The 112,751-nt window shown below is 36.0% G+C and overlaps 5 protein-coding genes across 15 annotated transcripts; 3 read left to right on the top strand and 2 right to left on the bottom strand.

Annotated features, from left to right (window-relative positions):
- Positions 1-35,989: 35,989 nt before the first annotated feature.
- Positions 35,990-38,053, bottom strand: LOC132271060 (chlorophyll a-b binding protein 6A, chloroplastic). The gene is made up of 4 exons (XM_059772320.1): positions 37,790-38,053; positions 37,550-37,652; positions 36,464-36,752; positions 35,990-36,310 (listed from the first exon to the last, which is right to left on the bottom strand). The coding sequence occupies exons 1-4, from the start codon at positions 37,978-37,980 to the stop codon at positions 36,159-36,161; spliced, it is 735 nt and encodes a 244-aa protein (XP_059628303.1). The 5' UTR covers positions 37,981-38,053; the 3' UTR covers positions 35,990-36,158.
- Positions 38,054-46,094: 8,041 nt separating this feature from the next.
- On the top strand, positions 46,095-61,397 carry LOC132271059 (uncharacterized). 2 transcript variants are annotated; one of them, XM_059772318.1, is made up of 16 exons: positions 46,096-46,642; positions 47,915-48,090; positions 49,508-49,673; positions 49,887-49,939; positions 50,710-50,853; positions 51,007-51,111; positions 51,191-51,316; positions 51,756-51,956; positions 52,392-52,498; positions 52,619-52,781; positions 53,039-53,104; positions 54,069-54,162; positions 55,810-55,922; positions 56,715-56,785; positions 58,444-58,597; positions 60,205-61,397. In XM_059772318.1, exons 1-16 carry the CDS (start codon positions 46,318-46,320, stop codon positions 60,646-60,648), a joined length of 2,508 nt encoding a protein of 835 aa, XP_059628301.1. In that variant the 5' UTR covers positions 46,096-46,317; the 3' UTR covers positions 60,649-61,397. The 2 variants fall into 2 exon arrangements, with proteins under 2 accessions (XP_059628302.1, XP_059628301.1); XM_059772319.1 differs by lacking the exon at positions 51,756-51,956 and having other exon boundaries at positions 46,095-46,642.
- Positions 61,398-63,615: 2,218 nt separating this feature from the next.
- On the top strand, positions 63,616-72,561 carry LOC132271058 (rhomboid-like protein 19). The gene is made up of 8 exons (XM_059772317.1): positions 63,616-63,779; positions 64,144-64,268; positions 69,369-69,429; positions 69,563-69,729; positions 70,101-70,206; positions 70,373-70,575; positions 70,688-70,822; positions 72,187-72,561. Exons 1-8 carry the CDS (start codon positions 63,756-63,758, stop codon positions 72,287-72,289), a joined length of 924 nt encoding a protein of 307 aa, XP_059628300.1. The 5' UTR covers positions 63,616-63,755; the 3' UTR covers positions 72,290-72,561.
- A 2,439-nt stretch (positions 72,562-75,000) lies between these two features.
- On the top strand, positions 75,001-103,910 carry LOC132271054 (probable E3 ubiquitin-protein ligase ZFP1). 9 transcript variants are annotated; one of them, XM_059772308.1, is made up of 9 exons: positions 75,001-75,122; positions 80,579-80,642; positions 81,656-81,719; positions 98,987-99,146; positions 100,179-101,000; positions 101,076-101,482; positions 102,479-102,580; positions 102,659-102,796; positions 103,632-103,910. In XM_059772308.1, exons 4-9 carry the CDS (start codon positions 99,050-99,052, stop codon positions 103,779-103,781), a joined length of 1,716 nt encoding a protein of 571 aa, XP_059628291.1. In that variant the 5' UTR covers positions 75,001-75,122; positions 80,579-80,642; positions 81,656-81,719; positions 98,987-99,049; the 3' UTR covers positions 103,782-103,910. The 9 variants fall into 9 exon arrangements, with proteins under 9 accessions (XP_059628291.1, XP_059628288.1, XP_059628292.1 ...); XM_059772305.1 differs by having other exon boundaries at positions 81,291-81,719; XM_059772303.1 differs by lacking the exon at positions 75,001-75,122 and adding an exon at positions 81,291-81,568.
- Positions 103,911-105,854: 1,944 nt separating this feature from the next.
- On the bottom strand, positions 105,855-111,907 carry LOC132271057 (serine carboxypeptidase-like 27). 2 transcript variants are annotated; one of them, XM_059772315.1, is made up of 9 exons: positions 111,314-111,890; positions 111,092-111,187; positions 110,829-110,921; positions 110,636-110,721; positions 110,271-110,528; positions 108,769-108,896; positions 108,586-108,681; positions 106,697-106,802; positions 105,855-106,242 (listed from the first exon to the last, which is right to left on the bottom strand). In XM_059772315.1, the coding sequence occupies exons 1-9, from the start codon at positions 111,675-111,677 to the stop codon at positions 106,102-106,104; spliced, it is 1,368 nt and encodes a 455-aa protein (XP_059628298.1). In that variant the 5' UTR covers positions 111,678-111,890; the 3' UTR covers positions 105,855-106,101. The 2 variants fall into 2 exon arrangements, with proteins under 2 accessions (XP_059628298.1, XP_059628299.1); XM_059772316.1 differs by lacking the exon at positions 106,697-106,802 and having other exon boundaries at positions 111,314-111,907.
- Between the last annotated feature and the right edge of the window lie 844 nt (positions 111,908-112,751).

Raw genomic sequence — 112,751 nt, 5'->3', positions numbered from 1 at the left:
ATCTAGTGTGAGCGTGTTCATTTGCGCACTCATTTATGACCATTGGATGCGGCATAAAGGAAGTGATGGATTCAGTGTGGTGAGCTCACGGTAGCTGAAAGAGCTTAGCCAATACCAGCACACAAGGAGGCTTGAATCCAGCGCGTGCAAGTGCATAGTAAGCACGTGGGCGCGCATGGGAAACTATGTTGGCCTAATTCGACACTAGAAATTAAAACGGTCATAACTTAGTCATTTTAAATCGAAATTGGGTCATTCTTGAGCTCAAATTCAAGGATTTTTCGTCTTCTTTCCAATGGTACCAATTTCATTATCAGATTCCCATCCTACTAGGAGATATTTATGTTTTAGTGAGAAAGTGTCGGAAAACTATTTAAACCAATATGGAGTATTTAAAGGAAACTATTTCTGACATATTTAGTTGCACTAATTTGTGTAAATATAATAAATTAATAATTTGTTAGGGAAGGAAGTGTATATATATATATATATATATATATATATATATATATATATATGTATGTATGTATGTATATTGATTTTAAATAATCAAGGATTATTAAAGAAGGTGTTAAACACATATATACATTAAATAACATATGTGTAGGTATATATATATATAAATCATTTAAGATGATTAATATTATCATTCTTATTTGGCATATCTTAATAGGCTGGTTGTTAAATTAATGATATGCGTATAATATGCATGTGATGGCTATGTATGATTTAGCGTATTGTTAATTTTAAAGTTAATTCATGGTTAAAGTGTGGGCATGGATGAATTGTCAAATGATTAAATATATTACCTAAATATTTGTATGAATAGAATACATATATGGAAAGCATGGATGAATTGCTAATTAAATGTATGAATAAATATACCTGTGGAGGCATGGTTGAATTGCCAATGTATAAATATACATACACGGAGGCATGGTTGAATTGCCAATGTATAAATAAATATACTTATGGAGGCATGGTTGAATTGCCAATATATAAATAAAAATATTTACAATGGCATGGTTGATTTGTCAAAGTATAATTACGTTGTTATGTGTTAGATGATTAAAATATCATCTATGGTTGTTGTATGTATGGATTGGATTAGGGTTAGATATTCTTAAATGAGAATAGTTTAGTACTTACTGGTTAGTGTATTATTTTCCATTAATAAAATAATATTGGGGAAGACGTGGATGATTTGTCAAAACTTGGATTTTGGATATGTGATTTAAACAATTTAAATCATTATCGGGTTGGGATTAAATAGAGTATTTCTTTTATTATAATTTGTTGTTTAAATGATTAGACAACTGACTAGGATGGGATTAAGGTCAAAGGAGTTTTTATAAAATGAAATGGTAGATTGGTCTAGGTATGAATATTATTTTAATAATTATTTAATAGGTATGGAAATTTAATAAACCTATTAATGGATGTGATTAGTGTAGTATATATAATTATATATAGACATGTATATCGTGCTTTATTAAAGTTAAAACTTTATTAGGTTTGGTTTTGATCAGAGATGATCTGCTTATTGGTTTTCAGAGGCCTGGTAGAGTGAACTTGCTCGTAGGGTTTAACCCACGATTTATTTTTCAGGTTATTAGAGGTTCCAGTCTCGAGGTTAAGGATCCGCAGTTGGGAGACTGTCATTCGTCTATTCATCTTGTGTACTTTTAAATAGTATTGGATTATTGGATAATATTTTAAGGGGTCCTTGAGTTATGGGATTTCCGAATTGTAATTGTTGGAGAATCATTAAGTAATATTTATTTATTAGTTTTCTTCAGCGGTTTATTTATTCTTTATTATTCATCTTTGTATTATGTGCTTGTTAAATACTTAAATTGTTTTGATATCCCTTGATTTTGTGCGCGGACTTGATCAATCCGTGTTCCAAAATTAGGGGGTATCACAGTTTATCGGTCCATTCATGATTACGGATCGAGTTGGAGCTGTAGCTTATCGGTTGGCACTTCTGGATAATTTGGATCGGGTGCATAATGTGTTCCATATTTCCATGTTGCGGAAGTTTCTGCGAGATGAGGATCGATATCAGTATATCGATGTTGGGGAGATTAAGTTGCAGCCGGATGCAACCTATTTAGAGCCACCGTGTCGTATTGTCGACCGTCGAAATCAAATTCTTCGTAATAAGGTTATCCCTTTAGTGCGTGTCCAGTGGAGTCACCACAAAGAGGCTGAGTCTACTTGGGAAAAGGGATGATGTCATTCGCTCGCAGTTTCCTAAAATATTGGAAAAAGGTAAGAGCAAATTCTGAGTACGGAATTCCTTTTGTTAGGGGGGAAAAATGTAATACTCCTAATTTTAAAATGATAGTCTCGGTATTTTTATTAGTATTTTTGCATTTTATTTTATTCTTTGCTTATTTACCTAATTGTTTTAATTGTTATTTTTTAAATGAGTATTTGTTTAATTATTTTCTTTCATTATTGTATGCTTTTGTGGACAATGAATTAATTGTATTATTTATTTTATTTAAATGAATTAATTGGTTTGTTTAATTGAATTAGTTTTAATTGTTTAATTAGGGTTTCTGTTTTCTCACGTTTTTATTATAGCTGACCTAGATATATAATTAATCATTTTCCCGTCTCACATTTTTAAATTAGAATTAGGGTTTCTGTTTTTCTTAAACCTATAAAAAGAATAGTAAGTCTGTTGAGGGTTTTTATTTAGAACCCTATTCACGAACTGGAGGCAGAGTGAAACAGAGAGAGACTTGAGGGAAACAGAGAGAGGAAAACTAGGGTTTATCTAAGGCTAAGGCTGAACCAAGGAAGGATTAGAGGGGTGTGGTTCGTGTGTTGAATCAAGGAGGAAACAGATGATTAGAACAGTGAAGGATTGCCGAAAAATTTAGGAAGACGACGCTGAGGTTTTGAACCGAAACCTCAAAGGCAAGTTCTATTCCTAACTCTCTCCCTTTGACTCGTGTTCTTTACATGCCTAATACAATTCCAGGGAGTAGATAAACATTAAAATTAATCTGGGTTGCATGTTTGATTTGCTTTAAACTATACGTGTTCATGAATTGTAAATTGCTTGTTTTAATTTCTTCTTACATAATTCATGATTTAATTGATGTCGATAGAATAAAGAATTTAATTGTTTTTGGAACACACTGGAACCTAGTTCAGACGCCTAGGAACCTTAGGAATGGAGGACAGATGCTCGGAAAGTCGCCAGACTTGAAGGAGATGATGGAACAGGAGGAGAGCCGGCTCCCTTTTGAAGGGAGCAGGCTCCCCTAAGCAAAGAGCAGGCTCCTTCAAAGAGGGAGCCGCCTCCAAGCTTCATGGAGCCGCCTCTCTCCTTGCCTCCCTCCTTGAGGGAGCCTGCTCCTCCAATTTTTTATTTATTTATTTTTTTTTTCTAGCTTTCCAGTGAGGAGTTTGGCTACGGTGCTCAGATTTTGATGTTTTCAGATGCAATTAGGAGCTACACAGGGATTTTTCAGTAAGATCTAAAGCCTTATTAAAAATCCAGAGGATGTGATAATACATAATAAATCACAGGAAATTGTAAGTGGAACAGTATAAAATTTTTAAGTAAATGTGCTAACTGATTTTGGATACGGATAATTCAGGTGGTTAAATCTTGAAATTAGCATTGATTTATGTATGATATATTTTAAATCAAGCCTCTGTGAAAAAAATAAGCATGTGGATTTATATACTTTTCCTATTATGTTTATCAGGAAATAATTGATGGATTTCATACTCTATCTGTGTTGTCAATTATATGGATGTTGTCAGGATGGTATCAAATAAGCATGTTACCTTATATCTTTGTTATGCTTATAATGAATAAATTGATGTTTACATTTAATGTCTGTATTATCAATTGTTGGACGGATGGATTTTATGCACCGGTAAGGGACGGTGGCATACCAAGGACGGTTTAGTTTCAAAATACTAAAACCTACCTATTCTGGAATAAGGGAACGGATTATAAAGATAAAATCCTACTTATATGTAAGTCTGTGCAGCTGAACAAGCTGAACGGCTAACTGGATTTCTTATGGACGAATAGGATAGGACTTTAAATATATATTTATGGTACCACGATATGAGCTTGAGTCTCAGAGTCGACTGTTAGGGAGCGTATATGCAGTAGGATGTGTAACTGGCTATGTTGGTTGAGGTATACCCTGTTAAGCTTAGGTACTTATGCCCACTCAGGTGCATTTTGCATGTTGCCTTCTATTTAGGTTAAGACCCTCATCATAGTTGTGATACCCCCGGATTTCCGGATGCGGGTTGGCCAGGCCCACGCCCGACTACCCGAGGATATCAAACAAATTAGCAATGAACGAACACAGAATACAATTAAGGAAATAGGAATAAATAAAAATTTGCTGAAAAGAAACAAGAATGATAAACCAAATACTGAAACCTCAGAATAAAATTAAATTAATAAAGAATTATTTTGATACATCCAAATTCTCCATTTCTAATACAACTCGGGAATCTATCTAGTGGACCCCTAATAAAAATCATCACTGAGAAATGAACCACCGAAAAAGAATCCAATGCTAAACCATACAGGAACCGCCTATGTCGTCGGAAGAATGAGAAGTCATCTCTGCTCAGCACGAACAAGATCTCAAACCTGGAACCGTCCGTTACCTAAAAAATAATAGTGGGTCAGGCCCACGAACAAGTTCTATCCTAACTACAATCCAAACAGAGACCCGATACGCAGATACATCCTAGATGTCTCAACCATATCTATATAGTCCGTAAATAGATATATACATATAACCACACTACAGGACTCTCACTAGACTATGCTGAGGGTCTCAACCTAAATAGAAGGCAACATGCAAAAACGCACCTGAGTGGGCATAACTACCTAAGCCTAACAGGGTATACCTCAACCAACATAGCTAGCTATGCATCCCACTGCATATACGCTCCCTAACTGTCGACTATGAGACTCAAGCTCAGATCGCGGTACCATAATTATATATATAAAGTCCGGTCCTATCCAACCATAAGAAATCCAGCTAGTCGTTCAGCTTGTTTAGCCGCACAGAGTAACATAAATTAAGTGTATATACAACCCATCCAAATATAATGTTGAGCCGGTCAACTATTCGTCGCCAAAACACAACATATAATTAGGATTTAAATATTTTAATTAAATCCCTATCCTTCCTATTAACAGAAAATATAAACAACCATCCAATATGTCGTTCAACTTTTTTAGTTGACAGGACATGAAACCATGTAGGATTTAACTGTTTTAGTTAATCCATTCCGTATGCATGAATGGGTTGGAATTAGCGTTTTGATCTAATCCGTCCCTCCGTATGTCACCGTCCCATACCGGTACATACCATGCATATGATCCGTAAATGATGCATTAACTCAATCAGTACACCAAATAGAATCCACATAAATCCATGTAGCTGATAAAACAAAATTGGAATAGTTTATCAACTAAATATCCATGACAATATCCATGAAATTGACGAGACAAGACTTAATCGTTTGTCAACTTAAAATCCAAAATCCATTCATATAATTGACAGAAAATATGCAATTAATTCTTCAATTAAGTCCAGGTTAACTCCAATGAAAATTACAAAACCTATGTTTTAGTTTAGCAATTTAAGTCCAAAACCATCATCCAGTTGAAAACCATCATCCAATTAATTGCAGAATAGTGTATCTAATAATTCAACAATTTAAAGCAAACCTTTTACTCATGTAATTTCAGGAAAATTAATGTTTCAGCAATATAAAAATCCAAAGTATGCACAGGTCTAATCTGTTAACTAAAAGACTCTACTGTGCATCTGAAACAAAAATTAGAAACATGTTATAATTCATTAAATTGCCATACTAGAGCAAGCAAGTAATTTCCTATCCTTAATCTACGTAATTGCAGAACGGATTTATTAATTCAGCAATTATATTCCTGAGTGTGCACAGATCAAATTTATTAAGTAAATGACCCTAACGTGCATTTAAAACAAGATTAACATCATGTTATAATTACTTAAGTCGCCCATTTAAAAATTGAACAACTACTTCCTTTCCAACCGTTAACAGTATGTAAATTGTCTAAATTTCACACTGATCATTCCCTTCCTATAATAGGCTAACTTATGCAATTAGAGAGCTTAAGATCTCTTGAAATTACTTTTAAAATTGTTAGTTCACTCCCTAAAACAATTTAGAACTCCAAACATAGCCCAAACAGTTCCCGGATAGCTCCAGATTGCAACCAAACGTAACCTAACCAAAGAGCCTTCTCTTGAAAATCATAAAGCAGGCTCTTTACACCATGGAGCCTGCTCTATAAAAAATTAGAGCCTACTCCATTAAAACTTAGAGCCTGCTCTTAAAGGCTTAGAGCCTCCTCTGTCCAGTTTTGCTCCGTTTCGTCTTTTAGCTTCGTCTCCGGCTATTCCCAACCTTCGGTTCATCTTTAATACTGAGTTTAAGAATCCTATTTACACCCAAAATCATCCCCATGACTGGTTTTATAATCCGTCAATCACTGAATTAAACTACGCAATTTAACTTTCCTCCAACCGTTAACAGTACTGAAAAGTTGTCTATTTTCCTACTCTTTAACACTTTAGCGTAAATGTATAAAATATGCAATAGGAGGTTTAAATACACTTGAAGTTTAAATTAAGAACCCAAATGCCCTCACAACACAATTCGAAAGAATTAAAATCATCCAAACGGTGCCCAGAAAATCAGAAAACACTAAAATACGTCAAAATAGGAGAGAGCCTGCTCTAAAATGCAAAAGCAGGCTCTTGCAAGCATGGAGCCGGCTCCGTGCCTTCTTGGAGCCGGCTCTTGAATGATGGGAGCCGGCTCTTCAATCCCCAGAGCCGGCTCTTCATCCCTCTGAGCCTCTGTTCTCCTCCAGCTACGTTTTTACGACCATCTGCTTCAGCACCGGCCACTTCCACTCCCTTTGTTGGTTTTTAAAATTGTTCCAAGGAGTCCTAATTATATCTAAAACCATCCCAAATCCTTACTTAAGTCAATTTGCATCAAATTAAAACTTAAAACTTTTACCGATCCAACATATTTAGAAAGAGCAAGCACTGTAACCAAACCAAACTTGCATGAACTGTAACAAAATTAATTCACGCCTACATACAGATAATTGATTAAACAAATACTAAGTATCTAAGATTCAATTTATTAGTCCATTAAAGCCCTAGAGACTATCTACAGATGCACAGAACACAGGCAACGGGAGAGAGAAAGGAAAGAACTTGCCTTTGCGGTTTTGGAATCAAAACCTTGTCGCCGTCTTCTTAGGTTTTTTTTCCGGCGATCATGACTGCCATCAAGCCTCCTACTGCTCAACCTTCCCTTCTCCTATGACCAATCCTTTATCCACAGTTGAAACCCTCACCAAAGATGGTTTGTTATTGTCTCACAATTTACGCTCTGTTCCTCTCTATCTCTCTGGTACGTGAAAAGGGTTTACATATTTTTTTTTTAAAACCCTAAGTCAACATAATGATATATTTATAGGTTTAGAAAAACTAAAACCCTAATTCTAATTTTAATCCAAGAAAGAAAAACAACCATAAAAGTTATAATGTAAGTCGGCTAAAAACGTGAGAATATATGTAACCCTAAAATTATAACCTATATTAAATTATGATTAATACCTCAAGTTTAATTATTAATAAATACCAATAATTAAAACTAACTCTATATACATATATACCCATATATATACATGTATATACTTCCATGGGTAAAACGGTACCCATTTACACTATCCAAATAGTCCGTTAATCATATCCAAGCCCAAGTTCGATTAAAAATAAAATAAAATAAAAACAATAAAATAAAAACAATACATTTAATTTAACATTCAAATGTCACTTCATCACGCACACTTATAATTAAATAGTAAACTCATTTAAACAACAAAACAGGAAGCCACGTAACAAAAGTCATGAAAACACCTAAGAATAATAAAATAAAAAATAAAATTCTAATTATGTCCTTTTTAAATTTAGGGGTATTACAATAGTCCAATGAGAGTCCCATAGTATGAATATATATATGTACGGACTACATAGTTATTGTTGAGTTGTTTAGGATGTATATGTGTATCGAGTCTCTATTTGGATTATAGTATGATAGAACTTGTTCGTGAGTTTGACCCACTTCTATTTTTCAGGTATTCGACAGTTCCAGTCTTAGGCTTGATCGTGCTGAGCAGAGACTATCACTTACTCTTTCGACAACGTAAGACTTCTCTCCGTGGTCTAACTTTGGATGTTCTTTCAGTTATTTACATTTCAGTTTGGATTTTTATTAGGGGTCCACTAGAGATGGATTCCCGAGTTGTTTAGTTTTATTGGAGGTTTTGGAAAGTTTGGGATTATTGGATTTTAAGTTTTTTTTTTTTTTTTAAAAAGAATTATATTTTAGAATTCTTTCAGCTTATTATTTTATTCTTATTTCTCCTTTGTATTCCGTGTTCATTTACATATTAATTGTTTGATATTCCCTCGGGTTTGGGCTTGGGCCTGATCAACTTATGTAACGGATTCAAGGGTATCACAGGGCATTTCATAACGGCGAGGCTGAATGGCAAGTTGGTCCTCTGCACCAGGTTATCTATAGCTGCAGGACCTTTCCCTTTGATAGACTGCATTATATCTTCCATTTTTGCTTTGAGATCCTTGATCTGTAGGTCGAAATAGGTAACTTTATCTGTCTTTTCCTTAACACAGAAGGTTGTGCCTGTTTGAGGCTGGGGATTCCGCAGAGGCGGGGAAGGAGATTCTCTGTGTCGGTTTCTGGCTTGGCTTTGTTCTGCCTCGAACTTGTGAGGATGATCGTTTTCTCGGTCCTCCTCGTGTTAACCCCCATCATTCAGATTGGGAAGATATGGGTCGGACAATTCTTGTTGAGGTGGTGGTCCCGCTGGGATAAGATGTTGCAGGATTTCTGTATTTTGTTGGATCAACTGGTCCATACCCTGATTCAGAGTTTGGACCTGTAATTTTAACGCTGCAAGCCGTTCCTGGTCATTCGGGACGTCTGGGTGTTCACCCGACCCTTCTCTTTGACTGGATCCTTACAATGATGTTTCTGTTCCAGTTTTCATACTGGACCGCAAGTGCATATACCCAACCGAGTAATTGATTTAAGGGAATCGTCGTTCCCACAGACGGCGCCAACTATTGGGGGAGAAATCCACACGGTCTGATATGTAATACCTCTAGTTTTCAAAAAGATATAATTGAAATTGAAATTTTTATTTTTTGTGCATTTAGTTGTTTACGTGGCTATGTGGTTAGATGCTTTCATGATATATGTGTAATTGAATTAATTGTTTAATTTTGTGTGTGCTTAAGTGTTTTGTTTACATTAAATATGGAATGAAATTATTTGTTATTTGATTTTGATGTGTATTTTATTTTATTTTATTTTTAGTTTAAAATGATGGATTTGGATAATAGTAATGGACCAACAGTAGGTCTCATGGACTACTTGAATAGAGATTGCAGATGGGTAAGAATTATTCCCATATATGGTTGGTTGTATATATATATATACTCGCGTATATATATTGGAGAATATAGATTGTTATTATTGTTTGTTAATTATTTTAATATATATATATATATATATATATATATTAATGAGAAATTATATATATATATAATTGGTTAATACGTATAGGGCAGTATATATTTATGTAATTGTATTTTTATTTTATTTTTTTTTCTTTTAGAATTAACCGACTTAGTATTGGGTTGGGATTAGGGTTGGTTTAAACCTATATATATTTGTAGTGTTGTCTGCCTTAGGGTTCATAAAACCCTATTCACGCCACCTTATAGACGAGAGTGGTAACGGAGAATTAAAAGAAAGAACAGAGAGGAAAGAAGAGAAACCCTGAGACCGGAGAGAGGGTTTGGGCAAATTAATTAGGCCGGACTAAGGAGGAAGGTCGAGGGCTGTTCGAGAGATAAAACCAGATCAGTAGGAGGCTTGGACGGTTGCCAAGGAACGCCGGAAAGAAACTAGGAAGAAAAAGTTAAAGGTTTCAATTTGAAACCTAGAGGCAAGTTTTATTCTTACTCTCTCTCTCTTTAACCTGTGTTCTGTACATGTCTAGGTAGTCTCCAGGAACTAAACGGATATTAAATGGATTAAGTATGCATGTTAAATCAAATTTTAAACTGTAATTTACGTGATGAATGATTTAGTTTGATTTTCTAAATAACTTGTTTTAAATTCCTATTAATGATGCATACTGGAGTTTATATGTTTACTGGGTAACTTTGGGACATAGACGGATTTCTAAGAACTTAAATAAGACATTACAGAGTGTTTATAGCATTAACGGAGGCGAGGACGATAACAGAAAGTAGGGGCAGAGTCGGCTCTCAAAGGAATAGAGCCGGCTGCATAGGATTTTTGGACCATGACTCTTTGTGAGAGAGGGAGCCGGCTCCATGGAATTTGGGAGCAGCTCCCTAGGTCACAAAGCCGGCTCCCAAGGTTAGGGAGCCAACTCCCTTGTGTGGGAGCTTGCTCTCACACTTTGAGAGCAAGCTCTCGTGCATAGTAACTTTCTGGATTATTATTTTTTTTTTTTAAAAGCACCAGTTTGTTTTTAGATTTCTGAACTGATTTGGGATATCAATGGGGATTTTAAATATTAATTTTCATGGTATATTAAAACCCTAGAATGCATAATCTTTAATTATATGCTAATGGTTTGAGCAGTATGTACATTCCATTAAATTGCTAAAATAAAGTGAAGCAATTTAAATCCCTTATATTCTTTAACAGCATGCAAAGTTGTTTAATAAAACTATCCATATATCTCCATAAAATATATATATACAACTATCCATGGGTAGATATCCATAGTCATTAAATTAACCTCCTATCATTCCATGTGACCCAAATGATTGGTCCATTACTACTATCCATTTCCAACTCCTTTTAAAATAAAATAAAATAAACAAATAATTTAACTAAAAATAAACACATAGCATTTAGTCAATTAAATACACATCACTTAGCAAACAATAAAAATCATACAAATAAATTTAAATTAAAATATACCATTTACGCACATAATTAAATTAAACAAACAATTCAATTAAAATCACATAAACAAATAGCCACGTCATCAAATATTCAATTAATCAATTAAAATGCAATAAAATAATTAAATAAATCTTAAAACTATCATTTTAAAATAAGGGACACCACATCAATACAATATAAAATTTCTCCCATTTATATTTAACACTCAGGTAGCTCTCTCTCTCTCTCTCTAACAACATTGTTAATTTCAAGTCCATTTCATGTATAAATAGAGGGCAAAGTTTCCCTTCAATGTATCTTTCAATTTCCTTTCTTCCTCTTGTAATATTTCTCTGTACTAGTTTGGATAGTTTGGCAGTTCAATAAAGAAAGTTTTATGTAAGTCTGTTAAAGTTTCTTATTCTTGTCATATATTATTGTTCATTATTGTCCTATTATTGTCTTATTATCATATATTATACGATCCTATTATTGTGGTATCAGAGCCAGATGATGGCTTAATTATCTATTGTTAATGCTTATTAGGTACTGGTAGCATGATTATTATCATACTTATGTAATGAATAATACGACTACTTTTCTGTCTAACTTATGTTTAAACCAGATTCAATTATGGGTCGTCCAAAAGTCGCGTTGGAATGTTTAGCTCGCTTTTTGCATTAAATTGCTGCACAGGGTATTGTTTCCAGTAAATCGTTGACAGACGAGTAATAGAATCTCTCTTAAGCAGAATGACGATAGAATAGTAACTTACTATTCATTATATAATATTATAATATTTATACTATGCAGACCTTAAAGCATTAACAATATTTAACAAACATGTTAAAACCATCTTCCTCCTTTTCAGGAGTACAGGAAAACCAGGATTCAGAACTGGTAAAGAATACTGAATTAGTGGAATGGACCAATGTTGAAAATAAATTGAACAGATGGACTATTCCTCCAGTAAGTGCTAAGAGTATTTACAAAATCGGAATGCTTAATCTCACTGATCTATGGACTGTCAAGACCATGGAACAGACTATGCAATTAAGCACTCAAGACACAATAATTAGATTGTTGTCTTCCCGTGACCTTCAGAGGCACATGCACAAATATAAGTACATCCATATAGGTTTAATTCAAATTGTTTTTAAACCTTTAACCTTGCTAGGTATGGATGCTTGTATTCAAGCAACCTTTCGAGATGCTCGATGTCTGAAATTTCACCCTTCTTTGATGGGTGCACTGGAAACCAGTCTATGTCATGGACCGGTTTATTTTAATGTCTATCCTAGTCTGAATTTATCTTTAACAGATAAAAATATCCATGAGGCCGTTAGTCTTCGTGTTCAGACCTATGGGTATGACTATTTACCTGGATCGGAAGTGATAAGTGTTATTTATCGCATCCATTACAAAGTACTTGATACTTTGTGTCCAAATGTCATACGCAAAGACTCTAAAGGAGTAACCGCGTTATGGGATACCAATATGTTCACATCAAATGTTGCCACAAAAAGGATGATTCCTTGGAGTGAAATAACATTTCCTGAACATTGGACAATTTCTAATGCCGTACCAGCCAAGCCCATTGCTAACCGTAGCTTGGACTGTGTTATTCAGGACCAGGATGGTGATGTTTTTCTGAATTTTAGAAAATCATTAGATCTACCCAGATCTACATCATCTAAAGGAAGTTATCTTCCTTATCATGTTTCTTGTCCTCCTTCTCGCCATTCGATCTCGTCGGATTACAGAAATGAAGATCTCCCTGAAGTAGTTGGTTCCAATCACCTCAAGCTGAAAGGAATACAGCAATCTCAGAATCAAATTCCAAGAGAAGTCTACGAGAAAACACCAATAGGTATGTCTCGTCGCCAATTTGGAATTGAATTCAGCCCAACTCCATTAGAAATGGGAATCGGAAATGAATCTGTCAAGGATCAATTTGATGATCCTACAGACATAAATGACCCTCATGAATATTAGTTTTAATGGATTTTGTCCCAGATAGAATTGCCATTAATACTGAATTTCAACATGATCAATATAAAGAATTCAGAAATTGGTATTTTAAAGCTTTTGACCAAAATCAATTACAGCTTTTTAAAACTCAATTTTATGACTTTCTACAAGAACGCAAAATGGTTATACCTTTTGTTTCTTGGTTTTTTATGACAAATCATTCTCTTGTTAATATCAACATATTGGATGATTTTCTCAAACCATGGACTACCACTGAAGATAAGGTTTATCACTCTGTCCATCCTCCCACTGAACATTTAATTCTGAAAAGCATAGACCCCGACAGTGGTGCAAAAGTGGAAACCAAGGCTTATAGCCAACCTAAAATAATTGATCTGTCTTGTAATGCTACTTGATAAGCGCCGAATAATGTATATTCAAGCGCCCTAAATTACATTAACAAAGTCCAGTTATTAATTATTTTATGTAGATTAACTCCAATTCTATGTTTTTATGCATTTTCAGGTTCATTGGCCAAAATGGAACAAGAATAAGGCCTTGTGGAGTCTTGAGCAACAAAAGGGTGCCAATGCTGAATTCTGGCAGCAGTAGAGCCTGGTCTTTGCTTGCCATTTTGACCTTCCAAACTCGAGAACTGGACTTCCCTCATAACATGAAAGATTTAGAGCTCTGAATCAGCTTTCCAAATCTTCAAGTGGTTCATCATTCGGAGTTCGGAGCAGAGAGTTATGATCTTCACAACAGAGGTGCGCAGAACTGCCTGGCAGCACTGATGTACTGCCTTTCTCCCCATTTTCGACCAACCAGACTTGAGATTTGGGTCTTCATCAAAACATGAAGTTTTTAAAGCACTGAATCAGCTCTCCAAAGCTTCAAACAGATCGTCATTCGGAGTTCGGGGCACAAAGTTATAGCAGTTTTCCCAAAATAGGTCAGCACTGAGCAAGAGGAGCATGTTGCACATTGCACTAAGTTAGAGTGCTCGAAGTCACCAAGCGTGCGCTCGAAAATCAGGCAGAATGCCCTTCGGAAATGGCTCATTTCAGCCCACTTGCACATTGGTTTCCTCAATGCCATCTTCCCTCTTTATGAAGTGGTTGGAGGTGTTCCTTGGAGGAGAGAGGGTATGGTTGGAGCATAAAAGGCTACCCAAAGGCCACATATATCATTAAGCTTTATCTTGAGCAAGAGAAAGGAGAGAGAAGAGAGCAAGGAGAGGGTGTTCTTGAGTGCTACAGTAGGAGCTCGAAAATGGAGATGAGGATGATGCTTCTTCCTTCTTCTAGCTCACCAATGGGTAACTAAACCTCATCTAGGGAGGTGATGAAACCCCTCCCTTGTAAGCATGTGTTAGTATAGTTTATTTTTGGGGATTACAATGTATTTTTGATAGTCTTTCCATGGTCAAGAGCCTCATTTTTGTTGTAATGAATGTTGAATGTTTTAAATGATTATTGTGAGTTATTCATCTTGTCTTGGATGGTTGCCTTTCTTAATCATATTGCTTGCACTTCCATGGTGACAATGGAAGTTAGATCATGGAATGGTTTTAATGGCATGGAGTTGGAGAACCTAGATAGTTCATGGCTTAGGGTTTCCCTTTGATGGGCTATACTTGATTCTTAGCTTTATGTGCATTCACCATTTAAATTAGGGCTTGATAATCCTTGGCTTAGTAAGCATGTTCTAAGCTACATTTTAGTTTAGGTAGTTGATCATGTGAACCTTTGATGGTTTATTCTTGCCTTTCTAATTAAATGAACTTCTTAAGGATATTATAGCAACCTAGTATTGTTATGTATCATGACTATCATATATGTTGTTTTCCCCTTAAATTAATCTTAACCTAGCATGTGTAGAGGGATGGAGGTGGATTCATTTCCCTAGCCTTCTTTACTTGTACTCACTCCCTTGAATTCTTGCAATTTACTGTTTTATGCACTTTTAATTTCCTAGCTTAAGTGACATCCAACAAAACCTCTATACACCCTTCATCATTCTAAGAATGATTCTAGACATTTAGGTTGTATTAGACTAGCGTAGTCCCTGTGGTTCGACTTACCCGACCAATAGCCCTATTTTACAATGATTCGTGCTATTGCGAAGGTTGATGTTAATTGACCAACCGATCAATTTTTGGCGCCGTTGCCGGGGACTGCAAACGGTTTAGCAACCGAAGTTTCTAGGGTTAAATTTAGTTTGATTGTGAATATTGTGTCTTGTGAATATTCCTTGTGTGTTTTGACCACCTTTGTGTTTTAAGTGTTGTAAGATTCTAGGGACTCGAAGCTCGCCGTGGGAATGCTAGCAAATTGTAAGTCTAGAGGACCCCAGGTAAGTCTCGTGACTTCTAGTTTCGAGTTGTGAATATTGTGCATGTGTTAAATTTAGTTTTAGTTTAGTTGTGAAGCCCTTGTTGAGGCTCTTATCCTGTTTAAATTTTGTGTTAAAGCATCGGTCCTTGTCGTGGCCATTTACATTTTCCGTCTTGATAATTGAGGAGAAAGGGAACATCGTATGTGGAGTTGTGGTTGATGAATTGCTTTGTTGAGTATATGTTTTATTGTTGATGTTCGGTCGTAGGTCACTTTCCTTACCCACAATCGATTCGCCCATTGATATCAATTCTCTTGAAAGAACTCTTAGACGGAACCTTAGGGAACCCACTCTTACAAGGGACCTTGAAACTGAATTCAATATAATGGGGGATAACGTAGGAAATCCGGGGAATGAAAGGGCTGAAATTCCTAATATCGAGCCAATGACTCTTAGAGATCATTTCATCCCTACCACCTATGCTTCTCCATCTTGCATAGTGATGCCAAACATCGATGCAGCTCAATATGAGATCAAGTCTAGTACCATTCAAATGCTTCCATCATTTCATGGCTTTGATAATGAAGATCCATACAAGCATCTTGATGAGTTCCTTGAAATCTGTTCAACCATCCGGTTGAGAGGTTTTCCGGACAATGCACTTCATCTCCATCTCTTCCCATTCTCCCTAAAAGATAGGGCAAAATATTGGTTGAACTCCCTCGCTCCCAACTCTATTACTTCTTGGGCTCAATTGCAACAAGAATTTCTTAAGAAGTATTATCCGGTGAGTAAAACCAACCAAATGAGGCGTTCTATTCTAAGCTTTTCTCAAGTTGATGGAGAACAACTCCACGAGACTTGGGAAAGGTTACAAGATCTTCTTCGGAAGTGTCCTCATCATTTGATCCCAAAATGGCAATTAGTGCAAGCTTTCTATGCCGGCTTGACCGAAACCCATAGATTCATGGTTGATTCTTCTTGTGGTGGGATGTTCATGTCCAAGAATGCGGATGAGGCTTGGACCTTACTTGAGAATTTGAGTGAAAATTCACTTCAACACAATTCTCGTAGGGCTCCGACCGCAACCACTCCAAGCAACACCAACCCTTGTCAACCAAAGTCAATAAGGGAGGAATCATCTCAAGTGGATGCCATCGCTCATAAATTCTATCAATTGATGGCACCACATCTTCCTCCTTCATTGTCTCAAAATTCGGCAAGTTCAGTTTGTGCTTCATGTACTAGTCCATTCTATCTCTCGGAAGATTGCCCCACAACGGAGCAATTTCCTAGTCCCAACCAAGAGCAAGCTAATGCCATGTTCTCGCGGCCCGGGAACAATCCATATTCCAACACCTACAATCCGGGTTGGCGAGATCATCCGAATTTCTCGTGGCGGCAACAAGCCCCACAGAATTCCCAATTCCAAAACCAAGGGCGGCAAAATCAGCCCTCTTCTCAATATCAAGGTAGACCTTTCCAAGCCTCTTCAAGCTACCGTCCTCCTTACAATCCAAATGTCTCCAATCAACCTCCTGTGTGTCCAACTGACGAGATAGTAGCTGCAAACAAGCAAATGATGGAATCATTAAATAAGCAAATAATGGATGCCAACAAGCAACTCTTGACATCCTTGTAGCCTACTCTCCAAATGGTCCACTCTCATACTCAATCCATAGCTAATCTCGAAAATCAAGTGGGCCAAATAGCTAACTCGGTGAATCAATTGCTTCAAAAGGACAAGGGCAAGCTTCCCTCTCAACCTTTTGAAAATCCTAGAGGAATGCATGTGATTGACGAAACCCCTCCTCCGAGTGGGCCGACTCATGAACAAGTTCAAGCTATCACCACCCTTCGGAGTGGTAGAGTGGTGGACAACAAGGTCGATGGAGACAAAAGTGAAGAAGTTTCGCCGTTGAAAAATCCAAATTCAAGCTCTTCTAATCCAAATTCTTGTCCCAATACCATTCACGGATATCCCACACATGTCTCCCCAAATGTGGAAACTACTTATGAGCCAAAAGTTCCGTTTCCTCAACGTCTTCAAGAGTCGACACACTTTGGGAACAAGAATTGTAAAATTCAAGACATGTGGGAAGTCTTCAAGCAAGTGAAGATTAACTTGCCCCTGTTGGATGCTATCAAGCAAATCCCTCCCTATGCAAAATTTCTCAAAGATTTGTGCACTCAAAAGCGCACTTCTAAAAATCATTTGCCAAAAAAAGTGAGGTTGACTGAAAATGTTAGTGCTATTATTCAGCACAGCACTCCCCCGAAGTATAAGGATCCGGGTGCCCCCACAATCTCGTGCGTCATTGGTGACAGCAAAATCGAGAGGGCCCTCCTTGACTTAGGAGCTAGTGTGAATTTAATTCCATACTCGGTCTACCTACAACTTGGTTTGGGCGATCTTAAGCCGACTTCCGTGGTTTTGCAACTTGCCGATAGATCGGTCAAGCATCCACGAGGTATTCTTGAGGACGTCATCATCAAAGTGGACAAATTCTACTTCCCGGTAGATTTTGTGGTTCTTGATACGGAACCAGTCCATGACCCAAAAAAGCACATTCCCGTGATCCTTGGTAGACCATTTTTGGCTACGGCTAATGCATCAATTAATTGCCGAACCGGGGTGATGGACATTGCTTTTGGAAACATGCAAATCAAACTCCACATCTTTCATGCAACTCAACATCCCTCCAATGAGGATGATTGTTTTCTTGTGGATGTCATTGATGAAGTGGTCGAAGAATCTCTCCCCTTCATCCTAAGCAAAGATCCCCTTGAAACTTGCATGTCTCATTTTGACTTCTCAAACTTTGATGTTGATCAAGCCATTCAAGAAGTCAATTCCTTGCTTGATATTAATGCTATCATGGATGTACCTCCTTGGAAAATTCCAAAAGAACCACTTCCCCAACTTTCCACCACTCCTCCGGTCCCATCATTGTTATATCCGCCACAACTTGAGCTTAAGCCGCTCCCGGCCCATCTCAAGTATGTGTTCCTTGGTCCAAAGCAAACCCTTCCGGTCATTATTGCCTCGGACCTTCAAAAAGACCAAGAGACCAACCTTTTAGCGGTGCTCCAAGAGCATAAAGAAGCTATTGGTTGGACAGTGGCAGATTTGAAAGGAATTGACCCCTCCATTTGTATGCACCGCATTCATATGGAGGATGACGCAAAGCCTACTAGAGAGGTCCAGCGCCGGTTAAATCCAAACATGAAGGAAGTGGTCATGAAAGAGGTGATCAAATTGCTAGATGCGGGAATCATCTATCCTATCTCTGATAGCAAGTGGGTGAGCCCCACACAAGTTGTCCCCAAGAAATCCGGGCTCACCGTTGTTGAAAATTCAGCGGGCGAGCTCGTGCCACAACGAACCACCACCGGGTGGCGTGTGTGCATTGACTATCGTAAACTCAACTCATCAACTAGGAAGGATCATTTCCCACTCCCATTTATTGATCAAATCCTAGAAAGGTTAGCCGGCCAAAGCTTCTATTGTTTTCTTGATGGTTATTCCGGCTATAACCAAGTGGCCATCGCCCCCCAAGATCAAGAGAAAACAACATTCACATGTCCCTTTGGTACTTTTGCCTGTCGACGCATGCCTTTTGGTCTATGCAATGCACCGGCAACGTTCCAAAGGTGCATGATGTCCATATTCTCCGATATGGTTGAAAGGTTCTTGGAAGTTTTCATGGATGACTTTTCCGTATTTGGCTCCTCCTTTGACTCGTGTCTCAAAAATTTATCTCTTGTGCTCCAAAGATGCAAAGAGACGAATCTCATTCTAAGTTGGGAGAAAAGCCACTTTATGGTCCAAGAAGGCATTGTTTTAGGACATGTCATTTCTAAGCGGGGAATCGAGGTAGACAAGGCAAAAGTTGAGTTAATCTCTAATCTTCCTCCTCCGAATTCCGTCCGTCAAATCCGTTCTTTTCTTGGCCATGCCGGATTCTATCGTCGCTTCATCAAAGATTTTAGCAAAATCTCACGGCCCTTGTGTAATCTCTTAGCCAAGGATGTTCCGTTCAATTTTGATGACGCTTGCATGGAAGCTTTCATCAAACTTCGCATTCTCCTCTCCTCTGCCCCGATCATGAAACCCCCTAATTGGTCTCTTCCCTTTGAGATCATGTGTGATGCATCCGATTATGCATTAGGGGCGGTTTTGGGCCAACGTGTGGATAAACTTCCGCATGTCATTTATTATGCTAGCAAAACTCTCTGTGATGCCCAATTGAACTACACCACCACTGAAAAAGAATTGCTAGCTGTGGTGTACGCCTTGGATAAATTTCGCTCTTATCTTCTTGGCTCCAAGGTCATCGTCTTTTCAGATCATGCCGCTCTTAGGCATTTGTTAGCGAAAAAAGAGACAAAACCCCGCTTAATTCGATGGATCCTCTTACTTCAAGAGTTTGACATTGACATCCGGGACAAAAAAGGGACCGACAATGTTGTCGCCGATCATCTCTCTCGCTTACTTATTGAGAAATCTTCAGAATTTGCAGCCATCCGTGATTCCTTTCCGGATGAGCAACTTCTTCAAGTTTCACATTCTACTCTTCCGTGGTTTGCGGATATTGTCAATTATCTTGCGGTTGGCAAAATTCCAGCTCATTGGTCCAAACAAGAGAGGGACCGGTTTTTCTCCCAAGTCAAGCATTTCTTTTGGGAAGATCCGGAATTATTCAAGTATTGCCCGGACCAAATCATCCGGCGATGTATTCCTGAAACCGAGGCCACAAGCATTTTAAATTTTTGCCATACTCTTGCTTGTGGAGGCCATTTCAGTGCCAAAAAGACCGCTAACAAAATCCTTCAAAGCGGATTCTTTTGGCCTACCTTGTTCCGGGATGCATACAATTTTTGCAAATCGTGTGAACGATGTCAAAAACTTGGATCCATGTCCCGAAGAGACATGATGCCCCTCACCAACATTTTAATTGTTGAAATTTTTGATGTGTGGGGGATTGACTTCATGGGACCATTTCCATCTTCTTATGGCTATGAGTACATCCTTGTAGCGGTGGATTATGTGTCTAAATGGGTTGAAGCCGCGGCTACCAAAACCGATGATCATAAAGTCGTGATCCATTTCATTCAATCTCACATCTTTAGTCGTTTTGGTACACCCCGAGCAATCATTAGTGATGGTGGATCTCATTTCCGAAATCGTTATCTCAAATCCGTCCTTGCTAAGTATTCAGTCATTCATAAGGTTGCTACACCTTACCACCCTCAAACGAGTGGTCAAGTAGAGATTTCTAACCGGGAGATTAAGCACATTTTAGAAAAAACGGTTAGACCGGACCGCAAAGATTGGTCATTACGGCTAAACGATGCACTTTGGGCTTACCGGACAGCTTATAAGACACCCATTGGCATGTCACCATATCGACTTGTCTTTGGCAAAGCATGTCATCTCCCGGTAGAATTAGAGCACCGTGCTTATTGGGCCGTAAAAAGGTTCAATTTTGATCTCAAACAAGCCGGCTCTAATCGTGCGTTGCAATTAAATGAACTTGAGGAATTGCGTAATGACGCGTATGAAAATGCAAAAATTTACAAGGTAAAGACTAAAGCTTTCCATGACAAACACATCGTCAAAAAGTCTTTTGCCCCGGGACAAAAGGTCTGGCTTTTCAATTCCCGCTTGAAACTCTTTCCCGGTAAACTCCGGTCAAGATGGGATGGTCCATACATTGTCACTACCGTCTTTCCTCATGGAGCAATCGAACTTCATGATCCTGCAAGTGGATCACTCTTCAAGGTAAATGGCCAAAGGCTTAAGCCTTGCATTGACAGCACAATTCTAACCCGAAAAGTTGAGGAAGTCCCCTTGACGGATCCCATTTATGAGGAATAGTGCCTGCTCTAACTTCGTCTAGCTATCGACATTAAATTTAGCAAAGCAAGGGAATAAATTCTTTCGATGTTCCAAGCTTCTCTACCTTCTTAAATTGCTCGTGCCTTGAAATTTTCTGGGAAATGGTTTCGATAAGCCAAAATTTTGATTTTTCTAAAATGGTCTTCAGTTGTGTTTCACAATTTTAGACTGGCCTCTTAGACCTTCTTAGCTCTAATTTTCATTCCCGGAAATTTCTATCGCTTTTGAGCAATTTCATAGGATCTTTGGCATGCAACTCATGTGCACAACCTCTCCTTTTCAATGCATTGTTGAATCATGGTTCCTCAAAAATTTTCATGCATTAGAGAGAAGCTGCAAGGTTTGAAAATTTTCTCAAAACTTTCCAGGCATTGGAAATGAAATGCAAAGTTTGAAAAATTTTCATCCAGGCATTAGAAATGTTGAGCAATTTGACAATTTTTCCAAAAATTTTCTATCCATGCATTGGAGAGGTGTTACATTTTGAAAAAATTTCTAATTTGATCCATGCATTAGAAAGAAGTTGAAAAGTTTTCCAAATTTTTCTAAAAATCCATCCATGCATTGTGTGCAGTGCAAAGTTTAAAAAAAAAAAAAAAAATTTCATCCATGCATTGGAATGGAATGAATTTGCAACGTTTAAAAATTTTCTTCAGAAATTTCATTCATGCTTTGTGTGATGTTGTAAAAGTTGTAAATTTTTCCATGCAATTTAAATTCATGCATGCATCATTAAAGAAAAAAATTTCCATGAAAAGTTTCCATGAAAAAAAAAAATTTCATTTCCTATGAAAAATTTCAATTTTTTCCATCCATGCAAAATTTCAATCCATTTCATCCATGCACTCATTGAAAACAAAAAAAAAAAAATTTCCATGCTGTAAACAAAAAATTTGCACAGTTGAAGCATTTTCCAAATTTTCCATGCATGGCATGAAGTTGCCAAGTTCTTGATTTCCATCCATGCATTGGTTTGGAAAAATGCATCCAAGGTCTGAAAATCCATCTATGTATTGCTTGGCCTCAGGTGCAGCAGTTGCAAAAAATTTTTCCATCTAATTTGCATAATGTTGCTCACATTGCAAATTCCATCTCCATGTTGCCTAATGAGCTCACTGCCTCATTTTCGAGCCCTCTCAAGTTCCTTTGGAGTGCTCGCAGCCACCTCCCAGCCAACTCTCACTCTCTGCCACAATATCGAGCACTCGAAAAGGCCATTTCGAGTGCTCCAACTCCCATTCTCGTAGCCAACTCCCCATCCACACACCAAACCCACCTCCCTCACCACCCAGCTCACCACACTGCATGCATGCCAAACCCACCACTCAGCAATCACCTTCCATCTATCAACCCTCCTCCCATGCATGCATGAATGCCCATGCATGCATGCAAACCCTCAACTCTATCTCACACCATGCACACCAACCTTCCTCTCTCTCTCTTCCCAAACCAAACCAAACATGCCACCCAACTCTCATCAACCCACAAAACCTGTATGCCGAGTGCTCGATCAACCCCACCATCAACCTCCCTCCCACTCACCCATGCTTGCACCACCTCACCACCTCGCACACATAGAACCATGCAACCATGCATGCCTCAACTACAACCTCACCTCCTATCTCTCTCCTCAACCCAACGCACCCAACCCCCACATCCAAACCCACCATCTCTCTCTCTCTAAACCATACATCACCACCCTGCATGCATGCATGCACGTCCATGCATGCATGCCACCTCTCAAACCCACATTCTCTCTCTCGGCAACACAACAACAACACACCCTCCAACACCATGCACCACTACCACCTTCCTGCATCCACCCTCTCGGCCATGCATGCATGCAGGCCCATGCATGCATGCCACCCCTTCCACCCCTCACCACTCAGCTCACCACCCTCCTACCAACCATCACAACCAACCATCACAACCAACCTCAAACCCTCACACTGCTCAAATTTCGAGCACTCGAAGACCCAGCCTCGAGTGCTCGAACTCCCCTTCCCACACCCGAGCCCCTCACCCAACTCTCTGCCCCCATTTCGAGCACTCGAAGTGGGCCTTCGAGTGCTCGAACCAAGCTCTCACTCTCCCTCTTTTAAACCCCGAAGCTACCACCTCACTTTCCTCCCCCTCTCTTGGCTCCAACTTCCCCACCCTTATTGCACCCACTTTTCACCTCTCTCTCTCTCTACCTTCCCCAACCACCTGCTCGACCCTCTCACACACCACACCAGCTTTTCTCTCTCTCCCACTCACAACCAAGTGCACAACCACCAGCATGCACCACACCTTGCATGGATGAACATCCAACACCCATCATCCTCGCAGCCAACTCCTCCACCCACCACCTTCAGCATCCACTTGCATAACCAACCCACCTCCATACCTCACCACCCCATCCTCTCACCTCCCTCTTCCTGCCTTCCTTCTTGCTCTCGGATACCCTGACATTCAGGTTTGTGTCCTCTTCCTTAGTTTTTCTTTTCCTTTGTTCATTCATGGTGTTTTACACGGAGGATGGGCTAGTAATGTTGGAGTTTGGTTTTGTTGATGATTTGTTGTTGCTTTGTCAATGCTAGTGCTTGTTTCTTTGTTAAAAATTTTGGGTTTGCTCCTCCATCCCACTCACTTTCCTCTTCTCCTTTTTGTGGTGCACGCCAGGTGTTCGCTGAAATTCCTCAACCAAGTCCACCTCTCTAAATGTCTCGTGCCGGTCCTTCTCGCCCTCCTCGACCCTCTTCAGGTGCCCGTGCTGTCACTCGTGAGCGACCACGTGATCCTTGGGATCGCAAACAACTCAACTACGAACTCTCATTTCCGCTCACGGATGCCTTTGACATTCTACCCACAACTTCGTGGGCTGTCGCCGAATTGACTAACCGGCGTCTGCAACACATTTGCGCACCCCTTGCCAGGGTTGCCTACCCCCGTGTAGTGCGCCTCTTCTACCAGAATCTCCAGTGCCCTGAAGAGCCACCCATTTCTCTCACTACATCCATTGACGGCACCGCCTATGCTTTCACTATGACCGACATCATTCAGGTTTCTGGTTGCCCCATTGAGTGCCCCGATGACATTGTCAATCGTGAGAATCTCCCTTTATATGAGGAGCCGGATACATTAACTGTGGCGCAGATTGCCGCTGCCATTTGCCCTATTGACGATCCTACTCGGCCCCGGTCTTTTATCCGCAAAACCAATCTTCCGGAACGCCTATGGTTCATTGACACTGTCTTCAAGCACAATGTTTGCCCTTTGGTGCACAGCACCGAGCGTCGGGGCCTCTTTCTGCAAGCCTTATATGCCATGGACCAAGGCCAATGGTTCTCCATCCCAGAGCTCATTTGGTCCACCTTTATGAAGTTTTGGCATGATGCTCATAATGCACGGGCTCCGCGAGTTGAAAATCGGAAATTGCCTTTGCCGTTTTTCATCACTCGACTCCTTCAGCACAAGGGTTTCGTTGTTCCTCCCCATGAACCAAGAGGCGACAAAATCAAAATTTTTACCCAGCGCCGGTGGATCAATGTTCTGAGCCATTCTAGTACCCCTCCGCCTCCTGCCCCCCTGTTCATCCACGCTCCACCTCCTCCTCCTTCTGAGGCAGTTTCCACCGCCGCAGCCACTGCGAGGATAGAGCCTTCGGTCGACTCTCACCAGGACCAGGCTTTCATCCGGGCTTCCATTGCCGGTATTCATGCGCGACTAGATCGTTTTGAGCATTCTTTGTCCGCGTGCACTCAGGCTCTGTGTGAGTCTTCTTCACGTGCTGAGGAAGATCGTCGTCTTGCTGCTGAAGACCGCCGTGTCGCCGCTGAGGACCGTCGTTTGGCTTCCGCTGAACGGCGTAAGACTCAATCTCTCCTCCATTCCATCCTCGCCCGTTTACCTTCTGGCCAGTAGCTTGTTGCGCGTGTGGACCTTCTCTTTTGTTTCATCTGTAACTATTTCTCTTGTATATTTTGTTTTCCTTTTAAACTGTAAGAATTTGCTATGTATAGGTTGCTCTGGTCGACATGATCCCTGTACAGTTCTTTTTGTCATCATGTAAACTCTTTTTGTAATGCAAGTTCTTTATGTTCTGTTAACTTTCGATACATTCGTTTTCTGTCTTTATGCTTGTGCTATTAATGTGTTTGTGGTTGTTTCTTTTGGTTCTTCATATTGCTTTCCAGGTTGCGCAGTCCGGTTCAAGTTTGGGGGTTTTTTGTCTCAAAATGCCATTCCCTCCCCCTGGGTATTGTTGTTCCTTTTATACTCGTTGTCATTTTTGTCTCTCACTTGCATCCATGTCCACATTGAGGACACTGTGTCGTTTAAGTTTGGGGGTGCATCAAGCATTCTTGGCATATTTTTGGTTCCATAATTTTTGCTAAGCAATGATAGTATAACTTGACACTTGTCGGAGATGAAACATATGTTTAATACCTTGTGTATAGAAGCAATTGAAAAATTTTGAAAATAAAGAAAAATTTGAGTTGAAATGATCATGTAAATACAATGTAGTCTGTATAAATGCCTCAATTAGATTCTTGCTGGATTTACACTCTTATAAGCTTCACAATGCACAGATGCACATTGGAAACTTAACTGTGAGGCATGCAACTTGATTGACCTTGACCTTGGCCTAGTTAATCTGATTTGATGAACCTGATAGATGGATACCTTTGGCATGTTTATTCAAAAAAAAAAAAAAAAAAAAAAAAAAAATGACCAGTTGAAGTTCGTAGCCTTTCCAGCTCGAGCTATTAAGCCCTAGGAGTGTCTCTACACTTAGCACCCTAAAGCCATCTGGTTTGGGAGTTGTTGGCCTAACGCTTGCTACAAGGGTTGGTTAGAAAGCTTAAGGGACTTAAACATTGCACGGTCATTCAAAAAAATTAAACTAGTAATAAACATGGTTCGTTGGAGTTCGTAGCCTTTCCAACTTGAGCTATTAAGCCCTATGGAGTGTCTCTACACTTAGCACCCTAAAGCCATCTGGTTTGGGAGTTGTTGGCCTAACGCTTGCTACAAGGGTTGGTTAGAAAGCTTAAGGGACTTCAGCATTGCACAACCATTCTATGTTTCGCTTATGTGTTGAAATAAATTGTTAACAAGCAACAAAAGTTGTCTTGAAAATAAAATCATGCCTTAGGGACTTCATGTAAAAGGGAATTCATTGACTTGAAAACTTGTACCTTGGAATTGGAAAAGAAAGTAAAAGCCGCATGTTGAGAATCCAATTCACTTTCACTGAAGCGAGAGTTGATTTCCATTCAAGAGATGATAATTGAGTTATTTATATAGACTTTGATGTTGATGCATGTATGTAGAAATGTATTTAGCCAATTTTTGTATCAATGCTTCATATATGCAAGGTAGTTTTCCCAATGACCCCATCTCCAGTTTTTGTCTGTTTCAAGTTGTATTTGAGCTATGTTTCTATCTCATTTTACCATGGAGGATATTTTTTGTAGTAGCATGCCCATGGTTGTCTTTTCTTTATGTTTTTCATTGTAGTTTTGCTAAGGGACTAGCAAAATGTAAGTTTGGGGGTGTGATAAGCGCCGAATAATGTATATTCAAGCGCCCTAAATTACATTAACAAAGTCCAGTTATTAATTATTTTATGTAGATTAACTCCAATTCTATGTTTTTATGCATTTTCAGGTTCATTGGCCAAAATGGAACAAGAATAAGGCCTTGTGGAGTCTTGAGCAACAAAAGGGTGCCAATGCTGAATTCTGGCAGCAGTAGAGCCTGGTCTTTGCTTGCCATTTTGACCTTCCAAACTCGAGAACTGGACTTCCCTCATAACATGAAAGATTTAGAGCTCTGAATCAGCTTTCCAAATCTTCAAGTGGTTCATCATTCGGAGTTCGGAGCAGAGAGTTATGATCTTCACAACAGAGGTGCGCAGAACTGCCTGGCAGCACTGATGTACTGCCTTTCTCCCCATTTTCGACCAACCAGACTTGAGATTTGGGTCTTCATCAAAACATGAAGTTTTTAAAGCACTGAATCAGCTCTCCAAAGCTTCAAACAGATCGTCATTCGGAGTTCGGGGCACAAAGTTATAGCAGTTTTCCCAAAATAGGTCAGCACTGAGCAAGAGGAGCATGTTGCACATTGCACTAAGTTAGAGTGCTCGAAGTCACCAAGCGTGCGCTCGAAAATCAGGCAGAATGCCCTTCGGAAATGGCTCATTTCAGCCCACTTGCACATTGGTTTCCTCAATGCCATCTTCCCTCTTTATGAAGTGGTTGGAGGTGTTCCTTGGAGGAGAGAGGGTATGGTTGGAGCATAAAAGGCTACCCAAAGGCCACATATATCATTAAGCTTTATCTTGAGCAAGAGAAAGGAGAGAGAAGAGAGCAAGGAGAGGGTGTTCTTGAGTGCTACAGTAGGAGCTCGAAAATGGAGATGAGGATGATGCTTCTTCCTTCTTCTAGCTCACCAATGGGTAACTAAACCTCATCTAGGGAGGTGATGAAACCCCTCCCTTGTAAGCATGTGTTAGTATAGTTTATTTTTGGGGATTACAATGTATTTTTGATAGTCTTTCCATGGTCAAGAGCCTCATTTTTGTTGTAATGAATGTTGAATGTTTTAAATGATTATTGTGAGTTATTCATCTTGTCTTGGATGGTTGCCTTTCTTAATCATATTGCTTGCACTTCCATGGTGACAATGGAAGTTAGATCATGGAATGGTTTTAATGGCATGGAGTTGGAGAACCTAGATAGTTCATGGCTTAGGGTTTCCCTTTGATGGGCTATACTTGATTCTTAGCTTTATGTGCATTCACCATTTAAATTAGGGCTTGATAATCCTTGGCTTAGTAAGCATGTTCTAAGCTACATTTTAGTTTAGGTAGTTGATCATGTGAACCTTTGATGGTTTATTCTTGCCTTTCTAATTAAATGAACTTCTTAAGGATATTATAGCAACCTAGTATTGTTATGTATCATGACTATCATATATGTTGTTTTCCCCTTAAATTAATCTTAACCTAGCATGTGTAGAGGGATGGAGGTGGATTCATTTCCCTAGCCTTCTTTACTTGTACTCACTCCCTTGAATTCTTGCAATTTACTGTTTTATGCACTTTTAATTTCCTAGCTTAAGTGACATCCAACAAAACCTCTATACACCCTTCATCATTCTAAGAATGATTCTAGACATTTAGGTTGTATTAGACTAGCGTAGTCCCTGTGGTTCGACTTACCCGACCAATAGCCCTATTTTACAATGATTCGTGCTATTGCGAAGGTTGATGTTAATTGACCAACCGATCACTACTAAAAGAGACATTTCTCATGTTTACAGGCAAACTAATTATACTAATGTCTGTATGCAAACGAAAGGGTCTCAGCTTGGGAGAATTGAAACAGGAATAGACACGGTATTAAATACAATTAATTCTAAGTGTATTACTGATAAGTCTTCTCCTCCAGAACCTTCCTTATCCAAAGCATTGGTCAAACCTGCAATTGAAGTTAAAGGATTCAATCTTACACATCCTAAGAAGAATGAAGAATTTCTTACTCTTCTTACTCAGAAAATTCAAGGACTTAAAATTCAGACTTTATCCCATGATGAATCTGAACTAGGTTCTGATTCTGATGATGTGTTACCTCATATTGAGGTTTTCCAAACTGATTTTACTCAGATGCCTGAGTTCAACAGAATTGTCTATGATAAGAATATCCACTCCAATACAGCCCCTGCTCCGAGTAGATATTATTATCCTAGACCCACACCTCAAGATATCTTGTATGAAGAAGATTATTTTCATACACAGAAATCTTTTCATGGTAAGACCATTTATGAATGGAATATAGATGGGAAATCTGATTATCAGATTTACGAGGTTATTCATCAGATGTTGATGTATAGCCAAGTCTGTAAAATGAACAACAATACTGACCCAACCATTGCTAAATTTGTCGTTGCAGGTTTTACAGGAATCCTTAAAGGATGGTGGGATAATGTTCTCACTGACATTCAGAAAGCTGAAATCTTTTCTGCTACCAAGATAGTTAAAGATGAAGCAACTCAACAACCAGGACCTGCTCCTGATGCGGTTTACACCCTCATCACCACTATTATCCAACATTTTGTTGGCCCAGAAGGCGCTAATAGTGAAAGGAGTCGTGAACTTCTACAGAATTTAAGATGTCCATCTTTAACTCATTTCCGGTGGTATAAAGATGTCTTCTTGGCAAAGGTTCTCCAGCTTAATGATGCAAATCATGAGCACTGGAAAGCAAAGTTTGTGGATGGTTTACCAACCTTCTTTGCTGAAAGAATCAGTAAAAAACTTAGAGATATGAATAATGGTATCTCTATCCCTTACAGAAACTATACCTATGGTGGATTAGTCAATATTGTAATCCAGGAAGGTCTAGCCCTCTGTAATGATCTGAAGTTACAATCCCAGTTAAAAGCACAAAGATTAACTGGTAGAAAGGAAGTGGGTGAATTTTGTGATCAATTTGCCTACCAGACTCCCTTTATCTTATCCTAAACCTAGGAAAAGAAATAAGGTTGAAAACCCTTATAAAAGGAAGTATTCCAAAAGAAAGAATTATTCAAAGGAAAAGGATAATTCTTGACAGTATACTAAGCCTAAAAGGAAATATATTCCGAAAGCAAAGGGTAAAGGAAAGCCCAAAGCTGAGGCTAAATGTTTCAAATGTGGACGCATAGGCCACTATGCAAACAAGTGCAGAACTAAGGAGAAACTTAGTAGTCTTCATATCGAAGATGAACTAAGACTTCAATTAAGTAAATTGTTACTTAATACAAGTTCTTCTGAATCAGAATCATCAGCTGATTATGGGGATGTTGTTATGGAATTACAGTCTTCTTCTTCCTCTGAAGCAGAAGTTGGAAATCCAAAATGTTCCTGTAATCCCTCTCATGATGATTATTATAAGGCAATTATTGAAATGAATGAGTTAAGCTTAAATGTTTTGATTTCGACTCAACAATTCTTATTGGATCTTATAGATCATATCCAGGATCCTCAAATCAAGATGAAAGTTTTTAAAATAGGGTCTGCTCTGGCACGATCTAATGAGGAACCTGATAACCCAGATTTTCTGAGAGCAGAAAATCATTACAGCATGAAAGAAGTTCTAAGCAGATTGGAACACCAAGGACAAAATTCTCGTCCTTCTAATCTCCTTGATCTCAAAATGGAGATTAATCTTTTAAAAGAAGAAATTCGCCAGTTAAAGTCTCGTCAAACTAAGATGGAACTGGAAATTACTCTTTTAAAAGCAAAATCTGTAACTGAAACTTCATCATCCCAGATCGAAGTTCCTCAATCCGAAGGCACTGATTATCTTCAACTCTTGAACAAAGTTACTTACCAAAAATGGTATATATCTATCAATTTGGTAATTAATCAAGAGTACACCATCACTAATGCTATTGCCTTAGTTGATAGTGGTGCAGATATGAACTGTATACAGGAAGGATTGGTTCCTACTCAATATTTTGAAAAAACCACTCAAGGTCTTACCAGTGCAAGTGGTGGTAAGATGCAGATTAAGTATAAACTTAATCATGTTTTCATCTGTAAAGAAGGTATTTGTTTACCATCTACTTTCTTACTCATCAGAAATATGGCACAACAAGTTATTTTGGGCACTCCCTTTTTAGCTTTGATCATGCCAATTGAGAAAATTGATTCTCATGGAATATGCTCTGCTTTACATGGCCAGTCAATTACTTTTCAGTTTTTGACCCCACCAGTAAATAAGCATATCAATGCTCTTAAAGATAACATTATCTTTAAAGAAAAGCAACTGAATTATTTGCAAAAGGAGGTATCCTCCTTAGCAATTAATCAAAGATTGGTACAACCCACTGAGCAACAGAAAATTGAGTCAATAAGACAAAATTTTCTAAAGGAAATCTGTAGTGAGATTCCTAATGCTTTTTGGGCCAGAAAGAAGCATATTGTTTCTTTACCCTATGAAAAGGGATTTACCGATCTCATGATTCCTTCTAAAGCTAGTCCCAGCCACATGAAAGCTGACTACTTGGAATTATGCAAAACTGAAATCAGCTCTTTAATGGCAAAGAAGCTTGTCACTGACAGCCACTCCCCATGGAGTTGCAGAGCTTTTTATGTCAATAAAAATGCTGAAAAGGAAAGAGGAATTCCTCGATTGGTTATTGATTATCGACCACTCAATCTTGCTTTGAGCTGGATCCGATATCCAATTCCCAACATCAAAGATCTTTTAGATAGATTACAATCTGCTGTAATATTTTTTAAATTTGATCTTAAGTCTGGATATTACCAGGTACAGATTGCAGAAGAGGACAGATACAAAACAGCCTTTCGTGTACCTTTTGGACAGTATGAATGGACAGTAATGCCATTTGGATTAAAAAATGCCCCTTCAGAATTTCAACATATTTTGAATGACATATTTAATCCTTATACTGAATTTTCTATTGTTTATATTGATGATATTCTCATATTTTCAAAATCAATAGATCAACATTATAAACATATGAAAATTTTCAAAGATGTTATTTACCTAAGTGGTTTAGTAGTTTCTGCTCCTAAACTAAAACTGTTTTTAACTAAAGTCAGATTTCTTGGTCATGAAATTTGTGATGGAAAAATTAGACCTATTGATCGCAGTATTGAGTTTGCTTCTAAATTTCCAGATGAAATTAAGGATAAAACTCAACTTCAGAGATTTCTTGGTAGTTTGAATTATATTCGAAATCACTACACAGGATACAGCAATTTTGTACACCAGGTTAAGGAAATCTCCTTCCCTATGGACTTTGGAACACACCAAGGCTGTCCAGAAGATTAAACTCAGAGCAAAACAAATTCATTGCTTAGCTCTAGCCAATTCTTTATGGTTCAAAATTGTGAAAACAGATGCATCCAATATTGGATATGGTGGTATTCTTAAACAGAAGAATCCAAATACAGGAACAGAGGAGCTTATTCGCTTCACTTCAGGAACTTGGAAAAATGCACAATTAAATTATTCAACCATCAAAAAGGAAATTCTTTCTTTGGTTAAATGCATTTATAAATTTCAAGATGATTTAATCAATCAGAAATTCTTGTTACGCATTGATTGTAGTGCTGCTAAACAAGTACTGGAAAAAGATGTAAAGAATTTAGTTTCCAAACAGATATTTGCTGGTTGGCAAGCTGATTTATCTGCTTTTGATTTTCTATTGAATATATTAAAGGCAGTTCTAATTCTTTACCTGATTTTCTAACTCGTGAATTTTTACAGGGTTCATGAATCAGCCCCCCCATGGGCAGGGCCAGGGTAATACTCCAAAGGCTCGTGGCAAAAACAAGGCTAAGGCCAAAGTGGTTATACCACTAAATGATGATCAATTTCCATATTTGGATCATGTTGCTGATCTGCTCAACATACCTTCTAAAGGCAGCAGCAGTACACAACAGAAACAGCAGAAACCAACCATGAAAGAGGTTCTTGAACAAGAAACTCCATGGATACCTAATCAAAGGTATATTCAGACAGTATTGGTACTGGATTCTCAAGATGAGCAATGGATGCCAGATCCTTGGGAAGTTAAATCCAGATATTTCCAAACACAACAATATGCTACACAGGATGGTCGCCATAGATATATCTATGAAGTCATTCTTACTGAAACTTCCTCTGTGGAAATCAACCACACGAAGCAATTTCCGAATTCCAAAGATAGTCCTCTTACTTATAGTAAAGCTATCTTTAAGAGACTTATAAGGCCTAGTGACTGGGGATTAAATCCTAATTATATGAATATATAAGACATGAATAAAGGCTAGAAATTTGTCATACGTGATCTTTATTCCTTCTTTTTATATACACGGTGGTAGAACTTGTTTCAAAATTATATATATATATATATATATATATATATATATGTTATTAAATTTATTAATTTTTTATTTTGTAACACAAATGACAAGTTTCCTAGTTGGTAAATGGAAGCAATATGCAACCTTGAAATTAATATAGTGAATAATGCTTTAATTGTAATAACTAATTCTAATAACCTAATTCACATAATTCTTCACAACAAGGGCTGCGATGAACAAGAATGATCCTTTCTTAATCAGTTCCAACGACATAGGGGAGTTCTTAATTCTTTTCTCATATGAGTGGCAATTCATAAGTCTATATGATATATATATATATTTTTTGATTGAAAGTTTTCTCATGAAATAGAGTTTTTGAGTTCTTTAAATACTGTTTTTTTTTAAAAAAATTTAGGGGAAATAAATTTTTTTTTATTTCTGAAATGTTTTAAATACTATTTTTAGATAATGAAATCAAAAATGTTCCTATTATGGGATGGAAAGTGGTAACTCATGAAATTATATAAAAATTTAAGGGAATATTTGGTTTGTAACTATGAAAATAGTTTTCTATTATCAAAAAACTAACAACTGTAAAAAAAAACTTTTTTTGTTCAGTTTTATGAAAACTGTTTTTTGAAAACTCAGTTATAAAAATGTCAATTTTCAGAGAATTATAAAACTGCGAACAAATTTCTGTTTTCAAAATTCTTGATAACTGTATTCAGAGTTACAAATTAAGCAGCCCCTAAGCTTTTCAATCATCCCTAATTACTAACTACTTGTAGTTAATCCACTCTCACTATAAGTTTTTGTTAGATTACAAGTGGGACAATTTCATGAAAATGGAGCTTTGGAGGTCAAAGGACAAAATAACGGAGTCAAAATCAAAATTTCCAAATTAATGGAAATTTCTCAAAATTTGACGTGAACATGGAAATTTATTGTACATCATCATATTATTCCTAAAATACCATTCTATTGTTGTTATGAAATTATGTTACTACCCCTCATATCTAGAGAGAGAAACCCATCTATGGCAATCATTCTTCCCAAACGAATAACCAACAAACCTGAGAAATTCATCCAAAACTTCTGGTCATTTGCACTTTTCTAATGATTAAATGAATTTGCTATTTTTTTAAAAAAAAAATAAATAAATAAATAAAATGGGTTTGCTCTGGAGTAGGTCTAGAACAGCTTCTGGAACAATTGAGACTTCTAGTCTTGCGGGCCTTTGGTCACCTCCATGTCGTGCGAGAACCCATTAAAAGTATCCCACTACACTGGAGAGAGGGCCTTTCATCCGAAGAAAAGAAAAAAGCTCGAGGGACAGAACCCTCCATTCAAGCACAGGCATCAAATACAGAGGCAGAAAGAGATCCATAACAACAATATAAGGATATTTTGAAATAAAAAGATGATGTACAATAAATTTTCATGTCCACCCCAGACTTTGAGAAAATTCCATTACTTTAGAAATCTTAATTTTGACTCCATTCTTTTGTCCTGTGACCCACAAAACTCCATTTTTATAGAATTATCCCATTACAAGTTTATCCTTTTATTTATCACATAAGTTTTTTGCATACTACAAATTACCATATATGATTACACCTACTATATTACTATCTATCTATACGGTTCTTATTCATCACTCACCTACCTCCAAATATTCTACTATATATAGGACCTTTATGTAATCTTTATTCGATCCAATACAATATAATATTTTTTCATTCTTTATTTCTAATATGGTATCAGAGCCTTTCGATCTCTGATAAATAATCTACTCCCTCCGTCCCTTTTTATTTGTCCACATCGTATACTGTGACTCACAATTATGTGAGTCACAGTATACGATGTGGACAAATAAAAAGGGAAGGAGGGAGTATCAGTTTATCGTAGTCACCACTGAGGATGGCACCATCAGTCCCATCCTCGGCAGCGATCAACCTTCAAACTTATACTTCCGCACTCCAATCTTCAAACTTACGCAGTTCCACGGCAATAACGACATAATTCTGCCTCGTCAACGCTTCATCCTCACACACGGTCAACGGCAGTGCCAGCATTAGTGCGTCACCTGCCACGACAGTTGCTATGTCAGACACAGCCAGGAACGGTGCAATAGTAGTACCACGTCACTTGCCACGATAGTTGCAGTGTTAGACACAGTCAACAGTGGTGCCAGCCGTAGTGCCACATCACCTATTAACCGTGCCTCCGTGAAAACCCATCTCCACCAAATTTTCGTCAGGTTGCTTTCATGATCTTACCTTCAATATCAAGTTGAGTTCATACTAACCTTGAGTTTGAGGGAGCTGTTAGATTACAAGTTTATCCCTTTATCTATCACCTAAGTTTCTTGCATACTACAAATAACATATATGATTGCAATTACCATATTACTATTTATATATTACTTGTTCATCAGTCACCTATCCCCAAACATTCTCCTGGACCTTTTATGTAATCTTTATTCAATCCAATACAAATATAATATTTTCCCATTCTTTATTTCTAACAGTTTTGAAGCTTAGAATTTCATATTTGAAGAGAGAGAGAGAGAGAGAGAGAGCAGCCTATAATACATCAGAACTGTATTCTAAATAAAACCAGAAAGAAACTAAATTCCAACTATGACGTTCTTCTGGAATCATTACCATTGCCTCATCAACAATGTGTGCGTTTTTTGTCCTAAATGATGTATGTTCTTCACCAATACATTATTGTTCATTATCTATCAATTGTCACTAATCCTTGCAATGTTTTTTGTTTTTTTTTTGACAGTTAGTTTCACTATTAAAACAATGATAACATGCAATTGTTTTAGACTAATATGAACCAATATACTACTTTTACTGATCAAACATATGCAATGTGGCTTCATCACAGATTGCTACAAGGAGTTTTAGTACTACTCTTTTACACATCAAACATATGCAATGTCGCTTTCATTACAGATTGTAACATGGAGTTTTACAGTGGGTATGGATCAAAATCCAGTGTTCATGGCAAAATCCCCTTAGGGATGATAACGTTACCGATGTTGTTGTGCCATGGATCAGCCAAGTGAGAAGCCAAGTTCTCCAATGGTCCTGTCCCAGGATAAGCTGATTGCTGAACGCAGAACCCCACGAAAGCCAACATCGCGAGCCGGCCTGCACGGCATTCAAATTGCAAGCTCATATAATGAGTGTGTGTTTGCTTGAACTTTCAAGAGAGAAAATATATATATATATATATATATATGTCATATGAGACACAAAATAGAAATGTACAAGGCAAAGAGGTAGCTGGTGTGGGGTACTAACCATTCTTGATCTCTTTGACCTTGTATTCCTCAAACTTGACAGGGTCCTTGGAGTAGCCCAATGGGTCGAAGGCTCCACCGGGGTACTTCTTCTTCTCAGTGTCCTTCTCCATGCTTCTCTGGTGTTCTACGAAAGAAATGGCTAGGAATTCGATGACCAGAATGGTGGGGAGGGTGCCCCATGGCACTGGGTTGCCCAAGTAGGTAGCTTGTCCTCCGGGGATTGCTGCCCACTCTTGTGCCTTTACCCAGTTGCCCAGTCCCAGTGCCTCTGGTACTAGGATTCCTGGCTGCAAATATTTATGAAATTGAGCTCATTTCCATTCAACATATGCAATATTGTGATGCATTTTCATGATTAAGCTAGCTTCATATGATCTTACAATGACCTAATTCATGCAAAATTATTCCAACTTCCCAACAAAGTTGTCTTGATTTCAAATTGGCCAATAAGGCTTGTAGTAGAGTCACTCACTGAATTCTGTCCACATACTCATTCAAATTGTCTTCTTTTGTTTCATTTTAAAAAATAATTATCTCATATGATGCACTTCGGGTGAGACTAATTATCTCATATGATTCACTTTGGGTGAGACTAATTGTAGTTGCACATATGTTATTTAACATGTGTGCCTATTGAATTTGAGCTGGTCTCGAAGAGAAGAGAGTCAATTTAGCAACCTCCGTGATCTATCCTACTCGTTGGGATTAAGGGCACTCATTTTTGGACAATCAAAACGCGTCTTTTAAGAGATCAGGATCCTCTAAGCTTACTGTTATCTACGTTAAACGTCTATATTTGTAATGTGTCGCAACACTCAATAATTATAAAAATGCTTGAAACGACCTTAGTTTAGGGAACAGTGTTTCAACGCAACTTAATAAATGTGGTGGATTGTAATTTGTAAGCATGGGTTTTTAAAAATGTCACATGCCTATATTTCAACAATTCAGCTTACGTCCATATTAAATTAATTGTAAAATTTATTAGATACAATCATGATCTAGCAATTTATTATTAAAAAAAGATCAAGGTTTGCTTCAAAAATTATTATCAAGTAACAGGAATTTCAATAATAAAACTTACAACAGCAAGCATCGCCCATCTGCAGTGGTACACTTCAGATTCCTTATATCTCTCTAGGTTTTCCGGGACTGCTCCGAGCCCAAGTGGGTCGAATCCAAAGTCACTGAAAAACAAGCATAACACACATAACAAATTATAGATACTCTTGGGATCGATGACATGATATTAGCAACTGATTAAATACTGACACGGTGGTAAATTAAGTGCGAGTACTAGCTAAAGTGCAGTACTATTGCGTACCCGGGTGCAGAGCCATCGAGGTAGGGTGGCCGGGGCTCACCGGGCATCCAATCGGCTGACATGGTGAACCTTGACGTGGCATTGACGCTAGGCAGTGGCAGCGCCGCCGCGAACTTTGACTTAGACGAGGAAAGGACCGACGGGCAAACCGCGGCGGCGACACCGCAGCTCATCACTGCATTGGCGGCCATTCTCAAAAATTGGGACTTGTATCTGAGAAAGGGTGCAGTGAGAGAGAGGAGAGGAAGGATGAGGAAGTAGAAGGGGACTGGAAGTACCAAGTATATAGAATGGTGGATATAGGCAAATCCAAACGTTGATTGTCATTGGCTAAGGATAGTGGCTTATGCTTTGGTTATTGGGCCACGTGTCACCTGGCAATCCATTAGATGTCTACGTGGAATATCAGGTGGATATAAGTTTATGTTCTTTTGTGTGTGGTGGAGGTTGACCCGGATGCAAAAAAATCTAGGTGGTGTGGAAATAATCTATGTAATAACGTGTTATTGTGTGGAGGCTCATTGAAAGTGAAATCTAAGTAGGATGTGGTTGAGGTTGATTGATTAAATTTTGGGTACATACTAGATTGATCAGTTCCATGACCAATTTATCTGCATCTTTAAAAAATTACATTAAATTTTGTAAAATAACGTTTATTATAAATCACATGTATTTTATTATTATTATTATTGTGTGTGTTATTGGCATTTTACTCCTTATTTATTTATTTTTTATTATTATTATTATTTTATAAGCAAGACATTCATGCAAAACTCTAGAGAGAAATAAATTAGGTGTGCGTCAATGAGTTCGCTCTATGGGTATTTTTCATGCTGTTTTTGCTTTTGTTCGGCTAGATTTGCTAATGTTTGTCTTGTTTCCGACTAGTATGAGTAGATCTGCTATTTTCTCTCTGGTTAGATATCTGATCTATGTCGGTTTTGATTGTTCTCGACTTGATATGATCTTTTCCACTTTTGTGGTTTTTTCCTTGTCTGAGACGTCTTGTGATTGTAATTTTGGAGCTATTGCCTTGATAATAGTCAAGTCTTTGGGTCTCTCCCCTTGTTGCTCTTCTTATGATGGTTTCCATTCTTATAATTTGACTCTTATTCTCAACAAATTTGAAGCATGTTTTTTATTTTTTCTTATTTTGTATGTCGTTATATGGCTTGGCTTTTGCTTTTGTATTGTCATTAATGACTTAATCTTTGTACCTTTGGAATGATAAAAAAAAAACGATAAATAAATAGTAAGACTCTCACCTCATGTACCAAATTTTGTTTGTTGGTAGAAGTTAATAATCCTATAAACTAAAAAGTACGATTTTATTTTATTTTTTTTTATTTTTTATTTTTTTTGTAACTTTCTTTTTAAAATATATGATTGAAAGGATGTTGTAAAGAATCAAATCATGGATTAACAAATCCAGCTGATAAAATATTATTAAGATTATTATTATTTTTTCACTCAAACATCTAGTGAAATTTTAGTTGGGCGAGCGATTGGGCTGGTTTTTATAGTGCCTTTTTTCTTCTTCTGTGATTTGGGTTCTGTTTGATTTTATTTTAATGTTTCTCTTGTTGCCCATTAGGCTTGATGGCCTTTTCCTATATTTGTGTATTGTTCTTCATTAATTTCACATTTGTTTCCCCAAAAAAAAACTAAGGTAAATTACACTGGCCTCCCTTAAGGTTCAATCAAGTTACACTGACCTCCCCTTTTGTTTGACAAATTATACTGACCTCCCTTCAAGTTTAAATCTTCATAACAGAGAGTACCCCTCCATTAACTGCCGTTAAAGAACAATGTCCAATCAATGTTAGTAATTGCTGATGTAAGTTTAAAGTTACTAAAGTTCTTTTTAGTTATTATGAAAACAAATTTGACCTTACTTACTGAAGTAAAATTATTTAAAAACCTTCCGTGGTTGCCATTACATTGGAGCCTTTTGAGCTCTCTGCAATTTACTATAATCCATTGGAGCCACTGGTATAAGCTCTCTCTACTCAACCTTTCAAAAAGAAAAACCTCTCTCAGCTAAGTAATTTTCATTGGATGATTCTTATACCCCACTCTACATAATAAGCAATTGGCTTGGCTTTTCTTTTCTTTTCTTTTCTTTTCTTTTTTCAAACTCACCATTGAGTTACTTCATTCTTCATGTACTCCTTATTATGTAGAGTGGAGTATAAGAATCTTCCAATATCAACGCTATGGGAAAATAAATTTTCTAAGTGTCTTAGTTTTGGACTTCGTATGTAACCAAATGCAATTAGATTAATCATAAATGGAAGGTGGAGAGGATCTACTAAAATCAAACCTCCAATTATAAATAATCCAATTGATTATTTGGTGCGTTTGAGTTTCAACACCAAATTTGGGTTTCTACCATACCCATTTGATCTCTTTCTTACCCTATTTGGATTGCCTTCCTATACCATCGTCTTTGTCACCAATCAAATCCAAATATATACACCAAATCAAACAAATATATCCTCTCTCTCTCTCTATCCTCTCAAATTGTTTCTCATCAAACAAATATATTTAAGTGTATATATATATATATATATATATACACAATAAATATAATGAGGACATATATGTAATTTCACTTGAACAGTTAATATCATCTACTTAACCGCTATAATAGGGAGGTTGGTGTAATTTGACAAATAAGAGGGAAGGTCAGTATAATATTCCAAAAAAACTATGTATTGAAATTTATAATTAATGTAAAATACTTTACATTGAATTATGATTATATTGAAGTGAGTTGGAAGGGTACAAAACTTTTACAAGGATTCATATAACAGCTCTGAATGAATTTAGACATTTTTTTTTTTTTTTTCAACAGTCATGCATTGACCAAATTACCTGTATATACACAATTTTTACATTAAAGAGTAAAATATTCTTATAGGAGTAGTCAACACCTCTGATTTGAAAAAATGCGCAAATTTTGAGATTGAAAATCATGACATATTAAAAGTACGAATGATTTTTGTAGGTTGAAAATGATGTCATAAGAGGTTACTGTTGTAAGTGAGAGCCCAAAGAGAGAATACACTGTTGTAGATGAGATATTGAGAGACAAGAAGCTATTGGAGAACTATATAGCGGGAGAGAACAAGTTGCAGAAAAAAAAAAAAAAAAAAAAAGAAAAAGAAAAGAAAAGAAAAGAAAGAAAAAAAGTGGGTTATATACGGGGACGGATTTCAAGATAGGGGCACCGGTGCAAAATATATATAATATAACAAATATAAAATACAAAAAAATGAAGAAGAAAATTATTCAAAAATGCACATAGAAGAATTTTAAGAAGTAGAAATAGAAAAATATATAGAAAATTTAGGGGGCTATTGTATAATTTTTTTTTAATATATATAGAAAATTTTTAAAAAATTAATACATATATTATAAAGAGTGGGGCCAGGCCAGGGGAACACGTGCCCCTGGCCCTTCATTGGCTTCGTCCGAGATTATATAAGACCGAGTTGATGTGCACTTGACACACTTATCTAAAGTAAATATATATAATAAACACTCCTTGATATTTTTGAGTGGATAGAAGGACGAAACAGACATATTATAATTACTTTAGGTCAGATTCTGCAAAATTGATTTAAGGAGGGTTTTTGTACAAATTTTAAATTACAAAAAATATTTATAGAAGTGATTATTCTCTGAATATATAACAAGGTTATTAAGTGCACTCTAATTTGAATTTCACAAGTTTAACTAAAATGAATTTAAATTATAATTGAATTATTAAAAAATATAGATATCATAAAAATACTGAGAAACAACCAAACAGAGTTAGTGCTTATTATAAGGGTTAATTTCACCAACACCTCCTCACCTTTAACCATATCCCACTTACATCCCATCTAAGTTTCAATATTCCACTTACACTCCCTAACCTTTTGATTTAGGTAGCAAGTTACCCCTCAGTTAACAAACTGACGGTAAGTGCTGATGTCATCAGAAAAAATTCGATAGAAGGTTAACCTTACCCTTTTCCAGTACTTGAAATGACATCTTTAACCTCATTGACTAATAAGGAATTACAAAACTACCCTACCCATAAAAATATTACCCCACCATGTCTGTAGATTAACTGTCATCTCCGCATCATCACATGATGCATACACAGCTTATTGTCACGCCCAGTAACCAAGAGGTTACACCACGCAGGCGTCACGCAGACGCCCAACAGATGATGACATGGAGCCTGCGTGGATCGGAGCTTTCTAGACTTCTCTACACAAGTATGGAACTTTCCGGAATTCTCTAGATTAGTGTGGAGTTGTCTAGCCTTTTTTGGACTTGTCTAGAGTTGTATAGAATTTTCTAAACTTGTCTTGTACATTGTATATAGTTTTAGAATTGTGTAGATAGTTCTTTAGAGGATTCTAGACACTTATTTTAGGCCACACATTTGTACACATCTAGAATGTTCTTGTAAAGGCCTAAGGCATATAACTAGGAGGTGGGAGTTTATTTGCTCCTCACCAAGCAAACAAGTTGTAATCTGCTCTCAAGTAATATAAGTGTTCATACTTTTCGCCAAAACTCTTGTTCACTTGCCTAACTCTCTTCCTACACACACACTTGCAAGCAAAACACTTGTTTAGCCTTAGTCTTCACTAAGCTAGCGCACTCGAGTAGGCTGACTTAACACTTTAAGGGGCTTGAACTTGTCTAAGGCCGTATGTGAGCTTGGAAAGGTCCAAGTCCGTGACATTATGCCCATGAATCCAATATGACCCTACAGCATAAATAGCACAAAATTTGGAAAGAGTCCACCAAATAAAGAACCGAGGTTGCTTGAGACTAGTCGTTTTCAAGGCCTCGCCCACCTTTTGAAGAAATCCCGATGGACACTTTTGGCTGTGATGCGGCCATGGCTGACTCGTTCGAGAATTGGTCCGGCGACCTCTACATATTTCGGCACCTCTTTCATCGTTGCCAACAGCCACCAGATCGAAACAACACCTTCACCTTCGCAATGCCGATCCTTGCTACTCACCGTGGAAATTTAGACCCGTTTCCACCGATTTGATTCTATTGGTGATGAAATCAAGGTTTACTTTTGGGGATTTAATGGGTTGGGTGGATCCCTTTTCTGTTTTCTAAGCAAATTGTATTCCCTTATGAGTCCTATTGTTTTTCCCTTTCATTTTTATTTTTTATTTTTTATTTTTTAACTTTTTATTTATATACATATATATATATATATATATATATATATATATATATATATATATTTTATTTTTTTGTGTCATTGATTTTTTAACTTTAAGAATATGCTTTTTGGTACTTCCAGTCCTTTTAGGGAAATTTCGTTTGGTGTCTACTATGTTTTAGTGGTATATAATCCCAAGTTTCAAATTTTCTACTGGGAAGAGGTACCAAATGCTTTGAATATATGTGGTGAACTCTTGCTTCCCACTGGACCTTTTGGAATATATATTTTGGATGATTCTCTTTTCTCTTCATGCTTGTCTAAAAGGGAATTGTGAAAAGCATACTAATAATGATATATATATATATATATATTTATTTATTTATAGTATATGCTATATAAACCTTTTGCTTCCAAGTTGCTTCTATTTCTAACTGCACGAATCGGGGACTATAGATGGGATGGGGTTGTGTTGCATATGTGTGTGTGTTTTTTTTTTTCGCAGTTGGATTTTGGATGAAATTGGATCTTGGGTCTGCTAGTGTGTTGTTTTCAAAGGGTGATTGTGGATGGTGGCAATGGAGGTTTTGATTGTGGATGGTGGCTTGGTGTTAGACAAGAAGGGTGTTTTTGTCTTTTCGATTCAATTCTAAATTTTCATAAATATTAGTAATATATAATTGATGGGCAAAAGTGTAAAATTACACAATTTCGTTAATAAAGTAAAGGGTAGTCACAATGAAGGAGGTAAGTGGAATTTTGAAACCTAGATAGGGTGTAAGTGAAATATGGTCAAAGTTAAGGAGGGTAGGTAAAATTAACCCTATTATATATAGATATTTTTACAAAAAAAAATATGCATTGAGTTTGTAACGATAAATCATTCTATCTGAAAATTTGATTCAACCCACAAAAGCCCTTACAATAGGAAACATGAACACTCTAAGATAATTTATGAATGTTGTTTTAGGTGCTTCATTGGGATGTAATTGAAAAAGAAAAACAACTTTACAGAGTTATCACATTAACTTTCTTAATAAGCGAAATCTGGCTGCTTAAATGAGACAATCTATTTATAGACATCACCACTTGAGCCCTTACAATAGGAAACATGAACACTGTAAGATAATTTATGAATGTTGTTTAAGGTGCTTCATTTGGCTGTAATTGAAAAAGAAAAACAACTTTACAGAGTTTATCACATTAACTTTCTTAATAAGTGAAATCTGGCTGCTTAAATGAGACAATCTATTTATAGACATCACCACCTTAGTGGACAGACATTATGGGGAAGAATTCACCAAAATATCCCAAATATTTACAACTATTCAAAATTCTCACATATTCTACATTTTTTCTTAATCCTCTACAATTTCTACACAATAATGGAAGATTTTAGATACAATCAATCAACTAAGCAGAGACAACGCTATAACCACATTAGACAATGGACTTTTTTTCTCCTTAATTTTCCCTTTTCAGTTTTTGTACACTAGTATATACTATGCTATATATGTGCATATACAAGAAAATGGTGGCATACCAAAGGCATTATAGGCATTCTACGTATAAGACGTTAATAGGCTTATTTGTGAATCGTGATAGCAGTGATAAACACGAGAAAGCTACTTCCAATTCTATGGCATGCTAATGCTTGATAACATGGAATCCGTGTAAGCGACGTAAAAGAAAAAAACCAACCATGCCCTGGAAGTTATTTTTGATTTACCCGTCCATGCATACGACAAGGAAATTCAATTTAATAAAAGCAATTGCAAGTCCAATATAGACAAGAGTTACAAGAATTTTTATTATATACAACTAAATCAAGGAAAGAAAATTTTCAAAAACATGAATGATTAGGAGAGCGAAGTTTAAAGTACTCATTGTAATATATATATGTGTGTGTGTGTTAAGTTATCAGACCAAATGGGGATAGGGAGTTGAACCAATAATTTTTGACAAAAACAAGAGATATGTGAAATTTAGGAAAGATCGTGTATAATGTGAGACGCCACTAGGGGGTGGTGATGACTAAATATATAGATAGTCATACAAAGAGGTCTTGAAGTCACTTAACCACCAACCATTTGTCAGTCAAAGGCACATCTTTATTAGAGTGGATTATTATTATTATTATTATTATTATTATTTATTTTATTTTTATTTTTATGGAGTTTGAAGCACTCATAAATTTATGTTTTTAATCTTTGAATTGTTATTTATTTATTTATTTAATCCTTTAATTGTTATTAATATTTATTTTCTTATAGGTACGATTATATTTCTACAACCAATCAATGCAGTAAGTAATCAAGAAAATGTCTTATAATTTTTAGCTATTTAATGATCGCATTATGATAATATGCCCAATGGATCACCGGTTCAAGGGTTTGATGTTGCCAAGTGTTTGTTGAATCAGTCCAATCGATTCCCTTCAACTCATGTGAGAGGTTGAAACTCACTATTATTCTGAACATACGTCGTTTTCACACTTTGTATACTTTCACTCCTGTTCTTATTTTATCAACTTAAATTTTACTGATTTCGTGCTACACTAAAACTAATAAAAATGTTTCTCCACTGCAAGTTTCTTCCACTACTTACGGGACAATCTTCCAAATCATCTCTAGTAACTACACTGTAATCACTTCAGAGGCAATTTGAGTGAGCCCTACCAAATATAATAGTACAACATATTAATGCAACACCTAAAAAAAATGTAAAATGCAATTATGAATAAAAAAAATGTAAAATTCCCATAACTCAAATGCCATTGAAGTTCCTCTAGTTGAGCAATTTAGGATTTTAATTTAAATTCAGTCGGATAACTTGAATAATAATTAAATATTTAATGTATAAAAGTGTTAATTATGAACAGAGATCCTATTCCACATGTACAACAACGAAGCATTGTGATTGTGTGTTTCAGATCACAGTCCTCCAATATTGTACTGTGGAGTACTTGGTAAAAATTTGAGTCGTCCACCGTTCGATCAAGAGTGTGAGCTCATCATATCCGTCTCAATGAAAAAAAATGCAAGCTCATCTTAAAAAAAAGGCTAAACGCGCACTCATATAATTTTTCCCTTTATTATAAATTAAAGCGAAAGTCGGTGTGATATTGATCCTCTCAGTGCTCTACAGTTATGCGGAAATTACTAGAGCCACAAACACGCACTGTATGAGAGAAACACACACAGTGCACGCTACTCCTATGCCCACCATTCGTTCTCTCTCCTCCTCACTACCCCAACCAATTACCAATCCAGTAACCAAACCGATCAACCAACAACCGGCATGGTTAACATCCATTAAAGTACTCTCTCTCTAGGCTCCAATGGCCATCGCAGTGACTTCTTCACCACCAACGCCTATGTCCGTACTCTGCATCACTCGCTTGTCTTCGACGACGATGATGAAGAGTAACCCTAAACAGAATCAAGGTCGTGGTGTGGGAAACTTTGGGCATTTCGTTCAGGTCGTGCGCAACGACGTGAAGTATCTGAAGAACCGAATGAGTGAAGGCATCAACTGGGCCAACGAAACTCTTCGTCTTCCTCAGCTCTCCAGAACCGTAGACGACATTCTATGGCTTCGGAACCTCGAAGACCCTCTTGCCTCTTCCTTACCGACTTCTTCTTGGCCTCAACCTCATTATCCAGGTTAAATTTCATCTCTCTGTATGTACATATATATTGTATTTATATGTATATACTGAATTTTGCCCGTTTGAGTCTATTTATATAATACATGTATCATGTTTTTCAATGTGTTTGGACTTTGAAGACAGTTTGGAAAACGTGTAGAAGTTGAATGAATTTAATTTATTTCCCTTCCAATTGATATAGTTATAGTACATTTGACGCTCGCTAAGAATTAAGATGCTCATAGAATTCATAGATCTCTGAATAATGGCTGACTGTTTTTAGAATTATATATATATATTTTTAATAAACTGGGCCAGTGTGCTATTCTTGGAATCAGATCCTTGTTGGGCGAAGCTATAAGATATTAAATCGTGGTAAAAACCTTAGCTTGGGGTGAAAAACTTAGCTTGTGTTGGTAGACGATAAAAATTTGATGGATTTTCAAAGTTCTGTAAGAAATTTATTTATCTATCTACAGAAAGTCCTGGACCACTATACGTTGAAGCATGGAAAGATTATAAAAACATTAATTGATTTGTGTATTTGGCATAAGTGGCAGTCGGTGCCACACCACTGTTGTGGAAGTTTATCTTAGGGAGTATATGGTCGTATACTGAAACGTTCAATGCTGATGGACTGAGTGAGTTCAGGTTCAAGGGTGCTGTAATGTAATCCCAAAGCTCTAGCAAATATCAGTGTAAGATACCCGTAGAATGTATGCGTTGTCTTATTTTTTATTTTTTTTCCTTGTCCCAATAATGTATTTGTGAACACAGCAGAGGTCATCTGTCTACATCAACTTGTATTCCACTGAATGGTTCTCAAGCTGAGATTTGAACATTTTAAGGATTCATTTCTATTTATTTGTTTTTTACTGCTAAGCTGAAGACTGTCCTCTCTGGATTAACATGCATAAATAGATAGTCGTCTGCATGTTCCATCAGATTGAAGTATATATTTAGAATTTTCTCTTCCATCTGCCTGTATTATGTTTTTATTTATAAATATATTTACAGAGCTGATCGTAATTGAGTAAAAAGTGGTGTTCAGATTTGGTGGATAATCGGCATATAAACTTTAGATAATCTTTAATGAACTTGTTTACTGTGAGTTTGCAAGCACAGAATAGCAAAAAATTCTGTTGCCAACCCAAAGTGGTTGATATGGGGCTTTATGCTCTCTGTGTGTGTGTTTTGTGTTCTTGCTCATGCATGCCATTCAGACCAAATCATAATTTGCTTAGTTTTTCTGTAGCTTGTATTAATGTTGGATCATGACATGTTACAGAATTTTCTGGTGTGGATTTGTTCGTGGCTGATCTCAGGGCCTTGGAGGCATATGCTAACTATTTCTACTATTTGTCAAAAAAGTGGACTAAACCACTTCCAGAGGGCTATGATCCACAAGAAGTTGCTGACTATTTCAGCCGTAGGCCTCATGTAGTTGTCCTTCGACTTCTTGAGGTAGATGAATGATTTGATATTTTACCAATAAAATTTTCTTGATTTTCCTCTTCACTTGATTAGGTGCGAATTTGTGTAGTTGCAACTTTGCTTGTCACCGTTTTGAGTGAGGATTTATCTTGGACCAAATTGGCCTAGGTACTTAATGACACTGTTAATAGTTGTTTGGATAGTTCACTGGAAGAATAGGGCCATTTGACACAATTTTCATAAATGAGTTCTCTGGAATGCATTTTCTAAAAGTCATAAAAGGCCAGTAATCATTTTGGCTTTTGTTGGTAAAGGGTGTGGCCTCCCTTAGTCTGCACTTGCATTCTCAAGCTTGGCAACCTGAGTTTTAAGCAATGCACCAATCAATGGCCTCCAAAATGAGTTTCCTAGAATAGTGAAAAATTGAGAACACAATTTTTCACTCATTTTATTTTTTATTACTGAAACCAAAAAGTTGTAGATAGCAAACATCCTGATTTCAAGAAAATTTGCCCCTTCAACTCAATTTTTTAGTAAGAATTGTCAAGAATAGTGAACCAAACAATTTTTCGATATGTTTTATGCTATTTTGAACCCTCAGAACAAAATCTGCTTTAAAGCTGTGTCAAACCTGCCAATATTTTCTTACTTACTAGAAAGAAAAAGAAGGCCAATATTTTTGACTTTTTCATTAACAGATATGTTTAGTGAAACATGAAGCAAGTTATCAACTCATTGCATGCTTTAATTGGCCTCCAGAAATAGATATTTTTATAGTTTCCTTTCTTTTTCCCCTCAAAAGAACTTAAACAGCCCAAATATTACCATGTTTCTTCCTGTTATATCATATTGGGTTGGAAACCTAACTGAACACTAGTACAAGGGTCTGTCACTGGAAGTTTTTTCTTCCGAAGCTTTTGCTGTATACATGGAGAGGTAATTGAGTGTGCTTTCCAAGTTAGATTCTGTCATCTACCTCCACAGACAGCGCGTATGGAGTTCTTCTAGCTGGTAGCAGTGTTGATTCTCCCACTTTGGATGGTGTGGAGAAATTCTTTTTTCTTATTCTATGCCTAAATGGAACTGTTTTCTTTCTTCTTTATTTCTTTTTTTATTTTTATTTTTATTTTTATTTTTTATTTTTTTTAACTGAAGTATAAATAAATAAATGGAACTGTTTTCTTATCAGCAATTAAGTTAACATGTTTTCTTATATTATTAAAATGGAATGAGAGGCCTGATAAAAGTTTATGTTAAATTTCTGTATTTTAGCATGTGATACAACCTATTTGATGGAGGTAGACCTTATGCTTTGTGCGATGTGTTGTGAAAAGTTAAGGTTGATCATTCTTCAGGTCCATCATATTATCAGTATGAGCAAGCTGCGAGTGGGCTATATTATTACAAGTGTGTCCTTATTTGTTTGTTGATATTTTGCTTTTGGAAGGTGTTTTCCTCCTTTGCTTCTGCTGCAATTAGAATCCGAGTCTCAGGAATCAGAAAGTTATATAGGTCAAGTGTGGATAAGGATATTGAGAACAGCATTTTGCAATACAATTTTGGTGTGGTGCTGAAGGAAACCATGCTAAAACTGGGTCCCACTTTTATTAAAGGTAAGGAATGCAATTAATTGAAATCTAGCCAAGACACTAAGTTCCAGTGTTTTTGCTACTTCCAGTTGACCTTTTTTTTGCTTCAAGTATTATCCTTTAAATTATATGTATAAGGCTATATTTATTTATAAATAAAATGGGGCCTTTAATCATTTTCCTGCGGTCAAAAAGATTACCAATATTCTAGTTACATGCCTTTGCTTTCTGATGCAGTTGGTCAATCCCTTTCCACAAGGCCGGATATTATTGGTTCTGAAATTTCAAAGGTAGATGAAATACCCCTCTCTCTCTCTCTCTCTCTCTCTCTCTCTCTCTCACGCGTTCGCGCACACACATTAGTGTACCTTCTGCCAGAATCATCTAGTGTTTATCAAAATTCATCTCTATGTGCATCTTCTTTATTACATAGGTATTTTGACCACAAGATAATACCTATGATCAATGCCTGAGTTTCAATGTGCTTGTCTTTCTCTTCATTTGTCATTTATATTCGTTCAAATATAGTTATGGTAGTATGCATCTATCATTTTCTAATAAATATTTATTATCTGGTTGTACAATGATGAGCAAATATCTATGAATATTATTTATTAATGTAAGAATGAGTTGTTGGGTTTTGTCATACCTGTTTGACACGGATACTTACAAGGTACTGGTACTGTACTTTTGCATTACATTCAGTGTTTATGCGGGAATGTGATTGTTTGTTGTATAGTATTGATAATAGTTGTCTGTTCATGTTCGGAAACGTTTCATCGATACAAAAGTTTGTTGTACATCTCATTTTTCCTGAAATTTGGCAAATCTTTTGTATAGTCGTGCATTACATTCTTTGCAATTAAACTGCAATTTTAAATGTTATTTGTCGTACGTATTGGTGGTTGTTGTTGTCTCAAAGCCGATGTAGCATGATGGTAAAAGTGTTGAACGGTGGTAGAGGCTGGGTTCAGTGTTCAATTCTTAATGTTCTCAATCAAAGCAAATTACTGGTGGATTGTATTTATTTTTCATTTTTGGTCTTTAGTTATGATTGCAGGCTTTGTCTGAGCTGCATGATCAAATCCCTCCTTTTCCCAGGATGTTGGCTATGAAGATCATCAAGGAAGAATTAGGTTCTCCTGTGGAAACATTCTTTAGATACATATCCGAGGAACCTGTAGCTGCAGCTTCATTTGGTCAGGTGGTCTTATATATGTGAAAGTATAATATGTTTCTCACAATATTGGTATATGGATTTACTTTAGGCACATTCTGATATGGAATTTGTTTTTCGTATATATATATATATATGCATGTATATATTTACTTTTCATTTTGTTGCACACATTTTTAGGTGTATAAAGGAATTACCGTTGATGGTTTCAATGTTGCTGTAAAAGTTCAACGCCCTAATTTGCGTCATGTGGTAGTTCGAGATATTTATATTATTCGCCTTGCGGTTTGTATCAACCTCTACCTTCTCTATATCTTACACTACTAATCATCAAATTTTGAAGTAACATAATCAACTGTTTCAGCTGGGGTTAGTGCAAAAAATTGCAAAAAGGAAAAGTGATCCCCGCCTTTATGCTGATGAGCTTGGGAAGGGCTTAGTTGGGGAGTTGGATTACAGCCTGGAGGCTGAACATGCTATGGAGTTTATGGTACTTTTTCTGGGTTTTGTTTCTTTCTTTTCTTTTCTCACCCCCCCTCCCCTGCGCCCCCTCTATCTCTCTTCTCTAGTGGGGTTTTACTGCTATTTCTTATGGTTTTATTTTTTAAGGGTTATCACAAAGGTCTCAAACTTCCACTTCATACTACAGTTTCAATAAAAGGGTCTGACTGGTCAAATTTTTATTGTGATGTTATATTTGATAAGATCTGCTATTAGAAGTTAGTTGTCCATTATAATCATTTGCATCATGTATAAATGTTTCAAGCGAGCAACGTGGACATGGTCACGGACTCATGTCATCATTTTTTTGTGGAAGTCGAATTTGGAGGTTCTTGTCATGGGACTCTGAGAGCAGCTGCATTCTATTGCCTAATCACATTCCAGGATTAAATGCAATGGCTTCTCACTATCTGTATTTGTCTCTACAGGAAGCTCATTCCACCTATTCGTTTATCAGTGTTCCAAAAGTATTTCAGCATTTGAGTCGAAAGAGAGTTCTAACTATGGAGTGGATGCATGGTGAAAATCCAAGTGATTTACTCTCCATATCCACTAAAGAGTCGATTAAAAATGGTTCTAGATATTCAGCAAGGCAGCAAAGTGATGCTAAAAGACGTCTTCTTGATCTGGTGCGTAATATTGAGTTACATCATTACCCTCTTTCCATTCCTAGTTGAAAAATCCTCATTAAGCCCTGGAATGATGTGTAACAGGACATTATTGTGGTGCTTGAACATCAATTTAGATTTTGATCAGGTTAACAATTTAAGATCCCTTAGATTGGTATAATATGGTTAGTTGAGGCTATTCTAGGAGAAGGGAGGGCAAAGAAGAGCAATGGGATTGTGGTGGTAGGAAAAGATGTTCTATGTTTAAATTTACAAAAGATGTGGCCTAGGCCCAAATTGTTGAATAAGTTTATGTTGAGTTGAATTATATTTATCTAGTAGTGGGAATGTGGCTCTCTTTATGGGGAATGCACTGTTTCAAATACTTCACTTCTTGATCTAACCCAAATTTTAAATCCAACTTTTTAGTTACATATTTTTGTGCCTTAACTATAGGTTAACAAAGGAGTGGAGGCAACTTTAGTTCAGCTCCTTGAAACTGGCTTATTGCATGCTGATCCACATCCTGGAAACTTGCGTTACACATCAACAGGACAACTGGGGTACATCTTCTCACCCCCCCCCCCGGTTTCGTATGTTAAAGTTGTCTACAATTTTATCGTTTGATTTCATCAAGGATGTTCATGGCTCTTTAATCATCTCTTGTGGTAATTGTGTGCTAGGTTTCTGGATTTTGGTTTACTTTGTCGAATGGAAAAGAAGCATCAATTTGCCATGCTTGCATCCATAGTGCACATAGTAAATGGGGATTGGGCGTCCCTCGTTCATGCTCTGACTGAGATGGATGTTGTGATACCAGGAACTAATATCCGGCATGTTACCATGGTAATTATCTACATCAATTGTTACCTTTTTTGTATTTACTTGTGTAACTTTCATGATATTCCTCTTTACGTAGCGGATTTGGGTGAGGGAACATGAATTTATAGTCTACAATTGTTTTAGTATAATATGCTTATGAGAATTATATGTAAAGTATATTTCAGCTTCTCTCAAACTACATCCTTTTGAACGCCCAATGGTACAACTAATTTTTTTAGTAGGTTGTACAACTGACTTTTTAGTTGTGATAAATGATTCAGGACTTGGAAGATGCCTTGGGAGAAGTGGAGTTTAAAGAAGGAATACCTGATGTCAAGTTCAGTAGGGTGAGAATCATGCCTTTATTGTGCTTGTTACTATTGTTGTGCCATATTATGTGAATTGGAGGCAATACTCTATGTTGACCAAGATTTTAATGCTTTTTGCATCCAGCTAATATCATATTTGATATATATTACCGAAAATGATATTCATAGTAGCCATACTTATCCAAAAAAAAGAAGAAAGAAATTGATATTCTTAATAGCCATGAAAATTTAGGGTTTAATGCATTGTTTGGGGTTCAGATTCCCTATTTTGATGCTTCAATATTGGTGTCATCTTGGAACAATGTCCACCTTAAATTACCGCTGTAGAAAATAATGGTCTTTATTATTTATTCTTCATGATGGCAGTAAAAATCCTTGAGAACTTTAAGAACTATGATGCACTAATTCTGACAATCTGGTTGGGAGGACAATTTTCCAAGGGATGGCCTACAATCTCAAACTTTCATCTTTCTTATGTTTTTGGTCATCGATGTCAATGCAAATTACTGACTCTTAGTCTTAGCGATGGGCTTGTTAAAGCACACATCAATTAGCAGAATCTAACATCAACAAAGCTTTCTGACAATCACATGAAGCAGCTTCTTCTGAGTATTTATTCTTATTCTTATTATTTTTACTTTTTTCTTCCGATTACATTTGTTCCGGTAGGAAATGTTTTGTGCCATACCTATCTCAAGTAAATATGATTTTCATATGCAAGTGGGTGTGTGTGTGTGTGTGTGTGTGTGTGTGTTTAATTTAATTGAATAAGAATTATAATAGCTGATAAGTGTCACAGTAAAATGTACTTGGAGATAACTGCACTCTTAAAGCATTTTCTTTCTGAATTGTTTTAAGGAACTATTAGAGAAATACGGTATAGAGTTAACTTATCGTCCGTTCTAGTGTTATACATACCATTCGTCTTGATACTCTATTTATGTAAGTACCTGGCTGATTGATGCAATACCTATTTCTGAAGGTTCTGGGTAAAATATGGTCTGTCGCCTTCAAGTATCATTTCCGAATGCCACCATACTATACGCTAGTCCTACGTTCAATCGCTTCCTTTGAAGGTAAGAGTATCAAGTACCGCATTCTTCGGTTTTCAAAGTTATAATGCATATAGGAATCCAAATTTCTGTGTACTTATTCATGCATCTTTGTCTTGCAATATGAATTTTAGGATAGATTTCTCTTGTAAAACCATAAAGGTCATTATTTGATGTTATTTCCCGTTAATCGAGAGTTTTGGGCCTGATGGATGCTGTACGAAATGAGTAGCCTTAGAACTTGATCCAATATTCTCATACAACTTGAGGTTTTATCATTGCACTTAACAATGGCTTCTTCTTTCTAAAATGATATATGATTGAAAATTCTTACACATTGATAAAGACAAAAAGTATATATCAAGCTTGTTTACTGAATTGTTTACTATTATTACTTGTCATATGCATAAATAGTTGGAACTGCCATCTGGGGTTTTCCTAGCTGAACTGAACTGGTGGTAGGATATGACATGGAAAAAAATTTTGGCAATAAAAATGTTAGATTTGGCGAGGATAAGATAAGCATATACACAAGCTGTAGCCATGAGATGACCAATCAGTATTTGTTGGGTAGTTCACTTCACCCAATGTAACACACTCTTTCGTAAGTAGATAAAGAAGGTGAACTTTTTAAAAACTTCTTGTTTTCCTTTTTAATTAAATAAGGATTGAAAGAAAAGAAATGGAGTGGCTAAAATGTTTCTTTCCAGGCCCAAAAATCTATCACTTCATGGGATGATTTGGAATGTGGAGAGAAATACATCATTTGGGCAAAAATTAAAGGCACATAATGAAAATGAAATTGTTAGCCCCATCATTTTTCTTATTTCCATTTTCTCCACTTCTTCTGTCTAACTAATTTGATGAAATGTGTAAAACTTTACATTCTCTATTTCATATCTTTCACTGAATTAACAAACCCAACCGTGTATGAGAACTTCTGTTCTTTCTTCCTTTTCTTTATTTCACTTTTTGACTGTTAAGACATTAAGGAGATGAAATGAACAGTCAGTGTAATAATCAGTGGCTACCTACCAAAAAGTAAAAAATAAATAAGTGCAACAAGGAGTGCTTTGAAAGCATTTGGCATACTCATAATAAATTTTTTGCTTAAACATATTCATTATTCATACTCATAATAAATTTTTAGCTTAAACATATTCAGTATTTATCACATTATACAAATGGTTATGCAACACACTCAGTTTTTTTTACTGTTGTGTCATCTTCTCTGCCGGAATTTTTAATTGAAATAACTTTTCTTTCTCACTAAAGAGTGATTTACTAGCTAAAACTTGTAAGACAATAAGATAGAGAAGGTGTTCTCCAAAACTAGAGTCATGGGTGGGAAAGTCAATTGAACTTAGTGGAGAGGTATACTAATTGCAATGGCTAGGTGACGTTCATTTCTTTTTTGAAAGGTTTTTGCCATTAATAGTATGATTCGAAGCTAGAATATAACTGTATCATAATGTTGGCTAGGACTGCAAATGAACTGAACAACGGTAAATTTGGGTTGGTTCATCAAATTTGAAGGCATGTCCCAGCTCAATTTATTTCTTCAACTTTTCTGTTTCGTTATATGTATATTCTGTTCCATTGTAATCCTTTCATGTTCAGTTCTAATAATTATCTCTTGGTCAACTTACATTCATAATTTTTTTTTCTCAGGATTGGCAATAACTATTGATCCAAATTTTAAGACTTTTGAGGCTGCATACCCTTATGTTGTACATAAACTTCTCACTGATAATTCAGCTGCCACAAGGAAAATATTATATTCGGTATTCAATGCTTTATTTGCTGAACTGCATTACTACTTTTTAGTTTTTACTGGTTTTTACCATGTTATTCTCCTAAATCTGTTCGTTAACCTTTATAGTGACTGAATTTTATCAAATATTATTGGTAATGTTAGAAATTGAAGATCTTGAATATGATCTCTAAACTAATAGTTTAAACTACTGGGATATAGGTGCTCTGTATCAGAAATCGGAACCATGCATGTGACAAGTCCACGCAATACATTTACCTCAATTTGTCCCTGCTTTATTTGCTGAACTGCATTACTACTTTTTAGTTTTTACTGGTTTTTACCATGTTATTCTCCTAAATCTGTTCGTTAACCTTTATAGTGACTGAATTTTATCAAATATTATTGGTAATGTTAGAAATTGAAGATCTTGAATATGATCTCTAAACTAATAGTTTAAACTACTGGGATATAGGTGCTCTGTATCAGAAATCGGAACCATGCATGTGACAAGTCCACGCAATACATTTACCTCAATTTGTCCCTGCTTAAAAATCACCACCACTGTTTTATCCATATGGTTGGAGAGTAGGCGTATAAATTTTTAATGAAGTAGAAGAAAACTATAATTACTGAGGATGATTTCAATCCAATTCCTGACTTTTACATGAGATCTGCATCCTGATATACTTTTATACTCAAATTCCCATTTCTGTTTACTATACTGGAACTCAATTCTTTGCTGTTAACTGCTAAATTGTTAGGAAGATTTTATTCATTTTATTGGCATCTTGTGTTTGCTTACTCTATATGTTTTTGTCAGGTTGTATTAAACAGAAGGAGAGAGTTTCAATGGCAAAAGCTTGCTCTTTTCTTAAAAGTAGGGACAACAAGGTATATTGATCTAGCATTGCTCACTTGTTGAATCTCAAGTAGGGAAGCTTATGTCTCTTTTATATGCATCTTTGTATCTAGAAGTCTAGTGGGTGTAATCTTCTTATGTTGAGTTTCCAGTTCACTTGATGATTTAATATTGTCACTTGAAGTCCTACTTGACACTCCTATCTCATGTATATCAACCCAATTAGAGGATTTTTCTTTCTTCTTCTTCAAAATACCTTATTCAATATATCTAGAGGGGCAACATAAATCTCATTGATTCGAACATACTATAAGCCATATTTTCAATTAGAGCACAACATGTTAATATATTAGTATGATTTTGGTTCATCTAACTTCTATAACTTTTAGCCTTCAACTCCCCATTCAGTTAATGTGCTCTTACAGTTTATTAGTGGAAGCCCGTTTATATCGTGTTAGTTACTGTCTGATTATTTTAGTTTTGCTGTCTAACATCCTTCCTCGTTCTTCCCAAAACCCATTGAATTAAATTTCAAGGAACCTTCTCATTTTGTTTTGTTTTTTCCCGTTTCCTTTTATGAACATTTCCATCAATCATAAGGAGTATAGTTTCAGAAGTTACCTCTCTTTAATGAACCCAAATTACTTGTTTGGCATTATAGTATTAGTTTGGGAATAGCGTTATTACTGTCTCCGTTAATGCAATGGCATGATCATTGTGTAGGATCCGTTGCAATTATACAGTTTCAAAGTCTTCTTTATTCTTCTATATTTGCACTGTAATGCTCTCGCATATATTCTTCCATCATTGATCATATCTTCATTAGCTTGTTCCAATTTTTGTTGCACTTCCATATACTTACCCAACTCAAGTCAATAAAGTCTTGTTCCAGTTATTTGGGATCAGATAACTGAATTTTGTTCTTCAATTATGGCCATAATTTAATGGCCCAATTTTGACTTAGATATTTTCATGATTCATGTTATAAGGGGTCTAATAAAAGATTTTATGCTGGTTAGAAGTTACCTAACATCATGATCCTCTGTTTCAATACCAATGTGACATAGTTGACGTTCTCTTTTTTTGGTATTTCTATAAAAAAATTATGTTTTGCACTTCAGGATCACTCGGTCAAGTTCTGGGCATTTTTCATTTGTTATCATCGAAAAAGATAATTTTGCTAAACAAATGCATGCGCTTTGTCTGTATACTTTTCCTGGCCAAAAGCCACAGAATAATGCTTAATGATTTTGTTTTAACATCCCCTCCAGTTTATTTGTCTCTCCATCCTTTCCTAGGCACTGTGTTTAATTTTCATGTTTGTAAATTTGTTCCTTATGATACTTTGTTTGAGTTAACTTTTTGCCTTGCTTTGAATAGCACTTATTGTCTTACTTCCCATGACATGCTAATGACCAAATTATAGGAATCAAAAGAACCCATCTTCTGTGCAAGCGTAAGGTTAAACCTTGGCTTTTCCTTTCTGTTATCTAAGTTAACAAATGATGCAATTATGAATTCAATTTTAAAAATATATATGGCGTTAGAGAATAGCAAAAGACCAACTAAAGAAAAAACTTTCGTTGATGGAGCTATCAGCGTTAGTTGCTTAAGTTATTTTTTCTGATGCATTATAGATGTTTGCAATTTTTTCCTCACCATTAGTATTTAATCTTGGATTTCTCTTCAGGAAAAGGTTGCATCCAATGTTAGCATCAAACACTGAAACTTCTCTTGATTATTCACCAAGTGGAGCCACTGGTGTATTTGACATTGCCAACCTGGTCCTGATGCTTTTACCATCTAAAGATGGTGGTGTGTTGAGAAGACTCCTAGTGACTGCGGTGAGTTTCTTCAGCTGGACCTTTTTACTCCTTTTTTACAAGTACTACTATTATTGTTGTTAATCCTATCGGGCTAGAATGATGTTAAGAGCTGTTGCTTAGTACAATGGTAGACATTAAAACTGTCAAAGTATGAGAACAGAGTTTGATTTTGAGAGCTGCCATTTTGTTCAAAGATAAACACAAAATTTGGTTTGTAACCAATCCACTGCTCCCAGCACCCTGCATAAGCAGGAGTGTGGAACTAACATTGATAATGGCCTTTTTGAGTCCTGGAGGTACTATTCTGACTAGTAAAGTAGCATTTGTATCTGCTTTGTGGTAGCTTACCAATTATCTCATGGTTATTCTATGAAACTAAAGTCAAATGAAGACGAGTTTGCCATTTAGAAGAATATTCTGAGTAGGCAATAGGTTTTCCCAATTTTCTCTCATTCTATAATTTATAATAGAGGTGGTTGTGCAAAAAGATTATTTTTGTTTTTTTAACAGTTTGGAGAATGGAAACCGACCTTTCTTTCACTTAATGCTATACTCCTTACATCACTTGATCTTTCTCCTTACCCATTTAATATTTCTATTAACCAGATACCACTTCTATGAATGATTGGATCCTGGGACTTATAGTTACCCCTATCCTCTCCACCCCACTTTATCTACAATTCTACATTACTCATATGCCCCTAATTACTAATTTAATTAACCCGGAATTGAAGATGCTTATTGAAAAAGGAAAAAAGATTAAGTAATTTATTTTTTTTATGTTTGTTAATGATTGTGAAAACTTGATGACTGAACTGCCGGAGAGCTTTCCTTTTAGTCGTATAGATGGTCAACTGGATATTTTCATTATTTCGCCCAAGGAAAATGTATATCTATCAGGCACACAATTATCTTGCTTTTGTAGAAAATAGGTATCTTTGCAAATTCTTGTGTGTTGAGTGTGAAAGCGCACTAACATAAAGATCACACAGGAGAACAATATTTAATGTGGTTTTGCAAACATGCGTATGTCTTTGGATTATTTTTCTCATTTATCTTATGCTCATAAACGGAAATTTAAAGAAAAAATCAATTTTCTATTTAGAGAGTCCTAGCTTTAGTTTCTTGTTAGACTATTTGAGACTTAAGATTCTTTTTACCCAAGAGATTCCAGACAAGAACTCTTATAAACAAAATAAAAGCCTTAACATAGAAACTCAATCAAAATAAGAAATTGAGACATGTCAACATTATGTCATCTGGACATATTGTTGCAGTTTCTTAAGCATTTCTTCATCCCTATGATTGGTAGATGGGTGGTGAAGGGGCAGGAAACGATACAGCTTATTATATTAACTAAACAACCAAGGAGGACCTCCTTAGTTCGCTTTCCTGATATTTGTTTTCTGTTTTCAGAGAGAGAGAGAATAACAGAATTCAGTACAAGTATTTGTTTGGTTGAAAATTATATGAAAAATGAATCCAAAAAAGGCCTTTTTTCAGTCTATCATTTATAATTCTCTGAAAAAGGATTTCTGCTTTCAGAAAATTGAACCAAACATTCCCCAATCTTTCATATTTTTTGTGTTCAGAACTTGAACCTGAGTATGCATTTTGATGAACAGGATGGAGCTTCAATAGTTCGAGCAATGGTTTCCAAGGAGGCGGTTCACTTCCGCCAACAACTTTGCAGGATAATTGCAGACATAATGTATCAATGGATGTTTGAAGCCCACGGAGGAGGTGCTACAACAACTCAGTATAGTTCCCAAGTGAGATTGGCAACTGGGGACAACCTCCTAGATCCTTTTCCATCCTCCAGATTAGCCACACCCAATTATGATTATCAGTCCATCCTGAAAGATCGGCGGCTCAAAGTGATATTCTTCAAGATACTAGACTCTGCAAGGAAAGATCCCGCATTGATGCTGAGGTTCTACTGGGCTTCCTTTGTTATGTTTCTCAAAGCTTCGGCTTTGGCTTGTCATCGGGTGTTAGTTTCCTTCTCCGAAACTTTACTGGGGCCTGTATCATTTGTTCCCAAGCAATTTGCAGTTGCTGCGTCGTAGTCTTTTCATTTGATTTCCACGAATGCCCTTTTGTAGACAAGTTGTACCGTAATTCTACGAAGGTCGAAAGTCGAGAATGGCTAACCTTGGGAAAGACGGCTGGCACCTGCTTCGTGGTGTTTTTATTCATTTTCCACGAATGCCTTCTAGGAGACTAGTTGTGAGGTAATTCTATGAAGTAAATTCGAGAATAGCTAACCTTGGGAAAGATGGCTGAGATAAAGATTGGTGACCTTGATTGATTTGGATTACATAGTCTAAAAATTGTGTTAATATCACCTCAGTAATTGCGCAAACAGTGGTTTAGGTGTTGGCAAGTTGTGAGTAATTAAGGATGGATGTAGGATCAGCACTTCTAAGCAATGTAAATTGTGATTGTGTATGCATTATGAGATATGTAGGGTAAAAAATTATGGAATGAATTGCCGAGCCTTGCTTATATATATCAATTGATTATCATATAGCATGGCGTGTAAGAATAAAATAAATTGTGTATAACAAAATATTATAACGTCATTGTCACTTTTGGAGGCCTAGGAACATTATAGGTGAATTAGTTAATTGTTCTATTTCAAGTTAGAGTTGCTTCCGCTTTCAACAAGGCTGAAGATAGGACAGCCCTTGAAATGTGTGCTCTTAAATACTTCATGCTGAAGGTAGTCTTATTTCATTTTCATGTAGGCTCGGTTTGTTTGGATGTAAAACATTTATAAGAAAATATATATATATATATATATTTATTTATTTTTTGGTGTTTGGTTGTAGTAAAATATTTACGAAGAAAAATATATTAAAACTTGACAAAAATAACTCACCCATCAATTTAATGCCCACCTGACAGACTTGACCTAGACTTTTGTTAAACACCGAAAAATAAAGAAAATAAAAATATTTTATCTCCGAAGAAGATAAAAATATTTTATCTGAAAAAAGGAATATTTTCGGAAGAGATATTTTGCGTGGAAACAAATGCATCCTTAGTTTTAAAATTTTAATGTATAAATAAAAAATTAGAAAAGGTTTTTCAAGGTATACATTTGAGTGTGATGACCAAATTCTAACAATAAAAGTTGCAGTAATCCATATCTGCAGTTGAATTTTCTCGGCTCTGATAAGATTGGGCAACCTCTAATTGTGTTGCTTGGACAGTTGGACAAGCAGGTAAGGGCTAAAGTTTTTTAAAAAAAATATCAAAAGACTCCAAGGGAACTATTTCATCACTATTCTGGACCGGAAAATTTTAAACTAGATTATTTCCTCATGAAAATTGAACCTTTTCTTATACTAAATGTTTGCATATTTATGCCTTTTATCATTTTACAGTTTATAGACAAACATTATAGGAAGATGATATAAATGTAAATGTCCGTCGGGTTTTATGTCGATTAATGTGACAATTACTGAATGCCGATAAACTTTTTGTATCATTACTTAATATTTTAACGTGCTTAAATAAATTTAATGGGATACATTCAAACATTTTAAAGATGAAACTGAAAACGTACTATATTCATTAAGTGATTTGCATTTAAACTTTTTAAAGTTATTCATTTATTATTATTATTATTATTATTATTATTTTTGCATGAAATCGATTTAACGAAAAAAAATCCCAATTAAAAATATTTTGCTCTAGAATTATTAGATACGACTTTTGCAAGTTTATGTGTTTAAGATGTTTATACTTTTTTTTTTTTTTTCTTCGTAAGTTGAATTTTGTATGAAAATGATGGAAGTGGGATATTTATTTATTTATTATTATTAATTTTTTTCGTATTCTTGGTATCTTCAAATATACTTCAAAATCCGCCCTTTTTTGTATTTCCAAGGTCAAACACACACAACTATGTCTATAATATAGGAGGAAGTTAAAAATTAATTATCCAATTTAAGAACAGTACCTTGCTAACTTGAAAGTTGGGAATTTAAAATATTTTAACAGTACCTTGCTAACTTGAAAATTAGGAATTTAAAATATTTTATTTTTTTATTTTTTAGTGTTTGGTTGTCGTAAAATATTTATAAAGAAAAAAAAAATTAAAATTTAATAAAAATAATTTATCCATAAATTTTCAACAAATTATTTTACATGTCTGTTCGATGGACTCGATCTCAACTTCGACTAGGAATGGCAACGGGGCGGGTTTGGAGCGGGTTTCCCTAAATCCCACCCTGCCCTTTTTAATTTTTGTCAAGTTCATACCCGCCCCGAGACCCTCGACGGGTTGGATTTTCATGTCCAGCCCCGCGCCCGTTGGGAAATACTGTGCTACCATGCCCGCCTTGCTAACAAATTTTTTCTCCCAATTTTTGAAACTTAAGCTCCTGTTATTTGAATATGAAAAGCCTGGGAATGGCACAATATAAATGAAATTATGTATCCCAACAAAAATAAAAAAATAACATGCACATAACATAATTCGGATAACATAATAAACAAAAATAAAAATTTAATACAATCAAACCACAAGAAGTTCTAAGCTCCAACTTCCACCATAACCAAAACAAAAGTAAATTTAATACCAAGTTTATATATATATATAATATAATTATATACGCGGGGCGGGGCCCCTAGGATATGTATACTGAACCCCTACCCGCCCCGTGACCCGCGGTGGGTACAAAATTTATATCCATATCCGCCCCATATCCATTATTAATGGGGCGGGGCGGTAAAAATTGACATTCCTAACATCGACGTAAACTTTTGTCAAACAACCACAAAGTAAAAATAAAAGAATATTTACCTGAAAAAAATATTTTCAAAAAAAAAAATTTACATCGAAAAAACGAACCTATTTTAATTATTTGCACGACTCCTTTTAAGTACTTTACAAAGTTTATTGTTTTTCTTAATATATATATATACATATATATATATATATATATAAAGATAGACAAATAAAATAAATAAATGACTTAGGGTTATGAGTTAATCAACCCTCTCGGATAACGCTTTGATTTACATTTCTTATACAATCTACTATTTATATTCCTCTTAAGTCCTTTCTTGAGAGCTCGCGCAAAAACCGAAAGTAAAACTCCTCAGATCACAAGTACAGTCGCTGAAAATCCACCAAATCAACCACTGTTGGAAACCTCCGGTCATGAGTACTCCGGCGCTTTCAGGAGTGCGTTCCACCCTCTCTCTCTATATATATATACATATATGCACATATATATGTATATGTGTATGTATATTTATAGATACACAGTAATGAATTCTATGTATATATATGCTATGAAACACCGCTAGATCTGAAAATTCTTTGAATTTTTCGGATCTCATTTTTCTCCTCTCAAGATTTCTGTAAAACGTAATTCAACGATGTTCAACGCAAAATGTGAAGATCTTCAAATCTCGAGCACAAACTCAACCTCTTTGAGTCGCAATGCACACCTTGACCTATTTATTGCACAAATTGTTCTTGATTTTGTTGTTTTTCTTTCTCTCTATCTATCTTGATTGATTGATTTATAGCGTTGAATTTGCAGGGCGCGGGCTTCTTTACTGGATTTACTCGGCTGTGCAAAGGCTTTGCTGTGTTACTCCTCGGTGGACACATTGTAGTTCAGATCTTGCCTTCCGCTGTTGATTACCTTGCTCTCATTCCCGCGAAGTAACTTCACTTTCTTTAAATATAGTTTCTAGATTTATGTATTTTGAAATATGAAAATACGATTCAGTCACTATACAGATTATATATTCTTTGATCAACAACACGACTTAAACCCTTAATTTCACTCCTTCCTTTAGCATGCCATACCAGCACCTTAACCGCCATGTTACAACAGCTTTGCCCGTTAGTTATTTACAAATATAGTTTTAATTTCAAGGTCAATTTAGGAAAAAAGGCGCAAGACACTGCAACTATTGAACATTCTGTCTTGATAAACAAAAATGAGAAGTGAAAACCTTGCAGTAGATTATTTTGAAACATATGACACTCACATGAATTTATAACTTTTTTTTTTTTGTTAATGTCAAAATCCTCATGCTTGTTTTAAGTACAAATTCATGCCTTACTTATTCAGACGCAACTACAAGAACAAAAGCAAGAGTCAAAAAATGTATTGTCTTGCTTAATTAGTACCCACATTTGTTCTCACCATCCTCAATTGCCTTTTGAATTGCCTGCATTGAATGGCAACCTGCATCAGTTGAATTATACATGAAAACTTGATTCACATACTAAATATCGTCTTCCTTTACTGGTTGCATTGTAAAGGAAATAATTGGGGCAACATAAACAACAAATCATAAGTATTAGATGTGCCCCAAAAAACAAGTGTATGGTCAAGCAATGAGTGGTGGCCAACCATGATCGTTTAGTGCCTCCATTCACCATACAAAGTGCATTTCTCCATTAGTGGAGAGTTAATTTACTGCCATTGGAAAGGAAAAGCTCTGGGTCTAAATGCTTTAAATCACTGGACTGCGGTGCAATATTAAGCCAGGATCTTATTGTATCATTTAGGAGTTGTTTCTAATATTTCTCTTGGATTAATAGCTTTCATTAAGTCTGCTTGAGAATTTAGTTGGCCAGCTCGTCTTAAAGAAGTTCAAAAATTAGTCTAACTAGCAATACCATTGTGTAGATAATTATTAAAACCACATTCGTGATTGACCCATTTAATGGTCAGCTCACGGATCAAATGGTACGGCCTCATGTTCACTTCACTGACCCATCCAATTTTTGAAATGGTTAAAAAGTTCCAAAATAATACAAATAAGTGGTGATAACTTAGTGGCTAATGTTAAGTAGTATCAACTGTCAAGTGAGAGTGATAGGTTTCAATTTCCATAAAGTTATATACCCATGCCTTTGACTATGTTTTTGAAATATACTGTCAAGCCCTGTTCAACTTCTTGACCGGTCAAATTGCTAGTTGAACCACTTGGTCTGGTTCAGTTCTAATACAATGCTTCTGACTTCTATGAAGTGAAACACTTACACCTTACTGTAAGCTGTTGGAAGGCAATACTCTATCAAGGGACGTCTATCCTTCTCCTAATGATGGGGTAAATAGGACCATTTGACACAAAAGGCGGCCCTTATTTCTTGAAGTCTTCCTTTTGATCACATTCTCCACCTCCTCTCCGGCCTAAGATTTTTTGAGGCATTCCAAGCAAGGTGGTAACTAAGTCTAAATCCTACTACTGAAGAACTCTCTTGAATCTTGGGCCCCAGACAACAACATCCTCTAAGAAAGAGAAACTGTGAGCAAGCCATCCTTATCCATCAAGAGAAAAAAGAGGTCAGGAGAACTTTCTTTTAAAGCCACTTGCCCACATTACTTGTCACGTGAAAATCTAATCCCATTGCCATTGTCCACTCAAAACTGTATGAGCTCAGATTACTCTCCTAACCTTTCATGATGCACTTCAGTAAACCTATTTCGTAAGATATACCTCCCTTGACGCCCAATCTCCCAAGAACTATCATGCTTCTATCCACCAGCTTCACCATATATACTTGGTTAATTCTTATGGACCTTTAGAATCATACTACTTGGTTTATTTTATTATTATTATAAACCTTTAAAATCATCTTTTCTTGATCTTTCTTTCTTTATTACAATGAATTGTTTGGTATCATTTTGATGATCTTATACTCATGTTAGTATTTGCATCCCCTTTTTGCACCAGCCTCGTTTGGTGTGGATGGATATAAAACCTCACACATATTTAATTATCATATAAAACCTCACACATATTTAATTATCAAGTGTTAGGAATATTTGTACACATAGCCATGTTTCTATTTATGTTTCAAAAATTTCCATGTGTTTCCTAACTTTTTTGCTTTTCTGTTGTATTTTCAAATGCTTCAGTTTCCAAGCTGAAGTAAATTTTGATCCTTTCTTGTTCCTTACCAGAAATCATTTTTCTAAAGTAGGGGGGAGTAAAAAAGAAAGTTATTGAGTCATTGTCTCTTCATTTAACCTTTGATTTTATTCACGCAAAGTACCCTCAACTTCAACCCATATTTTATAACTGAAAGTTCGTGCTTTTACCATTACATTAAGGTGCTATTTGATAACCCAATTCAACACTTAATTCGGAATGGAGTAAATGGTTATCCAATTAAGTGTGTTTGATAACTCAATCTGAATATCACTTGAAAAAAAAGCGCCACTTAAAATGGGGTAAGTCACTGAATGCTGAACAATAAAAATTCAAAAAAGTATTTAAATAATTTTCAATTTACAATTACCAATTAAAACTTCTGAACTTAAAATTCAGCAACTAAAATTTTATGTTTTATCAAACAACAGCTAAGTAATGGCCACTTCAATAAGAGATCCTATTGTTGTTTATTTATCATTATTTTTTATTCTTTTCATTTATCTGGATGCTAATGTAGAAGTTCCATTTGACAGACCTGAAATTAGTCAATTTATTTGCTAATTACCATGAATGTGGCAAGTGACAGCCATATAATTGGGTTGCCCAATTCTATTCTCAATTCTAATCATTTTTAGGTTTACCAGGTTGTCAAACAATGAATTAATTTTTGTTAAACTGGTAGCTTAAATATGAAGATATTTCAACGTTTCATTACGGCCTTAGGGTGTACCAAGCTAATTACCACAATTGGCATGTAGAAAAAATTATAATCTTTAAATAAATTCACTTAATATTGACATTTAGATCAGGTTGGAAAGACTTTTTTATTCAAGATCTTTTAACTCCCCTGATTATTCTAATAATTTAATGTCTTAATTCTTATTATGCATCCATATTCCATTGCGTGCTTGTCCTGCCTTTTTGTTTCCTTAACCTGAAATTCTTATTTTATACAATCGATGTAAATTTGCAAATTTAATTGACTCCACCCTGCTGTTCTCAGTTTATGCATGACATCATGCTTTTCTCATTTTATAGCACATATAAGATGTTTTAAAGAAACACCATTTTACTAAATTTGGATGTTTTATCTTATTTTCTTTAAACTTAGATGAAGCTCATGACAGTTGAAATTAGCCTTTGAAGTTTGTTTTGCCGCTGAGTTCTCAAGTTGTGTAGAACCTCTAGTTGGGCACCTTTAATTTGTTTAAGGTGGTGTGATTCACTATTCTGCAGTTTTTGGCACACCGCTCAATATATATGATTCATTTAGTTTGTTCTTTTTTAACTGGAAAAATGGCAAACATCATCAAGCATCATGGTGTTCCAAAATATAGTAGCCATCCAAAGAGAGTTGTCTAGAATTTGTCGTTGGCCAGATCCACTACTATACCAATCCAGACCTTGGGGATTTGTCTCCATTCAATGGTTTGCTGCAAATAATGAAGACTGACTACCTTTTTAATTTCGATAAGCTCCTTTATCTTTTTCTTTTTTCTTGTTGAAATAGAAATGAGTGTGCTTACATTGAATTAGCTGCTAGTTTTCCATAGAAGTTGTTTCTCCCCCCATAGCAAATTAAAATTTTTTGGCATCACTTTAGGCTTATTAAAATAAAAACAAATTACATTAACTGCATATGCCCTACCAAGATACAAGTTTGAGCAGACATACTTTCGAAAACTGTTCATACTTTGATCAGAGTCTGATGGCGGTTGGGCAAGTATGGCCCTATCGTCTAGTGGTTCAGGACATCTCTCTTTCAAGGAGGCAGCGGGGATTTGACTTCCCCTGGGGGTAGGGTGTAGGGTACTATGAAAGGAAATTGATCATGGATTATCAATAAGCCTCAAATTGATTCTTCCTGGGTCGATGCCCAAGCGGTTAATGGGGACGGACTGTAAATTCGTTGGCAATATGTCTACGCTGGTTCAAATCCAGCTCGGCCCAATAATTTGCCAATCTACCATGAACTGGTATAACTCCCATGTCCTTCAGAAATATCTGATACGGAGGAATGAAAAAGAATTGCATTTTCTGCTATATCCCCTAATTCCCTGGAATTGTAGTTCAATTGGTCAGAGCATTCAGTGCTGGTTAGTTATGCGCTACTGAGGAATGGTGTCTCCCCATTTTTTGTTTGGTTGAATGGAATGGATAGTAGAAAGGATGGATGGAGTGACACTTTTTTTTTTTTTTTGGTTGGAAGGAAGGGAAAGGGAGTTTTTATATTCTTTTTACCAATACACCTTCATTATATAAAATTATAAAAAGGTCATATCCATATCGATTTTTTGGAAAGGTTAAAATTATAAATTTTATATTTGTAGATAGTTTTCTTTCTCTCCTCTCTTCCCCCTAAAATTGGGCGGATAGAAAAACATAAAGGAAGGAGGGATGCTTCATCCCTCCTTGCTTCCTCCCTCCCTCTCTTCCCTTCCCTCCAACCAAACACGAAAAGGTTCATCCATCTCCCCCTTTCCCCTCCTCTCTCCCTCCTCAATCCTTCCCTCCAACCAAACATAGCATTAGGGATTAGTCTGACCCAAAATGGGTTGTAAACACTTTGAGATAACAAATAAAGATGTAAATTTGTGTGTGCGCGCGTGCGCATGTGGTTGAATACATGGACTCAAAATTGGTTTTAAAACACTTTGAGATAACAAATATAGATTTAAATGTGTCTGAGAATGTGATTGAATACATGGATGTGGTAGAGTTCAATTTGCCTTCTCTCTTCCCAAAAGAACGGCACCCCTTCCCCAGTAGCAAGATAAAGGGATGGGAACACCAAGCTTGGTGTTCCAAAGGTGCAAGCCTTGCTTTAATAAGATAGAATCTTCCTTCCTAACTAAATCTTAATTTGCAGGACAATTCCTTTCGCTTGGAATCTCATTACAGCCGGTTACATTGAACAATCAGTATATGGGGTATGTAGTCTTAATCTTATTGCTGTAAACTTGAGCAATGCAGCTGTGGATCAATCATTTCTAGTTCCCTGCAAACTGTCCTGCTCCTTTACATTCTCTATAATGCAGTTTTGACTGTCACATTTGTTTCCAGGTGGTCATTAGCACAGTTGGTCTCCTTTTTATTGGGAAGCTGCTTGAACCTATATGGGGATCTAGGGAGTTTTTCAAATTCATCTTTATAGTTAACCTTTTAACTTCTGCATGCATCTTCATCACAGCTATTTCCTTGTACTACATAACAAGGCGGGAAACGTACCTGTAAGTTATTTGGAAAACTCTCAATTCCAGAAATATAGTTCACTTTCTCCTGCTTGCTCCGTTTCTTGCTTTTCTGTATGTTTATTTTTTGTTTTTGGAGTCCGCCCCTCCCTACAAAAAGATAAAAAAAAGTTCCTCTCTCTCCTTTTGGCCTATGGAAACAAAATGATGCTTTTTCACAGAATCTGACCCACGCTGTTATGCTTTCATATACCCATCTTCAAATTTCCTCATTTTCAGCAATTGGTTCTGTTTTTGCTCCTTTGAGACATGTAATTGTAGCTGATTTTTGCACCTTTTACATCCACTTTCCTCCCTGTCAGATAGGAAGGTCAATCTTTGTAAATTATGATTTTCTCTTCTTTTTGTAGTTATATGCCTCTTTCTGGCTTCCACGGGGTCCTTTCGGGATTCTTAGTTGGTATCAAGCAACTCATACCTGACCAAGAGCTGCCTTTATTAAGAATAAAGGCAAAGGTATGGATTTTTTCCAAACTATCCATTAGATTCAGATGCGATCATATTTATTAAAAAAAAAAGATTCAGATGTGATCATTCCTTTTGAGAACATTTCATTTAATACTCAGTGGTATTCATATCTCCCCTTACACCTCTTTTTGGTGCTGTTTCTGGCTTTGTGCAGTGGTTGCCCCCTCTGGCACTGTTGCCCTCTATTGGTATAAGCTTCTTTGTAACAGAGTCTACTAAATACCTTCCCACCATGATATTTGGCACGTATGTGAGCTGGATCTACCTCAGATACTTACAAAGGAATCCAGAAACAAAACTTAGGGGTGATCCAAGTGATGAATTTGCATTCTCTACATTCTTCCCTGAATTTTTAAGGTAGTTTGACGTTCTTTACTATTTTTGCTCGCAAACTAACAATTTACGAGTTTTTCTATAGCTCTCTCTCTCTCTCTCTCCCTCACAGTGTTTTTGGTTGAATGGCATGCAGACCAGTAATTGATCCCATTGCTTCAATATTTGATCGGATGTTCTGTGGAAGATCGGAGTCTTCTGAGGCAAGAGGTTATACCTTAGGAACTACCTCCTTACCTGGTTCTGACACCATCGAGGCATCTAGGAGGAGGTAATCTTACTAATATCATACTGCCATATTATGCAAGATCTATATGATGTCTTTTAAAATCTATACTGAACGGGTCAATGGTAAAAAAAGCAAATCCATTTCAGATTTTATGCACTAATTTCAACTGCTTTGAGAAAAATATAAAAATAAGTAAAAGAAAAAAAAATTAAGATAATGTGTTATTCAAGTTAAATTGGAAGGTAATGTGTCCTTAGCCTTTTTTTTTTAAAAAATAAATAAATAAAAAAAATTTGTCAAAAGTTTGTATATCTATATAAATACTTGGCTAAATAAATTATTGTGTTGATAGAATTACGAGGGTATGGACACTTGCATGACAAACATAAGGGGGATGCATAAATTAATGACGACACATTAATTATGCTTAGCCAAAAAGGAGGGAGCCTGCTATAAAATAGTACTCCCTCTGTCCCATTTTAGTTGTCAATCTTTGGTTTTCTAACTTTTTAAGGGGACATGCCATTAATGCATTGTCCCCTTTTCAAATTACTAAGTTGTGATTCTAAACTTTAAATGTATAAAACACAAGTTGAAAGATTCTTGAAAAGTTAGAAGGGTAATTATGGAAATATTACATTTAATTTGTTTGACTTTTCAAAATTGAAAACTAATTTGGGACACCTAAAATGGAAAAATTGACAACTAATATGGGGACAGAGGGAGTAATGCAGTAAACCCAAGAGCGGCATTGACACGACTGTTTGTAACTATAATGCTTTGTTTATATACATTTATTGACTAAGACAATTATTGAACTTGAATAATTTTTAATTTCTTTAGTAGGAGTTGCGTAATTTAGAAGATCAAACTCTGATCAAATTGTAGTTATTGTCTTATATATATGTTTTTTTTCTCCCACCTTGTCCTTACAATTATATATTTTTCCTATATGAAAAAAGTATTGCATGCTTGACTTGTGGTAACCATGTGTGTAATGTCAAATTTTTTTTTTTTTTCAAGTAGAAAATATTGAGTATTTTGACATGCGTTCGTTTGTTTCCAAGATTGTCAGATGTAACATCTCTTAGAAGTGTTTGTTAGATAAGACGTGTTGCAGAGTATCTAAAAATGTCAGTCAAGTGTCCAAAATAATGAAATTTATTATTTAAACATGGATACTTCTATGAAGTATCGGACATGTGTCCAAGAATGTCCGTGAAGTATCGGTGACCAACATGGACACGACACCTTCATAGGAGTGTCTATGCACATTAAAACCAGCAGTGAAGGTACAACATGAATAATAATGATAATTCTAATATTTATCGCAATAACCAGTCTGTTACTTGGGGTAGAAATCTATGGTTAGTGATCACCCTGCCCCTTCACTTACTGAATTGCAGAGAAAGGGGTGCTCGAGCACTGGAAGAAAGATTAGCTGCTGAGAGGTTGGCTGCCGGAGGGAAGTCAGAAGAATCACAAACAGATGCCGCAGAGAATGTTTGAGAGCCTCCTAAACCCAAGTTTTTAATCCATACAACCAATGAGAATGCGTGTGTACACGAGTTGGCAACTCTAGAGTTTGTGCAGTATTTGCTATGGATCTTTTTTTCTGGATTCTGTGAGACAATTTTGTTGTGTTCTGGTCCAGAATATGATAGTCATGGTACAAAGTATTGTTGTAGCTGACCTGCACTTTTAGTGATTTATACTTGTCCTTGTTCAAGATACATGAATTTTTACAGAAATGTGTCCCAAATGTTCGTTTTTTCGACTCACGATAGAGAGAATTATTTCTCTTCAACTGTTTGGTGTGAATTTACCATTTTCGTCAGAAAGCCGGGCATAGCAAACTACTGCTCGTTATGAAAATATTTTCTGCAACATGGAGTGTCTGTAGATAATGTTTTTGTACCATATTTTGAGTGCCTCTACTCAGCCATAAATTATAATGTGGTCCCCGGCCAATCACTAGCTGGTATGCAAACAAATGTGTAAGCTTTATTCAACTTTTTGCTTGCATATGGTCGGGACCATGTAATAATATCTGTGTCTTATACGAGGCTGGTTTTGATATAGCCTTGGCATTTAGAGAACCTCTGGGCTACCATCCTTTCCGGTTGGAGTGGGTTCTGACTTCTTAATAGAGCCTCTGTTTTGGTGTATTGTCATTCCTGTATTCATGGCATTTTCCTTCCTCTTTTTTTTTTTTTTTTTAAAAAAAAAAAAAAAACTTCATTACAGGAGTCGAACACAAGACATCACACCTAGCCTGCACCCTCTAAAGCCCAATGTTGCCTTAATCCAGTACTCGGGCACTGTTTGGTTAAATTTTCTAAAAACATTTGTCAAAAATAGAAAACTAAAAACAAATATTTTTTTAACGAGTTTTCATAAAATAATTTTCAAATATTGAATTCTAAACCAAGCAGGTCCTCTCAGGCTTTCGCTCTTAAAAGTGTATAAGATGCAACAAGAAACTATATGTTTGTATAAGGGGAAAAAAATAAAAATTTTGAATTATTAGGTGTTCTAAAATGCTCAAAGAAAAAATAAAAATAACTCTCAGATGCATGTTACTTCACGTTGTCAATGATTAAAACTACAAATGTCGGATGTTCATCAGAATCTTCACTTATTATATAGTGATAACAAATTTTTTTTTTTTTTAATTTATTCCACCATCCAAGCTTTTTCCAGTGGAATATTATTATATAATAATGATAACACTTTTCCCAATAGAATAACATTGTTTTCTTGCTTTATCCTTTTCATTCCGGAGGGAATAGAACCTAAAACTGCCAAACAGGTGGTAGGTATGCCAAAGCACATGAAAGAATAAAAAGAAAAAGGAAAAGGGAAAAAGAGACACCCAAACACGCATGAAGGATAGAAAGGGCAAGGACATGGAAATAATAGTTTTAATTTCCTTTCCTTTCCTTCATGGAAAGGGAATTTCATTGTGCTATTACGTACAAGTTATGTGATTGCTTGTAGGCTTGTAGCAATCAGATAAGGGTTTTCTCCACTTGGCCCACTTTTTGCGTTTCAGACTTTTTGGGCTTTTTGCTTTGTCTTCGGTTTTGCGCGGTCAAACGGGTACTGCCACTATGTCCACATGTTTTCCACTCCTTTTCGAATATGCTCCTGTCTTTTTTATGCAGTAATACCCCATATTAAAACACGATTTGAATTTTTTATTTTTATTATTATTATTTTTTTCGGCGCGATCTAGTTGATAAAGAGTCCAACATCTTAAGTGGATGTGTTCATCAAGCAAACTCAAAAAATTATATGCAATAATAATATATACATTTTTATAATTTCAGGAGACAATAGTAATATTTTATAGATATATAATTGAAAAAAATAAATTAATAAAGATGTATTACTAAAGAAAATAAAATTCATGGAATAATTCGTCAAAAAGAAAAGACACAATTTGTTTTTCAATCAATATATAATTGAAAATCGAATATACGTGAACGAAGGATGGTGTTATAATAACATCTCACTTATATAAATTATAGAATTTGTTAGATTTTTGAATTACTTATATATTTTTTAGTTTAAGTAATTTTTTTACTGTTTAAAAAAGAAGATTGAAGATTCAACTACTCATTAGAATAAATTATTTATAAGTATAAAAATTGTAGATTTATGTTTACTAAACAGTAACAAATTATATCCCATTAAATGAATTTTAAATCTCCAATTGTAGATATGATCAGGCATATTTTCCTTGAAATCTTTATAAAATTAAAATTTTACCCATTGGTGTATTTACAATTTTACATGTATCTTTCCATGTAATTAAATATTCTTACCAAAATTTTTATGCAGAAAAGAAGTCCCGATCTCTTATGTAGTTAAACTAGGCTAGTTTTGAATTTTTAACATAATCTCAATTAGGAGGGTTAGACTTGGTAGAAAATTTGTTAATAACACACATATGTTGTTATTATCATTAATTTTGGATAAATAACACTCTATTCTTTATTTTTATTTTGAGTATATAACTCTAAAAAAAGTTGTATATATAAATTTTATGTCAACATCATGTACGATGTTAAATTCCAATAATACCCTTCTTTTGTTGGGTCACGCACTTTCCATTGTCCTTCTTCAAAATCAAACTCTATAAATTTGTCCCTTCAGGAAGAAAAATCTCTCTCTCTCTCCCCTCCATTTCTTCCGCAAAAACAACGCCGACAACGAAACCCATACTCCCCTCCCCCCCCCCCCGAATCTTTTCTTCTCTTCGAAAGCCACCTGTGATTCCATTTCTCGACGTCTGATCCTTTGACCCACCGGCGTCAACGCTCGATCAACGTCCACGGTACAGTTTTCCGGTCAAATTATCATGAATTATTTAATCGATCATTAATTGATGTTCATTTCCTATATATATATATATATATATTTGTGTTCATGCAATTTTTTGATTTGTCAATTTAATCGGCTTTATTGTTTAATATTTCATTTTCTTCAAGTTACGGTTACTTTTGTTAAAGTAATGCTTCCGTTTTTCTTGTCTTCGTTTTGTTATTTGGTGGATTGATTCTGTTTATCGAGTAAGTGATCTACGTAGACAACAAGGTTTTTGTACAATCACGACGATTGATCGCGAGTTGCTTTTGATTTTTACTGGGATATTTGGGCTAGTTATTTTGCATTTCGGAGCGGTAATCGGAAATTTAAATTATTGATCAGAGGCAAAAACAACTGCTCTTGAATTGTCCTGTGGCCATACAACAGTTACTTGTTCGGTGTGAAATGGGCTTTTAACCCATTTTGTGGTTTATTTGTATTTATATGTTGATATCATTAATACACGTTAATGGTGCCTGCTCACAAAAAAAATACATGCTTCTATGTTGTGGATTTTCCCTTTTAATTTTTTTTTTTATTTTTATATATTTTTTTTGCATTTTTTTATCAGTTGCTTATTTATGGGGATTTTTTTTAGTAATTTGAGTTGTATAATAAAGGCTTTAGATGCTTGCAAAATTGGTGAACTAAAATCTCTATACATATATATATATATATATATATATTATGTAATTCATATTTATACACACTGTTTTATCAATTTTCTATTTTTGTGAATTAACTTTTGTTAAATATTTATTTTGGTTGCTCATGATTTTTTATCAATTTTTTGCCATCTTATTACCTACCTGCACGCCAATATATATATATATATATATATATATATATTTATATTATTGTTATGAATGTATATTTGTACAACTGTTACATTTACAGTTTCTGGGTTGCATTTGGGTTCATCAGAAACAAAGAAGGCCGGGGATGGCCCACTATGGGTGTTATCTAAAGGTAACAAACTTATGGGACCATGGTGGTACAATTGCGGAGCTCTCTTCTCCTACCACCCACTGTTCTACTTGTGTAGCAGCCTTTGAACCCTCGTTTTGCTTATTGCAATAACTCTTGATATCATCAGTTTAACTCCTGGATATCATGAAATTCGTTGTTTCAGTGTGTTAACATCATTTGTGATAGTAGGCGCCTGTTTGTCTGCAGTGGATCTGTTCATGGAAATGGACTCATAAAGAAACTTTGTATGCACTATACAGGCAAAGCAATTGATTTCTGTTGTTCATCTGATCAGCTGTAATCATTTTTTTCATATACAATTTTAATACTGATTTAACTTCTGCCTCTCTTTCCTTCTCTTCCACTCATATGATGAGTTTAATTAGCAAGTTCGAATCGTAGTCAGCCTCAAAATAATTATTGAAGGAACATGAAGATTGCAACTTCTATGGGTAACATTTATTAGATAAGTATTCTGCGATTAACTTATACTGCTTCTATCATAGCTCATTTTTCGTACTGTTCTCCATTCACAACCTATTCCATATCCAAAGCAAAAGTATAAAATCCTGACTTGTTTGCTATTATTGTCTTAATTGATTTATTTCCGATGTAGTCACAGATTAATGTTCATTGCAGTTCCCATAGACATCAAATTTTAGGTTACTTCTAGCGCTTTATGAAGTTAGGAAAGGAAAAGAAAAGAGAAAGCAATTGGCATATCAAATGAAAACAATGGGATTGAGGAACAAAATCAGAAAATAAGGTGAGTATAAGAAATTTGAGGTAGCCGCTCTGCCTGAGAATATGCATTATTTCTCGGACTTAGCTTAATTGTTGTTATCATTGTCATGATTCTCTTTGAACACCTATAAGAAAGATTTTGTGAGTCGACTGCAGTGTACTGTTAGTTGAGTTTGAGCCCAAGCTGTTAAATCGAGTCAATTTTTATATGAACCAGCCTTCCAAGTATGCAGAGGTTTAAAAAATGCCAAGAACCCATTTCGTATATTGTTTAACTGCTTTGACGAATTCATGATATTCTTTGCAATTTGCATAAGTGGGAAGTTTTTCATGCCTCCAGTTTGGGTCCTCACATCTCTTGATTTTTGACTTATCCCATAATTATGTACTTGTTGCATCTCATTCAGAAATGCCTCAACTCTGGTTCAAGACGGGTAGAATTGCATTTATGCAATGGACAAATCCATTATTATCTGCAGATTTTCACACACGTGGAGAATTGTGATGATCCTGAGAAACTAGGTATTCATAAAATCTCTTTTGACAGATAAAAAAAGAAAGATGCTACAAGGTGTATAAAGCAACATTTGCCTCAAAATAATCTCCTCTCTCTGCGACTTTGAATACACCACCCTTTTTTTTTTTTTTTTTTCTGTTATGAATAGACTCAAATACTTTAGGAAGTGAAAACTGTTTTTTGGTTACAAAATTAGTATATGCTATCCGTATTTTCTGAGAAGCTTTTTTAGAAGTTAAATGTAATTTTGAAGTTACAAAGTAAGCTCTGGTATAATATTTTTTGAGAAGCTTTTTTTTCTTTTCCCACATTACTTTGAATACATCCAGCATTCCACATTTCCATCAATAATAAACTCGAAAACTTAAAAAAAACAAAGACTGTTTTTGGTTACAACCTTGATGTAGTTTCTTTAGTATCATTGGCTATGGTTGCATCAAATCTTGATATTGGAAAAATGAAAGACTCATTGAAGTAAACTGTGTCTTGTTTATATTAGTTTAATTATAAAAAAAGAGCCAGAAAATCATACTCTTTGCATTATACTAGGGCATATTTATGACTAAATAAATTGAAGTTTCCTGCAATCATGGTTGCTCGGTGTCATCGCTGCATTTGTTGAAGGGCTTAATGAAGAAAACTAGCAATATGGTTATGCTGTATTCTCGTTCGCTTATCCTCCTGTAGGTAGTTGGTTTCCATTGTGCAGGTTCAGGGATGTTGATGGTATATTTTTCTTCTTTATGCATGTCTTTTGTTTGAGACATGTCCAAATATCAATTGCTTTGAAGTCTTAGACTGTGGGTCACCAACATAATCAGGTGAGTGACACTTTGTAATTAAAAGAGCTCTCTCTCTTCATTCTTTTTTGGTGTATGTAACTCCTCCAAACAGTTTCTCCGCGTAGCTATCTCTTCCAACTATTAAGTTCTTCTGCGTGGCATTTACAATGTCAGTGGACTTGGTATTGATTCTCATTTTCCTTTAAGGATCTAAGTTCTTTGTAGAGCTTTTAAAATAATCTAGATCTTTGATTCCCTTGAACTCAATTTTTGTTACGCTAAAAGGTTATTTCTTTTTTATTTATCTTCTGGTGGGAATAGTCACTAGCTATTTGTAGGAGACACATTTGGTAGATAGCAACTCAGCATCTCATCCTTTCAGTTCATCTAAATCATAAATGGTATTGAATTGCAGGCACTTTTGGTCTCTTGAGCAACAGAAGAAGGATTTTCATTTTTTGAATCCTGTACCCAATCAAGATTCATTATATACGAACAAGCAATTGTGTGCTAGAAATCAGCTTTTCTGCTGGGAGAACAAATTATAGTGATTTCTAGAGATTTCATTATTTTTGCCGATGTCCCATAGAAGTCCTTGTTCGGAAGAAGTTACAATGACAACACGACCATCTTACTCCAACAGTGGAGAAAATTAATGTTGCACTTAGCCTGTGATGGCAGTTCATTCTCAGGATGTTATGGCCCTAGAAGTAGTCTATGTATAAAGGTGCATGTCACCAGGTACTCAGCATTTTAGGGCGCAGAATGAAATGATGAAACAAGGATATGGCTTTTAATGTAATTCATTTTATTGCTGTAAAGCACTTGCTGCGATGGTGATTATTCTCATTGTTATTCCATTTAGGTGCTCACTTTGACTTATAGGGGGAGAGCTCACCATTGTTTATCCAAAAGGATATATGATGCCTTCACAAACTCATGCCAGATTACTCCTTGCATCCTTCTTTTTTGGTACTGGAGGCGCCCTAAATTCTTGAAGCCATGATTGTGAATTTTGAAATTCAATCAAAGATTTTGCCATCTAAATCTTTTGTGCAGTTTGAATGAGAATATAGGATTTCATGCCGCTAGCTTTCCAAATCATCATTGTTACTTGACACTATGGAGCAGCTTTGTGCTTGTTTAATATTGAAATCTGTTGCCCCAACAATGATAATAAATTTCATTTTGGTGTTCCACTATGTGTTGGGTGTCACTTTTGAAGTATACACCACAATTCAGTGAATGGGTGGAAACTTACTCAAGATGTTGAGTTCCAACTAGAGGAACATGTTGGACCAACTATGGAGAGAAGTGGTGACTGTATATATTAATTAAAAGTACATGGCTGCCTTGAAGCTATTTAGTTGTTTGGTTTGAGAAGAGAGTTTTGATTGTTATGTTCTGAGAATTTCCCACTGGAATGCTGGAGTTGGTGTTGGTTGGTGGAGAGTTTTGATTGTTATGTTTTGAGAATTTCCCACTGGAATGCTGGAGTTGGTGGAAGGAGCAAAGACAGTATCACTCATCATACTTCAAATGTTGGCGAAAGTGAACAAAAGGCACATACTTGAAAGGCTGCAATGTGAAAGTTTCTCATTATATCATGGCTGGAGGACGTGGGAGAGTTTCAAGCGGATGAAACACTGTTTCCTCGCGTACAAGTCCCTCTATCACTCCATATCGTTAGTTCTCGAATGGTCATTGTCTCTCCTCTTTATTGGTCAAAACCAGTTGCCTTCAAATGATCAGTTTGCAAGTTGATGTTTCATTCCACACTCTTCCTAAAGTTGCTTTGTGAATCTGATTTTTTTCACCATGTGCTCGCATTCCGTTTTCAAACAGTTCATCAAATTGCTTCTGACAAGGAGTGAAACTTCTCTTAGAATTTACCTTGTTTGTAATTCTGAAAGACACTAGTTGAAGCTGTGTACATGATTTTATAGCTTTTAATCTTTGTATTTCATTTTACAATTTGGGCCTGGTGGGTTACAATCTTATTTGGAAGCCAGATTTCTTATCAATGGATGTAGGTCATTGACATTTTAAGCCAAGTTACTGAGTAATAGATATTAATTTCCTGGTGATCTGGTTTGGTATTAATTTCAAGTATGCCTCATTTCATGAATTAAGGGTGTAGATACTTTAATGGCAGAAGAAGTAATGGCAGAAGAAGGTTACTGTTTTAAAAGTTTGTTATAGAGGTGATACCTTCAATGAATGGCTTTGCCCTTTTACTTTTCCCTTTGAGTGATGTCATCTAACGATTGGCTTTCCCTGATGCCCTAAATAATGGCTTCTCCTCCTTACGGAATTGGTTTCCTCATCTCTCTTTTTCTTTTTCTTTTCCTTTTTTATGTATTTCCCTTTAACTGATATAATTGATGGGCCATATGACTGTTCTTTTCTCAGGGACAATGTTTTGCATGCAGTGCAGGGAAACTTAACATGTTGGTTTCCGGGGTTTTATATTGAGGTATTTTCTGTAGAAGGTGGTTGATATGGTTTATCATAATATCTCATTTACCAGATAAGTGTTGGAAGTATTTCCTATTGATGGTCTAGCTATAGTTATTTTGAACAGGTTCTTTATTAGATTTTCTAGGGAGATACAGTTGAGGGATACATGATATTTTTACTAGCTGTTGTCATATTTAGTCCAATCCATTTTGATGTTTTAGGAATTTGTGTCCAAATTGCACTTTTCAATGTATAGAAAGGGCAGGTTTTGAAGTTAGTTCAACAAGGATTGTCTCAATTGTTTTGGTTGGCTACATGAAATTGTGTGTTGCCATTAGCTTCAGTGAAACCACTTTATCGTATAGATTGTACTATCTCAGCCCATATTTATTTACAAGTTTGTCATATACACACACACACAAGGAAGCCTCTATGGGGACTTGCTACAGAATTGGTTACCTTATGAATAAAAACTTCACCTTAGAATGTTACCTTTGTTCAGTTGGTCTTCCTTCTCATTAGGAGTGGAATAATGTTTGTAATGCTGGAAGGTGTACTTTGTACATGATTTCATAGCTTTTAATCATTGTATGTCATTATACAACCCGAAGCCTGGTGGGTTACAATCTAATTCTGAAGCCTGATTTTCTATCAATGGATGTAGGTTATTGACGTTTTAATGCAAAGTTGCTGAGTAATAGAAATGAATTATATGGTGATCTGGTTTGGATTTAATTTCAAGTCTACATTCATAAATTAGTTTTGTAGATACGTTATAAATGGCTGAAGCTTGTCACAAGTAAAAGCTACTGTTCTAAGAGTTTGTTATGAGGTATGAAGGTCGTAACCCTTTTACTTTTCCTTTTCGGTGATGTCAATAGTCACAAGTATTGGCTTCTCGTTCTTACAGAGTTGTTTATCGTAGTATATCTTTTATATGAGGTACTCATCTCTTTTTTCTTTTCTTTTTTATGTATTCCCCTTTAACTGATATAATTGATGGGCCACATGACCATATTCGTTTCTCAGGGGCAATATTTTGCATGCAGTGCGGGGAAAATTGACATGTTGGTTACTAGGGTTTTATATTGAGGTATTTTCTGTAGGTGTTGATGTGGTTTATCATGCTATCTCATTTGCTGGACAAGTGTTGGAGGTATTTCCTTTATGATGTTTAGATGTAGTTAGTTTGAACAGGTTCTTTGTTGAATTTGTTTAGGGAGATACATTTGAGGGATCTATGGTATTTCTACCATCTCTGGTCACAATTGGTCTAATCAAGGATTGACTCAACTATTTGAGTTGGCTACATGAAATTATTTATCTCCATTAACTTCAGTTAAATCATACCTTATCATATATTGTACTATCTCAGTCCATATTAAATTATAAGTTCACTACACACGCGCACACACACAGGCAAACCTTTATGGGGACCGGGCCCAAAATTTTTGAAAAATTTCTTACGAAACAGATGCCTTATTTTTTTATGTTCCAAAATATGAAAAACATTTAATTTGTGGTCCCCTCGAAGTATATAAAGAGCACCAATGTAGACACCTTGTTACCTTACTTTTAGCCGCCCTCATTTTGAGAAAAGAGGCAGAGAAAACAGAATTATATTATGTTCAGTCATGTTATACCTTCAAGGGATTGTGATGTAATAATTTCTTGTATCTTCTTTCAGTATACCAAGGCTTCGATTCTGAATACTTAACTACCGAATATATATACTATTGTTTTATATTTTATTTTCATACTATAACTTTGATTATTTTTTTTAAATTAGTAATTCCCCTCACTTATTTTTTGATTTTTTATTTAAAAAACAAAAAACTATCTCAGCCCATACCTAGTCCAAGTATCTCTTATTCCTGGAGTCATTGTTGGTCTTTGTGCCATATGGCCAAACTATCTTAATCGATTTTCTCTTATTTTATCTTCAACTAGGTTCGGGATCCAACACTTTTTTTTTCTGTTACTACGATAAAATCTAATTACTGTCATCATCATTATAGTTGTTCTTGCCGCTGCTAGTGCCACGCCACAACTTTTGCAATAACTGAGGAGCATTTACATAATATAGAACAATATCATCATCTATAAGAGAACTTTGGGACAATGAGTCTTACCACATATATATATATATATGTATGTATATATTTGTTTTTAACCATAGCAAGTAATTCACACACCCACTTTATCCCTAACAGGACTTCCACCCTTGAACTTCCATCATAGAAGGTAGAGGAGATACCACTAGGCTACAACCCTTGTACTAAGTCTACCATATTGAGTTGTTCAAAACATGGCTTCATCCTTTGATTTTCCATGGCTAATCCTTTTTTTTTGGGGTAAATATCCATGGCTAATCCTTACTAATAGTTTGATGTAATAAGCATTTGACAGAATATCTTGTTTATTATTTGTTGTTTTGAAATGAAAAATAAAAAATAAAAAAACTCACCTCATCATGGATGCCTTGTTGTCTGTACTTCAAGTTTTGTATGAAGCAAAAATCTTCTTTGTGGTCGGTTATTATTAGGTCAGATCTATGCTAACATATTTTTTTTCTTTGAAAGACTCAAAACAAAAAATACCATTTCTATATAAAAGACTCAAAACCCAAAACAAAACACACACTCTCTCTTTGCTGCGGCGCTACCCCCTTTCTAACAACCATTGACTACAGATATAGAACAACAAAAATGGCACAGGGAGGAGTTTCGGGTGGCAAAATTTTTATCTGGACTTAAACCCGAACTCGCTCCGATCAGTTCGCAGATTTTGTCTAGCAAGGAGATACCCACAGCAAGTGAGACTTTTGCTTGAGTTCAAAGCGCATCTATTCATGCCCTTGTAATTGAGAAGACAACCACTCTACTCTTGTTGTTCCTAGCGACATGATACTTTCCGTGGAGGACGAGGGGGCAGAGGTCCTTCCAACCCAGGTCGGGGTACTCGTGGCAGTAGAGGGGGCCGCGACAGCGAGAAGTGTACTCATTGTGGCCGAAACAATCACTCTGTTGACTTATGTTGGGCTCTTCATGGCAAGCCAGCTTTGGCTGACCAAGCTTCGGTTTCGGAGGAGACTACTCTCACTCCTACGAATGAACAAGTCGTTCTCTCCAAAGCCGAATATGATTCTCTGGTAAAGCATGAGCGTACAAATCAACCCTCCTCCACCGCTACTATCATTACTTCAGGCAATACGTGTCTCCATGCTTCATCTTCTACACCTTAGATCATTGATTCATGGGCATCCGATCACATGGCAGGTAACCCATCTCTTCTTTATGATATTTCTCATGTTTTCTCACCATCGGTTGTTACTATAGCAAATGGTGTCAAATCACCTGTTCATGGAATTGGTACTTTCCGCACTTCGGGTTTCACTTTTTCATCAGTTTTATATATCCCTCAATTTTCATTCAATTTATTGTCAGTTCACAAAATCATATCAGATTTAAATTGCCCAGTTACTTTTTCTCCTTCCCGTTGTGTCTTTCAGGATCTCAAGACGAAGAAGACAATTGGTGGGGGGTTTGAGAAGGATGGTCTTTACTACTTCCAGCAAACTATTGGCCTGAAATCTCTACATTCCATCTCCTCTTCAGCTTACCAGTGGCATTGCCGCCTTGGACATCCCTCTTCAAATAGTTTTCGAGCCTTGGTCCCTTCTTTAGTTGATTTTTCTAACTTTAATTGTACTACTTGCGAACTTAGTAAACATCGTCGGGCTACTTTTAAGTCTCGTTTTGATAATAAAAGTTTAAAACCTTTTGAGTTAGTATATTTGGATGTTTGGTGACCAGCTCGTACTACTGCTTTATTTGGTGCTCGTTAGTTTGTGACATTTATTGATGATTATTCACGTTTAACTTGGGTTTATATTCTTAAAGATAGATATCAAGTATTCTTTGTTTTTCAATTCTTTTATGTTGAAATTCAAAATCAGTTTGATGCAAAATTACTTGTTCGTAGAACTGACAATGCCCTTGAATATAAACTTACGTTTTTCAAAAGTTTCTTCAGTCTAGGGGATTTATCCATAAAACATCTTGTGTTGATACCCCGCAACAAAATGGAGTTGCTGAACGGAAGAATGGCCCACTCCTAGCTATTGCTCGTGCTATGGCCTCAAACAGTCCCCTCGTGCATGGTTTGATAAGTTCAGTAAAGCAGTGGTAGCTCAGCCAAGCTGACCACTCTCTCTTTTTTAAGAAAACGAAATGTGGTATTGTGATTCTTGTGGTGTATGTAGATGATATTGTTATCACCGGCAGTGACAAAGATGGGATACAAGTTCTAATTCATCACTTGAGCTCTAGCTTCCTTATTAAGGATTTGGGCAAACTTCGGTATTTTCTAGGAATTGAGGTGGCTCGGTCAAAACATGGCATTAGTCTTTCTCAGCGGAAGTATAGTCTTGATCTCTTACAGGATACTGGATATCTTGGTTCGAAACTTGTAGCTACACCGATGGAGACTAATGTCAAACTTAAGGTGGATGATGGTGACCCACTCGATGATCTAGAGATGTATCGGAAACTTGTAGGTAAACTTATTTACCTCACAATCACTCGTCCAGATGTAGTCAGTGTTGTGGCCAGTTCATGACCAGTCCTCGGCTGCCTCTCATAGAACTTTGAAAACTCTTTTACAAGAACTTTGGATTTCAGTCCAGTACCCAATTCCTCTCAATTGTGACAATCAAGCAGCTATTCATATTGCTAGCAATCCAGTCTATACCATGAGGGGACTAAACACATTGAAGTAAATTGTCATTTCATTTGATCTAAAGTTGACTCGAATGAGATTTTTACACCTTTTGTTCCTTCTAGTAAACAGCTGGCATACATCTTCACTAAGGTGCTTCCCAAGAACTCTATTGATTTCATATGTAGCAAGCTGGGAGTTATTGACATTTACTCTCCAGCTTGAGGGGGAGTGTTGTACAATATTGTATGAGTTGTCACACATTGTACAATATTTTATAAGTTGTCACACGTGTACAGTTAATATTGTATGAGTTGTCACCTACCCCTCATTACCATATGTAGAATTACCATGTATAGGGTTTTCTTGTTCTCCACTCACCTACTCCCGTAGCTTCTCCTATATATAAACACCATTGTACTATTGTATTACTCAATAACATATACGTTTTCATATATTCTCTCTCTTTTTTTCTCTTACAACAGAGCCTAATCTTAGTATGATAGATAAAATCAATAGGGATGAGGTAGAGAACATATTGCGAAAAATGTGAAACGATAAAGCAGTAGGACCAGATAACATCCCTATAGAAGCATGGAAAACCTTAGGAAGAGTAGGAGTTGAATGGTTAACAATTTTTTAAATAAAATTTTAGAGGAAGGTGCAATGCCCAATGAGTGGAGGAAAAGCACTATAATACTAATCTAAAAAATAAGGGAGAAATGCAAAATTGTAACAACTATAGGGGAATTAAGTTAACGAGTCACACTATGAAGCCATTTAGTTATTATGACAACTAGTGGAGTGTTGTAGAAGCATAAAGATCTACACAGGGTTTTTATAGACTTGGAGAAGACATATGATAGAGTTCCAAGATACATGATTTGGTGGGCCCTATGTAGAGAACATATTTTTTTAAGAATCATAGAACTTATTCAAGATATGTACGAGGATTCTAGGACTAGATTTCATACTATTTGTGGCAAGACGGAATGATTTTCCCATAAGGGTAGGATTAACAATTTTTTTAATAAAATTTTAGAGGAAGGTGCAATGCCCAATGAGTGGAGGAAAAGCACTATAATACCAATCTAAAAAAATAAGGGAGATATACAAAATTGTAACAACTGTAGGGGAATTAAGTTAATGAGTCACACTGAAATTATTGGAATGGGTAATGGAACAAAGACCAAGGAAAGAATGCACAATGCCCTATGAAGCCATTTAGTTATTATGACAACTAGTGGAGTGTTCTAGACGCACGGTTTTTATAGACTTGGAGAAGGCATATGATAGAGTTCCAAGATACATGATTTGGTGGGCCCTACGTAGAGAACATATTTTTTTAAGAATCATAGAACTGATTCAAGATATGTATGTGGATTGTAGGACTAGAGTTCATACTATATGTGGCGAGACGGAATGATTTTCCGACAAGGGTAGGATTACACCAACATTGGGCGCTAAGTCCATATTTATATACCATAACCATGGTTGAAATAACGAGAGACTTGCAAGGAGACCTTCCATGGTGCATGTTATTTGCGGATGACATTGTGCTATTGGATAGCTCTAAGGAAGCCTTAACAATAAAATTAGAAGCTTGGAGAAAGGCTCTAGAACCAAAAGGCTTAAAAATTAGTAGAACTAAAACGTGATACATGGAATGTAAATTTAGTAGTGATATAAGAAATGATAATATAGTAAAAAAATAATTCAAGACCAAAGCATTACACTCTTTGATACTTGAATCATTTGTACAAAATGATGGAGAGATTGATGAGGTTCTATGTAGTAGAATTGGAATAGGTTGGACAAAGTGGAGGAATGATAGTAACGAATGCCAAATAAATTGAAAGGGAAAGTTTATAAGACAATGATTAGACTGGCTATGTTATATGGTGCGGAATGTTGTGCACCAAAAAGAAACACGAACAATGCATCCATGTGGTGGAAATGCGGGCGTTAAGATGGATGTTAGGAATAACTAGGAAAGATAGGATTAATAATCAAAGGATTAGGGAGAGACTAGGAGTGACGCCTATTAGTGAGAAAATAAAAAAGAGTAGACTTAGGTGGTATGGACATGTTCAATGCCAACCTATACATGCACCTGGGAGGAGAGGAAAAATGTTTTGCATGGAGGGCAAGAGACATAGATCGACCAAAATTAACATAAAATTGATAAGAACTGATTTAAAAAAATTAAATTTAGTAGAAGATATGGCATATAATGGAAAAGAGTGGAGAAAGAGAATCCATGTGGCCAACCCCATTTGTACGGGATAAAGGCAAGGACAACGATGATGATGAATGTACATCTGCTTCTCATAGAACTTTTTTGTTGTAAAGTATTACTTCAAAGTTCTAATTCAGGTTTCTGCCTTACTTTCATCAACTAAAGCTTTGTGTTAAATAGATTTCTAGGTCTCTTTTTATATATGACCCAACTGATCTTATGATGAAACAGGATCATCTCCTCCCTTCTTCATCATCTCCTCCCTAAAGAAAAACATATATTAATAAGAAATGTTTACTCCTCCACCTAGCATGCCCTTTTTCATGTTATTATATTTACTTGTACTTCTTCAATTATAAGTACCATTGTTGTGAAATCACGTATCATATCCTGCTTATAATTGTAAATTTTGTATTGTGTACCAAAAAATATGCATTCTAAATTAGCCCCATTATGTAGAGCTAATAAATAAATTGCAACAAGCTTTAAATTCAATTTTTATTTTTATTTTTAAATAAGGCCAAAGTTCTTTTTCAATCTTAATGCACAAATGTAATATTCTACATGTGCCTTGCGAAGATATTTTTGTAGTATTTACCAAAATATGTTTATATTATTTTTAAGGTGTATATTGTATCATGTATTATCTATGTATTGTTAGATATGTTGAGGAGGTACATTTCGATTAACCTCTAAAATGTAAGTTATTGTATCCGATTATTATAACGTCTATGTTCATTATGTATTTTCACCAAAGCTAATGGTTAGGTGTCTGTATTTAGTTTGCTCTTCTCTCAGCACTCTAGGTCAGTGAGGTTAATACTAAGTTATGGCCTTTGATTCTCTATGGGAACCATATTATAAGCAGTTTCTTATCCATTAGGAACCTGTGAAGGTTTTCTCCTATTAAAGACATCTTCTCTCTTTTGAATTTTTCTCATTGTAATGTATAATTCTCATAATCAATCTGGTTAGCTTGGAAATGAAATCATTTCTAGATAGGCTTGTTACTCAATACTCAATGAACCCTCAAATCTGTTCATCTTTTATTATATATTTTATAGTCTTTATATAGGTGCTAAATGTTGTTCTTTGTGGCATGGAGATACTTTTGTAATGTCATATGCTTTCTCCGATGTCAACAACTTATAAATAGTGAATGCTTATATTTAATTTAGATTTGGAAAAAGAGTTTTAATTTTTAGTTTCAAACGTATACATTAACAAAATACTCCTAGGCCATGTCTAACACGCCTCAAAAATTAATATTTGATCTTGAGGTTGGAACTTGCACAAGTAGCACTAGTGCTCAAGTGTTTTACCGTTTAACTAGGTAAGGGCTTTCCTAGACCTGTCTCACGAATTAGAAATTTGTAAGTTAAAACCTTATATACACACACACACACACACACACACACACACATATACTCTAAAACAATTATCATTTTTGTTCTATATATGTAATCTGTGTGTGTGTGTGTGTGTGTGTGTGTATAGGTACACATATATAATGTCATGCCCTTACGATATCTATATTTTATTGTTGTTTCATCTACTTATGATGTCATACTAATATCTTGTATCCATGTAAATGCTTAACTTTTCTACAATTTTTGGTGTTTTTGTTTTTATTTTTTATTTTTTATTTTAGTGTTATTGTCTATCTTTTTTAAAAAAAAATATTTTTTGTCATTTAAGATCTTCAAACCTTATTTTGTCTCTCTTTATTAAAGTGTTCTCTAGCTCAATAGACCTCAATTGAATAAAAAAAACTTGTTAATCCTATTATTAATTTTATGAAATTTTATAAAGCCAAAGCTCTATACTAGTGTAGTTACGGTGGTTAGATACTGCTTTTCAAGCCTCCTTAGATGATAGTGGCCTCTATGATTCATTACCAATCATGGATGTTTCGGCTTTCTACTTGGCTTGCATTTGGTAACCTCATTGTCGTAGCTGTTTACATTTTCTTTTCTTGTTTATTTTTGTGGTGAAATTGTCTCTGATTCCAACAAGTACTTTTCAGTTTTACTGTTTCTTTTTCTTTTGTTATAGTATCTAGTTGCAGAGTTGTTTGCATAGCAGGTAAGCGACAAAGAGGCTGACCAAAACTCACATGGGATGAAGTAATTAAAATAATTTAAAAAAATTAAATATTAGAGGAGACATGGTGTATTATAGGAAAGAATGAGAGAATTCATGCGGTCGACCCCCATCCATATGTGATAAAGGCGATGAAAGTATCTAGGCATAAAAATCTTCAACCCTAAGCTTCTTCTTTACTACGGCCTTCAATACTCAGCGTCATCCCAATCAAACTCAATTTTTTTTTTTTTTTGAAAGATAAATTCTAGAGTTCAAGCCGAGGTGCTTGGTTGTGTGTGGTTACTACTTGCCTTTAAAAAAAAAAAAAGATAATTTCTTAGCGTTGGATCCTTTCGTATATTTTTGTCATAATTATACTATATATCTATAAAAAATTACATTTTAATATTCAAGAACTTTAGACTTGTCCAGTGAATATGAGAAAGTGTTTGATATGTAGTCATGGTGTTGAGGAAGTATTGCATGCATGTTTGAAAACTTATCTTAAAATCATGTTATCTTAAACTTATCTTGTTGCTCTTAGAGGGCGATTTGTCTTGGCTTCAATTTCAGAGTTGTTGCTCTCACCCTCTTTAACTGCTTTGATAGTTTTATGTAGGTGCAACTATCCTTGAAGCTGCTTTAATTTTCTTAAAACTTTATTGCATCTAAATGTTTGAAACCTTTCCTATTTTCTAGTGTGTTTAGGCTTCATAGAATCTCTTTGGTGGTAATTATCATTTGTCATCAAACAATGTTCTTTTGCTTGTGGTATCTTGCCTTCAGATTACTCAAAGACATCATTTTTGACTTTTTTTAGTCGATAAACTTTATATACGATATGTCTTTACCTTCGTATCCTGCCAAACCCTATTATTTGTTTTCAAATAGCAAAATCGTTTTTTTTTTTTTTTTTTTGGCTTTTATATTCCACCTCCTAGTCTAGTATGTTTTCTTGTTCTTTGCCATCTCTTACTAGCTACTACAGACATGGTTTTGTGTTTTTACAAGCTTTTTTCGCAGAGAGAAAAAAGGGAAAGTATAACTCCTTTGAACTTTACTTTTAAAGATCGTTGATTATTCAGCTTATATTTAAAAGTATGTGTTTATCAATACATCTTCCTATAGGTGTATATATAAATTATATGTCTGGGACCTGGTTCTTGAAAACGCTGAAAGGCATCTCAGACGACAAAAGGCAATCTCTTCTGATCTTTGAAGGGTGTTTACCCCGATGAAAATATACACTCAGTTCGCCCTAAATATTTTCTTCCTGCTGGGGTGGCTGATAACTTGGAAAGCTGTTTTCTTTCTTTTTCATGCTTCACTAAGGCACAAATGTATTGTGTCCCAAGCCTACTTCACTTTCCTTTTAGCCAACCCTCTGTCTAGCATCTAATTACCCTTACCACCATGACTGGACCCAACAATCACCAACAATCAACAAAGATGATAGACAAGCATTCCCATAGACCATCATGGCTCCGATACGTCAGTCACAAGCCTACTTCACTCTTCTTTTAGCCAACCCTCTTTCTAGCATCTAATTACCCTTTCCACCAAGACTGGACCCAACAATCACCAAAGATGGGAGACAATCATTCTCCATAGACCATCATGCCTCCGATACGTCAAGAGTGTGGGTGGTGACTTCCACCCAGAGGGGTGAATAGTTCTTCTGAATATTATTTTGCTCTTAACTACCTTTGAATTAATGTTTTTCCTTTTGAAATTCAGTTACTTAGTCATAGCAAAGTAGAGCAGAGACGCATGATGCCGTGATCTTTACGTTGAAAACCCAAAAGGAAACATTTACGGAATCTATTCTAGACAGACACCATTCACTATACGAGAGAGAGATCAAGGCCAGTTAAAGAGTTCCCAAACCCTAGAACCCCTAGTTACCTCTCATATTGATCCACCAAACTCTCCTTGAGTCTCCAGACACATGATTTTGCTTGTCAAACTTCACTCATTATGAATCTGCTTCTCCAGTGATTGCTCACCCTTTTTTTGGTCTAAAAGTTGAACGGTTGACTAGTACTGGATTGTCAAACTCCTTGATCTACACTCAATCACACATGGTGGAATCTATGGAAACCCTAGATTGGGTAAATCGGGAATTCTCCTCTCTTGTAAGGATTCTATCTAGATAGTTAGAGACATTCAACTCAACTCATACCTAGATTGACTCTCTAATCCCATATTTATAACCAATATAGGAGTTCTATATGTTTTAATACGTTTCAAAATTGTATATGTTCATCAGGTTTGATCGGTCAAGCCTTTGGTCAAAACCTACTTGAACACTCAAGATTTGAAAGTATTTTCAGTTAAAAACTTGATTGACCAACCATTTTGATCGAAGGGTACTGGAATGTGTTTGATTGAGTGACCATTCGATCAATGCACACTGTTATCCAGTTTAAAATCCAGTTTCAAAAGATGCTTTTAGATATTTAAATTTGACAAGCCATTTTACAAAAAACATTTTAAAGATAAATTTATGAGCCCAACCAAGATCAAATTAGGTCTTTCTAAGGTCAATTTACGTGTGCCCTAGTTATGTGATTGAGGATGCGAATCTCATGCCATGTTTTTTGCAATTCTTGTGTGCCTTTTCTTCGTAGATGTCTTTGAACAGCTCTAATACACTTTCACACATTACAACACAAGTTTTGACTAGGAATATGCTAATACATGACTCATATAACTATTACTCACCATGAAGCAAGTGATGATAGGCAGTACCCTATGCTCCCCTGCACAAGCAACACCAACTTGAATTTTTTTTTCCTCTGCTTCACAAACTATTTGTTTTGGGAATCACCTGGAAAGATATAGAAAAAGTCACCTTGAAAGGCACCTGAACTCACCAGAAGCTTTTTCAAGGAATCATGGAGTGGTATGACCACTCAGCAAGACCGACAATTTTTATTAGCCTTCCATCTAGAGATTTTCTTTTTGGGGTTCAGGATTCATCTGTTTGCTAGAATTTTCTGAGTTGACCAAAATAATAGATTGGTTTATATATTTATGTACAATTTACATAGTGAGGGCTTTTGCCTTGGAGAATGTGTCTTTCTCCTGTGTTGGATATTGAAAGACTGAAATGTGTTTTTGAAGGAAAATCTTCAGTTTTTCTTTTGTGGAGAAAATGCAAAATTGCTTTTTTAAAAGTTCTCTCTTTATCTCAGTATCATTGACAGTGGTTGGATGCTTTGTAATGGAGGGAATGATGTGATTTTAATTACTCAAGTGTTGTTCAGGACTGAAATTTTCAAGAACCGGATTCTTAAGTACTGATACTGTAATGTTATAGTGTCAATGTTGGGTACTGAATTTATTAAAGTGATGGATGGGATTATATCGGACTCCTATAATGCTTTTGTTGGAGGACGGCAAATTCTTGATTCAATCCTTATTGCAGGTGAATGTGTGGACTCTAGATTGAGAAGTGGTGTTCCCGGAGTCTTATGCAAACTTGACATTGAGAAAGCGTATGATCATGTGAATTGGAATTTCCTGCTTTATTTGCTTCGGAGAATGGGGTTTGGAAGTAAATGGAGGAAGTGGATAGAGACATGTGTTTCGTCTGTCAAGTTCTCTATTGTTGTGAACGGGTCTCCTGGTTTCTTTGGGTGTTCTCGGGGTTTAAGACAAGGAGATCCCCTGTCATCTTTCCTTTTTCGTATTGTTATGGAGGGATTAAGTCGACTTATGCGAAGGGCAGAAGATCTTGATCTAATTAAGGGCTTTATGGTGGGAAGAGATCATAACCATCAAATGGAGGTCTCTCATTTACTTTTTACGGATGATACCCTAGTTTTCTGTGATGCTGATGTGTCTTAGCTTAGATATTTGAGGTGTATCTTGGCTTGTTTTCAGGCTGTCTCCGGTCAGAAGGTTAATGTAGCTAAAAGTGTGCTTGTTCCGGTAGGAGATGTTCATGATATTTCATCTTTAGCGGCAGTCCTTGGGTGTAGGGTAAGTTCTTTTCCAATTCCGTATTTAGGTTTGCCTTTAGGGGTTTCCTCTAGAACGGTGGGGAGTTGGGACCCTGTGATTGATAAATATGCGAAGAGATTGGCAGGATGGAAAAAGCAATACTTGTCTAGGGGGGGGGGGGGGGGGGAAGTTACCCTCATAAAGAGCACTTTATCGAGCCTTGCCGCATATTTTTTATCTATGTTCTAGATTCCATGCTCTGTTGCTGCTAGGATTGAAAAAATTCAAAGGGATTTCCTTTGGGGCGGAAGAGGAGAAGAATTTAAGTATCACCTTGTCAATTGGGTGCAAGCCAATGAAGTTTGGTGGTCTTGGTATCAGAAGACTGGTCCCCTTTAACCAAGCTCTTTTGGGAAAATGGATGTGGAGGTACGGGAGGGAAAGACATCGCCCTTGGCGAAGGCTTGCTTCATGCCGATATGGGGAAGAGAGTGGTGGTTGGTCTACTTGTTTGGTCTCTCTCGTGGTAGGAGTAGGGGCGTGAAAATTCATTAGGAAGGGCTGGGATGCTTTTTCTACTCATATCAGATTCAAAGTTCGTGATGGCAGGTGTATACGCTTTTGGGAGGATCTTTGGTGTGGAGACCGGCCTTTATCTTGTTTATTCCCCAGATTATACAATATTGCAGCTGATAGACACGCCTATGTAGCAGACTGTTATCGGCTTGATAGTAGTGGGATTACGTGAGACGTGCAATTTCGACGCTCTTTTCAGGATTGGGAGGTGGACGAGGTATGTATTTTTCTGGATCTGTTGTATCGATAGGAGACAGTTGGCAAAGGTTGTGATGATATGACATGGATTCCCTCTTCCCATGGTTGCTTTGAAGTTCGATCCTTATTCTTATGTCTTTCTGATTTTGATATCGTTGATTTTCTGTGGAAGACTATCTGGCGCTCATGGCTCCAACTAGGGTGGCATTCTTTGTTTGGACCGCTGTATGGGGTAAGATCCTGACAATTGATAATCTAAGGAAAAGGGGTAACTGTCTTGTTAACCGATGTTGCCTTTGCAAACAAGATGGTGAGTCAGTTGCTCATATTCTCATGCATTGTCCTGTGGCGAGGGATTGATGGAATCTTATTTTTTGTCTATTTGGTATGCGTTGGGTTATGCCTCGTTATCCTAAGGATTTGATTCGTATTTGGAGAGGATGCCCCGTGCTTAGTGCTGTTTGCGATTATTGGAGAGTTGTACCACATTGTGTCTGGTGGAGCATTTGGATGGAGAGGAATAGTAGAATGTTCGAAGGGAAAGAATCGTCCGGCGATTCTGAAACTTCATATCATACGCTCTCTTTTCATTTATGTGAAGAGGAAGTCATGTTCCTCTTCCGAAGATTTATTATTTTTTTGGCTTCTTTGGGGCCTTAAACCCCGGTTCCACTTTTGTATAAGGGATGCGTTCCCCTTTTGAACACCTTTTTAATTCAATTATTACTTATCAAAACAAAAAGTACATAATACTGAAGTCGGAAAACTATCTAGTTTTCAGTTTTACAAAAAACAACACACGCAAATAATACATATTAATCTGTACTGAGACCTTAATGTCATAAATTTTTTTTTTTTTTTTCCTAATTGGTACTCACACACTTGCCTTTACCGAGATTCGAACCCTTGACCTCCCTTTGGGAAGTAGGAGCGTAGTACCGCTAGGCCACTGGCCTGTTGGTACCTTAATGTCATAATTGACCATCACGAATATTAATTATTACTCAATTAATGAACAGTAGACAAGCTATACTCAAATAGTGTCCTCTGTATTACATATCATAGGCAATATATTTACATATATATATAATCATTAGATTATGTATATGATCTTTGATCTGTATATAAAATCTCCTCTCTCTCTCTACACACACACACACACATATAATTGTCTCCTTTCTGTCCATCTTTTCCATCCATGTTATCTTTTAATTCACACACACACACACACACACACATATAATTGTCTCCTTTCTGTTCGTCTTTTCCATCCATGTTATCTTTTAATTTGATAAGCATATTCTTAAAATATTGGTTTTAAAGAATGAAGAAATAAGGTTTTTCCCTCTGAAATTGCTCCTTGCTTTCTTGTTTGATTTTTGGATTGAGTTGCCATGTAACAGCATAGAAGATCCAAACCTCCTCTCTCCTTTGTTCTATATATCTTTCTTAACTATATTCTAGTCTTTCACTCTCTAGAAATGCAATTTATTTCTTCTTTCTTCCTTGAGCGGCTTTCATTGGCAAACAGTAACAATATCATCAATTGCCACTCTCTATCTCAAAGCTCATCACTTGTGCCTCGCCCACTACTTTTACAATTTTCATTGGCAGCATTAACTAGACTACACCATTACCACAATTCCTTGTCACGTGCATATTGCAAAGCTTTGTAACAGACTGACATCTATATGGGTCTCTTTGTCTGCCTGCTCTCTCTCTCTCTATATCTGTATTCTATATATAAATTCTTTTCTCTCTACATGCTCCACAGCATGTCCTGTACTTGCACAACAAATTCAAATTATTTGTGGTCTTCTTAGAGAGGGAGGAACAGTGGTCTATCTTTTTAAGGAGGGGTAATAGAGCTTTGTAACAGTTTTGGTTTTTAGAGGCAGATAATAGGAAAGGAGATTGATTTGGGCTTTTAAAGAAGTAGGGGTTGGGCATGGCAGATTTGAGAGAGAATATAGAGAAAGGGAGAGTGGAGAGAAAGAGAGGAGTGGTTCTTTTGCCTATGAGGGTGGCGACACCAGCATTGTGGCCCTGAACAGTTGTGCCATCCTAAGAAGCAGGGACACGGACACGGGTATCGGGGTATGATACGACAAGGATATGCCGACGTTTCAAATTCTTAAAAAATCGGATAGGGACGCAGAGACGGCATGGTAACGGCTAATATAATATGAATTTTCATTTATATATCTAAGAGTAAGATAATTATAATACTTTAATTAATTTATAATTTCTATATTAAAGTTTCATAAGTTAAAAGATGAGGTTATTCAAATATATTATATATGATATTACTCCCCTACCTTGTTATTATAATTATGTTTTTGTTCATTACATAACATGGCATGTGTTTAGTATCATTTTTTAAAGAAACAGTTGGACATTTTGATTTTATTCTCATAATGTTGTTTCTAGGATTGTCATGTATTTATTTTCATAAGATGAAGAGTGTAGGATGCGTTGGTTAAGTATCTGAAATGTGTTAACCAAATGTCTGAGATATGTCAGCCAATTGTCCGAGGTGTGTCGACCAACTATCCAAAATAATAAAAAGTTTTTTAAATTTATGAACACTTTCATGGAATGTTGGACATGTCTCCAGGAGTGTCCATGAAGTGTCAGTGTCCGACAGAGACACGACACCTTCGGAGAAGTGTTTGCGCTTCTTAGGTGCCATCGTTCTTGCACACACTCTAAAACAGCTACCCCCTTCACCCTTAAACCAGCTCCAGTGCATATCTTCCTCCCCCCTTCTCTTTCCTTTCCCCTCTGTTTCCTCTTTTTTAGTAGGGGGGTGCACACGGTCCGGTTTGGACGGTTCCTAGAAATTGGAACCTGAACCGGAACCGTTGGGACAAGGAACTGAACCAAACCGAGAAGACCAGTCCGGTTTGGTTCGGTTCCACGGTTCTCTTTGTATAAAATTTTGTTTACTTCTCTGAAAAAAAGGGGAACAAATACTAAAACATCTAGCATTCATATGCTTCTGTATACTGAAATTTTGTGGAATTTAGTGAGGAAGGAATGTAACCTTCTGTTTTCAGCAATTGTAGTGATAATGATAATGATATTCCATTCTTTACCTAAATTTAGTAATATTGCTTATTTTGTGCACCCCTACTTTTTAGAGTACATGGATGAAGAGATTGTGTTGTTTACGGGGAGGATGAAGGAGAGTATGATGAGGGGGAGAGAAACAGTGAAACATATTATATAATATTAAGGCTACTCGTCTGTTTCAATAAAAAATTAGAACCTTCACTAAGTTTGTCCAGTGTTGGGTGATAAGTAAAGCTCTTTTACTTGAAACTTTTATGCCTTTAAAAGCTCATATATTCAAGTTATAGTTAAATTGAATTATAAAATAATTTAATAGAAATTCACTTAATTTATTCCGTTTTATATACATAAGGAAATATCAAACAGCACCTTAGGTTCTTTTCAAGTTTCTATTTTTCCCCATTGGTGGTGGGTGGTTGGGTGGAGTGCTCTCTCTCTCTCTCTCTCTCTCTCTCTCTCTCAAGAAACAAGGGGTGCCTACCTCTTGTTCTGTATTGCTTGAGATATATATTAGGTTACAGAAAAAGGATCTCCTCGTTTTTTATCCATGCTCACTTTGTTACTTGTAGTTGGACTAGAGAGAGTCCTGACGAAATTATTATGTTCACTAACTCATTACATTTAGCTAACAATGTTCTTTTCATGTTCATAGTTGAGTCTACTTCATCCTGTTACCTTTACCTATATAATCTGTGACATGGATCCTTGCTTACTCTGTGTGTCAATACATTGTGCTGTTTTTAGGAATTGTCGTAACTAACCTGTCTATTTTGTAAGGCATCTTACCTCCATTAGAGGTTGTGTTATTCACGAAAAGACCTAGCATTTGAGAAAGGTATCAAACTTAATGTTCACAAAGGACTGGCTGAAGATTTAATTTGGTTTATATTTTCCAACAATATTGCCTATAGGATCATTTCTGTATCTGTGAGAATTGAAGCTCAACTATTTTTGTTTATAGAAACTTTCTTCTTATTAGTGATCGAATTGATAATGCAAGTTTTCCATCTGGCACAATTTGTGTTCGCCATTTGATCTCTACAGCTCTTATATGGTGTTCCTGTAATTTTGCTACTTCATTGTTATAGTGTGCCCTTTTCTTTTTTCTATTTTGCATTGTAAATGTAAAGAGGTGCTATACACTTGTATGTAATGGAAAATGTATGAATGTTTGTACCAACAATTTTGTGTGACTATTGACTAATGCTTGTCACCACATTTGTTTGACGACATACTTGACGCCAGAACAGAAACAACTAAGTTAGAAGGAAATTAAAAGAAGCTCTTGAAAGTTTGTGCATGAGTTGCATTTGAATTAAATTCATCAGGATTTGGATAGATTTCACTGCACATATGCAGGTATTGACAATATATGGTTTAAAGACAACTCTTTATGCTATGGAAGTGTTGCATTTATAATTGGAGCCCACTTGATAGAAATGTTTCTTAGTTCCTTTTATCTTTGGTTGAATATTTGCCACAATTTTGCTCCTGAATTTGGAACTTTCCCTTAAATGCAGGTTGGTCTTACTGATTCTGTATTCTGATTATAGGCTTGATTCATTATTAACTTTAGTGGAGCCATGGGTCATAGACACTTCAACTCATTCAACACGTTCGAGATAAATCAAGATCTTAACCAAAATCATTTATCTGCAGAGCAGCCTTACATGCACATGGGTACTGGATCCTGAACTCACTCTCTTTTTTTTCGATAATTAGATCTTGAACTGTTTTTGTTTTTAGTGGTATTTGGTTTGGGGGAGGGCATGGACCATGTGCTTGTTCTTCATTTTAGTAATGGAGTGATACAGTAATTCTTCATTTGCTTTCAGTTATCTCTATCCCCCACTATACTGAATTGAGTTGTTTTCTTTTTTTCCACATAATTCAATACAAAGATGGTGGCTAAGGATATTGTATATTTAGAAAACAACCAAAGGAGCCTAATGGTACTTCTTCACCTTCCAAATGAGAAGGTTGAGGGTTCAAGTCTCCAAATAGTGTTTCTTGCAAATGAAAAAATAAATAAAGATATATAGAAAACAACATACTTATCAGATGAATGTTACAGAAATGGGAATGTTGAGTTGGACATCTAGTTAGAAAGTATACATAAGTGAAATGATTGAAGTAGCGTCACTGGAGAGAAAAATGCGTGACGATTGATTAAGATGGTTTTATCATGTGCAACAAATACCAATAATTTAACCCACCCTCGTAGGGAAAGCTTACAATTAACAGAGAAGAAAGATATGGTTGCATGTGTCTTAGCTGAAATTGTGGCCTTGATGAGGCGGAATAGCGAAAAGGGTTTACGTAGCTGATCCCAAATAGTTGCTATAAGGCTATGAATTGAATCGAATCAAAATTCTGCAAAAGTGGAATTATTTGATTTTTACTCTTTTGTTAAACTAAAACATTATTTCATGGGCTCCCAAAATAAAATTTCTAACAATGTTGGCTGCGTGCAGGATATTGGATTCTCTCAAGTCTTCGGTGTGACTAGAAAAATGAATGGGAAAAAAAGAAAAGGATCTCTTTAGAATTTATTTGTTAATTGTTATCCGTTTTTGTCCTTCAAAAGATTTAAATTTTAAGTAATTGAGATTAATAATTGATTTCAAAAGGTTTGGGTTTTTTAAAGAGATAATTGAAATTAGGATGGATTATTTTTTGACCCTTTTTCTTTTTGAATTACCTTTTTGCCAGGAAGGATTCCAGAAAATGGTTCTTTTGTTTATCAAATGGACAATGTGTTACGGGGTGAAGTACAACGTGTTTCTCGATGGAATTCAGATAGCAGAGGGAATGAGCGTCCTCCCTCAAGTGTCAGCACAGAAGTACCGCATTCCCGTCCCGCTTTTTCAGGCTCTTTTTATGATCCCTCCCTACAATCATCAGCTGCTGGACACTTGTACATGGTTCCGGAGAGTAATGCTGGCCATGCAGGAAACTTGTATACGGTCCCAGAGAGTAATGCTGGCCATGCAGGAAACTTGTATACGGTCCCAGAGAGTAATGCTGGCCATGCACAATCTACTTATTACAACTGGCACACTATGCATGAAATTGGGGGTTGTCTACCAGACCCTGTAACTAGCACAGGAAGGGGTCCATTTAAAAGGAAAAGCCCAGGCATTTCTGTAGCAGGTGAAAGAGGCAGCACAAGCAGATTCTATGGTTCTGGAAGTTCCTCTGGAGTTTCTGTGCCAATGCAGGAAAAAACAACTTCAAATTATCAAAATATTATGTCAGGACCCATTGGTTTACCTCATCAAAGGGGTGGTAGCTTCTCAATTGGTGGTGAAGATTCATCAAGGAACGTGAGAAGCCGGTCTGGAATTGAGTTGGAAGCGAACCCAATGAGAACTCATTCATCAAGTTATTCTTTTCATCATTACCATTCAACTACCCGTCCAACAAATTATGCCGGGGCAACAGACCTTACTTACATGAATGCTGATCAAACAACTCGGCAGTGGAACTTTAATCCTCTGTCTCCTGCTGCTCATGGAAGAATACTAAGTGCAGGTTAGTTTGAGCTACTACTTCTTTCTTATTGTTTTTGGTTTTCCTAATCTAAGGCGGTGTTTCACAAACTTGCAGATACAAATGGCTTGAACAATGTGAGCAATCAGTTTCTTGTGAGAGGAAGTGCCGCAGAAACTGGTGGCTACCACCCTGAATTTGTTTCAATTGGAAATCCTGTTTCATCTTCACAATATCCTCATGGTCCCTCCATTCAGGCTGCAAGGGAAGGCTGTGCTAATAATTCTCAAAGAGCAACACCTTCATACAGGGCTGGTCCAAGCTACCCTCGCTTGGGACGTGAAGCAGCTTCTTCAGAAAATGGTCGGCAATTACTTTCAGAAACTTACTCCTCCAGACATTTAAGGCCATCATCTGCTGGAGGATGGCGAAACAGTTACAGGAATGGAAGGTCAAGGATAGCTACTGAGAGATTCCAATCAATTTCTAGTGTGATGGATGCCCACAATAGAATGGGATCTGAGGTGTGCTATTTTCCTTTTAGGTGTTTTCTTTGGTATGAAATATTGAGCGCAAGATCTAGATAATCCATTTGATATCTGTGGTAGCGGGGACTAAGAGCACTGTTTTAGCTTCATGGTTCTTACTTCAGATTTTCCAGTGTGGAACTGAGAGTAGTCAATAAAACTTGATCCATTGTCATCTTATTATTGCATTTTACGCCAATGTTAAACAGGGGCATAGGTGGCACTGTCATAGACTTTTGGTTCAATTTTGATGGGTGTGAGATGATGAGCTCGGGTTGAATAGTCATGACAATGCCTATAGGTGTATGACATGGATGTGTTGATTAGACAGAAGTTCAAATAATTAGCATATCTTTAAATGAAACCTGGAAATGGATCTTCAAGATCAATCTATTTTGGCCACATTTCTCAATTTTTTTCCTTTTTCCTTATTTTTAACATCCATAATCTCCCGTTTTAGATCTACCTTAGGACATGTACAAGATGAATTCTTGGATTTTCCTTTTGGTCTGGGCCCCAGTTATCATATATTTGCCATTTCTTTCATTTGATAAAGCAAGTGCTTTGATGAATGAAATTGGGAATCATTCTATAGAAATTAGAATGACAAATAGGAGATATTGTGTTTGACCATCCCTTATTTATATGATAAGCAAATCATCATCATATTTTCTTTAGCACGAAGTTCAATTAAGAACTGAATAAATCATCATAATCTTGTGAATTTCCTTGACACCCCTTCAATTATTCCAGTTCTGGTCTTCAGACACTAGTAGCAGAAAGAATTTCTTGAAGCTTGCTCTGACACTTAACTAGTCACATCCAATGGCTTAGGCTGCTAATGTACCAATAAATTTTTTTTAAGCACCCTGAATTTTGCATTGGCTTAGCTAGAGATTTTTTGGGAACGGGTTGTGTAATGTGTTGCAGTTCCATTTGAATTCTTTAAGTTATTTGTCAGGTGTTTTCATGATCCTTTGTTTTCCCACACAGGCTCTCATGACGATGGATCGCTCTGCCTTGTATTATGGTTCTAGCAGTTTGTTTGATCAATATAGACACATGAGGCTAGACATCGACGACATGAGTTATGAGGTTATTAACTTGACATTGATTTCCTTCCTTGCTTTTGGTCTTCTCTGTTTCTTAATTATGTTGAATGGTTTTGTACAGGAACTTCTAGCTCTAGAAGAAAGGATAGGGAATGTCAACACGGGCTTGGCTGGAGATATGATTTCAAAGTGTCTGACACAAACAATGCACTGTTCTCTGGATGAAAACCATGAGGAAGGAACCTGTTCTATCTGCCTTGTAAGAAATTACTTTCCTGACTTTTGACTTCCGAGAGAATATATTGCATATGGTTCGGATCTGAAGACAAAAACTTGAGTATATTGCTGTAAAATTTTGGCAAGTGGTATATACAAAAAGTATCTTGCATATCTAGGTGGCCCCATTTAGAATTTAGATATCATTAAAAACCTGTTGCATGTCAACTTGCGATGTGGCCGCATTTCAGTTCTGATATAAGAAGTGAATGGCTGAATGCATATACTTGGGTAGGACATTTGCTGTTTGGAGAGTGCTACACTAGGATATCAGTATTTTTTGGATTTTAGATGGGGGATTTCCTCAATTTTTATTTTTATTTTTTCTTGCTTGAATTAAGACGAGCATATACGGAGTATATAACAAAAGGGTGCTACACTAGTATATCAGTATTTCTTGGCCATCGGGTTCTAATCCTGTCATGTTATTTGATAGGGAAACTTTTTCCTGTAATTGAAACTTCACAAATTCTTAATGGTTATTATTTTGGTATTGTCGCACATTACTTAGACATATAAGTTGAACCTACAACAATAACAACCACTGAACCCTCCTTTCCCAATTATTTGGGGTCGGCTACATGAATCCCATGTTTCCATTCTGCTCTATTTAAGGCCATAGCCTCAGTCAATCCACATGCTATCATATCTTTCTCAACTAACTCTACCCGCATTTACTTTGACCTTCCTTAATGTGGACTATGTCACTTATAAGTTGAACCGACAGGAACTTGAAAAAACCTTAAATGTATAGAAAATGTGCCCTTTCTGAGATCTCCAATTAACCTGCTTTCTTGCTTGCTATTCTGGTTTGACAGGATGAGTACAAGAATGAAGAGGAAATAGGAACCATGAAGAAATGTGGACACAATTACCATGTGGTTTGCATCAGGAAGTGGTTGTCTATGAAGAATGTCTGCCCCATCTGCAAGGCTCCTGCTGTTACAGATTGTTCTAGTGAAGAATAGTCGGATTTACTTTGAATGCAAGTTCCTTTCTTCATTTTTTGTATATATATATACATTATACGCTTACCTTGATGCACATTACTTGGGAAAAATTATCTTAGTTTATAAAATCATTCAATTGTTATCTTATGGCATTTATAAACAAGTGCTCTGTTGCTGGTATTATTTGTGCCTCTAATGTGCCCAAGGATACATGGGGAAAATAAATTATAAGAGTCGCACTCGTCTAGCAGTTAGATGTCAGGAACATTTTGTGGGCTACACTGCAAGACAGTCTTTGATGAATAGAGTCTTTGCTTCATCTGGAAATGTAAAGCCATTGGAGGTCCCCTATGTGGAACAACACGACGCAGTAGCTACACCCAAAGAGCTGAAAGGCTTTCAAGCAAGCTCAAGCTCTTATGAAAGAGGAAGACTGACTCGTACGTTCAATATCAATGGTTTACTTTAGTGGGTCCTATCAATAATTGTCAATTTTTAATGGATGGGTGATATCATGTCGTCAATACATCATTAGTAATAAAGTATTTCTCACTATGAAATTATGAAAAAGGTAAGAGAGACTATCAAGTACAACTGAGCCACTAGAAGTGACGTTTGAAGGAAGCCTTCTTCTGTTGCTCCTCCACATCCATAGGCCTCCATCGATAGTTGGGTATCAGCGCTAATCTTCCTTAAACAGATTCTGTTGCTCCTTGCATCTATAGGCCATTGATAGTCGGGCATCGGTGCTAAGAGGGCAAAACGATCAAGAAATCGGGAGTAGTGATGACATAGTGTTACCAAGTAATTAATGTAGTGATGACATAGTGTTACTAAGTAATTAATTAGTGGCATATAGTTGTAAGATCCACTTAAATATTTGTACAATCATAGATGATGTTGATGACATGGTTCTTGGTGCAAGGAAGAATTTCTCAAACAAGAAATTGATCATAAGATGTAACCTAAGTAAGCTTAAAGAACTTTATATTGATTTTTTAGGATGGGTATTTTTACCCTTCTTATCTGGGTAAAGAGATTTAATGCAGCGGCCACACATCGTACCGGTTTTATTACAATTTTTTTTTATCCCAAGTAACCTACTGTTGCAATTTTTGATGTGCTAAGATGTAAACCTAATTTGGTCTACTTTGCTCGTCACTTCTCTGCTTATATCAATGTGCATTTTTTGTAATGTTCCTGAAAGGTTGGAATTTTTTTTTCTTAGAAGAAATATCTTGTTGAAAAAGGCCCCACCCCACTAATTTGGACCCACGTGGGGAGTTAGCATGATGGACTAGAATTTCTTGTTATTTGAAAAGGTCACGTGCAGCAAATGGACTAGAATCTTTTTTTGGTTGGAGAGGTCATGTGCACCAAAATATGTCGTTTTGGTGCACAGGCACAAGGTCCAATGTTGTTTATGCATTGGGACTCTATGTAGCCACAAACGATTCGTGTTGAGCTCCATGCATGTGCATCAAAACAAAATTTTATGGTTCATGGGACCCTTCAAATAGGAGCACATCCACTTCATTGTAGTATTTCAGCATTTATCTTCTTGGACCACGGAGGAGAATATCTGATAACACTGAGTACTTTCAATTACTAAAACCTTGTTAAAGAATAAAATTCATATACATATTATGAATTCAAATTCAAAAGAAAAAATCAAGTTCAGTTCAAATTGTCCAAATCTTCCTGCGGTTCACTTTCCATGTGAATCTCCTTGGCAAACTAAAATTTCAAAAAAAATATTACATAAAAATAAAATAGTAGTGCCAATCATGGTAGGCAAGAATGGAGGGGCCACTCAGAAGGACATTGCTCTCTTATTCCTTAGAGTATTTCCAACCGTTGTGTATATATTTTTTTTTGTAAATATGATGTGTCATAATAGATTTACACAAAAATTTTAGACTATTTATTTTTAGCTCCAGCGGTTGTTTTATACCTTTTGTGTAAAAATATATCCCCCAATAACAACCAACCAGTGTCATATCTGAACCCCACATAATTTTTACAAACCTACTTAATATAGGGTTAATTAGTTAATAAAATGAAAAAAAAAAAAAAAAAAAAAAAAGGAAGGAGAAAGAAAATATGCTGATGTAATTGTGTAAAAAGATAATTTTACACATTGGTGACGTCGGAGTATATCTTAACATACAATTGGAGATAAGAAAAATTTATCCATCATACGTGATAATGTATATTTTACACAAAAGAGTATTTTAACATACTCCTGGAGATGCTTTTACTTTTCCAGCCCCAAGAAATTAGTTTCTATCAATTTATGCTTATTTGTCATGGATGAGATGAATCAGAGCAAGTGGGATCAGCTTGGCATGGGCTTGTTGCTCAAAAATGATCTGAAAAGAACAAAAGCTTCTCGAGGTCGAAGAAGCGGAACCTCATGTCCTGCACCAGTTACTATTACAAGAGTCAGCCCCTTGTATATTTGGCTCCACCCACCAACCTATGTCACAAAATGAAAAGAAACAAAGTGTGTGAAAAGAAGATCAATAGATTGGGTCATGTACCTTAAAGCACCGTCTCAACAATGGTTAACACCTTATCATCTCAAATAACTCAAAACCATGAAATTTTAAGTGATTATAAGGGAAGAAACTAACGTGATTTTAGTACTGCATTATTTCTATCATTCGCTATGTTTTGATACCATTTTATTGTCGAACACAAAAGCACCATCTGTTGGATTTCATTTCTTGCAAAAAAAGTGACGAGGAAAAGGGGGGGAAAGTAGCAAGAATTAACAACAAAATCCATCATAACGGCAATAACTCCGACCATTATGGCATGAAATTCTTGTTAAAAACAGCATTAGAGGAAATAAGTTAATTCTAAAGAATGCACAAAATAGAAAAAGAAATGGCAATTGCTATTTGTTCTCGTCTTCTCTTTTAACTCACCTTTCCATTGTCATACCACGGGTACCAGTTAGTAATAGTAGGAAGCTTCAAAGCATTGATGGAGTATCTAGTTGCAGCCAGAGGAACCACTGAATCAGTATCCCCACTGGATAAGAAAATAACAATGATCAGATGCCTAATGCATTGGAAACCCAACAAAAAGTGAAGATTGAGATCGTAATGTGAGTCAGCTCTTCACAAGTCCAGAAGTTGTGCTGGCACATACTTATATATCTATGAATGGGGGATTTTGACATCTCAAGGACGATTGGTTGAAATTGGATTGCATAGCATTCACACACACAAGTTAATTTTGCACAAGAGAATAATCTCCGAATACCAATTCTGAACAGAGAACTGATAAAAATCAACCTTAGATGTTTCTTCCAATATGGGCATGCCAGATATTTGTGAAATTAAGATATAAAAGTATAACAGATTAAGCTAAAAATACAAAGTAGTTCTTAAATTTTGATTTAGAAGATGAAATTTTTCAATATTGAGATACCTTACAACTCTCAACAAAAGGGAAGAAGTTCTTCTCAGGTATTCTTGTAAATATTTTTAACTTCAATGAAAGTACTTAAAATTTCCCACTTTTAAACTTATGGATGCACTATGAATAATTTATATAAACAGAAATTCAAAACTGATGTTCCACAACAGCAAAGTGAAACCTTGGTCGTCGCTGAAATTAAAAATTTAGTAACGGGGACTAAATTTGAAAATTCAAAACTGATGTTCCACAACCATATATGTTGGTAAAATTCAATGAATCAACATTAATAAAAAATTAGATATCAACCAAAGAGATTATAGAGAACAGAGCCAGAAACCACGAGTTTTTTCTTCTTTTTATTTTTTTATTTTTTTATATACAAGTACGAGCACACACACCCTCTCCCAACTAGGACACAAACTCTCAACCTCCCGTTTGGGAGGTAGAGATACCAATCAATGATAAAGTTGACTTTTATTCGTATCGAGCATGTAGAAACCACAAAGGAATGCCAAAGAACAAGCAGACGAAATAAGCAAGATGCGTTGTTTTCTAAAGCTTGCCTTAGGGTGATGATATTATAGGATGCCTGAAGACTTCAAAATCAAATTAGGGCATTGATCAGCAAATGTCTCATAAGCACAAGATAGCGCATTGCCTAAAGGTCATTTTCAGGCCTTTTACTCCTCAATTATCTTTTTTAAGGTTTTTTTTTTTTCCTAGTTGTTTTTTTAAGTATTGAACTGACTAACCACCATGTTCTCTGTGATATCTGGCTGTACATGACTTTTTTTTTCTTTTTTTTTTTACTGTGTTTCTTTTTATTATGAATACAATTAGCAATATTTCTTGCTTGGACAATATTCTGCATATTTTGGCATATTTAGATATGAAGTGTTCACATAAATTTATCAATGAAGGAATATTAACCTTTCAAACTGTTTAGTTTTGCTATATCCATCCAAACTATCTAAAAGATGCCTGCAACCCTTTGAACTGACTAAATCTAAAAAAGGTGAAAACTAGTGAACAAGTCTTGATGACTAAAAAGGTTTATTTCCTTATAACCAATCATTTGTGTGTCGGGGCAAGTTTTCATCACAGTGTTTCATTAGAGCATGGTTCAGCCACTTCTAATTTTTTTCTTTACTTTTTTCATTGCCCCTCCCCACTGGGAGCAAAGGACAAATGCTCAATGCTGGTTATAATCCTGTAGAATCTGTAACCACCAATTTCTGAAATTATGATATCAATGATCAGTAGCATATCCTCTATGCATGGACTCCAAGAATTTCAACTACTCTCATACCAAGTTCCAGATCACCAAGGAAATTTCATTATTGTAGTGGAAGATTAAAAAAGGAGATAAAGGGATGTTGTATGGCTGTACCTGAATACCCATATCCTCAGACCAGCAGCTATTAGCTCTCGGTAAATTGGAAGCATGGATAGTGGAGAATCCCCCCAGTAATTACCAACAATATCACTGCAAAGCAAATAAATTTCATCATCAATACTAGAAGTAGAAACCATATATAAAAAAAAACTCTCAACTTCCAAAGGAATGACGCACCTGCATGTATTCCAGGGATAAGGAATCCCAGTTACATTCGCATGGAATGCCTTCTGAACTTCAGGGAGATTGAAGTACACTGGTGAATATCTCTCACTGCAAGGATCATATGCTCTGGACATACATGGCTAAGTTTGAAAGCAACAGAATGAATTCAACAAAAATGAGTCTACTAAAAAAACTAATTAGAAAACAAAATCATATCAACAAATGCCTAAACTGATGAAAGAAATGGGCATTAAAGCCAGAAAAGTGACAAGGTCGCAAGGATAAAGCTATTATAACCCACCTCTACAAAGAAGAAATTGTGAAAGAAATCGGGAAGCCAATTGTTGTAATCAGTGTAGGAAGGAGGGAAGATATGAATAGTGAAACAGTTATGTTTAGGGCAATTGCAAGTTCTGATTATATTTCTGTACTACTGTAATAATTCTTTCTTAAAGACAGGCGTGCTGAAAACTTTCAACTTGCGGTTAGCTATAAATAGCTTTTTTCTTTGTTTTGGTCCCAAAATAAATACATAGGAAAGAATACACAATAATTACAAGATCAAGATGTCATATTCTGATCACCTTAATCTTGTAATTTATTGTCTATTTTTTTCTTTTATATCTCTTCATTTACCAAAAACAGGAAGAAAGGACTATATATAAATAGAGACGTGCTAAAAATTTCCAGCATGACTATCCTCAACATAGGACTACAACAGTAACAAGTTTTTTACAAAAGATTATCAGAATTTGCAATCGCCCCACCACCAGAAACTAAAGGTTGCTTATTATTTCTTTTCTTTTGCTTTTCATGCTCTACAGTATTTTTAAAAGGTGGGTTACTGATATCATTATTACTTCAAGGGCTCCATGCCCGACAACTATCTAGATAATGATTTTCTTTTATGTTCTTCCCTGCCCTTCTATATCTCAACAGCACCAAGTGGTATTCAATTCTTAGACAAAACTTGAGTTAATTCAGACCAGTCGCATGCATGCTGAAGGAAATATAACAAAGAAAGAAGAAACAATGTTTTGGGCATCAGGTCTGGCCTAGATCTACTTCCTAGCTGGTGATGTTGCACGGACGAAAAGGAACTTGGGCCACAAACATAATAGGAGGCAGCTCAGAAGTCAATTGGCATGCTGAGGGGAACAAGCCTTAATGATTGAGAAATTAAACAAGAAGATGCATCGCATATTAAATTTGAAGAATTCCTAACATGTATGTGAATGTTGTAGCTTCAGTATACAACCAGATTCAAATGCATATAATCACATAAACAACTTTTGACAATCAACTCCCAACTCACACCATTTCTATGTTCTCATAATTACAGAAAAGGAGCCAAATTCCTCTTTTCCGAGCATGCACTGCTTTTCCTACCCCCAATTCGTTCATTTTTCTTCCAAAATTATTACCAAAATATAGCTTACCGGGGTGCCATTGAGTTTACTATTGATTGATTACTTGTTAACACTTTAATAAGCAAAGATTTAATAAACACTTACATAATGAACCCTTAAGTTGCGGCTTAGTGATGAAGTATTATTGCAAGGGGGCGTGAAAATGCTATATGGATCAATATTTCCCTGTTCCGTCCCTGAAAGAGTGAGAGCTTTAATGCAATCACTTGAAGGATGTAGAGCGGATCCGTTGCAGGCTATTCGAAGCATTCTATAGGTTGAGTCAGAAACTAAACCATGGGTCCACCAGTACTCAAATGTCCCAATTAAATCATGGTGATCATCGGTAACCGCATTCCCCACCTTGGCAAAAGTGCATGGAAGGAAGAAAAAGTTCACTTTTAAAAATGGTTTTAGAATCAACAACATTGAAATTGAAAGCATACAATTGACAGTGTTCAAAATTATACCATGAAACCCTTGAAATTGATAATAGGGTTCTTAATCCCCTTGTTTCGGTGGTATATAATTTGAGACAACTGGGGAACATAATGACCTGAAACAAACAAATGAAAAGGTGATTTTGCTGATCATCATATTGAGTGCTTATCTCTCTTTATGTGTGTGTGTGTGTGTGGGTGGGTGCTTATATAAGAAATGAACCTGCATAACTATTCCCAGCAATGTAAAAATCTCTATGCTTGTATTGTGGAAACCTTTCAAACCAATTGACAAGAAATGTATATGAATCCTCAGCTGCAAATTCACAACTTGTTAACACCAGAGAAGACAGAATTAAAGAAACTTAAGCTGAAATGAAAAAAAAAAAATTATTAAATCTATTTCCATACTCCCACACACAAGCACATACAGTATTAACAGAGCCATTTAACTATAAATTTCTACAAAATATTATGACTCAATACCTGTTTTCTGGTCACCTGCAGTATATAAATCTGATGTAGTGTTTGTATACGAAAAACCAACACCAGCTGGTGATTCAAGGAAGAGCAAATTTGCCACTGCCAAAGAATGTAAAAGAATACATACATACATATACATATGGAATCAGAAATGCATCTAATAGTTTAAAGAAAACTAGTTTGGAATTGAAGAATATGTAAGTGCCTTGTCAATTATTCACATACATTTGTTCCAAGCATAAGGATTCAAGTAAAGGGTCTTCCCATCAGATTGAATGCGAAAAGGTCCAATCTCTTCAACACTTCCATAAGCTATAGATGAACAACCAGGCCCTCCAGTGAGCCACAACACGAGTGGCCTTGAATCAGCTCCACGACTCGTCGGAGACTCAACCAACCAGTAAAACAATGCCCTCCCAGCTTGCTGATTGACAGTCACATAACCAGAGTACTGAGCAAATCCAGCAATGCTTGGCTGCCCAGGCAACTTTGTGATCCTATCTCTCTCTTGATCTACATTAGAGAGAGAATAACATGGACCAAGAAAAAGGAATGACAGATAAACTGCATAGAAGAGTGAATGACCCATGAATCAACCAATCAAACAGAAAACAAAGCAGACAATCCCAGAAACACAGATCCCAATATATTTTGTGGGTTTCCAAAGAATTTATCTACGCAGACTTAATAGTTAATTTGAGACTGGCATGTGAGGACGTTACTATTTCACATGCACACACGCACTAAATTACCGACAAATCAGTCAAAACAAAAAACAAAAAACATGCATAGAGGATATGCAACTGGTCATTGATATCAAATCACAAAGATATTTCTGAGTGGTTAACGTTTACTTACACTGTTTTTAATTTAGATACATTGAGAATTTGAGAACGATTAGACTTAGTTGCTGGTGAGGTGGGTTTGAATTGACATATACACTCATATTTCTGCTTGTTTGTGCTTACTTTCCACATAACACCATTACTTTCTTGGGTTAGTTTCTGTCGGGCATTTGACCGAACATGTAAGAGGCGCACATGGGTTTGATCAGGTACGCCTTTGATTACGTCTGGGCGGCCAATCAGATATTTTTTTTCAAGCTTTTGGACTAATCAAACACATTAAGGCAGAGAAGACTTTCGTTCAATCTAACTCTATCCAGATCGTACAATGACAAGCCTCATAGGCTCGTCCACTAATTTAGTCTTATCTAGCTGCATTTATATTATGTTTTTTTGCACTCATGCAATAATTCATTCCGGACTAATCAAACACATTAAGGTAGAGAAGACTTTCGTTCAAATCTAACTCTATCCAGATCGTACAATGACAAGCCTCATAGGCTCGTCCACTAATTTAGTCTTATCTAGCTGCATTTATATTATGTTTTTTAGGACTCATGCAATAATTCATTCCATTGCAAGTGCTAAATGCTTGGGGGCTTCGCAGACACTCCTTGAAGGTGTCATGAGAAAAAATAATATCAAAAGTTAAATGTATCTCTCCCAGTGTACTACATATGTCAGGTCTAATTGATTATTGTCATTTTTTATGATTATGTTATTTTGCATACTAAATAGTTTATTCAATTATAGAAGAATCCTTGGTGTGGCTAGAATTGTAGAAAGTAAATAAAATTTATAAATAATTATATAGGTGA

This window comes from Cornus florida, unplaced genomic scaffold (genome assembly GCF_030987335.1).
Source record: "Cornus florida cultivar Cherokee Brave unplaced genomic scaffold, ASM3098733v1 CherokeeBrave_3.0.0_Hap2_Chr08, whole genome shotgun sequence".
Taxonomy (NCBI): Eukaryota; Viridiplantae; Streptophyta; class Magnoliopsida; order Cornales; family Cornaceae; genus Cornus; species Cornus florida.
The sequence above is the reverse complement of the archived record's forward strand: the minus strand, read 5'-3'. Positions and strand labels throughout refer to the sequence as shown.

Excerpts from the sequence above, each read along its gene's own strand:
- LOC132271060 (XM_059772320.1), bottom strand. The coding sequence starts at position 37,980 with ATGGCCGCCAATGCAGTGATGAGCTGCGGTGTCGCCGCCGCGGTTTGC. Across the intron at positions 37,653-37,789 it reads CTCGATGGCTCTGCACCCGG|TGACTTTGGATTCGACCCAC; the intron begins GTACGCAATAGT and ends CTTGTTTTTCAG. Across the intron at positions 36,311-36,463 it reads GGTCAAAGAGATCAAGAATG|GCCGGCTCGCGATGTTGGCT; the intron begins GTTAGTACCCCA and ends AATGCCGTGCAG.
- LOC132271059 (XM_059772318.1), top strand. The coding sequence starts at position 46,318 with ATGGCCATCGCAGTGACTTCTTCACCACCAACGCCTATGTCCGTACTC. Across the intron at positions 52,499-52,618 it reads ACATCAACAGGACAACTGGG|GTTTCTGGATTTTGGTTTAC; the intron begins GTACATCTTCTC and ends ATTGTGTGCTAG. Across the intron at positions 55,923-56,714 it reads CAAGGAAAATATTATATTCG|GTTGTATTAAACAGAAGGAG; the intron begins GTATTCAATGCT and ends TGTTTTTGTCAG.
- LOC132271058 (XM_059772317.1), top strand. The coding sequence starts at position 63,756 with ATGAGTACTCCGGCGCTTTCAGGA. Across the intron at positions 64,269-69,368 it reads CTTGCTCTCATTCCCGCGAA|GACAATTCCTTTCGCTTGGA; the intron begins GTAACTTCACTT and ends CTTAATTTGCAG. Across the intron at positions 69,430-69,562 it reads TTGAACAATCAGTATATGGG|GTGGTCATTAGCACAGTTGG; the intron begins GTATGTAGTCTT and ends ATTTGTTTCCAG.
- LOC132271054 (XM_059772310.1), top strand. The coding sequence starts at position 99,050 with ATGGGTCATAGACACTTCAACTCATTCAACACGTTCGAGATAAATCAA. Across the intron at positions 99,147-100,178 it reads GCAGCCTTACATGCACATGG|GAAGGATTCCAGAAAATGGT; the intron begins GTACTGGATCCT and ends CCTTTTTGCCAG. Across the intron at positions 101,483-102,478 it reads ACAATAGAATGGGATCTGAG|GCTCTCATGACGATGGATCG; the intron begins GTGTGCTATTTT and ends TTTCCCACACAG.
- LOC132271057 (XM_059772315.1), bottom strand. The coding sequence starts at position 111,677 with ATGGGTCATTCACTCTTCTATGCAGTTTATCTGTCATTCCTTTTTCTT. Across the intron at positions 111,188-111,313 it reads TCCTTATGCTTGGAACAAAT|TGGCAAATTTGCTCTTCCTT; the intron begins GTATGTGAATAA and ends ATTCTTTGGCAG. Across the intron at positions 106,803-108,585 it reads CTGAGGATATGGGTATTCAG|TGGGGATACTGATTCAGTGG; the intron begins GTACAGCCATAC and ends TTTCTTATCCAG.